The 129,301-nt window shown below is 33.0% G+C and overlaps 1 protein-coding gene across 10 annotated transcripts; it reads left to right on the forward strand.

Moving 5' to 3' along the window:
• The first annotated feature begins 218 nt into the window (after positions 1–218).
• On the forward strand, positions 219–107,821 carry USP15 (ubiquitin specific peptidase 15). 10 transcript variants are annotated; one of them, XM_010948977.3, is made up of 22 exons: positions 358–514; positions 19,922–20,049; positions 27,446–27,576; positions 38,225–38,351; positions 44,146–44,291; positions 48,320–48,381; positions 62,310–62,396; positions 68,164–68,308; positions 88,783–88,956; positions 90,390–90,548; positions 90,628–90,852; positions 95,939–96,022; positions 96,113–96,207; positions 96,300–96,491; positions 97,418–97,533; positions 97,710–97,982; positions 98,382–98,452; positions 98,802–98,917; positions 99,508–99,657; positions 101,599–101,702; positions 105,013–105,101; positions 107,372–107,821. In XM_010948977.3, exons 1-22 carry the CDS (start codon positions 426–428, stop codon positions 107,552–107,554), a joined length of 2,946 nt encoding a protein of 981 aa, XP_010947279.1. In that variant the 5' UTR covers positions 358–425; the 3' UTR covers positions 107,555–107,821. The 10 variants fall into 10 exon arrangements, 7 of the variants coding, with proteins under 7 accessions (XP_045368019.1, XP_045368012.1, XP_010947279.1 ...); XM_010948986.3 differs by lacking the exon at positions 62,310–62,396; XM_010948993.3 differs by lacking the exons at positions 358–514; positions 19,922–20,049; positions 27,446–27,576 and adding an exon at positions 31,286–31,381.
• Positions 107,822–129,301: the final 21,480 nt, after the last annotated feature.

The raw sequence follows: 129,301 nt of genomic DNA on the forward strand, positions 1-129,301 counted from the left end.
TAGCAGTCCCCACGCCCCCCGCCCCGCCTCACCCTCAAGCGTGAGTGAAAGCACAAATAAGGGTTTTCAGGCGTCTGTGGGAAAGAGGGAGGGGAAGGCAGAAGTCGAGGACCGACGGGGCGGTGGCTCCCCTCAAGCGACAGAGGACCGAGGCCCCAGAGAGGAGAATTAAAACCAGGCGGTCCCGGGCCGGTAGACGCCAAGGAAAGCCGCTGGACAGGCGGGGGCCGATGGGGGGCAGCCGACCGCGGCGGCGCACTCACTCCACCCGGGGCCAACGCTTGTCCGGAGGCGCACCCCCCCTCCCTTACGTCTCTTTTGGTTTCGACCTGCCGGCTGGGCGGGGCCGCAGGACGCCATTCCCACAATGCTCTGGGGCGTGCCGCCGCCGTCGCTGCCGCCTCCGCTACCGCTAGTGGAAGAAGATGGCGGAAGGCGGAGCGGCGGATCTGGACATCCAGCGGTCTGACATCGCGACGCTGCTCAAAACCTCGCTCCGGAAAGGGGACACCTGGTGAGGGAAAGGGGCTGAGGTGGCTGCGGTTGCCCGAGGGTGGTGGAGAACTGGGCGGGAACTGCGGGCTGATGTCTTTCGCGGGTGACAGGTGCGGGCAGGTCCGGCGGCGGCCGCCTCGGGCAGCAGGATTTTGGCCGCTCCGGAAAGGCTGGGGCAGAGATTGGACCCGAAATGAGGGCCAAGGTTCGTGGCTCGTCGGGGCACGCTGAGAGGCTTGAGGGGAGCGGCGGCGACGGCTCGTGCAGTTCTCTTCGTCCTTCTTCCTCTTACAGTGCCGCTCCCACCTCGGGCCTTCCCGAACGATAGGTTACAGTCGTTCTGTGTGAGTCTCTTAATGTTTGACAGGTCCTGGTTCCGCGGCTGCTCACGATCTCATCCACTTTACTTCTTTAGTCATTTCCTTTCCTGGCATTGTCGGCATCCAAGTTCCCTATTCTGATTCTCGTATTCTTCCGGGAGGCGGCTGCAGGATGTTTGCGGTCCGTACTACACAGGTGGCGTGTGTCAGGGCGCCACTTAAGAGAAAAGAACCTTAGTTTTTAGTTCCTTGTCAAAAGGAGGGAGAAGAGTAGGCAACCTTAGGCTTCTGAATGATACCACGTGGCCTTGCGCTTTAGTGGAGGCTTGATAGACGCCGGCAGCGTTTCGCTTAGAAGTGCAGCCCTTCCCTCCTGCTTGAAGGATAACATAGGCCTGCAAAAAGTAGATAAGTCCACTCGAGGCTTTAGCATTTGCTAACAATCAAACTTATAAATATATTTGTAAGGGTGTACTTAAAATGCTGAAGGAAATATTTAGAGATTTTAATATTTGTGGGCCAAGCCAAGTGGTATCCAGAATAACTTCAGGATGTGAATATGTAACAGAGTGTTGTGTTTTATTAGGAAGGATAAAGTTGTCCTTTATTATAATAAAGATTATTTTCTCTTCCCATCGTCACCATAACAGTGGTATATAATTCACAGAATGTTTTTTCATTTACTCAGTATGGCTTAGTGACAGCAGTGTAAAATTTAGACCTGAGTTACCTTAGCTTTCCACTACTTAATTTGCGATATGACTTTGAGGAAAGTTAATTTAAATCATTGCGCCTCACTATCTTCATCTCTGAAATGAACAAGAATAACATCATTATAGGGGATTATCCTAATTCAGTGAAATAGTCTAAAAGATTTTTTGTTTATGAGATAACATTAAGTTACAGTTACCTTCTTATCACAGCCATTTCTGATAAAATGTGGCATTAGGATCATTTTCAAGTAAGCTAGTATATGGCAGACTTGGGACTTGAATTTAAATACTTTGATCTAAGTCTTGGTACTTTTTTCTTACATTGTTAGGCTGCATACTATGTTTATATGATAAAAATCTCTGAGGGTGTAAGCATATACTTGTTGCATTACAGCAAAAAGTATGATTTAATAATTATTGTTGTTAATATTGGAGTGTCTCTAAGATGTTTATTACTGTGGGGAAGTTGGACATTTCCTAGGACATGTATGTTTTCCTTGGCCTGTGGATTGTTAAAGATGAAATCAATCCTTGCTTCTTATTGTTTGTTAAAGAACACTTTAAAATTCCTAATTCACCTTGCCTATTACCTTATAAAAAGAGTAATGTGAATTTCCACAAAATAGAAATGACAATTTAATTTTTATGGATATTCTTTCTAATTCAATTTTAATTTTGGTATGCTGAGTAATAATTGGTATTGTTGACACTACAGGATGATATAAGCAGAATGTGTATTGTGAGCATTAAACTTTAAGGTTTAGCATTTTTGTTTTTTTGACAGTTACTATAAATTATTTTAAAGATCTATTTAGAAGAGTTAATACAGGAAGTCCATAAATTTGAGTCATTTCAATGCTTTCATTTTAAAGAAAAGCAAAGAGAGGCCCAGATATTTAGGTAATAGCAGAATATGCAAATTTTTATCCTCATAGTTGATTTCCTCCATTGATTTCCCCTCTTATTTAAAGGAAAAAAGTGCAGAACAGGATGGTACTGGGATACTGCAGAAGCCGGTTTGTATGTGAGCCAGTTTACTTGCAATTAGCAGGTGAAACCTGTCAAAAAAGGAAATAATGTAGAGCAAAATTTGATTCAGAGTTTTAAGGAGAATAATTTGATAAGTACAAATTTGATAATATATTCATGAGTATGGAATTGGTAAAGGTATTTAATAATTTAGTTGTAACTTGGGCTTATGTTTTTGGAACTCATTGAAACTTGTTAAAAAGTTATTTCTCTTTTTAATGCCTTTTTAAAAAGTCTTTGGTTTAGTCATTTAGGGGTATTTGGGCAAATCCTGTTTGTTGCTTTATAGCTGACATGGGCTATATGCAGCATGAAACATTGTCTTGGTATATGTATGTAACCACCTTGGAAAGACTGGTTGGACTACTGAGAAAAAATGATAAGCTTACCACGAGTTTATTATTGAAAATTTAATACTGATGGTTGATGTTATAGTCAAATGCATTCAAATGAATACATTTCATTAATTAGATTGTAAGCATTTTGCAGCTAAGGACTGCCTCTTAGTACCCTGTTAATTAATGCTAACACCTGGGCAAGGTTAAAGATTTGATTCTATGTGAATACTAGGATTTATTTATTTGTAAGTAGTGAATGATTTTTATCTGCAAAATGACATTCTAGAGATGAAAACAAGTTACCTGTGTCTGAGATGAGGAGGAACAAACCTTATGATATGTTTGGTACTAAACTTTATAGTGACAAAAAAGTCAAAATTGATACAAGAAAGTTACACCTTTTTTAAAAAGTTGGGTTTAAAAGAAACACAAATCTGCTTTAGGAGTAAAGCAGTGGTCTTATAGTGCTGTTTCTTGATCTGTGTTTCAGCTCCGGGGAGAGATTCAGAAAACCATGAACAAGACTTAGAATTTAGGAACTATAGAAAAGGGATAAAGGAACTAGATGTTTAGCTTAGGATAAATGAAAGATAACTTAATCTTCAGATAAATGGTGGGTTCTAATGAGATAAAAGGAAAATTTGTTTAAAAGTACACTGCATGTAAGTATATTAGGGATGAAGGAACCTAATTGAAGGGGATGGATGATAGTTAAATGAATGAGTTACAAAAACAAGTTGTGGGTTATGAAGTACTGTCTTTGGTGATTTCTTAAAAATAGACTTATAAATAAACAGATGACTACAAATCACTAAAATTACTGCTTTATTTCTCCATTTTTATTAATGTTATTCATCTACCAATCATTTTCACCAAGTTTTATGTTGAAGTATATTCAGAGCTAACTTTACAAATTAAATTTTGCATATCATTTTTGTATAAATCCTAATGAGTTTAGTAGGTTTAAGGTAACTTTGGAGAGTAACTTTAATTTGTATTTGGAGTCATTCAAAATCTGTATGATATTTTATGCCAAAAAATCAGATCAGTCAGGTTTTTAGATAGGAGAAACATTGATTTCAATTTTACAGTTTTCCTTTGATTCCTATTCTTTTACTTAGAAGTCTTTTGAGGATTTTATTTTATATAGTCCCTTATGTTTGTATAACTCTGTTTTAAACTAACAGAAAATAATCTTTAAAAATCAGTTAAGAATGTAAATGGACATTATTAATCAATATGAACTCCAAATTGTTTAGTGTGTACTTGCTAAGGAAGTTTGTACATTACTGTACTGTTAAATTAACTTTAGCTGTGTCAAAGTGTTTACCACTAAAATGGAGTAGATATTACATCATTTGCAGGAAATGAAACCAGAAAGCAAAACTGATTTTTAGTGTTGGTGAAGATAAGGACAAAAATAGTGACATTAAAGCAAATTTTTCACATTTTAGTTGCTTAAAATCAAGAAAAGGAATTTTTCCTAATTTAATCCTTTTCATAAGTTTTTAAGTCATTTTAAGTTGTTAGTGAAACCAAAATTAATGTACCCTATTTGGCCAAGGAGATCCAGAACTTTAGTCAGTGATTTCATTTATCTGCTTAATGACATTCAGGCTTTATATTTTTTTTAATCATTGCCATTTTTTTCATTAGCACACAAGATATTAAATAGGTGGCCTTTTTACAGAATAGTTTTGTGACTCTTGCTTGCATATAAATGTAGTAAGAAAAAATTAGTTTGTCATTCTATGACCTATCATACTACATTTAAGAAAACTGTGTTAGGTACTATTTAAGTATTTACATGTATTAACTTATTTACTCATCACCACAGTTCTAGGGCACTAGAATGTGAATGTGCTGTAATTCACATTTGCCAGAATAGGAATTTGCCCAGATAGGCTCAAAGAGGTGTTCACACAGATATATCTGGGATTTGAACCCAGGTAATCTGGGGTTTAATTCAGACCTTAAAATTACTGTACTGCATTTCCTCTTAGTTTAAAGATACATTTTAAAATGTACTTCCATTTAAAATGTACATTCTTTTTTCTTTAAATGGAGTCTGTTTTATATTTAGCGGCAGAATTTTACCATTTTATCCCACACTTGTCTCTTCTGACTGTTCAGTTTAGCTATGATAGAATACATAGAAAATCTTAACATCTTGCTTTTGGAAATTAAAATGTATTTAAAGATTAATAGGTGATTAACTGAATATGTAGAATGAGTGTTATTTTGATCCAAAAGTACATTTAAACAAGAGAAACTAGAATCACTTATTATTTAGATTTGGGGTTTTGTTTTTCAGTAATCGTAAGCTTTTGTTAGAGGCCACATGGCCCCTTCTCATAAAGTTTTACAGAGACAAGACATCAAGCAGGTACTAAGAGCTTGTAGGATGTTTTGCTTTAGTACTTCACCCATATTTTAGAAGTGTTGGTTTACAGTGAGCAACAGATACACAAGGTTCTCTTTTTCAACTAAAAATCCGTAGGAACAGCCCAGACCAGGAAATGCGAATATGAAAGTTTGGTATTTTATGTTCCATGTTTACCAACTTCTTGTGAATTTTCAAAGTTGAAACACATTGGAATTAAGACAGTGGAAGGTACATAACCATATTGATACCTCTTTAACATCTTCCTGAAAATTGACAATCCATGTAGTATCACCGCTAATAGAACAATCAATTTTGCCATGTTAGTCGTTAGATATATTCGTTTTATTACTTGAGTTCAGATCGATTTTTAGTTTCCTCACTTTGAGAATCACTTCACTAAAAACCATGGTTATTGATGATAATGAATTGAAACTATCAGGTCTATTGGCAGGGGGAGTAGGGGAAGAGTGAGAACTAGTAGTGAAGGTGTTTACATGCATTATCTGGTTAGATTCTCAAAATAAGGATCAAAGTGTGTATTTATATTCCTTTTTTATAAATGAGAATCTGAGCTCAGAGAAATCAGTTGGTTTCCCTGTGGTTCACAGGTGATAATACCACTACGAGTGAACATTTATTGAATGCTTACTTTGTGCCAGTCAGTATTCTAAATGTTTTATACTTGTGCAGCCATTAAAGCAAGTGCTCTTATTTACCTCATATTATAGATGTTTGATGATTTCAGAGCTGGTTTTTAAATATTATTTAAATACCTGGTTTATGATGATGTAAATACTAAATATTATCAGTATCTCCTTAGTTATTAAAAATGTTTTGTGCTCAAGTGTAATTCAAACAGTATGTCATTAAATCAATAAGCCATTAAACTATTTCTTCTTAGTCCCCATATAGAATTTTTCAACAGTAGGTTTTTTTCTTCGCTGAGTAATGTCAGTTTGGTTTGTGCCTCGTATTTTCATTTCCTTAGTTACCACTGTAATTCGCGCTGTTTTATATTTATTCCTTTGAAGTCATTTCTCCAGATTCTTTCTCCAAGGGAATGTAGCTGCTTCTAACTTTATCATACGGTTTACACAGAGGTCACTAACAAAGAAAGCTAGAGTAAGTCTGGTTGGTAATAAGTGACCTCAGTTTTGGATACTGATTAAAATAATGTGTTTGAGAGAACAATCAGGAATGGCTCCTCAAAAAGAAGTAAAGAAGCTCAGATTCTAATATAAGGCAGAAAATCTCTGTAGGATTAACCTATATTCTGCATAGTTTTCTTACAGCTCTCCAAAAAGAAAAGGAGGATAATGACTATCTTTTTTTCTTCTTCATGAGAAGAAGAGCTAAGAATGCTGTCCCTCCACTCTCTTTTTAGCTTTGAGGAGACCCAGATACTTTTGTGATAATTCGTCGTTTTTCAGGAAAATCGTTTAGCAGAAGTAGCCACAGAAAGGACTTCTTGTGAAAGAAGTCAAAGGCTCTCACAAGCAAGTCCAAAGTGGCTCTGAGACCAGGCTAAGTTTTAGAGTATCAGTTAAATCAAAACCTGGAAGCATTAGAGACAAAATTAATTACTTGAGTAAAAAGAGCATCAAGTTTCTGTAGTAAAAGAATAATAAGGATGATAGTTTATCATGCTGTATATTACATCTTTAGTAATCTTACAACTGTAAAGTTTGTAGCTTTTGACAGCCTTCATCCAATTCCCCTTACCCGGACCCTTGCCTCCAGTAACCACAAATCTGATCTCTTTTTCTGAGTTTGATTTGTTGTTTTTGAAGTATAATTGACCTATAACATTATGTTACTTCCTTTTATACAACATAATGATTTGATATTTCTGTGCATTTCAAAATGATCACCACAATAAGTCTAGTTACAATCTGTCGCCATACAAAAATACTACATAATTATTGACTGTATTCCCCACACTGTACTCTTCATACCTGTGACTCATTTATTTTGCAACTAAAGTTTTTACCTCTTAATCTCCCTCACCTATTTCTCTTCTCCCTCGACCTTCCTGCTCTCTGGCAACCACCTGTTTGTTCTCTGTATCTATGACTCTGTTTTTGTTTTGTTATGTTTGTTCATTTTTTCATTCCACGTGTAAGTGAAATCATACATACTTGTCTTTTTGTTTGACTTACTTCACTTAGCGTAATACCCTCTACATCTATGTTGTAACAGATGACAAGATTTCATTCTTTTTATGGCTAAGTAATATTCCATTGTAATACCAGTAACAGTGCTGTATTTATATATGAAAGTTAAGAGTTCTCATCATAAGGAAAAAAGCTTTCTTCTATTTAATTTTGTATCTATATGAGATCATGGATGTTCACTAACCTTATTGTGGTAGTCATTTCATAATGTGTATAAGTCAGATCATCATGCTGTACTCCTTAAACTTTACAGTGCTATATGTCATTAATATCTCAAAACTAAATGGTAAGAAAAAACAAATGGTAAGGGTTAAATGATCGTGGTAAAAGAGACCTGATAATTTGGGTTGCTTTATATTATTTAGCAATATGTTGTAATAGCTTGACAGAGTTTAACAGTTTAATCAAGAGATTTATCTTTGATACAGGTGGAAAATGTATTTTCACAAATTTGAATGGATTTCAAGTTGAAGAAACTTGATTCTCAGGAGAGGTGTAGTTAAGTACTGTATAGTTGTACACAGTACTTACAGTTGTGGCTGTATAGTTAAGACTATGATTACAAAAATTACCACTCACTTACCATATTAAGAGTCTTTTGCCTGAATGAAATAAGTGATAGTGTTCTCATTTTACAGATTTAGAAACAGTTAAGTACAGAGTTAGGTGCATATGGTAATAAACCCAGTGGTAGAGCAGAGATTCTAACCTAGGCAGTCAACTCTAGCGCCTGCATTTTATACTGTACAGTCAGCCTATGAATGATAAGCTATACTCTTTTTATGAAAGTAGTTTTTTGAGGGATGAATAGCTGGAAGTATTGAAATCAAGAAGTGATAGCTTTGTCATAAACACCATGTTCATCTATTATCCATGTGAGGAACCTATAGAATTTCCTAGGTCTTCCTGGTTTAGCATTCTAGTCTTAGTCTCATTTCTAACTGAGCTCTTTGATACAGATGGTAGTTCCCATTTCTTGCAAATTATTTACTTATTTCTGTCTAATAAGACTTCATATATCATTTATATTATTCCCATACATTTTACTAAGTCCTGACTTTCACTTCAAAATCTGTCCCAAAACCAATCTCTGTAAAATCATCCCTAGTAATCCCATCCAGATCCGTGGCCCTTTCACTTAAAAAAAAAAAAAAGATAACAGTTTTATTGTGATATAATTCACATATCACACAATTCTCCCACTTGATATATACAATTCACTGGGTTTGGGTATATTCACAGAGTTGTGCAACCATCACCACAATCAATTTTGGAATGTTTTTAATCATCCCTAAAAGAAACCCCATGCCTATTAGTAGTCTCCCCCGCTCCTATTTCTCCCCAGATCTCCTGTGTTGGCAGCTACTAATGTACTTTCTTTTCTATAAATTAGCCTTCTGGATATTTCATGTAATTAGCATCATATAATATGTGTGATTTTTGTGTCTGGCTTCATGCGCTTTTTTAGGTTCATCCCTTTTGTGGTGTGTATCAGTACTTCATTTCTTTTTATTGCCAAAAATGTTCCATTGTATAGATACACCACTTTAAATGTATCACTTCATCATTGATGAACATTTGGCTGTTTATACTTTTTGGCTGTTACAAATAATCCTGCTATGAACATTTATGTGCAAGTTTTTGTCTGGATGAAAGTTTTCAATTCTCTTGGTTGTATACCTAGGAATGGAATTGTTAAGTCTCTATGTTTTTTTTTCAAAACTGGTAGACTCTTTTCCAAAGTGGCTGCACCACCTTGCATTGCCACCAGCAATGTATGAGGGTTCCAAGTTTTCCACATCTTTGCAGCACTTGTTATTGTTTGTCTTTTTGATTATAGCCATCTTGGTGGATGTGAAGTGGTATGTCATTGCGGTTTTGATTTGCATTTCCATAATGGCTAATAGTGTTGCACATCTTTTCATATATGCTTATTGGCCATTAGTATATCTCTGATAAAATGTCTAGATCCTTTGCCCATTCTTTATCTTTTTTATTATTGAGTTTTAAGAGTTCTTTATATATTCTAGATACAGATTCCTTATCAGATAGATGATTTGCAAAATTTTCTCTAATTCTGTGGTTTTGTTTTCACTTTCACAATGTTACTTGGCCTCCTTCCTGAGTTCTTTGTCTCTTAGTTTAGATGTAAAAAGAGGTCATAAAAATTGGTTCTTGCCAACTGACTGATTTAGTATGCAGAGCAGAAAATAGGTTGGAAATGCTTGAAATCTAAAGATATAAAGGGATGATTAACCAAGCTATTGGTTTATTTGAAAGAACTTAATAGCTTTCTTTGGTTAAGTTTTACTGAAACAATGAAATTCTGAGTTTTAGTTTGTGGTACTTAAAAAAATTAGTGAAATGTTTGGTTTATAATGATTTAAAATACTAGATTCTATTAATGTATCTTTTAGTATTAAAAACGGTTTTATGCTGTTGCTACTCAAATGTAATTTAAACAGTATTTTATTAAATGAGAAGATTAGTCATAGAGTGAATTAGCATCTAAAATTGTTTATGCTGTTAATCTTACACATGATAGTTATACATGTTCTCAGATTGTGTTACATTGGATTAGGCTGAAATATTTGTGTGTTTTCTTAAAATGTAAAAGAATGAGGATGTTTTTTAAAAATAAACATTATATTTATGTTAGTATTAGGCAATTGAGAAGGAACTGCTTATCTGAAAGTTCTCAGCATACATGTACTAATCAAAAAAAAAAAAAAAGAGCTGTGCATCCCCTAGCTCTGTGGTTTTCTAAATCCAGCTATTGGGATTTCCCCATTTCCCCATACTTCTAAACTTCTGTATATGTAGGACTATTTCTCAGTCATTTATTGGTCCCTTTAAATCTTCTTTAAATTTGCTTCTAGTGTGTATAAAAACACTAAACAACTTTTGAGACTCTCCTATCTTTCCTGACTACTACTCCCCCCCCCCCAAAACTACCAAACAACAACAAAAACCCCACAACCTGGCCTTTTTAGTTCTTAAGAGTGGCTTTTCTGCATTTGAAGACTGACTTAAAATTGTCTCAGATTTATTTTGGGTCCTGAAATTGATCCTGCTTCTCTGGAGCCATTGAAAATTATTCTGCCCAGACCACTATACAAATTTCCTTTCTTGATGCCTTTAGAACATTAAGCATCATACAATATAGACCTTTTTGAAATACTCATAAATTTAAGTTTTTGATTTATTAAACATCTCACTCATATTTGAACCTCCCAACAATCCTGTGAGATATCCTAGGGGTCTTCATGAAATATAAGTCAACCTTATCATCTTATCTCCCTTCTCAAAAATCTTTCAATGGCTTTCCTTTGCATTCTGGATAAAATCCTTATCATGACCTTAAAGGCATTATATAGTCTGGCCCCAGCCTACCTTATCTAGCATTTCTCCTCCCCTAGTCATAAACTCCAACCTCATTCAGTCAGTTCCTCCAACATACTGAACTCCCAAAATTGTTCTGGCCCTGGCACATCCTTCAGTCTGGATAGCTTTTTTATCTTGCTCTTCCTGAAATAACTCCTGTTCATATGCTAAAATACTACTTTTTCAGAAAGGCTTTTCTGTATTCTAAGTAGCGACCTTATGCTTTCATAACTCCCTATCCTTCATAACACTTACCACAACATTTTACTATATGTCTTAATTACTTACTGTCTCTTTTCTCCACTAGACTCTGAATTCTGTAAACATAGGGACCTTGGTTATTTTGCTAGTACCTATTCGTATGGAATACCATATACATTGTAGACCTTCAGTAAATATTTTTTGAATGAATGAATTTCCATTTCTAAAATGAACAATCTAAAGGCTTATAGCATTGAGTAAATTCTAGACCTCACAGCAAGTAATGTCAGAAAGAGAACTTTGGTCTTGTACTTCTACAATAAATTTAGAATTCATATCTCCTCAAGTTTGATTTCAGTAGATGAGAAAATTTTTAAGCAAAAGTAATTATGGAAACAAATTGCTATTGGATGTGGAGAAAAATTCACCCACAATTTAGTACTTACCACAACTCTAGAATACCTCTTAAAAGAAAGACAGTGCTTATTTTTTCCTGTAGTCTTAATTGATGTGAAAAAAAGGACTCTTACATAGGTAGAGGGCAAACACTCAGGCTTTTTCCACTAAGTTCTTAATAGGCAAAGATCAAACATTTACCAAAAGATACCTGCACTTTGGAAATACTTATTTTCTTCATGAGTGAAATAGATAAAAATTGCTAGGACAGGTCTTTAAAATAAATAAATTTCACTTCTTCCTTCTGCTTCTTTTAATAAAGAAAATCCTTACTATTTCATAGAAAGGGGAATATGATGTATGATTTTACTAAGTCTCTGTTACATCTTTAGATTTTTGTTAAATGAGATTTAAAGTAAAGTTTAATATAATAGAAGGAGCACTGAACTTTAGTCTGAAAACTAGAGTGCACACTGAAAACAGGTCCTGCATACTCACTTATTGTTATGTGACCTTGATAAGTCACATAACTTCTCTGAGTTTTGACTTCCACAGCAGCTAAGTAAAAAAAAAAGGAGAAAAAGTTACTTTAATGATTAATTAATGTGAAAACACTTTATACAAAAATTACTTAAATATAAAGCATTTCTATTCTGTTATGTGATAACAAAATTTTAATTTTAACAGAAGAGTGACATGGTCTTATTTGTGTTTTTAAAATGTCTGGCAGCAGAATGGAGGATGGATTGGAAGCCAGCAAATTTAAAACAGAGATAAAAGTTGGGCACCTTTTATAGTACTCTATGCCACTTAAAAATGATGGAGAAGAGGAGGTACAGAACTAACGTACTCTTCTGAGAATGGAGAGGAGAGGGACAGACTTGATTATTCAATGTTAAGGAGTGAAGGAGGAGTATAAAATAATCTGATTTCTAGCTCGGGAAATTAAATTATGAACCTCCCAACAATTTTTTTTTGTATATATATATGTATATATATACACACACATATATATAGAAGTAGAGTCCATTTACAATGTTATATCAATTTCTGGTGTACAGCACAGTGCTTCAGTCATACACGAACATACATACATTTGTTTTCATGTTCTTTTTCACCGTAAGTTACTACAAGATATCAAATACAGTTCCCTGCTCTATACAGCATGAACTTGTTCATCTATTCTACATATATCAGTTAGTATCTGCAAATCTCTAACTCCCAATATATCCCCACCCACCCCCCTCCCCACTGGTAACCAACCACAAGTTTGTTCTCTATGTCTGAGAGTGTTTCTGTTCTGCAAATAAGTTCATTTGTATTTTTTTTTAGATTCCACATATAAGTGATATCGTATGGTATTTTTCTCTTTCTGGCTTATTTCACTTAGAATGACATTTATTAAAGGGGTATTAGAGAAGGAGTACATAGGTGTGTAGATGATTGATGAGTCAAGGTTGAAATGTCTGAAAAATCCAAGATGACATGGATGAGTAGCAATTGGAAGTGCAATTCAGGAACTTGATATCTGGCCTTGGGATGCAGATTTTGGAATCATTGGTATGAGTTACAATATTACTGAGAGTATTAATAGTGAGAAAAGAAGAAATTAGAGAGCAGCTCTAGAATACTAAGATTTAAGCAGAGAAAGAGAGTGTTGTTAAATGAATGAATGAATGAATGAACAGCTGAGCATTCCTCCCCAGATAAAGTAGACTCCCAGAGGTTAATTTTAAAAAGCACTGGTAAGGTACATAAAATTATGGATCCTTTGGATTTGTTAGGGTGACTGTTGGTGACTTTGTGAGAACCTTTCTGAGTGCGCATTTAGGTAGGAATATCTGTTGTGCTAGACTGTAAGTGCTAGGTTATTGTGCTGGGTTTTAAGTGTAGATTGAGGAAGGAGAAGCTTGGCTGCAAGGACAAGTCAAAAAAAATGGAAGTAGATAAAAGGGAAAATGAATATGTGAATTGGGAAATAGTGTTGGGGGTGGGAAGGAGAAAGAATTGGTCCTTCTTCTGTGATGAGTGAAAAAAAGAGAGAAAAGACACAGAGAGAAACAAGGAGGTAGGAGCTGTTAATGAGGTAAGTCTCCAGGGAGCAGAAAGAAATTAGATCCAAAGAATAGGAGCAAAAATTATTAGCCTTGGATTTAAGAAAGATTCTGTCCTCCACCAATACATAAGGTAATCTTTATGGTAAAGGTTTGGAGCAAGAGAGTTAGAAAGTTGGGGCTTCTAACTTCCTTGAAATGTAAGCAGGAAGGCTGTCTATTCAACCTAATAGATTAGAGACTGAATGAGACTGGCAAAGATTCGAAATAGAAGCCTCAACTGGAGACATACTGGAGGATTGTGGGTCAACTTTGAAGGACTTGAGAGATTGAAGACCATAAATTTTTAATCTCCATGGGATTTTTCTCTAGTAATTTCTGAACCCAGATAATACGATAAAAATATTTTCAGATTGATGTACTTAGTATTTGAGAATCACAGGTAGTGACTGTGAGGCATTGTCATAAAATTCCTTGTAATCCACTGAAACAGGAGAAGGATTAAGCCACAGCCAGAAGCCTCAGTCAAAAGTAAAATGATCTTGAGCATATTTTGGTGCATTTACTTCATAGCTTTTTATATGAGAAAACAGTCAATTGGCTCAATATTATTCAGAAATATTTCACCTTTAGTTTCATCTGTAAGATATAGACTGCTTTGCATAAGAAAGTTAAATTAGTCTGTTCATCACAAAGCAGTTAATTACTACTCTGTACTTTGGGCTGTTTAGATGATTGCACATGGGCTATCTAGATATTTGCACAGTAACATTTATTTGAATTTTAGATGGTTGCAAGTCTATAATGTAATATTTGGTACTAAAGCTTGATCAGCTTAAAATCAGTATATATGTCTGTTTTAGGATTTTTTTTGATTGATTGTTATGCTTATATTATTTTCCCATATATCAAGGGTAGTAATCTGTACTTTTTGTACTTTGTACTTTGCTTATGAGATGTCAACCAATCATTTTTACTTTCCTGGCTTACTGGTTGCTCTAGTTACCAAAGGGAAATAATTTCCTGAAAATGAATACATGTATCAGAATCATATTTGATAAATTTGGAAACAAATAAATCAAATTTTTCTAAAGAAAATTCTTCAAAGCTGTTATAAATTTTTTGTTAAAATTTAATGCAAGTTCATCTGTTGGATTTGGAAGCGATAATATAAAATATAAAAGATAAATATAAGAGATAAAAGGAAATTATGAATTTCTTTAAAAATATATAGTAATAAAACTAAAACTGTGCATTTTACACATTTCACTGTACATATTTTTTAACCTGTTTTGATGCTTGAAGTTTCATTTGCTGACTGTAACTGTCAGCTTTATTGGCTGCAGCATTACTCATAATCTAAACATTTGACTATTTCATTTCGTACATGTATGTGAAGATGTATAAATGTAGGTAAACTATTCTATATTAAATAAAAAATATTAGTCATATAAGTAATATTTCAGGAAGCAGAAGAATACAAAGAAAAATAGAACAAAACACCTGTGTACACCTCTCAGCTTTAAAAAAATAAAACATTACAGATCTAGTTGAATCTCCCTGTATATGTTTTCCTAATCCCAACTCCTTCCCTGCCTCTTGAAATTGATTTTTTATTCTCTTCCCTTACACATTTAATATGTATGCATGGATCTATAAATATTAATATTTGTGGCATGTTTAAATTTTTTTCTTTAGTTGCAGTGTGTGTGCATATCTATGCTATCTTAATACATTTATGTTATGTTAACATGTATCCTTTTGCAGCTGGTATTTTTTTGTTCAACATTGTAATTTTGAGATTTATCCATGTTAAAACATGTAGCTGTATTTTTCATTTCAATTTTTGTGTAATATTTCTTGGTAGGGATAATGGATATTAGGTCTTCCCCCCAATTTTCCATTTATAAGTTTATGCTGCAGTATATATTCTTAAGTTGTATTCTTGTAAATATGTGTAAGAGTTTCTGTAGAGTAAAACTTAGAAAGGGCAATACATGATTCTGTGATATGCACATCTTCATCTTTAATAGATACTGCCAAATTATTCTCCATAATGAGGATCCTAGCTTACACCCCAATTGGCAGTTTATGAGTTCAGTTACTACACATCTTCTCCACACTTTGTATTATTGACACATGTACATGTGTGTGTGTTCATCAATTTCATGAGAATAATGTGGTATGGGGCTAATTTGTATTTTTCTCATTGCTAATGAGATTAAGCATCTTCTCATATATATAGAGGTCATTCTGATGTTCCATTCTGTGACTCGCCCTTTTTTTTCTTTTTTTAAAAAATTAATTTAAAAGAATTTTTCATGTATTCTAATCCTTTGTTGATTATAGGTAGTATAAATATCTTCCCCATTTTTTTTACTTGGTGCCTTTGTTGAATAGCTTTTCATTTTAACCTCACAATTTCATCAACCTTTACGTTTAAGATTTTGTGCTTTTTGTCTTAATTCTTCCTGTATTCTAAGGTAACAAGGATTTTCTCCTATATGTTTTTTGAAAATTATACTTTTGCATTCACATTTGTGTTTTTCATCCAACTACAATTTATTTTTGTACAGTTTCTGCTGTAACACAGCATGTGTTCCTAAAAATCACTGTGCTATATGCAAAATCATGCAATAAAAACCACAGGGCATATGGGAAAGATAGGATTGGGGCACAGCACTTTGAAAAATTTTTGTCAGTGACACTTTTTTTAAAAAAGATGCTCAATAAAAATGGTGGCACAGTTTTACACATGTTAAATGTTTAAGAAATACATAAATACTCCAATAAATATCATATTTCCATTTTGAAAAAGACGAAGTTTGCTTGTGGAAGTGGGGATCAAAAGGGTTGCAGCTTGTGAATCTATTTTGAAGTGGTGGGAAGAAAGGTTATGTGAAATCTGCCAAGAAGTTTTTAACAGCAGATATGGAGAATGTGGCTCATAACACACGTGGTAAATGTAGGTAAACGTTTGAAATGCATGTTTTGTGTATGCCTCTGCTGCTCAGCATAGCTGGGTAGTTTCCCACATTTACCTAGTGTTCGTTTCAGAGTTAGGACTAGGGTTAGGCAAGCAAGGGACCTAGGGTGTTAAAATTTAAGGACGCACACTCCCTGTTAGGGTCCCTTGGCATCTCATTTGCCTCACCCTAGTCCTTGCCCTGCTTGTGGATGAATTAGTGCTTAAGCATACACTGTATTTGCATTATTGTTCCCTTATATATCAGTCATGTTTAACACATTCAGGTTTTTAAAAAGCTCTAAGTTAGAACTGACTGCCCATGAGAGGTAGAGCTCTAATTTTTTTCTGTGTGCATAGCCAGATCTTTCTCCACTGGTTTGTAATGATGCTTTTAGCATATAAGGTAGTTCCACATATACTTAAGCCTGGTTCTTACTTCTTTATGCTATTTTCATTGGTCCTTTTGCTTCTCCCTATGCTAATATCACATTTTCTTAAGCACACGTCTGGCACTAACTTTGTAACCATGGGAAGTGAATTTCTGTGTGCCTATGAAATTATAATAGTGCCTGCCTCATTGAGTAGTTAAAGAAGTAAATGAGCCAATATATTAAAGTGCTTAGAAGTATGTGCCTGGCCCAAGAGTAAAGCCCAAGTGCTATTTTGTTATTAAAAGTAATTCATGTAACAACTTAATAAAGAGTCTTGATATGTAGTAGACTGAGATTGCCATTTTATTTTTCCTTTTCCAAACTGAGAGTAAATGGGGAAAAGCTTATGAAAGGATTCCCTGAGAAAGTGACATTTAGACTATCTGAAAGATGATAGGAGTTAACTAGGTGTTGAGAGCATAGCAGAATATTTGAGGCAGAAGGAACTATAAGGCAGAAAATAGTGTATCCAAGAACTAGATCTCAGCATAAAGAAAAATGGTACTGGAGACTAGAGAGGTAGGTAGGAGCAGATCATATCATGCAGGACCTATTAGGCAATGTTAAAGATTTTACACTTCGTCTTAAAGTCAGTTACAACCATTTGGTATTGGTACAGGTATAGGTGTAACTACTCAAAAAAGAAACTCAGGAGCTAAAGTTGGGCCCATCTGAACCCTAATAGATAACAAAGATTGAGAGTGCAGTTGAGACTGTGTCATGAATTCAGGTACTTGTTCACTTATTTGTAATCTTGGTGAGCTATTGATTTTGTTCTAGGCTTTTATCAATTCAAATTGTGGAATCTTATGTTTTGGGCAGATTCATAGATTGAGAGTTTTACAGCACTACAAATTTATGTAAATGTCTTGAAATAAAATTTTTTCATTTATTTGTCCACTTCTAATTTCATGGGTGTACCTAAGAAGACTGCACATTATTTTGGTAATAGGTGCTCCCATTTTTTCTACTTCCCTCATGTTTCATTACCACAGAATTCTTTAAGTAAGATATAGGTACCTGTAATAGAAATATGATGCCCTTTTTCAGTTGAAGGTAGTGTTGAAAATTAAATGGGAGAGTTTCCTCTCATGATAGTTTCATACAGAAAGCAGTCACTTCAAGATAGAGGAAAAGGAGTTGAACTAGAAAGGTTATGGCAGCAGGTAAATACTGCCCAGGGCAACCCTGCACTGAAACTAAAGAATTTATTAAATACTTTGGAAGCTGAAACCCCAACTTTTAGAAATATCTTTTAAGTAAATGTGAATAGAATTTTGATAGTATTCCACAGATAGTTTTTAATGTTAGTTGTATTTGTGACTTTTTAAAGTATAGTATTATTGTTAATCTATAAATTCAGTGCAATTCCAATCAAAATCTTATTTGGGTTTTTTTGTGGAACTTGATAAACTGATTCTGAAATTCATACGGAAAAGCAAAAAGTCAAATATAGTTAAGACAGTTTGCAACAAGAAGCAGCTGGGGAAGTGTGCCCAAATAGTAACATTATTAAAGTAATTAAGATAATGAAACTGACACAGTGATAGAACAATAGATGAATGGAATAGGGGAAAGGCCACTTAGTATGACATTTATTTGCAAAGAAAGCAAATAGAACGTCTGATTATCCTATTTAGATTGCAAGAGAGAAAGGGACTAAAAATTTTTTAGTGGGTGATGTACAATTAAGTATAATTTTCCTTTTTATCAGTTTAACATATAAGGTCATTGATAGTCTGTTCTATTTACTTTAGAAACAAGGTTTTCTTAAAACTTAGTTTTTCAACTTTTTTTCCTTCTCTCATAAAGTCTCAAAATCTACTATATGGGGGCTCAGTTGCATAACCCTGACAGTGGGTTTGGAATATTCATGTATAGATAATTCTGCCTTACCAACTTTAAGGGAATTTAACTGCTGATGAATGTTCTTTAAGAATTGTTGGGTTTTGTTAGGTTGGTGCCTTTGCTTCAGGTATTTTCAGATATAACTATAGCATTTCATTCCTGTGGTGCTACATGTATAGTGCTGCAAGCAAAGAAACATTAAGAGTGGTGTTCTTCTAAAAAACTTGGTTGCACGTGAGGGCTTTAAACACCTTGTTAACCTTTATTTTTTATTTTGTTTGTGATTTAACCTGGTTAAGTGTGGGGGAAATGTTTCTGGAAAAGAATTTAAAATAATTATGAACTAGTAACAAATCATGGTAGGTATAATACAAATACATTTGTAAAGTTTTTAAGGTCTATAATTTTTTTATGCTTTCTTTGCTAGAGAACCATTATTTTACTTTTTCTGTCACTGGTCATCTGATAAACTAATCTAGGTATTTGAAATAAGATGAATATAGTTTCAGTAATGCTTACAGTGCTTGGTGTATTACACTTTTGAAATCAATCGAAAACCAACCCTGCTTGCCCCAGCAGATTTTATTTATGTATGAGAAACAGTTGGAGACAGTATTGTTGTTATTAACTTTTGTTAGTAAGGCAGCTAATTATTGTTAGTTTCTTTTAAACTTGGATTATAATTACTATAATCAATCTTACAAACTTCTAATAATTGCTTTCCTTACCCCCAAAAGAATAGAGTAAAATGTATAAAATTAACCTACTATATATTAGTAAGTTTTTTTGTAAAAGAACCATTTTTCATATTTGTATTTTACCATGTTGCATTTTAAATTTTGTTTTGATTGATTCTTACAATTACCATTTGAATCTTCAGTTGGCAAATATTTTATTGAATATCTATTGCATTTTTTTAAGTGCTGTTAAGGATTTTTTTAACGTGTATATTAATAGTTGTCTTTAGTAGATATTTTGTAGAACAACAGAAAATACTTTACACAAGTAACACTTACACAAGAAGTGTTTTTCTTCTAATACTGTGCCATTACAGTTATACTCAGTAATCCTTTGAAGGAGGCATGTGCTTTGAAACAAAATGAAATATAAAAATTAGGTAACATTTCTACTACTGTTCGTATAGTTTCAGGTATTTTCCTTTACTGATTTCTTTTCTTTTTTAGGTACCTAGTTGATAGTCGCTGGTTCAAACAGTGGAAAAAATATGTTGGCTTTGACAGTTGGGACAAATACCAGATGGGAGATCAAAATGTATATCCTGGACCTATTGATAACTCTGGACTTCTTAAAGGTATTATTTCCTTCTTTCAGTCAGGTTGTAAATGTGTTCATTGCAATATGTTATGATCAATATATGGAATATGAAAAATGTTAATGTAAATAAATTGATAAATGAGAAATTTCTTTGTACAGTCATCCCTTGGTGTCCATGGGGGATTGGTTCCAGGACCCCCCTCCTCAGATACTAGAACTACTGATGCTCAAGTCCCTTATATAAAATGGCATAATATTTGCATATAATCTGTGTGCATCCTCCTGTATACTTTAAATCATCTCTAGATTATTTATAATACTTAATACAGTGTAAAAGCTATGTAGATATTTGCTAGTGCACAGTAAATTGCAGTTTTGCTTTTTGGAACCTTATGAGATTTTTTTCCCCAAAATATTTTCTCTCTGGAGTTGGGTTAAATCCACAAATGTGGGACCCATGGTTACAGAGGGCCCACTATTATAGATCTGATCTAATGAACTCAGATTATTCTGTCATAATTAGTTTTTCTTCTGTATCATGACCAATCTGGTTTTTTTTTTAAATTAATTATGTAATAAGGGCTTATTACTATTTAAACCTAGAATGTCAATTAAAAAGCACTATCTTACTTATTTGGGGGAATGCTATCTTGTGTATTATTTTCCTAATGGACCCATGACTTTTTTTAAGTTGGAACCATTGGTATATGTTTACATACTTTGATTTTTGCATTAATCTTCTATAACCGTTACTACTTGCCAGTTCTTCTAAACCTCTTATTACATTTAAAGAGAATAAAACATAAGTATGAGAACTTCCATTTTTGACCAAGATGGAGTAACAGGAATTAGATTTATCCTTCCACTTGAACGAACTAAAACCCTGACAAAATATATGAAACAGTGGTTCTCAAAACATTGGACATCAGGCAGCAAAGAATAGTGATCCCTGAGAGATAGGAAACAAATGAGGTGATCCCTACGGTTTCCTCAGCTTACTGCACTGAGAGAGTTTCCACGACATGGCACAGAAGGGGAAACCCATGCAGAGCCTGGCATTCTTTCTTACTTGAGGAAAGAGTTTGGAGTCCAGGGAAACCAAGGCTGACAGAGTTTTCAGGACAGAGTACCAGAAGAATGAGCAGCACAGAACGGAGAAAGAGCAACCTAGAGATTTATAGGAGCTCTCTTGCGAGCCTTCAGCTGACTGTTGACCAGTGCATGTATGTGAAGAAGCTACCTAAGGCCAGGGAAAGAACCACCCAAAGAATTAGAAGGGACAGCAATTGAGGCTCATGTTACCAAATCAGATTTGTTTCCCAAATGTGCAGCAAACCAAACCCTGAGATGCCAAGGTTTGCAGCAGAGAAAAGGTTTATTCAGGGAGGAGTCAGGAAAACAAATCTCAGATCCACCTCCCTGATGGTGAGGGGCTCCAGGTATTTGTGGGATAAAGAAGCAGGTAGTCTGAGGCATGAGCTTGAGGAAAGGAAGTTGTAGATAAGAAAAAGGTGAGGTAATCGTCATACTGTGCAGGTGCGACTAAGCTCCTTGCTTCTCTGTGGGATACATGTTCAGAAAATGGCAGCATTAGCATGTTCTGGAGTAGTTTTGGGCCCTCTGACGTTAGTAGGTCACTGAGCAGTAATTCACACAAACCCAATTAGGAAGTCGGTGGTCTTAGTCTTAGCCAGCTCTGCCTAAAACTGGACACAGCTTATTCCAAGTTTCTGAAAAATAACTCATGCAAACATCTTATTGTTTAGGCTGTGTGAGGCTTGGAGGACATAACAAGTTTTTGTAAAAACAATTAAAGTGAACTTCATCAATGAAGGCAGGTTACAGTTCATTATTTGTTAAGCAAGTTGTAGTTTAGTGGATCTAACTGATGGGTATCCTCGGTTTCACTCATATAGGACCATGAATAATGTGTTCACAGTAGCCAGAGTGGAAAACCTTATAAATCACAGGGTAGACTGCAAAGGACAGGTTTACCTCTATAGAAGGTCAAAATTAACTCTTTTTTCCTTCTAAATTGAAAGCATCAAACTATTTCCAAGTAACTTAACTGTGTCTCAGAACAAAACACAGTAGTATTTACAGGAATACAAAGATACCCAGCATCCAGCAAGGTAAAAGTTAGAATGCCTTGGATTCAACCAAGTCTTACCTGAATGCAAAGAAACCGAAAAATATGATACATAATGAGGAGAAATAGCAATGTTTTAAAAAAATTTTTAAGTGGAAAAAAGGAACAAAGAACAAATGAAACAAACATAAAGTGGATAGCAAGATGGTAGATTTAAACTCAGTTCTATGAATAATCATATTTAATGTAAATGTCCCAATTTAAGGTAGAGACTGAGATTGGATTTAAAAAAAAAAAGACCCAAGTGTATACTGTCCACTGGAAACCCATCTTAAATATAAAGATACAAATAAATTAAGAGATTGGAAAAGAAATGCCATGTTGTGATAAGCAAAATTCTAAGACTGACATCCAATGACCCTCCCTCTTATATAATCATGTCCCCCTTGAGTGTGGGTGAAACCTGTGAATAGGGTAAAATACCATTTCCGTGACTATGTATGACAAAAGGGAGCTTAATTTAATCACACATGCCCTTTAAAAGCTGAGATTTCTCTGACTGGTAGCTGAAGAAGTCAGAATCCAAAGCATGAGAAGGACTCACTGCTGGTTTGAATATGTAGAGGAGCACATGAGAAGGAAGACAGGCATCCTCTAGGAACAGAGAGAGGCGTTGGGCCCAAGGCCAGCACGGAAACAAGGACCTCATACCTGTAGCCATGAGAAACTGAATTCTGGCAACAACCTGAATGGGCTTGGAAGTAGATTCTTCCCCAGAGCCTTCAGATAGGAGACCAGCCTATCTGACATCTTGATTTCTTCCTTGTAGGACCCTAAGCAGAAAACCCAGTTGAGCTCACCTGAACTTCTGACCCACAGAACTTTGAGATATAAGTGGGTGTTATTTTAAGCCACTATAATTATTTGTTATGTAGCAATAGAAAACAAATACACATACTAACACTAATCAAAAGAAAGCTGGAGTGGCTATATTAATATCAGACATTAAGTTTTAGAACAGATAACATTACCAGGGATAAAAGTTCAGCTCATAATCGTAAATGGGCCAGGACAATTTGTTAAGAGAACATAGTAATCCTAAATATATACCCACCTAATGGCATAACTTGAAAATACATGAAGCAAAAACTGATAGAACTGCAAAGCAAAATAGAAATATATCCATATGATGAATATTTCAATACTTGTCTCTCTATAAATGGTAGAAAATGTGTAGACAGAACAGTAGTAATGAAATAAACCAACCAACCTGACTTAATTATTTATAGAATACTCCACTGAACAACATAATGAAAATTCTTTTCAAGTGTGCTCATGAAGCATTTAGACCATATTCTGCACCATAAAACCTGTCTCAAAAAAGTTAGAAGGATTTAAATCATACAAAATTTCTCTTACTTCAGTGGAATAAATTAGAAGTTTGTAACAAAGATGGGTGGAGCATCTTCAAATATTTGGAAATTAACACACATCTATGTAACCCAGGGTCAAAAAGAATGCAAAGGGGAAATTAGCAAATATTTTTAACTAAATGAAAGTGAAAATAAAACATACCACAATTTGTGGAAGGCAGCTAAAAACGTACGTGGAGGGTAGTTTATAATCCTTAATACTTACAAAGAAAAGAAAGTTCTCAAATCAGTGACCTTGGTTTCTGACTTAAGAAATTAAAAATAAGAACAAATTAAACCTAAATTAAACAGTAGAATGAAAATGCTAGTAAGTTGAGAACAGAAATTAAATATAAAGAGAAAACAGAAAAATAGAGAAACCAAAAATTGGTTCTTTGTAAAGATAATAAAATTTATAGAATCTAGTTTGATCAGAAGAAAAAGGGAAAAGACAGAATTACCAATATTAGGAACAAGAGAGGTAACATCAGTACAGAATTTACAAATAATAAAAGGGCAATAAAGGAATATTACGAACTTTATGCCATTAAATTCAGCAAATTAGATAAAAAAGACAGATTCGTTGAAAGATGAAAACTACCAAAGCTCATTCCAAATGAATAGTGAACTAACACAAATTGAAATGTTAAAAATACATTTTATGATGGCATCAAAAATATAAAATACAGGTAAATCTGACAAAGTATATGCAAGACACGTACACTGAAAAATATAAGACATTGATGAGATAAATTTAAACCTAAATAAAGAGAGAAATTATGTTAGTCAATCAGAAAACTCAATATTGTTAAGTTCTCCCACTCAGTCTACAGATTCAACATAATTCCCAATCACGTGCCTAGTAAGCTTTTGAAAAAATGCGATAGAATTTACATACCATAAAATTCATCCTTTTACATTATACAATTCTCTGTTTTGTGGCATATTCACAAATTGTGTGGAGATACACATTTAATTTACCTCACCATCAGTTAATAGACATTTGGGTTGTTTTAACTTTCTGGCTTTTGTAAAAAACACTGCTCTGAACATCCACGTACAAATCAAAGTTCAGGTGTTTTTGGCAAATAGATACTTAATGCTCAAGCAGCATTTGTTTAAAAGACTGTCCTCTCTCCAGTGAATTCCTCTCACATCTTTGTGTAAAATCAATAGACCGTATACTTGTGGATCTACTTCGGATTCTCTAATCTGTTTGATTCTTACCTCACACTATGTACAAATATTAACTAAAAACTGACCAAAGACATAAATCTAACAGCCAGAACTATAAAACTCTTAGAGAAAATATGTGTAAATCTTTTCCAATCTTGGATTAGGTGACGCTTTCTGACACCAAAACCACAAGGAACCAAAGGAAAATAATAGATAAATTGGACTTCATCAAAATTAATTTGTGTTTTAAAGGCACCATCAAGACAGGAAAGGGCAATCCACAGGATGGGAGACAATTTTTGAAAATCATGTCTGATAAGGGGCTAGAATCCAAAATATATAAATAACTCTTAAAACATAACATTAATTAGACAAATAACCCAACTAAAAATGGGCACAGGATCTGAACAGACATTTCTCCAAATATAAGCAGCACAGGTGAGATACTTAACATCATTAATCACTAGGAAAAGACAAATCAAAATCACAAGAGATACCACTTAACACCCATTAGGACGGACCAGTCATTCATTCCTAGGTATTTACACAAGAGAAATGAAAGCATCCAAATGAAAACTTGTACACAGGTATTCATAGCAGTGTTATGTGTAATAGAGAAAATTGGAAACAACACAAAATGCCCATCAACAGCTGAATGGATAAACAAATTTAATATAATATCCGTATAATGAAATCCTACTCAGCAATTTACAAGAATGAAATATTGTTACTTAAAAACATGAATAGATTTCAAGATAATCATGTGGCACAAATGAAGCCAAACAAAGCATTACGTACTAATTTTATATGAGATTCTAAAAAATGCAGATTAGGCTATATTTGCAAAATACAGATAAATAGTTTTCAGCGAATAGGACAGTGGACCTGGATGGACAGGACAGAAAAAAAGCTCCAAAGAAACCTTTGAGACTGACGGAAATGTTCGATATGTTCATCATTTTGGTGGTGATGATGGCTTCACAGTTGTTTTGATATGTCAAAATTATCAGATTTTACACTTTAGATCTATTGTAGTAGTTTACTATCTATCACTTTTATATCAACAAACACAGACGTAACAAAAATCAGCTGTTCTATGCTTAATTTAGGGTTGTTCTTCCCTTAAAAATGCGTTGATCATTTTATTTCGTCCACTAGATATATATAACTGTCTGGATTCTGGTACATAATAAAATCATTTACCCAAACTCTTAAATTATTGTGGAGAACAGAATAGAAGTCTTAATTTTTTTAACTTTTTTTTCCTCTTCTTAAATTTTCTTCGAGGTAGTCTGTTATAGTGGAGAGAAAATGAATGTTAGAGTAAACAGATACATGCTTGAATCCAGTCTCTACAGTTTTCTGTATGTGACCTTGGGCAAGTTAATACCTGAATCTGTTTACTAAGCGAAATGGAGATATCTACTTCATAATATTGTTTGGAAAATTAAGAGATAAAATGGTTTTCCCTAATAACACCTTTCATAGTACCTGCAGTTTTCCTTATGAATGATCTTGGGCAAGTTACTCAATTTCCTTCAACATAGTTTCTAATCTAAAACAGAGAGCTACCTATCTTACAGGATTGTTTTGAAAATTGACTGCTATAACATGGTTATCGCCCATATGTGATAGTACATGATACATATGGGGGTTTAAGAGTTTCTTTCACTTTCAGAGGGTTCTGAAAATCTGTTCCAAATTGTCAGTTTTGATCATGAATTTAAAAGTTACAGCTAAAAGTTTTAAAAAAAACTGAGTCTAAAAATTCTGTTTTCCCATTTCTGTTCTTCATGAAACATAGTTTTCTCAAAGTTTAGTATGATTATTTGAGCATAGATTGATCCTCCAGTAAATAACTTTCTTTTAACTCCTTCAGCATTTTTCTTCCTTCTTGTTTTATACTTATTTCTAATTAATAATAGTACATTCTCATTACTGAAGTAGTACCAAGAGCAGTTTTGCTTCCCATGTTTGTTACTTCAAGGCTGGCTCAGAATGAGAGAATCTTCTTATGTTGTAAGTAACTCAGTAAACTGTTTTCATTTCTGCACTTTGGAAATCAAGTAAAGGACCAGATAATAAATGAGTCTCAGATTAGGACTGTGATATAGGTGTAATTCAAGGTATTGCTTCCAGATCTCTGGCCTGCCCTGTACTACATTTTAGTTTAACTGGAATTTTGAAAATGGATTATAGAATTAGAACCGCATCTGAACAACTACTTCTGCTTTAGATCTTAGGAGGAATCTAGATCAGGGGCTCTGTGGAGTAATGAATTGGTTCATAAGATGCCCTTTTATGATTTCCATCTTGGTTCCCAGCCCAGGTGCTTTGGCATCATTGTAAAAGGTTATTGATTTGCTTCAGAATTTTCTTCATCAGCTAATGCTAGAGTGACCACTATTACCATGGGATCTCTGGTACTTAAAATATTTGGGAAACAATCTTTATTCAGATCCAGACTTCCTTGGTTAACAATTACATTGTAGTATTTTTTAAGAGCCCAGTAAAAGAAAAATTATGTTTTAAATATTGTTGGTTGACTTATGGTACACACTGAAACTTTGTACAGCAGCAGTTGGAATATGTAGACTTAAATGTGAACCTCTTCAGAACTTTGTTCAAAACTCATTATTTAACTGCCTAAAATAGTCTTCATGAGTTTAAAAAATTTGTAATGTTTGCAACCGAAGTATTTAGAGATATGTAGTATTGTTTCTTTTTATGTATTGAGTTTATTTTTCCTTTTGCAGATGGTGATGCCCAGTCACTTAAGGAGCATCTTATTGATGAATTGGATTACATACTATTGCCAACTGAAGGCTGGAATAAACTTGTCAGCTGGTACACATTGATGGAAGGTCAGGAACCAATAGCACGAAAGGTACGTATTAAGAATAACTGAATACAAACGTTTTTCTTAACAGTTTACATTTTGTTGTTAATTCAGTGACTTAAGAAGCCTCATCAGTTTATCTTGGAGAAAAAGACCATCAAAATGTTACTGTACACTGTATAATAATGCCTGACACATAGAGAAGGTTTATTATATACTATCCACTGTTACAAGCATATCATACATTATTAACTAATTTAATCCTCATAAAAAAACTCTCTAAGCTAAGTATTACCCCCATTTTATAGATAAGGAAATGAGGACAGAGGCAGAGAGGTTCAGGGTCTTTAAGAAAGTCACATCATTTTACAACTTACATAGCCTGACTCTGTTTTGTTACCCACTGTGCTGCACTGCTTTTTTGACTTAAAAAAAAAAAAAAAGTTAAAAATAATGAAATGATGAGTAGAAGAAATATTTTACAACATAAAATTTTTTTCAAAGTTGAAAAAAATGCAGGTATTTTATCCCCATTTTAAAGTGCCATACAGTCTTGAAACATTAACAGTGACCCACTTTCTTTACTTTTTGGAATTAAGTCATTTATGAAAGTGTCAGTGTTTGCATAGTAGAATAATACCAAATGCTTAAAGTAGGTGTGCCAGCCTTATACAAGTATTTGATAGTGTATTTGAGTAGAGCATAATTATTTATCTGATTTTATTTCCACATAAAAATGATTAAAAAGTCAAATTATATAACAGAATGGTATAAACCTCTAGTAGACCAAACATATTTGGAATTATCTGGAACTGATGCTACAAAGTTGCTGTATTAACAATTCGTATTTGTATATCTATAGTTTAGGTATAGAATTGAATCTTGTTCTCTAAATAGAATGTGAATGTGCCTTTGATTTAGTTTAGTATAGTTCCATTTTATTCCTTAATTTCACCCAGCCTTTTTTTGTAGCCATTTCAAAATTATCTCTCCTCTCTTCTAAGAATATATATATAAAATGGCCTATCATTTTATCTGTAGTTACTGGAGAATTAAGTGTTTTAACCATTTGAAGGATAAACTATTTAGCTGTAAAACTGTCTAGAAGAAGTTCATTCCTGGGATAAAAGAAAATCTATATGTGAAATATCTTCAAATGTGTTAAACTGTATTACTTCAGCCTTAATGACACACTTTTTTTTCCTTAATAAGTGTAGCATACATATAGTATAGTAAACAAATCAATCAACAACTCCATTAGCATTTCTTTTTTGAAAGAGGCCATAAGTGGCATTTCTTGAAATCTGTGATAAGCAAATTAAATTAAAGAAGAAAAAGAATCATGAAAACTTTACACAGGAAGAAAGGAAAAAAGTCTGTTAGGAGGCTATATATTTGTTTTTAATAAGGTAGTTGTAATTTACTCAACTTATAACTCAAATTTTGTGTGTAAAAATTACATGGAATGTTTACTAAAATGTATCTTCCTCCAAGATTAAATCAGTAAGTCTGGGAATTTCCAGTTTTACTATGTTTCTGATGCCATTGAACTCAAAAAGCAGACTCTGATGCTGTTGGAACTTAAAAAATAGACTAGTCTTTCAGAGTCTGAAACCCAGCTTTGAATTTCACTAATCTGATTGTATTGTATTAAGGAATCTGGAATTGGTAGCTGTGATGAGAAGCAAAGTTAACCATCTTCCTGGGCCTCAAATCATCTTTAAAATGTCTCAGTTAATAATGTCAGGCATTTAATTTAAAACAAAAACAAAACAGGCAAATGAAAAGAAAATATAATGGAACCAAAGTCCAAGATAAACAACAGATAATAGAAACAGACCCGTGAGGAATCCAAATAATGGAATTATCAGACAGAAACTTTAAAACACTGTGCTTGTTATGTTGAAAAAATTAAAGAGTTTTTAAAGAAGTACAAAACTACTAAGAACCAAATATAATTCTAAAACTGAACAATAACATGAAAAAATTAAGAATTAAGGACTTAATGTTTGGGTGAAATACTAAGCAGAAACAGAGAGAATTGTAAACTAAATGACAACATCAGTAGAAAATCTATAGACTTAAGTTTAAAGAGACAAAAGAATGGAAAATAGAGAAAAAAACAGGGATATATGAAATACACTGAATAAATTTAACAAAATACATATAAGTGGACTCCTTAAAGGAAAGGAAAGACAGAATGGGGTACAAGTAATGCTGGAAGTAATAGCTGAGAATTTTCCACAAGCAATGAAAGATATCATACTACAGAGTCAAGAAATGCTATGAATTCCAAGCTAGAAAAATACAAACAAAACCATACTGAACAAAACTTTTTTGGGGAAAAAAAAAAAAAAGATTCTTGATAGTAGCCAGAAAAAAGATATATAAACTTTCAAAGTAAGGGTAAGACAAATAAATGATTTCTCAAGAGAAATGAAAGCCAAAAATTAATGGAATATCTTCAGTGTGCTGAAAGAAAATAACTGCTAACCTAGAATTCTATGACCAAGGAAAGACTCCTTCAGAATAATGATGGAAAAAAGCCATTTTCATATAAACAAATTGATAGACATGCAGTAAAAAAAAAAAAAATACAAAACAATCTTCAGAATAGAAGAAAAACTACTCCAAAATGAAGCTTGGAGACATAGGAAAAAATGTTGACTGGCAAGAGTAAATACTGTGAATAAATGTTTAGGTAGATTGTTTAAAATAGCAATAATTTCTTATGAGGGTGAAAATATGTATAAAATTTAAGTATGTAACAACATTAGCATATAAGTTAAGGTTGTTGCCCCCAAGACAACCCCTGTTATCTCCGACTTCTCATATCTACATCGTTGGGTAGTCCCCATCCACACTGTATCAGGATCTTAGTATTGTATTGGTCTTTGTGGCCAGTGACATACAGCAAAAGCCATGGTACAGTATATCACTTTCAAGATTAGATTTTAGGTCAAAAAGTATAAACTTACAGTTATAAACTAAGTAAGTCGTGATGATGTGTTATACAGTATGGTGACTATAGTTAAAAATATTATATTGCATATTTGAAAGTTGTTAAGAGTTCTAGAAGATCTTAAAATTTCATATCACAGAGACAGATGGACCTGGAGATTAATACTAAGTGAAGTAAGTCAGACAAAGACAAATATCGTATGATATACCTTATATGTGGAATCTAAAAAAATGATACCAATGAACTTACTTACAAAACATACAGACTCAGACATAGAAAACAAACTTATGGTTAACAAAGGGGGAGGGGAAATGAGGGCTAAATTAGGAGTTTGGGATTAACAGCTGCAGACTACTATACACTGAATAGATAAACAGGGTCCTACAGTATAGCACTGGGAACTGTATTCAATAGCTTGTAATAGCCTATAAGGAAAAGAATATGAAAAAGAATATATATAAATGAATCACCGTGCTATATACCAGAAACTAACATAGCACTGTAAATCAACTATACTTCAATTAAAAGCAAAATTAAATTAAAAAATAAAAATTCTCATCACAAGAAAAAAAGTGTAACTATGTAAGGTGACAGATGTTAACTAGATTGACTGTGGTGATCATTTCACTATGTATACAATATCAAATCATTATATTGTACACCTGAAACCAATATAATGTTGTGTGTCAGTTGTATCTCATTTAAAAATAAAAGATTATATTATAAAAGACACTTTGGCTAACATCTTGGGTGTGCACACCCTCTTGCTCTCTCTCATTTCTCAGTCTGGGAAATTCAACTGCACACTCAGGCAGCCTGTGGAGGGGCTCACATGTTAAGGAACTGAGATCTCTGGCCAATAGAGAGAAATGGAGGCCTGCTAACAACAATGTAAGTGAGCTTGGAAGTGAATCCTCCAGTCTCATGAAAGCTTCCAGATAATTGAAGTCCCAGTCCACAGCTTGACAACAGTCTCATGACAGATCACAAGCCAGAACAACCCAGCTAAGCAGCCCCAGATTCTTGACCCTCAGAAAGTATGTGAGATAATGTCTGCTTTGTTAAGCTGATAAACTTGAGGTAATTTTTTATGCAGTAACAGATAGCTAGTACTAACTTTGTTACCTGAAAGTTGTGTACTACCATAGCAAAAACTTGAAATGTGGTGGTTTTGGAACTGGGCATTGCGTAGAAGCTGTAAGAATTTTAAGAGTATTAATGAAAGCCTAAAGTGCCTTGAATAAATTGGTAGTAGAATTTTAGACTCTGAGGAGGCTGCCAGTGAGATCGTAAAGGAAAGTGAGGAAAATCTTATTGGAACTCAGAATAAAGTGATCTTTGTTACAAGGTGGCAGAAACATTTAACAACATGTCAACTGCAGTAAACAAAAGGTAAAAAAATATATTTAATGAACTGAACAGTCTGCCAAAATGTATGACTGGGTTTCTTTCTGTGCTGTTTATAGTCAGATGTGAGAAAAGAGAGAGAAGCTAAATAAAGGACTGTTAAATAAAAAGGAACCAAGACTTTCTAGTTTTGAAGATTAGTCTCTGCATATGACAAACAATGCTAAAACAAAGAAATACTTCCAAGCAAAGGTCAAACTCAAGACACTCTTAGGAAAGCATGGTCTAAAGTTGAAGCCAGGGCTGTGACTGGAAAATTTCTTTGTTAAGACCTCAGAAAAGTCAAAGGTGGTGCCTCACAATACTGTTCAGACAAAAGGCCCTTTAAAGAATTTCAAGGTGTACTTCATACTTCCTTTCAATATATGGCTTTTAGGAACAGCAGAGCTTCTAAGAAGCTTGAGGGTGATGTCCCTCAGACTTCTCAGTATAAACCCAAGGTAGAAAGTACTTAACTAGAGGACATTTGTGGGTGTGACTTTTGTCTGCTGGGATGAACTTCAGTGAGATCCACTGGAGACCCACTGTGTTTTCAAGAACCACTGCCATTTTGAACTGCAGAGACAGTATAAAATTACCTTTGACCTCCCACACTTCAACAAGCAAGAAATCAGACTAAGAATTTACTCAGCTATAAACAGATGCTAACTTTCATGAAAAAAGGATTACTCAGAAGGCAGAACCAGGTCTGCTCATGAAGAGTCATTTTCACGTAAGGGTAAAGTGAGCCCTTTTATCAAGGAGCTTCCAGTATTTGCCCGGGTGGATTTCAGTATTTCTGTGGACTATTGACTTCTTTGTATCCCCTGCTTTCCCTGCTTTTAACAGGAATATCTAAAAGATTATCTTCTGCATGCCCCACCATTTTATTTTGGGTTTGTGTGGCACAGAGAACTTATGTTTTAGTTTACAAGCCTGTAGAGCAAAAGGAACTGTATTCGAGATGCTTAAAGAATGATACCCAAGAATCTGCACCTTGATCAGATATAGATGACAAGTTTCTGAACTTTGAGTTGATTTTACAATGAGAAGACTAGTGAGGGCCTTTGCAGGGGGAGGGTGTATTTTGCATGTTGTGAGGTGGGACTGTGACTGAGTGCCAGAGGGTGAACTGTAGTAGACAGCCTCAAAGATGCTCCTGAGTTTTTGCCCCTTCTTGGTATTCACACTCTTGTGTAATCTTCTATGTCATATTAGAGTTGGCCTGTGTGATCAGTAAAATAGGACACAAGTGATGGTATGTCATTTCTGAGATTAGTTTATGAAAGATACTGGTACTTCTAACTTGGGAGTGCTTTCTTGCTCTCTCTTGGATCTATCACTCTGAGTGAAGTCATTTGCCACACAGGCAGCCTATGGAAAGACTCACATAATGAGTAACTGAGGTTTCTGCTAACAGCTGGAGATGAGCTGAGGCCTGCCAACAACACATGAGTGAGCTTGGAAGCAGATTTGAACAACAGGATTAACCACCATGACCTAATTGACATGCATTGCACTTAGTCAGTGCAGAACACAAAAAAATTTTAAGTGGAATTTTTATCAAAATTAACCATATTCTGGGCCATCAAACAAATTTCAGTATATTTCTAATGATAGAAAAATTTCAGTGTATTTTCTTTCCCCTAGGGGAATTTAGAAGTCAGTAACAAAAAGATAATTGGATGATCTCTCATCTACCTAGAAATGGAACAATATACTTTTAAGTAATCCTTGGATCAAAGAAGATAGAAGAAGTAAAGTTAGGCATATTTTAAACTGAATGATAATAACAATACGGCATAAAAGAATGGCTAAAGCCATTCTTAGAAGGAACTTTATAGCTTAAATGCAAATACTAGAAAAGAAGAAAGACTGTTGTCATGAGAAGAAAAGAAAATTAAGCCTAATTAAGAAAGAGTAATATAAAGTAGACAGTAATAAAATAGAAAAATTGCACTGAATGAACAAAGTTGACTTGTTGTAAAGAACACTGAAATAAGACCAGTAAACTAAAGATGAGTCCTGACAAGACTGATCAAGAATAAAAGGAAAATAGGTACAGATCCACCTATACTGGGAAAAGGGGTACATTATAGCAGAGTCTAAAGAGTTTTTAAAAGATTAATTTTGAACAATTTTATGTAATAATTTGAAAATTAGATGAAATGAACAAATTTTCAGAAAAATATAGCAATGTTGAAACAGTAAGAAATAGATAATCTGAATTGCCCTGATTAAAGAAATTAAATCATTAAATGGAAACCTTCCCACAAAGAAAACTGTAGCTCCAGAAGGCATTACCAATAAATATTTTACCAATATTAACAACATAATACCAAATTTTAATAATACAATACTAGTTGGTCCAATCCAGCAATATGCTAAAAGGGAATTAAAGGCCAGGCTGGAGTTTTCTTTCAAATGCAATTTCAATTTTACTTTGAAAATCACTTACTAATAATTTTGGTATTAGCTGAATAAAATAGAAAAATAATAGCAATATGCAAAAAAAAAGATGTTTGATAAAACTCAGTATCTATGTATGATTTTAAAAAAACTCCTAGAATACTAGCAATAGAAACCTGCTATAAATATACTTACTGGTAAAATACTCAAAGTTCTCTCTCTTTCAGATCAGGGACAAGACAAGGATATCTATGTTAGAGGTCTTACTAGTGTGGTACTGCAAGGAAAAGAACTGAAAGAATAAGAGTTGAAAAAAAAAAGAGAAATAAAGTTGTAATGGTCTAGAAGACATGATTAAATATGTAGAAAATTCCAAAAATTTTACTGATAAACCATTAAAATTAAGTTTCACAAGGTGGCGGGATATAAGGTAAATATAGAAAAACCAATTACTTATCAGCAACAAATAAAGTTAAATTTTAAAATAGTGTTTACAACAGATCAAAGTACTTAGGAATAAACCTAACAAAAACTACTTTACTGCAATGAAAATTACAAAATATTACTGAGCAAAATTAAAGAAGACCTAATGAAGACCTGGGAAGTCACCAGACTCTCCTGTAGAAGGGCAGACAGTAAATATTTTCAGCTTTGTGGACCGAATTGGCCTCTGTAGAGACTATTCATCTCTGCTGTTTTGGGTGCAAAAACAGCCATAGGTGACACCTAAATGAACAACGATAACTGTGTTCCAGTAAAATGTTATTTACGAAAATAGATGATGAGTCATGTTTAGCCTGTGGATCTCAGTTAGCCCACCCCTGATCTATTCATGAATTAATGCCTACCAACATCATAAAAAGAGTGGCAACTAGAAATTAATTGTATCTTGTTTAGAATATATTTCACTATGAGATAGTCTTACTAAAAATTGCAAGAATAAAAAGATGGATATTGAACTTTTCTGTTAAAAGACACTTCAGAGACTTATCAGTCAATTGCAGCATATGGGCTTTATTTGGATCCCGATTCAAACAATATATTAAAAATGAGATAGCAGGGACAATTTGAATATTGACTGGATATTTGATACTGAGGGATTAGTTTTAATTTTTTAGGTGTGATAATGATGTTATGGTTATGTTTGAGTCCTTGATTTTGAAGAAATGTATCTCAAAATATTTGTATGGTGTTTCACAAGTAAAATTTGTTTGTTATGTGTGAACACCTGTGACTTTATAGTTAGTCATACTTCTCTACTAGTCTGTCTTTATTTACCACTAGGTGTTCTCATCCTGATTCCCAGGACTAGGTCTAATTCACCTGAGTCTACCTAGCACTGAGCATAGGTGCTCATAAGTGCTGCAGAAATGAATGTAGCTAACCCAAAATTAGTAAATGTGTTCATTACGTCCAGTGACCAAATTGTTTTAAAATTCCAGATTTCTTTAGAAATTACTTTGTTTCCAAAGGTGGAGAAGTAGTCATTTGGAATGAAGTAAAGTTTCAGTGAAACTTTTATATGCCAATATAAAGAGTGGACTATATTAGGTTTATCAAGTATATTTCATCGCTTAAGTCAAAAATGCTGTCTAGTATTCACAGCAAAATGAACAAACAGAAATTATATTTATTTTAATTCATCACGAACTTGTATTTCCCTCACTAACTTAGTAAATAATCTTGACCTTCGTTGTGGCCAGGAATTAATGGAATTCACAGATTTCATTTTATGCTTGCCCCTTATTTCCAATATAAGACAATATTATAATTCACTTAGAAAAAAAAATTTAGCTGTCACCTTTAATTCTGAAATGTAACTATTATTTCTGAATATTCGATCTCCAATCTTATTTCAAATGTATATTTTAATGGTTATAGTAGTTAGGTAAATATAACTTTGTACCCTGTTTCTCATAAGCCTGTTTCTTCTTGTTACAGTCTTCATAGCCATCTATTTTAAATGATTATTTTCAGCACAGATATTTTTAATGAAGGCAGGATATTTTATATAAACAAATATAAAGGAGATGTTATATGAACAAACAGTCTGCATATGAGTATAATGATACTAACACAGAAATGTGCTAATTATTTTTCTATGCTATGATGCTGTTGTGTTCAAGCTTTAATCATTCATATAGAATGGTTCTTTCAAATAAAAATAATTGGAGAACAAACTCGTGTCTTCTTTAAAAGAACTGCTTATTAATACACTTCTTTTGGAAATAGTAAAATACCTTATAAATATAGTAGTATTCTGAGTAGTGATAATGAGGGTTTTAGCAATGTAAAGTATTGTTGGAGAAAAGAAAAAGTAAGAAAAATTCTGAGTCCCAATAAAGTGTGGTTTTTTAAATAATCTTGATGTTTTGTTTTCATTGTTGATAGTGACTTCTGACAGTTAAATTGCCAAGTTCTTTCCAGGATACTATCTATTAGTATTATGAAAATTAATTCTCAGTTTAAGGAAAAACTATGTTTGCTTAGAAAATACATACCTCAATATAAATCATTATGAGGGATTTTCTTATTTTTTATTATTTTATCCTGTTTATTTATCCCATTACCTGCTTTATTGTTAGTCACTCCATTTTTTTCCATAAAAATGAAGTCTTTAGGTACCTCAGTTTCAACAACCTAACAGTGATTAGTAACTAACTTAATATAATGTTATTTTAGGATTCTTATTCAGATACTGAGTCCCCAAAATTTCTGATAGAAATATTTTACTCCTAGCTTTCCTACTTAACTATAACTCCAAGTGATCTTATAAAATTAAATGATATTATATCCTTTGCTACATTCTTGACTTCAAATAAGCATAAAACAAAATCCTTCAAATAAGATATAAAACAAATTAGTTAACTAAGTTAGACAGTTCATATATTAGTTTATAATATGGGTTTAAGTTAATTAACGGAAGTGCAGGTTGTTGCCTATTTAGAAATGTGAATGTAACAAGTATAATTAGAATATATCTAATTAGTAGAGTATCATAAAAATTCACATTGGATTTGACATTAAATACTAGATAAACTATATTTGAACTATTTGAGCTAAAATAAGTTTCCTGTGAGTGAAAGATAAATTTATAAGTCCCTTGCTGAATGGATGCTAAGCTTGAGTACAGCAGTTATTTGGAGCCTCCCTTTTGCCATATTTGTCTAATGTATCACGTATCAGGCTGATTACTATTTTCAGAAACAGTATTCATGACTGAAATCCTACAGTTAACCTTTAGAAGATCAAAAGGAAATATACTTATCAAAAAGGTGACCCTAATGTATATACTTTTTCTCTTTTTTTGCTTTATTGCTTGCATGTTTAGCAGCTTTTTGTTTTCATTTGTTGCATAGAATTACTGAGTGAGCATTTAAAGGTCATACAAAGTCATCCTGGTATGGAAAATTAACATATCAGTTACAGGGCATAGCTGAATATTTTGGCAGCAGTAATTTGGAATTATCATTTTAAAAGATTTATTTTAACATACAGAATCATTATAGCTGTTGCTAACTGAAATTTTGTAAAACTTACCATTTTTAAAGGTTTTCTGCTTGAAATCAAGTACTGAAAGCTAGAAGTATGTCTGTATCTTTAATCAGAGCTGTATTTACATTTTGGATGCAGTTTCTCGTCATAAATACTACATGTCTTCATTATAATATACGAAGTGTCTTCATGGAGCCTTTCTAAACTATTAATATTTGTATCATGATTGTTCATATTCTGTTAAATATCAAAATTTCCAGAAATGTTCCTTGCTTTTTCAGTTATCCAGTATCTTTTATTTTATGTTGATATGTTTTAGTAATTACTATTTTTTCATTGGAGATCTATAATTTTTTTCTAAAGCCTCTTTAGAGAAATGTATTGTTATTCCAAGCAGTGAAATATATCAAGCTATAGCTGACACTGATTTGTTTTGTTTTTTAGGTGGTTGAACAGGGTATGTTTGTAAAGCACTGCAAAGTAGAAGTATATCTAACAGAATTGAAGCTCTGTGAAAATGGAAATATGAACAATGTTGTAACTCGAAGATTTAGCAAAGCTGACACAATAGGTAATGCAAGATCCTGTCTCTGTTAAACCATTGCTATTAGAAATTTAGTTACAATTCTATTTGTTATATGCTGCTAGGATGATAACCATTTTAAGACTTTATCCTTAAACATTACTGATTTCCAAGTTTGATACAATGTATCTTAGCTTAGAGTTGAGTTATTTATCCTTTCTAGATCTTCTTGTCATTATTAGGTGAGTTTAATATTTGTGCCATTTTACTTATTTTAAAAAATCAAATAATTATTGTTTTAATTTAGCACTTGAAAATGTGTATCATGTTTGTAACATGAATATAAATTAAAGTAAAATAAATAAAAACCTGTGTAGATAAAACTTTGTCAGGTAATGTAATATATAATAATAATAATAATAATAATAATAATAATAATAATAATAATAATAATAATAATAATAATAATAATAATATGTACCCTTAGCATGGAAAATGACAATTGTTTATTTTTTTTCTCTCAGTTTATTCTTTGGACTCTAAATATAATTAAGTAGATACTTAAGGTAGCAGGCTTAGCATTGTTGTGACTCATTGATTTTTTTTTTTAATGAGTAGGTTACAGAATTATAGTATCAAATATAAGTGTGCCTAACTCCTTCTATATATTTATATATTTACATATCTTTATGTATTTACCTATCTGCACATATATATTAAAATATATGTAACTTTTAAAAATTCTGTTTAAAAGCCACATCTTAAAAATCAAGAATGTACTGAATAAACAAAACAAAACTCATAGGTAACAGAGAACAGATTAATGGTTGCCAAATGGGAGGGACTTGAGATGTGGGTGAAATGGGTGAAGGGTATTAAGAGGTATAAACTTCCAGTTATAAAATAAGTCATAAGGATGTGATGTACAGTATGGTGACTATAGTCAATAATATTGTATTGTAAATTTGAAAGTTGCTAAGAAAATAAATCTTAAGCTCTTAAATACACTTTATTAAAAGTAAATAAAAGTACTTCTGAATTGCATGAATACCTTTGACTTTCACCACTTAGTCATTTCACTGTAGGAAAATAATTTTAACCCATAATTTTCATGAAATAATACCATTTTCAGTTCCAAATGCTTAGTTAATCCTAATGTTTTTGCCAAATATTATGTATGAATTTTTTATTTTCCCTCTATTTATTTAGCTAGAACATTTGTAATTTGAGGAATAATTTCATATAAACTCATACAGTCATCTTTCTAAAATGAATGCTTAAAATATTAGAAACTTCATATATAAATGTCATTTTATTATATTGTTGTGGATAAAGTAACTTAACTTGCATTTCTAGATTTTTGGACCATACTCAGGAAAGTAAAACATTCCTACATCCTAAAAATGAAAAGTTTTTTTTAATATATATAAAATTACATTAATCATAATAGTAAAATGTGCACAATAGGAATCTATAAGTCTATCAAACAAAGGTGATCTTTTAAAGTTAATTCAGAGATGAATTTTTGAAATGCTCAGCCAATTGGGATATAAGTAAGAAGCTACCTCTTAAATGTTTGATGTAGTTTTCTAGTAATTTTAAAGAAAAAAGAAAAACAAATTTTATCTTTCATTATTGGAACATGTTCAATTTTGGTATTTTCTTTGTTCCTCATCTACAGGAAAATATAAATTTTTGAGACAATAAGATCTTATTTTAGAACAGTAGTTCACTGAATAATATTTTTAAACTTGTTATATGAAGATTTGAGGTTTAATTTCTGAACTCAAAACAAGCATTTTGGAGTTTTCACATTAGGTACTAAGTAAGAATTTATCAAGGAGATAATTTATAAAGAATCTTTGATTTGGAAAGTTAATGATTTGCATAGATTTTAATCAGCATAGTTTAAATTTACTAATACTTTAAATGCTACATGTAACATTGGTTATATGCCTTAAAATTTTGTATGAATAAATTTTTATATAGCTAACATTTCTTATTGTATTAAAATAATTTTTTCAAATTTTGTTATCAGTACTTTTGTGGTCATTAAACAGTTTTAAAGAGAATGAAAAGGAAAATATCAGAAAGAAAATATCAATGTATACGTGTATACTGGTCACATTTCCTTATAGTAGGCCCAATTTTGAAAATCTATATTAGAGCTAAGTTAAGTGAAAAATGTTTTACAACACTTAAAAATAGTCTAGTCAGGAATTTTAGAGACTTCATGGTTATAGCTGTCATAGTGGTTAGCAGTTATTGAATGGTTACTATGTTTTAGGCACTTTACAGGAAATTTCTTATTTAAACCTCAGCAATACTATACTCTTATCTTAAAAGGTGTTGGAGCCTAGGCTTAGGCTAAGTTAGCTACCTCAGTTTACCCTGGTACCAAGTGATAGGCCCAATATTGTAACTCCTTAACCAGGGCTCTTATACCAGTCTCATCTTTTAATTGATGCCTTGCACAATCGATGCAAGTGTTACTCAGGCTTATTTTGTTTTTCTATAGGAAGTGAGTTTTGAAAAAATAATGATTTTGATAAGAAAGGAAATACGGGATGTATATTTTTCCATATGGTTTTTTTAAAAATCTTGATTAAAAATGATCAAAATAGCTGTATACATGAAATATAGCTATATAAATTATATGAATAGAATTCAGAAATAAAAAGTACCCGTTTTCTGTTTTTACCAAATTAATAAAATGTTCCATTTTCAGCTAGTACTGCCTACATTGATTTATAATAAAAATGGTAGTAGCCATAGGCAGGATCTAAATAACTTACCATGTTCAAAGCAGAATATTTTGCTGTTTAATACTTTTCTCCCTAAATTGATATGTTTGGATATTGAACATGTTCCAATAAGATAGATAAAATTTGTTTAATTTTTTCTTTAAGGATACCACTGAAAAAATAATTTGTATTATAAAATTTGAAAAATGCTTTGTTTATAAAATTTATTAATATAATTGCTTAACTTTCTTATTAAATGTTCCACTAGAATTGTTTCTCAGAATAATTTTATTTCTGTTATCTGTGTTGTTTTTTTACATCTGTATACTTTTCATTAGCTGTCTAATATAATGTAAAAAAATATACACACGTTCTCAATACCTTGACATTCTCAGCTCCAGTGATCTTGATCTGCACCCAGCCTCAACCTCCAGTTCCCATAGATACACCCTCGGCCGTCATTGTCTATAACTGCACTTACCAAACCTCAGTATAAGCAAACTTCTCTCTGGCTGCTCCCATTTTCTCATGAGCCTACTATATCAGACCTACTACTCCCTTGGCTCTGCTTCTGTGGTGGTCTCTAAGTACTTTTACATTGATAAATTCAATGTTCAAAGTCTTCCATTTCTTAAATCTGCCAACAAAAATTACCATACTTACTCGCTTTTCTGTCTAGAAATATTTTCTCTTAATATGGCTGCTGGGGTACAAATTCTCACTGGCCACATCTTCCCAGAATCCTTTGTAAAATCTTCATATTTCTGGTCTTAAAACATCAGTGTTGCATGCTTAGTCCTTGGATCTCCTTTCTTTTCCTTGATGAATTCCTCTAGTCCACTGGCTTTAAATTCTTCCTATATTTTGATATCTTATAACTCCTACCCAAACTCTTCCTTAATTCCAGTCTTAACCTTTCCACATCTTCACATGTGTCTAATAAGAATCTAAAGATATAACATATCTGAAACTAAATTCTCCCCCTTCATCCTAAAACCTACTATCCTGTCATTTTTCCCCCATCTAAGTAATCATCACTTGCCTTCCAATTGCTCAGGCCAAAACCCTTGATATTCTGATTCACCTGTATTTCTCACCCTGCACGTATACTCTAGCAACATGTCTTCTAAGCAGTTCCTTCAGAATCTGTTCTTAGTCTGACCATGTAACACTGCTTCTGCTGCTTCCACCTTGGTTTACAGTGCTGCAGTAGCCTAGTCTCCCATACTTGACATCCTGTAGTTTGTTCTTCACTAACAGCAAAGTGAACATTTAAAATGTCATTTAGATCATGCGACTTCTCTGCTTAAAACTCCTCAATGCCTTCTCTTCTTGCTCAGATAAAACAGAATACTTTCATACCTCACTGAATTCTACATGATCCTACCTAAGTACCTTTATGGTCTTATTTCCACCTTGCTTATTCCATTTCAGCTGCATTGGGCACCATGCTGTTGTAAAACATACCAGATATATTCCAACCTCAGGGCCTTTGCATTACCCTTTTCAAAACTCAACAAATGAGATATTCCCATATGTGTTCATATCTATTATATAATGTATATAAATATGTATGTCTTAATAGAAAAAATGCCTGGAAGAAGAAATACGAAAATGTTAACAGTGGTTATCTCTAAGTAGACATTTTATTTGTATTTTATTTTCTTATTGCAAAAAATTGCTTTCTGCAATCAGGAAAGAAGTACTCATTTTTATAGAAAGATTAAAATGATCTCCCTTCTTTGGCTTCTTCATCTATCCTAGATAATTTTCTGTTTCTTGATCTGAATATTGCTTCCACAGGTGATTCCGCCTTGGAAAATTATCATTGTATACTGATGCATTTTTCTGTATACATTTACACTTCAATAAAAAGAAAAAAAAACCCTGCCAAAATAGAGAACAGTACTGTCAGTATATGTATATTTATTCAATGTAATTATTTAAATAGTCTGTCTAATTTGCTTTAAGTTTTGAAATACATCATAATATTTATCACTTATTTAATGCCTTAATCAAACTCTGACAGACTACAAGACTATTAAACAATGTTAGCTGTTAAAAAAAAAAAAAGAATGTTAGCTGTTAAGTAGAACATAAACAATGTTATTGGACTAAATTTATATACGTAGGATAACTATGGATTTTTATATTTTTTAAGAGAACATATATTATTAGGTTTATGATTCTATAAATAATGTTTTATTCAAAACTAACCAAGTATTCTAAAATTTAGGAGTATTTTATATTTCTTTGTATTTCATAAAATATTTTAATTACAGTTTTCTCAAGTTGAAGTTAGGTAAGTTATTGACCATAATTTGATAGATACAGTATTATTTTCTAATATCTCTTTCTAATGTTTAACTATTTAAAGATTCATCTAAATATGGTACTGAAACTTAATTACATCTGTACTCTCAAATACGTAGATACTCCTATGTCTTATTTTACAACAGGTTAAGGTGCTACAGTTTAAAAAAAAGACTTCTGCTCAGATAATTGGTTTAGAAATAAGGAAAATATATGGTTTTACTTTGGAAACAAGAAATTTTGACCAACACAGACATCTGTGTCTTCAAGGAAGGCACTTTTCTTTGTGTCCCTATATTCTATTTTATTTTAGTTAGCTATTAAAATTGTAAATTGTATTCAGTGTAATATAAATTAATCTTAAATTGATTGTGCTGTAACTTAAAATATTTTTCATCTGTGCCATCTCTGACTCATACTTTAATTTCTAACTCCAACATATTATCAGAAGATATATTGCTTTTATAACGTGTAAAAAGTTTAAGCTCATCCTATGTAACATAAATTATATTTTAGTGTTATATGATTGATTTTTACCTTTTGAGATCTTAATTTCCTAAAGTAATCATCTCTCAGAGTTATAATTACAGTTTTGTTCTTAAAAAGTACACCTGGTCTTAAAAACTTTCTTTATTGTTTATATACTTCCTACGTATTTGTTCATCTATTCTTGCTATTTTATCAGTATTTTGAATTTAGGACTTTTATGCTAGTGAGCTCTTAGCTCTATGTAGTATATTTTAAAATATTTATTATATTTATGTATCTTTCCTCCTTAAATCCAGATACAATTGAAAAGGAAATAAGAAAAATCTTCAATATTCCAGATGAAAAGGAGACCAGATTGTGGAACAAATACATGAGTAATACATTTGAACCACTGAATAAACCAGACAGCACCATTCAGGATGCTGGTTTATACCAAGGACAGGTATTTTTTAGCAATACTGTTTATTTTAAGCATACCATACATGAAGCTATTTTGAGTCACAAACTTTATGGCTATCCTGATAATCTATAATGGGTTCTACTGTCTCTGGTTTCCCCTTTCTAATTCATCTCTTCTCTATCCTGACTGGTCACTAATTATAACTTCTGCTTCTCTTTTTGAGCTTAAGAATAACCTACTTTTTAAAAAGAAATTATTTTCCACCTAAAACTAGCTAATGTAATAAGGGGTCAGCCAACTTTTTGTAAAGGATCAAATAGTAAATACTTTTGGCTCAGTGATCTGTATGGTCTCTGTCACGACTACAATTTTGCCATTGTAGACAAAAGTAGTCATACATGGTATGTGAACAAACGGATATAGTTATGTTCCTACAAACTTTATTTACAAAAGCAATCAGTGAGCTAAGTGAACTGTAGTTTGCCAACCTCTGCTGGAAGGTATCAACGCTCAATTTGGTCTTTCTTTATAATATAATCCAAAGAAATAAATGTGTTGAGAAATGGAAATATTTGGACACAATCAGCAAGTCCTACTGACTTCTACCTTCTAAATATCTCTATTCCATTACCAGCCCTTATCTTTCAGTAATCTCTTAACAGATCCCTCTGCCTCCAGTCTTTTGCATGTCCACTCCTAGTCTTCCATATTTCTGTCAGAGTACTCTTTCTAAAATGTAAACCTTATTATTTCCTTTCCATAAACCTTTCCTGGATCCTTAACAATTGTGGAATAAAATCCAGGCACCTTAACACAGCATGCAAATCATGTTTTATGCTTTTGCCTAGTCCTCTAGCATCTTTAGATCATCCTTGCCTTGTGATTTGCACTGACAATACCACACTGAACTGCTTATAGTTCCCTGAGCCTACTATGCTGTACCATACTTCTGCACTTTTGTGTATGTTGTTCCATCTGCCTGTTGTACCCTTCTTCCCATCCCTGCATTCATCCAGAAAAAAAGTCCTTTTAAAGATCCAAATATTTAAAGTAAGCATCCCATCCTATCATGTAATCTGACCGGATCAGATTATTTATCCTTTACATTCCAACTCAAATGTCACATCATTTCTTCAGCCTTTCCTGTTCTGTTTATCTCAATATTTAGTTGAGGTATAGGATTTTTTCTTTTTTTCTTTTTTTTACTTTGGAGAGAAAAATTGCTCTCTGAACTTCCATAATGATTTACATACATATCTTTGTATCATTTATTATATGCTTTAGTTACTTACATATTAAGCTCCCCAACTAGAGTATGAGGTCCTTGTTTCAGTTGGACTTTGTGTCCTATTTATTTTTATTTTGGTATCTAACACAGAGCCTGGTGTTTCAGTATATGCAAATTTTTGGGTTTTTTCTTCTGTTTTACTTAAATTACTATTGATATGTGATATATGTTATTAAAAATTTCAGAGGGACAGAGGGAAATTAATTTTTAGCAAATGCCTAGTCAGATATTGTACTAGGCTATAAAACAGTGATTTTCAGACTTATTTTAGCCATTATATTCTTAAGTGAAATCTTACAAAGTCTAATATGTATTACAATTAAAATGAGTTACCCAATTGAAGCTGAGGAGACATTTGGAACTCTACTGGTTAGTCAGCATTACTCTCCCTAGTCAACCAACTTTCTCTCTCTGCCTTCCAGTAGACATACAGTTCTCTCCCTGGTTACCATCCATCAGGCTTTGAGGTAGCTCCAGGAGTACAATTTAAAATACATAGAATTACTTCTTTAAATCTTTTCGTTAATTGACTCTATATAATGGCTATTATTCTACCTGTTGTATACTTTAGAAAGCGAAAGCTTAGAGAACTTAAATAATTTGATATTCTTGATAGGAATCCATTTATCAGAATGAAGAGGACAGAATAAATTATTTTAATAAGATTATTAAGTATCTTTAAGGACGTTTGATCTTTTGCAATAGGAATGGTTCAAAGAATATGCATTAAAATTTCCAGATTTTGTGCTAGTTATTTTCTGACTGATGATAAATGAACTAAACAGTTCCCTGGACTAAATTCTTTTTTTTTTTTTTTTTTTTTTGAAGTTGAAAGCATCCTCTGTAAAAACTGAAACAACGCTATGTTATTGAAAAGTTTGCCTCCGAAAATGTGTTGTCTTTATTTCTGTCCCTTCTATGCATGTGTTCAATTTAATTAAATTTTGAAATCTTTCTAAAAGTATTTTTATTTTTAGTTAGTTTTACCCATGAGCAAAATTTTATTCAGAAAGTGATATATTTGAATAAAGGAGTGAATTTTCACATTTCTGGCACCATTCAGCATTAATATCTATGACTGTAGAAACATAAGGAATTTTACATGCCGGTACTGCTAGAAACATATTACGGTTAAACTTTAAATAATTTGTTTGAATCTTACTTCAGCTTTAGGACCTTCCTTTACAAAGCAGACCATAAACAGTGATATTAAGTGCATAACTTTGAAACTTTCTGTGGCTGAAATCTTTTGTTTTATAGCTGATTTAACTCCTATGAGAGACGAAGTTTAAATATGTATGTATATATGTGTATTTATATATTATAATATCTGTGTAGATGCCTATATAGTTAAAAGTTATAGTGAAGGAAAACCTTTCTTCAGGTGTTAAAAATTACTCACTGAATTAAATTTTATAAATCTATAAAAATATATAAATATATAACTATATCAGAATGATATCAGGAAAACTGAGCATCATGGATAATTGCCTATGGTAGGTAGGACAGGAATATGGTCAGAGAGGGATCAGGATGGTGGGTATGTAGTGCACTTATTCTTTATATGCTACATATATGCTTCATGTATGTTTTTTGAAAGTAGGAGATACAGATTTTTTTAAAAGATCACTTTAAGTATTTTAATTAGCATACTCTTTCAACAGTGTGGTTCCATGAGTTTTTTAAATCAGTGTTTTATTATTTGTTATGTGTTATATTTGTTATATGTGTTTTGAAACAAGCTTACATTTTACATGGTTAAGACCCAAATGCCAGCTTACAGATTGCCTGAAACAGCCCATAAAAGTATATTACTAAGAGTATGTAGAGCAGGTTGCGGAATTACAACTTGAAGAAAAAAGAGTTAATAAAACTGAATATGTAGAATATATTCAACTTTGTAATGCCTTGAAATTCAGGGTATGTTTTCCATATTATAGTTCTCTATAGAAATTTAGATATTAACTTCTTGTTGAGATTATCACATATTTCTTTTAATTATGTTGCTTAGTTTTTCTTCTTTGCACAGATTCAGGCCCTAGAAAAACTAGAAGAAAGCCTTCTTTTTTAGACTGAAAGATAAGAGAAAAGATTCTGAGCTGTTTTAAAATAAAGTGTAGCTCACCTTGACCTATACTTTTCATTTATCAGAGGTGATTTTTATCTATCTTAACCATGCTGCCGTAGGGAACTTCAGTCTGATTCTCACAAATGTGGCTCTATCACTTATATATTAAAAGAGTCTATAATTTACTCAGTGATAGTGTGACAAATTTCAAAGCCACAAATAATGTATAATCTGTAATTTGGAATTGTCTTTGTCTCTGTTCCTCAGTGTTTGCATAATAATAGTTAGCTCAGATCATACATCAGTGTTTCACAACGACTCTAACCATTTATTGAGCGTCTGTTTTTTGTGAGGTACTTTTACAGGCTACAAATAGAAAAGAAATAGAAAACGTACTTCCTAAATTCAAGGAACTTATATTCTATGTACTTGGTTTAAACTTTTTTATACTTAAAGCCATGGAACCAGTAATTTTCCTCAAGTGTATTAATTTCTTTCCTCCTGACTGTCGTTGCCGACTTATTACAAATAAGGTCTTTTTGTCTCCCTTGCCCTGCTTTAGAGTCAGAATGGAAATACCTCTTCACTTTGTCTACTGTGTCCTTTAAGTAACTGCAGATTTGCTTAGTTTCTTAGCACATACAGCTAATCTTCTAAAGCTACTTTAACTTCAGGGTTAAGGAAAAACAGTCTTTTATTGTGTCATATTTGCAGGTATTAGTGATAGAACAGAAAAATGAAGATGGAACATGGCCAAGGGGTCCTTCTACTCCTAAGTAAGTGCTCCCACTTTTTATAGCATAATGCATGACTTTGAAGCTTTGATTTCAGATAATAAAATCCAGAATGATAGAAGAACCTAATTGTATGTTGCAAATATATATATACCTTTTTTCTACTTGAATATATTTTTCTCAGTATAGAAGTTACCTAAATTTGCACTTAAATTAATATGCTGTATTTAAAAAGCCCTCCAATTCAAATCTCTTTTAGAATAAGGTACAGTATAAATATGTTATAAATGTTATGGTACATTGTCTCAATAGAATCAAATCACTATTAAACATTTTGTTTAATATTTTTCAAGCTTTTTTGTGATTTTTTAAGTGTCTATTTAAAGGATACTGTCAAAATGAACCTGATGTGAAAGCAACATTTTTTTTATTTAAATATGTTTTAGAATCTAAAGCACAGGTAGAGACAGAGGAGTAAAAGATTAACTTTTTTTAAATTTGGTAAGAACACTTACCTTGATATCTACTCTCTTAACAAAGTTTTAAATGTGTGTGCTTACAGTATTAACTGTAGGCACATTGTTGTACAGCAAATTTCTAGAATTTATTCATCTTATAAAACTGAAACTTTGTTCCAGTTGAATGGCAACTTCTCATTTCTCCCTTTCCCTGGCTCCTGAAGACCACCATTCTGCTCTGTTTCTATGAATTTGACTAGTTTACATAACTTCATATAAGTGAATCGTGCACTATTTGTCCTTACTTTACCAAGCATAATATCCCTCAGATTCATCTACATCATCACATATAATAGGATTTCCTTCCTTTTTAAGGCTGAATAATACTCCATCATATGTATATACCATATTTTCTTTATACTTTTATCTATCAGCAGACATTTAGGCTGTTTCCATTATCTTGACTATTGTAAATTTACTGCCAAGAACTTGGAAGGGCAGATGTCTCTTCAAGATACTGGTATCATTTCCTTTGGATATATACCAAGAAATGAGGTATCTGGATCATGTAGTTCTGTTTTTAATTTTTTAAGGAACCTTCATACTGGTTTTCAGAGTGGCTGCACCATTTTACATTTTCACCAACAGTGTATAAGGGTTACTATTTCCACATATCCTTGCTAGTATTTATCTTTTGTTCTTTTGATAACCTAAAAGATGTGAATTGGTATCTCTCTCATTGTGGTTTGATTTGAATTTCCCCAGCGATTACTGATGTTGATAATCTTTTTCATATACCTTTTGCCATTTGTATTCCTTCTTTAGAGGAATGTCTATTCAAACAAATCCTAGGCCCATTTTTTAATCTGGTTATGTGGGGGGTTTGCTATTGAATTGTAGGAGTTTCTTGTATATTTCAGATATTACTCCCTTATCAGAAATGTGGTTTAAAGATTTAAAAATAAGACCTGAATCTATAAATCTAGAAGAAATCTTAGGGGAAAAGCTTCATGACATTGGTCTAGGCAGTGATTTCTTGAATATGACACCAAAAGCGCAAGTACCAAAAGCAGTAATAGACAAAAGGGACTACATCAAACTAAAAAGTTTCTACACAGTAAAGAAAACAAGCAACAGAGTGAAAACGCGACATACCAAATGGGAGGGGATATTTTTTAATGGTTTTAGGATTTTCAGATCCACACTCCATTATCAGAGACCAAGGGCTCATTGAATTTCAATAATTGGACTTTTAAACCTTTGAGAAGTAATACGGTACATGTGTCACCTGTTATTTTACTATTTCTGTAGAGTCCAGGGGACTCTCCTAATTAAGCACATTAATATTCAGCAGGTATTCACACTAAAGAGAATAAGTAAGGACTATAAATAGCTCATATCAGTTCAAGATAGATTGCTCTCAAGTGAACTGTGAAAAAATTTTTAAGTTTTTAGAGCTTTTGGAATTTCAGATTTTATGATAAGGGGTTGTGAATTGTATTTTGAAATCCTTAAAATAATGATTCTCAAATTAATTATTAATAATTTAGTAATTGCTAACCTAGCCAATGAAAGAGAAGAATGACCTGCCACTTAATTTTTTTCAAAACTAAAATGCACCTTTAGTGAGTAATTCTCTTTCTTTTTTATCTTCTGTGAAGTGTTTTACTTAAAATTTTTCATGGGCATATGCCTAAGTATATTAGTTATATTTTACTTTTACTCCTTTTAGTTGGATATAAGGGTAGAACTTAGTATAAGAAGATACTAAAAGTACATGGTAGTATCATGTAGATTTCTTGATTGATGAAGTTTTAGAAGTTAAGAATATTTTCTTTGTGAATATTCACATTTAGTCTTTAGATCAGAACTACTGTTTTTTTCTAGCTTATCTTTAGATTGTTATATACTTGTTGTAGCTTTAAATAATTTCTGAAATTACTGAATTGCTTGTGGGTTAATATAAAAATACCATGAGTTCCAAAGATTGATAGATCTTTTCTACTTAAAATTATTGATATTCATCTGAGAGATAAAACTGTGTATTTTCTTTTATTATCTTTGTTCCTGTCTAGCTCAGGACCATTTTTATTTAAACAGCTATAGTTACTTGCTTGGTCAGAGAATACAATTTCTTATATAATACCTTACATATTATATACATGCAATAAAATATTGGTAAATGAAGGTGTATAGTGGAGATACACAGAAGTACAGTTGAGCCCCATTCTTCACTAAATCAACCAGTTTATTAGGGAACCCAAATATTAAAACATGAAAAGTTAAGTATCCATTCACTGTAAAGTGTGAGAAATACCATATAACAGTATGTCATAAATTGCTAAATGATAGTTATTAGAATACCCAAAAGAAGTTTTTAATTAGCTTCTAGTATATGAAAAGACTATCAGAAAACTGAGAATAAAAGGCAGTTCTCCTAACTCAATAAAGCCTATAAATCCAAAGTCTGTAGCAAACATTATATTTGAGAAATTTTGAACATAAACCAAATAAGAATCGAAATTTTAAAAATAATAAAATTCACTGTTTGCATGATACAGTCATCTACATAAAATCCGAAAACAATCAGCAGACTACTAAACCTAAGAGAATTCAGTAACATTAATAAAAGATTATTTATAAAAATTAATAGGTGTTTTCCACACCCATAGGTCAGCGGTTTTTTTTTTTTTTTTAACAAAGAACCAGATAATATTTTTAGCTTTATGGACCATAGGGTCTCTGACTCAACTATAACTGCTGATAGAACTCGAAAGCAGCAGTGGACATTGAACAAATGGACATGGCTGTGTTCCTGTAAAACTTTACTTTAAAAAGCATGTGCATTTGGCTTGTGAGCCGTACATTCCTGACCCTGCTATATAATACTAGAAGATAGCATAACAAAAATTAACCTAATTAGGAATGCATAAAACTTTCATGGAAAAAAATTCTAACTTCATTAAAGATGAAAGATTACATGATAATCTTAACCTAGTCTGCTTCTGTAAATCTGTCATGTCAGTGCCTCATATTCAAAATTCTGTCCTGAGCTTTTTTTTCTTTAGGGTGTTTTAGGGTGTGTTTGTGTGTGTGTGTGTGTGTGTGAGAGAGAGAGAGAGAGAGAAATTTGACAAATTCATTCCAAAATTAGCATATACCAATCAAGGTCCAGGCCTTAGAAGGAAGTGCTGAACTACTAGATAGTGAGAACTACTACAAAGCTATAGTAATAAAAACAGTATGGTCCTAGCAAAAGAGAGGCAAATAGACTGGAATAAGCTAGTGAGCTTAGAAAAATTCATGTATGTATGAGAACTTGATAAGTGGCACTGCTAGACAATAAGAAGCAGATTGCTTAAAGCAGATAGGTGCTTAGCTTTTATTAGAACTATTTGGAGCTCACACATTATATACAAAGACAGACTTCAGGAGAAATGAAGACCCAAATAAGAAATAAAAAGCTTTAACATTAATAAGATATTTTGTAGCATATCTATGACTTAGGGCTCCCAGAACATAACATGAAAAATCAGTGGATTTGATTACATCAAAATTAAGTATTTTTGTTAAAAGAACCATATACAAAGTTAAAAGTCAGGTGTCAGTTTTAGAAAATCTTAAACCTACAAGGAAATGATACCTACAGTGTGTAAAGAACTGGTATGAATTAACAGAAACAAAGCAAACAAACTTTAAAAAAAAATAAAAAATATAGTTTAAAAAAGGGGAAGCCCAAATGCTGACAGGTAGCTGAGAGGATACACAAACTACTAATCAGAAAAATTAAAGTGTGAGCTGCAACCTAATAGCCATCAGAAATGACAAAAAGTTAAAAGGGTGCTAGTATAAAGTGTTCAGAGGATTGTGGGAGAAATCTTATGTACTTATGACGGGAATACAGACTAGTGCCACCAATCAGGAATGTTTAATCCCTCTGACCCAGCGCTCAGTGGAATTTTTACGCAGGTCGCTGAATATACAGTCTTTGTAGCTGCGTTGTTTGTGGTAGTGGGGATGTGAAGGCAACCTAACTAAATGTCTATCCCTGGTGGAATGAATGAGAAAAATGATGGTGATATACTGTGGAATACCAGTACAGCAGGTAGAAGTAACAGTGGTGAGATCTTTAAAACTGGATAAATTTTTTTTTTTTTTTTTTTTTTTTTAGTTTTTTTTGAGGGGAGAGTAGGTGGAGGGAGGCAATTAGGTTTAGTTACTTCTTTTTAGAGGAGGTACTGGGGATTGAACGCAGGACTTTATACATACTAAGCACACACTCTACCGCTTGAGCTATACCCTCCCCCCAAAACTGGATAAACTTTAAAACATACAGTTGAGAGAAAAAGTAAAAAAAAAAAAAAAAAATGAGATTTAACTCAGAACCGTTTAGGTGAACTGAGAACAGAACATACTACATAAAAACATAATACCTAAGATCACTGAGAAAGCACCTGTAGTGGAGGAAAATAGAAGTACAGCCAAAAAAACGTTTGAGGAATTACCATTTGCTTTTATTTATATGTATATAATTGAAGTAAGAATGTAGATTCTTTTTTCTGGATGAATGCAGCTTTTTTAAAAAGCAAAATTCTGTATATTCATTGAAATCACATTATAAGCACATGTAGACTAGATAAATTCGACTCCAGCAGAGGGCATGCAATTTAAAGTTCCTCAAGAAAGAAATTTCAAGATATTAAGATACAGAATAGCCTGTTTTATGTGCTTACAATTGTCATATCTGTCAGGAAACAACCCCTGGTCCTCAACATAGAATGAAGATGCTGGTTCTAATGAACATCTCTGACCTGGGATCTGTCCAGTGCTCATACTGCTTAGCACGTAATCAGTTCCTACCTAGAGCATTAAAAGCTAAGAAAAAATCATTAAAAGCTATAATAGGTGATAGAAGGAAGAATCACGTGAGTTTGTTAATAGCGTTGTTTTCTAGAGCTCATCCCCAGAATTTCTGATGTGGTAGGTCTGGGTAGGGCTTATGAGTTTGCACTTCTGATAAGCTTACAACACTATGGTAAGATTCTAATGCTGTTGGTCTAGGTATCACACTTGAGAAATTCTATAGGTAATGTTTCTTAATATGTATTGTGTGAACCACCATAGGCGGTAGCTTCCAGAGTCCTCCCCCAAGACCAGCAGAATATAAATCTTTATGAGGGGGGCTGCTTATGAGCAAGAAAATTTAAGAGCACCACTACAGTGGGCGTATGTTCACTAAGAGAAAGCATGTTAGTATCTGTGTGACTTTTCCATACCACTGAAAACAAAGAATTTAATTGTTCTAAAGGTTTTAGAATCATAGTAGGCCCATTTTTATCAGAATGGAGACCATATATCTCATCTGAAAAAATGTCAAATATTAAAAAAAGTTAACGGTAAAATACAATTTTGTTTAAAACATGTAGTCCTATAGTTATAAAAATGTATACACTCTAAGACAACACAAAATCTATATTAGAAATCTAAAAACCTGGCAGGGGAGGGTTTAGTTCAGAGGTAGAGTGCATGCCTGGATTCAGTCCCTAAGTACCTCTATTAAAAAAAAAAGTAATTACCCTCTACCCCTCAACAAATTTACAGTATATGTCAGTTATGCCTCATAAAACTGGAAGGGAGTAAAACAGAATTGTTTTTTAAAAAATTAAGAACCTACCTAAAAAATATTCAAAAGTTTTCTATCTGTATTTTTCTGCTGAATATCAATATATAATTTGAATTTTTCATCTTTATATTCATACTATAGTTTTAAATACTCAGGTGCTTAATTTTTTCAGAACTTGCATTTGTAATCTAGTTTTTAAGTATCTAATTTCTTAAAATCTCTCAAAAACACGATATTTTCTAATGATACCTTAGGAAAGCTTAAACAACTTTTTTTCTATTTTGTTAAATTGACTATTTTTTTTCCAAAAGTGTTGGCATCAGATGGATAGTCTAATTATTCAATTGGGTATAGGTGGCTGCTTACATCTTATATTTCCAAAGGTTATTTTAAAGTAGAATAGTTTTAGAAGCCTGGAGGTTCCTAAGGAGAAACCGATAGATTATCCCTTTCTTCAGAAAATGTGTTTAACGTTAACACCTTATTCCTCAGTTAGAAGCAGTGCAACTTTATTTATTTATATTAATTGACTAAGTTGTACTATTAATTTTTTTCTGTGTGGTTTCATTTAGGTATAATTATTTCAAAAGATGCCTTTGAGATTACTAACATTATAGAAATAAAAAGATCCAAATTTTGCTATTTTCCTGAAGTAAGCAAAAATTCTTGTGAGGGTAGCATGAGAAGTTGATTGAATTCAGACATTTTTATTAATTACTCAAAAATATGGATATGTTACACAAGATTAAGAATCTGGTGAAAAAAATTAAGGGTCATTGATGACTGTGAAGCAGCAGTTTTTGTAGGCTAGAAATCATTCAGCAAAGAATCCAGAATCAACCAGATAAGGCACGAGAGTTTAAAAAAATCAAATGGAAAACCAAGCTAGTCGTTCTTAACTCACACATCCCTCTGCCATCTGTGTTGTTCTGATTAATGGAATTCGAAATTGGTAACTGAAACACTAAGTATAAACTTAATCTAGTGCAGTATTATTATTTTTACAACACTCTGTCCCTGAGTGCTCTGCTTAGAGAGACGATACACTTTATAAATAAAACCATGGCATACTACTCTTTTAGTTAGGATAAATAATAAACATCTAGATGACTCTGCAATATTCTGGGTTTTTTGGGTTTTTTTACACCATCCATTTTGATATTGTACCTGTTTAAATACAGGTAGAAAAAATTAGCATATACTTCTTTAGAATTTTTTAAAGTTACTAAACCCAATTTGCATATATAGTAATTACAAGGTTAACTATATAAATTGATTCAGAAAGAGTGGATAGACCTATTAGATTGAAAATTATTAAAATGCTAAAATGTATATATATATAAAATAATAAAATTATTAAAATGAAATTAATAAAGTACTGTCAGAAAAAGTATTGTTCTCATTTTAACAATAAACTGTACAGAGACCTTTTAAGTATTTATAAGCATGATAGTCTCTGCTCATTTGAAACATTAGTAAATTTGGTTGTGACAGTTTTATTTTGGTACCAGAGAGCTATGGTTATTATAGCCAACAGAAAGTGCATTCTTTTTTTTTTTTTAATATGTTGTACTTTATTTTTTAGGGGTGAGGTAATTAGGTTTACTTATTTATTAATTTTTTTAAGGAGGTACTGGGGACTGAACCCAGGACCTTGTGTGTGCTAAGCATGTGCTCTACCATTTGAGCTATACCCTGTCCCCAGAAAGTGCATTCTTGAAGTTTTTGTGAAAGTATACAGATTTGTTACCAATTTTAACCTTGTTCAGATACTAGAAGTGGGTGATTGAGTGACTTTGATTTGTAGGAGTTGAGAGGATGGCTCAAGAGCCAGCTTTTCATTCCTTGTCATTCATTCATTCATAGTCATATATTTTTAATTAATAACATGTCTTCAATTTGAAATGCAACCTGTGAGCCATAAATCTAGGATAATATTCCAAAATCTGCAGTTTGCTTTCATTTTTAAAGACATTTTGAATCTATAAATTTTCTTTCATACATTATCTCATTTTATCTTCTTACTATTGTTCTCATTGAGAAAAAGACATAAAATGACTTTTTCTGAGACTGTGAAGTTTGGGGTAAGAACTATATACTAAACTTTAAAGGGTGTCTCTAAGTAATGATATAAAACAAAGATCAAATAGAGGGGATAATCCTCAAGGTTCAGGAAACTTGGATCCTATTTTGTCAGAGAGGCCAAGGGAAAGAAGAGCTTCTAGAAGAAAGGGAATGGTAAGCAGTGCTAAATGATGCAGAGATTAGGGGGAGAACAGAAGAGATTCAGTGTATTTGACAAATGGAGACAGCGTGAATGAGAAGTAGATTATAGGAAAAGAGGAGACGAATACCTAGTCAGGAAATGGAACAAGTGATATAGATCACTCATGAAATGTACTAAAAGAAGAAAGATAACTAAGGTACTTGGTTGGAAAGGCAGGATTCCTGGAGAGAAAAAGAAACTACATATAAATCTGTTTGTTATTTAAGTATACACATCCTTTCCTGGGTATTTGCCACTTAATGATAAAGATGGCATAATGGTAGAATGAATGTTCTGTGTACTGCTGTCTACCGATAAACTGTTTTTTCCTGGTTATTTTATTTTAGTGGTCCAAACTCCAAATCTTTTTTGGAAATGCTTGTGTACATAAATAAACACTCCCCATAATTCTGTACTTTGAGGTTCCTCAATTTAATAGTCATTAAGATCTTGAGTGTGTATGCAGATTTTACTTTGAAATGCTGAAAATGCACATTGATTAAATATTGCCTTCATGTAGACAATGTGTCTACTTTCTGTTGTGATAAGATAATGTATAATCTAGTACTATGTCTCCAAGTTTTACCAAAGAGAGCATGGTCACAGTCAAGCTTATTATAAGCCAGTGTTAGATTCAGTATTTAAAAGTCGTATCCAAATCTAATTGCTGTTAGGACATTTTGATAGTACATTTTATGCATAAATGAATGTAACTTAAGTATAGAGTTCTCATATAGATACATGATATTCACAGGTACTAAAAAAAATTACTGGATATTTTATTTCTTCCTTTCTCTCCTGGTTTGTTCCAAAAAGGATTTGAGCAATTTACAGCAAAACATACAAGTCAAGGTTAACTGTATGAATAGATACAGAAGTCAGGACAAATGGAAAATAAATACAGTAAGATGAAACCAGAGAAGTTAGTTGGTAGGAGCTGTAAGAGCTTTTGAAGTTACTAAAATTGATCTGCAAATGTTACGGACTTACTTTGGATCCCGATTCAAACTAACCAACTTCTGAGACATTTGGGGGGTAAAAAATGTAAACATGAACTGAGTATTAGATTGGGACAGAGAGTAGTATCAAAAAAGATCTCTTGCCTGCTAGGGATGTATATGTGGTGTTTACAGGTGAAATCATAAATGTCTGAGATTTACTTTAAAATAGTCCAGCAAAAACATGAAGGAACAGAGGCTGAAAGGATTATAGATAAAACAGGAGTGATAGAATGTTAACAATTTTTGAAGCTGAATGACTGATACTGGGTACTTGAGAACTTGTGTATATTTGGAAATTTCTATTAGACATCAAAAATAAAAGTTGCAGTTTTGGTGCTGAGATTCATAATGGCTGAAGAAAGTAACTGTAATTTTATTTTTTTTAAATGAAATGTTTTGTCAAATCCCATATATATCACTCAAAATAAGGAACAAAAATTAAGTTGTGAGAAACAATTTATATATAAATTTCCTTAAACTCTCTCTTTCTATTTTTTAAGTATTTAACACCTGGCCTGACATAAAGGAGACACACAGCAAGTGCTTGTTGAACTGAACTAATTTTGTATCTCACAGCAGTGACAGTGTTTAACTTTCAAGAGATTTAAGTTTCTCTTTTTCTCTACGAACTTACCTTAAGATGGTTGTTAGAAATGGGGAGAGTTTAAGGTCAGTTTTGTTTTTCTTAATAAGATAATTTTTGTTTTATAGTATTTTACAAATTTCGGTTGTTTTACGTCAGGTTTGAAATTAACTAAAAATTTTTAAAATAATTGTTTTGCTGTGTCTGCATTCAGACTCAATTTCTCTATATTTTGATTGCTCAATATGGTATTAGATTTTCATGTATGTTAAATATTTAGGTAACTTAACCAAGAATAAGCCTTGTTTTTCTGTTGAGGTAAGAATTTCAACTTAGCCTCGAATTGCAGGCTTTTAGTTAAAACATTGGGAATACAGGCATTAAAATACTGCATTCAGTTGTCAGGGATGAAGTTTAATTTTCTGTCTTCATGAAATCATTTCAGGTAAATTGATGTTGTACCTTTTTCTGTCTTGTTAAGAGATGAATTGCTGTCTTACGGTACACCTAGCCCAAACAAGCCAAAATTAGTTTTAACACTAGATAACTGGCTTAGCGTCTACACTGTGTATATTCTAAGCATTTTTTTCTCTTGTCTCTTCAGAAGGCTATTAGTGCAGAGTTGCTAATGAACAGTGTAATTTCCATATTATATCAAAGAAAGAGAGCTGAAGAGCTCAGGTTATACTCCACAGATTGACTAATTAACCCCTAAATTAACTCCACAAATGTTAGCTGGGTTGGGCTATGTGTAAACTAGGTCAGAAGTTGGAATCAGAATAGATAAGTGATCTAATTTAACAATAATGCCTGTAGCAGCATTGGGAAAAAGTGTTATCATACTTCATATTTACCTGTGGACCACATCCATCCTTCTCTCTGATCTCCATGCTATTTAAGGACACTCTCTCTACCAATGGTTTTTATCCCAATACTTCCTAGACCTTGCTTTTTTCCTTCATTATCTCCTCTCTCCTGCATATATAAATGCCATATCTATGGAGGACACTCAGTTAACCCTAGTTTATGCTTTTGTTTCTTTTCCAGTGTCATCTTCCCTGCTAGGCTGTAAATATAAACAAATCTCTCTTATCTTTAAAAATAAAAACAAAAATCCCATAAACTTCCTCTGAATACCATTTAGTTTAACTTTTATTTTTAAATTCAGGGCTGTGTGTGATTGGGTTTGTTTATTTATTTATTTATTTTATTTATTAATGGCAGTATTGGGGATTGAACCCAGGACCTCATGCATGCTAGGCATGCACGTCTACCACTGAGCTATACCCTACCCCACCCAGCTTTGTTTGAAACCTAGTTTATTTGACCTCTCTTTAATACTTCGTTTTGATAACTATCTCCTGTAGAATTTCTCTTATTTTTAATCTGTGGACTGTTTTCACCTCCCTGACAAATCCCCTGGCTGGCTGGCTCTTCCTGTCCAGGGCTGCCTGTTTGATTGAGTGGGTTGTGTATGCACAATTCTTGGAGGCATTATTCACACTGTACTCCATGTAAAAGGCCATCCTTCGCATTGTGCAGTTTTACCAATCATTGTTTTTGTGCTGTTAATGCAAGTATTCACCCAGTGAAGGAGGTTAAGTAACATTTAAAAAGCATGTTGGTGTTTTTATTAAACTAGTTTTGACTTCATGGACAGATGCCCTGAAAGGATCTTGTAGCCCCCTCAGTGTGCATGGATTGTACTTTGAGAACTGCTTCCTGAACTTCCAAGACATGTTGCTCTTGCCCACTCCACTGCCTTAGTCCCAGTCTTTATTGTTTCTCACCTTTGTTTTTATAGTCTCCTAAATGACTTTCCAATCTTCAGTCTCTTTCTTTCTCCAGAGTTACCTTTCTAAAATACAAATCTCATTATGTTGATATTCTTAAAATCTTTCAACATGCCACAGTGCAATTGGATAAAATCCAAATTCCTTCAGAGAACATAAAAGGTTATTTATTATCATAACTATCTTACTAACCTCTGTCCCTATCACTACATACTTCCTACACTTTCAGCCAATAAATTGATAATTCCCTTAAACACTTCATGGTTTTTATAGTCCCACACATTTTCACATGCTATTCTCTCCACCTGGAATACTTTCACTTTCCAGTTCCCACCTACCTCTCCAACTATACACATCAGTTTACAATCACCTCATGTTACTACCCACAAAATTTTATATTTTGTTATAATTTTAAAATTTTTTTAAAACATATACTGTTTTATAGTTATTTTGCTTATGTGTCATTTTCCCCTGTTAGATTATGAGCTATTTGAGGTCAGGAACTATGTCTGTCTTTGTATTCCTAGTACTTAACAGGGACAAAGCATAATGTAATCATTTAATAAATGAGTATTTTAATGAATATCATAGAAACTTCTATTACTGTCCTGGGGTAGAGTTGCTAATGAATAGTAAAAAGGCCATAGACAGGCAGGAAAAGGGGAAAAAAATATATATATACGTATGTATGTATATGTATATATGCCTTAGCCACTTTGTTGGATGAAGTAATAAATCTTTATTTTCGTAATTTTACTCTTAAGTACAAAGTAATATTTCATTTTATATCTGTGTCCCTGAAAAGCTATGATGATTTGAATTAAATTGTAGTCAAATGGATCACATTTTGAAAAATTAACCTCCTTAATTCAGTATAACTCAAACTCAGTGTTTTTGAAATGTTTTTGTAATTTAGCATTCTTAACATGAAGGCAAAAAAATGCCAGAATACTTCTGTATTTCGATTAATATTTTTAAATTAGTACCTTAAAATATTAGGATATTAAAATTGCCTTTAAGTGTGTTTTCTACATTGTTTTATATTAAAACTTGTTTGATTTTTGTTTTGAGCTTAGTACAGTTAAAATCTTGTAAAGGTCTTCTGTCAGAAGGGCACCTAAATAGATATCCCTGTATGCAACCTGAATCAACAACAACAAAAACCTCCTTTAAAATGAAGAAAAAAATTTACCAAGATTTCATAATGTATAAAACTTCAGAAGTTAAATAAAATTTTTATATGTAAGAAATTTTATTACCCACCATTTAATTTAGCGAAATCCAAATTACCTTAAAGCTAACTTTGTAGATTATACTTCCCTGCCCATGGACCGTTTCACTGTTCATTAGTACCTGAATAGAGGAAATAAAATAATTTTCTAAAACTAATCACTTTGGGTTCGCTGATTTAGAATTTACGATGACTGAGATACTGAACTGAAAGTTAGCTATGGCCCATGGGCTAGATGTTGCCTACTAAATTAAAATTGTACACAAAATTATAAGAGAAATTAAATCTTTCAGAGAATTTTAGGTACTTTAAAATCATTCTTATGCAGTAGCCTTGTTTATTATAAATCATACCTTTAAAGCATATTATTTGATTAAAAACCATTAGTAACTGAGAGTCTCCAAAAAGATTCTGAATTAGTGAGGTGTGTAATATATAGTCAGGTTTATATCTGTTCAGTTTTTGCAGGGATAACTTTGGCCAGAAATTACTTCTTGGGATTATGTTTGGAATTCTCTTGCTGTTTCATCTCTCTTGCCTTATACTTTTAAAAATTGGTAAATCCTCTGATGTCTGTGTCAGTGTTGTACATAATTAGAATGCCATGGTACCTACTGAGACACAAAGTGGATTTCTTTTACATGCTCCCTTAAAAAAATTAATATTTTATTTCCATTGATTTAAGGAAATTATTGATTGTAAAATATTAGTAATGGTTACCTGAACTCAAAAATCGGTGTATTGCTTTAGTAGAATTGTAAGAATAATATCAGGTTTTATATTTAATTTGATAAATTCCTTTTGGAAACAATTCCCTTGTATAGCATTATTTTTTATATGAATGAATACATCAAAAATCAAAAACCAAAGGATATATGGTGATTTTGCTCATAAATCTGTTTTCTAGCATTCATTTACTACATACATTGTCATCTGTTAGTTCTTTTCTTTATTTCATAATTAATTTCAAAATTCAGCATTTTTTATCTAATTTAACATTTTCATATCTTTAAAGGTCCCCAGGTGCATCCAATTTTTCAACTTTACCAAAGATCTCTCCTTCATCTCTATCAAATAATTATAACAACATCAACAACAGAAAGTAAGCACTGAATCTTAAAAACTCTTTGTTTAATTGATCGCCCTATTGTGGTTGCAAAAATTCTCTTGTATCTAAAATTTAGGATAAAGTTTTAATGCATTAAAATTGATTTTTTCTTAAATCATTGGTCAGTTCTTCTAGGAGTAATTTCACAAGAAAGAAAACAGGTATAAACTTCTTGATTTAATATATATACTATAATAATTTACTAAAGAAAGCGCTTTCAGAATTTCACATTCTAAACATTAATTATTGAAATATATATAGAAATCTTTTAGAATTCAGATTCTTAGAAAGAATATAAATTTCAGATGTCATTTTAGAACTAAACATGTGATCCCAGACAACATATAGTATTTTTTGAAAGTATGTATCAGTGATTTTCAACAGGAAAGCATACACAAATTTTTATTTATCAAAGGCAGTTTTTTTTTAAGTTTGGAGAAACAATTCGTTTGCTCCATCATGAATGACATTCAGAATCTTTAGATTTATAAAAATTATGTGAAAGTGTGTGCTATATTGCTTTAAGAAAAAAGTTGAAGTCACTTAAGATTCAGGATAACATCTGACAATGATGTATTACCTTGAAAATTGGCATGGTTCTCTAAAAAACATAAAAAGAAAACTTTATTTGTAAGGAGTCCAGTCAGTTATTGGAAGAACTTTAATCCAGAGATGATTATTGTCTTTTTACTTCTTAGATATGTGCATTGTGGTTTACATAGTTAAATATTTACACTACTTGTCCAGTTCATAAATGGCATCTGATTGTTTCAAAGAGAAAATTCAAAAAGACTGTAATTGTTTGTGAAATAATCTTTTAAAAAAAAACCATTAATTGAATTTATAAAGAATTAATTGATTTTCCCTTAAAATTCATGTGGGAGGGCATGATAAAATGATTCTAATTTTAACATATATCTGGATTATAAATATGTAAGAATAGCCAAAATAACTTCAGAAAGGAAAAAAAAAGTATTAATTCTACAAATATCACAACCTGTTATAAAGATATAAGAATTCAAAACAGTATGCATGGTACTGACCTAAGAATATATCTACAAATCAGTGGAATAGAAAAGAAATAGATCTTTATATGTAAAAGAATTTAATGTGATCAGAAAGCGTTCTACACTAATGGAGAATGGGCAGGTTGTCCAGGAAATGTTGTTGGAAAAATTGGTGGTATTAAAAACTTCTCTTTAAAACTTCAAATTAAATTCTTCATTGTCAGGCATATAAAAATTAAAAGGCAAATAAACAAGGAAAATTGACAAATGTAGAGCAAATACTCTTAATATATCAAGTTCATTGAAATTTCTCATTTCAGTGAGAAATTTTTTTAAGACAGAAAAGTGGGTAAATGATGCAGCTAGGCAAGAAAAATAAAAGAAACATTTTAAATGTTCAAATTCACTACTAACTAGAAACATGTAAATTAAAACTTTAAAAAACTCCATCCACTACCCCCCACTTCAGTCTTCCTGGGAAAAATTAAGTGATGATATCTATTCTTGTAAGAATTCTGTTTGCGTGGTTGGAGTATTAGTCCAACTTTACTCAAAAAGAGTTTGCCATATTTATCAATAAGATTTAAAACATTTATTTCAGTAATCACAAGAAATGTACACTGTAGGGTAATTGTGAAATATTGAAGACACTGAATATCCAAAATTGCAGTGTAGTATGTTCTCTTCTATACAAAAATGTATGTCCACAGGCAAAGGAGGGAAATGAAATATCCTTCTATAATCCGGTTTGTATTTTACATGGTATCTCTTAATTTAATTCATCAAAAGTAATTTTTTCATAGGTGATAAAATATTACTTGTGTTTCTACCAGTTGCAGGTGGCTCCCACATTTATTGTAAGAGAATTTAGTTCTAAGTATAACAGGTGTTTATAGTTAGTGGTAGGTCCTGAGAGAGATTTTGAACGTTGATATAGACTGTATTGAACATAGACTGTATTTTGACCAGAGTCACCATATTAGTATATGTGGTGTGGTGCTTCTATTTTTGTCTTATTTCCTTCCCCCTCATAGTAAAAATATGACAGTACAGTCTGATCTCAAAATCCCTGACTGCAGAAAATATTGAGAGAAATTGGACTTTTTTCAAGTTTAGAACATGATAAACTAACGATTCCTCTCCTGTGACTACATTATATTTTTACCTATGTATATTTGTCTGTTTTAGACACTGAAATAGTCCTTTCATTATTAGGAAATTTTAATAGCAAATAGCTACTGATACCACCTTACTTGAAAGTAGAACTTACCTTTCTTAGCAAGGAACAAAATGTAAACATTTATAAAATGAAGAGTTTTATTTTTAAACTTTGAAAGACTTGAATTAATATTATCATATTTACCTAAATAATTATTTCACATAAAATTTATTTCTTGACTTTCTATTCACCTTATGGAAATAAGTAGCTACTTAAGACTTCAGATGGAAATAGCATAGTGTCTTAATTAAAAGTATGTAAAATAGGAAATGACCTTTTTAGATTAAGTACATTTTTGAAACTTCATATATGTGGAGATATACTCCAAGTATAAAGTATATATTAAAATCAGTTTAGATTTTACATAAAATTACAAGTTTAGATGGCATTTATTTACCAATTCAAGACTTAAACTGATACATTATTAAGATATATAATTTTCATTTCCAGAAATAAGACTATTAGTCATAAAAATAATAAAGTATACTTGCAAGTATTTTAAATTCAATAAAGTTTTTATTAAAGCTAATATTATGAAGAATCAGATGTCAGAGTATTGTTTGTTTATCCTGTGTAGTAATTTTACCTGTTAATCCATACAGTATTTGTTTTGGCCTCAGTTATAATTTAAGTGTATTTTTAATATGTGTCAAAATTTTTCTTTCTGCCCCCTGCATTCTTCTTCTGTCTTGCTACATTTGCTTTGATATAATACTGCTTTTTAAAAATCTTCTTAATATATTTATTTTCTCAACTCTTGGCATTCCACATCAGAGCACATTCTATTTTTCTGTTAATACATTTAAAGCTCTTTTATTTAAAATGGAGATGACTCCCTGTAAGAGATTAAGTGGTGAAAAGGAACTGGATGTTGGAGACTGCCAGAGCTAGCTAGCCATCTGGCTTTTGACAAGTTACTTGCCGAAAGCTTCATTTCATTAACTGTAAAGTGAGCATAATTATAGTTTGAGGATTAAATTATATATTTATAATGTTTATAATGTCAAATGTAAGTGCCAATTGAAAAGTCAATTTTAAATTTTTATAGAAAGACAAGTCAATTTGACTAAAGGAATGTTATATTTTTAATGCATACTCATTTAAGATGATAGAATTAATCTAATATAGCATTAACATTCCCATTAAGATTACTGGCAAATTTATTTTTTCAAAGTAGCATAACCTCATAGGATGAGGGCTAGCTTACAGTCTTTAGGGGAAAAAAAATAGCAGAAATAGTCATGAACGATAGAATAGAGGCTTTCTTTAGGGGCTAGGTTTCCATGTACTTTGTCAAAATGTTTGAAGAGCAGCTGGTTTTGGTATTTTCCATGACAAACTTTATTTGATTGAAAGATCACATAAGATGTGGATTGTAAGTGACCAATCAAGATGATTAAAACATTTGCATTATTATCATTGAGCATCTAGACTATATCAGTCTTTGTGCAAGATTTATACTTATCTTGTCACTTAAAATGTAGATATCCTTTAAGGATTCAGATCTTAAAAGACAAAACCAAATGCTGCTTTTGCAAATAAGACTTTTGTTCATTCTCTCAGTAAATAGGAATCCATATCCCAGCAAACTCCATCCTGTTGCCATAAAGAAGAGTAGCGCTTCCAACTTTCATTTGTGTTATGTGTGGGGTATAGAGATATCTGAATATAAACTTAAGGAATAAGCGTGTAAATGTGCTTTCAGTCCTTTCACTTGGGTGAATGTCGGTGTGGATGTGGAGGTGTATGTATACACAAGCATGCATTTGGGTATATTTCCCTCTGTATTCTGACTTCATGTTTTATTATAATTTTATACCCAATACATATGGGTTTTTTTTTAATGTATAGAAAATGTAGGCCTTGTATTTTTGTAATACAGAGTAGACCTTGATTTTTAAGCAGTTCTTAAAGGGGGGAAAATTTTTCAGGGGAGAAAAATAAGATTCAGCTTTTTGTTACATGTCCTCGAAGTTAGAATCCAATCACTGAGTGAATATATATTGAATTGCTGTTAGACGCTTTGCACACTTTATTAGTTCTGGTAATATAGAGTAAAATATGAACTATAAGCCTAGTGATCTACAAAATCCAAAATATGCTTGAGCTCTTTTTTAAAGTTTAAAACAAGCAAACAGCTACAATTCTATGAATTGATCAAGGTTACACTTATTTGGGCTTTGTTATTTTTGCTTAATTTGGGATGGATTGTTTTTTGAGTCTGGGAGCTGGTCTTTTATTTGTGATGGAGGGGGTGTATTCTTAAAAATGGAAAAATATTGATGAGATAGAATTGTGTGTGTAATATTTGATTGATAACGGTTTTGTGTTTTACCTGTTTGGTTTGCTGGTGGGGGTGGATGTTACTAAACGCTTTGTTAGAACAGGTGTTAGTATAGTTCACTTAAATTGTTGTAATAATAAAGTGAGAGTGTAGAAGCTACAATAGAAAGTATTTGAAATTATAAGTAAAAAGTATTTTTGAAAAATAATACCAGGTATAAATTGTAGCCAGTTGAGGTTTTTGTAAGAGTTACTGATTTATCATGTTTACTTGTAAAGCATATTCTTTTATTTACATCATTATTTGCTTTTAGCAAATGACCTTGACTCTTGCTCAGGTTTGTTCTAAGGAGTAAAAAAATAGTGATCGAAAGTATGCTTTTGAATTATATCCAAAGTATCCATCCTAAATATCTTGTAAGATAACCTGTTAAAAATTGGGGAAGAATCCATCCTTTTCCACAAAATCAAGAGGGATCTAACTTACTGACTTCTCTTACTTCTTTCTGAATTTATCCTGATTCTCTGAGGTTGAATATTTTGTAGTTTTTTTAAGATTAATATTTATTATACTCATAGTATAAACTATCCTGAAGTTATATTTATCTAGTGAAATAAACTACATTAATCTAACAAACTAGAAGAAAGAAAAGCCAAATAATACTGGAATGTACTTGCTTAGAATCACTTCATTTTTGCATCCCATCCACCAAAGCTGTTTTCTGCATTTGAATATTAGATTTTGCTGGTCTAGAATACAACAAATAGAATCTTCAGTGCATCAGAAAAGTGATGTCACAGAAGCCTTGGAAATCTATGCTCTCACCTGTAAAGCACAGCTCTCGCTGTTTCTACTGTTCTCATTCTTATTACAGTAGCAGGATGTAAAAGGGACATGAATGAGATGACTTATTGCTGCGGGTGGTGTTTAAAATCTGAATGTTTTAAATTTGATGGAGCAATGAAGAATGGAGCAAGCTGTGAAGCAGCTCCAGTTAATCAAGGGCAGAAAGACGTACTGTGGTTTGTATTGGTTAGTGTAGTATATGATGCAGTGATTTTGTTGACTGAATGAGAAGTACTTTAATTAAGGGGATTAATTTCATTTAGGTTCCTGTTAAAAGTACCTGAGTTAGGTAGTTAGTCATTTTTTTTATAAAGCCCTTATCTCAAATAGGTTTAAAGTGCTCTGTTCATTTTAACTATATGATAATTGGCTGCACTATAAAAAATATTTTTTGTTTTCTTCCAGTGTGAAAAACTCAAATTATTGTCTCCCATCATATACTGCTTATAAGAACTATGATTATTCAGAACCTGGAAGAAACAATGAACAGCCAGGCCTTTGTGGTCTAAGTAACTTGGGAAATACGTGTTTCATGAACTCAGCTATTCAGGTAGGTGTTTCCAGACAAAGTGAAACTCATGTGTTTTATGGAAATCAGTAATTCAAGAGGAGTAGAGTTGAGTTTTACATGTCAAAACATGAGTATCATGTGTGTTTTGAGAGTTTCTGTTTTCATGGAAGATTTAAGCAAACACATTTGACTCATGCATTCTAGTACTGGTGGAAGAATATCTTATCATGATCCTCTATTAGGTGACATGTGACTGATTACTGCACAGTAGAAGGCTAAATATAAGTTCATGCAAAAATATAATTCCAAGCAAAACCTAGGCTCTCTGAGAAGAAGAAAAACCTAGTGAGATTTCTCGTTTATATGAAGTCTCTTGCTTTCTTTGGACATTGATGGAAACGGTAGAGACTCATATTTTATGGTCACCAGTGTTCTAACTCTAAATAAAATTGTTTTTACCTTAATATGAAATTAAGATTTAAAAAATAAGACAATTTTATGAACCTTTTGTATACATATTTTAACAAGCACTTTCGCTTAATGTCTTTTCAATTTCAGGATGTAAGAGATCACTGCCCTTTTTTCCCTTTGTTTCTCCATGGAGCTTCCCTTTTCTTCCTGCTCTGTTTGTACCCTCTTCCAGCCTAACTTGTGAAATATTTATGTCTTTGATTGATTTTGAAGTATATATATATATATGTGTGTATGTGTGTGTGTGTATATGTGTATACATATATATATGTATATATATGTATACATATATTTGATTGATTTTGAGATCTGTATATACTTTAATATCACTGTCATTGTGTGTAATATTAGAGCTGGTTATTTCATTTCCCTTTTACAAATAAAATTCTGTATTTCAGAAAGCCCAAGTCATATACTCTTTTGATAATTTGAATTTTAAGCATCTTTTGTTAAGTCTTTTTTTTTTTTGTATTTCTGAATTTTTATTTTTAAATCTGCAATATCCTGTTCTCCATTCATATTTTAATACCGAATCTCCTGTGCCCAGGAGGCACCCTCCAAAGGTATAGATTAAATAACAGAGTATGAATTGAAAAGGACATTATTGTGAATCTTTTTGACCATCTGAGAAAAGTATAGGTCTCTTTACCATTCCAGAGTTCTAAATAAATCCTTTTTACATTGTCACTAATCCAGTTATTTCCCAAATTAACCATTGTTTTATAGCATTCTTGAAAAATTAGAATTTAACTGTTTTAACTCTCTAAACCAGTTTTGTTTTTTTTTTTTTTAGAAAAATACAAGAGTGCATAATTGATTGATTCCTGATGTCTTGGTTTAGAGTTGAGCCAGTCAAGGAAATAGCCTGTCTGCTCAAGCAGATACTGTGTAGGTTAATAAACTATTCCTTTAAACCTTCTCTGACAATTAATATTGTTTATACTTGAATGTGAATTACTTTTTTCAGGAATTTTTTTTTCTAGGATCTTAGCACTAGTCAAATAAAGAATTTTTAAGATAATTTATCTTTATTTTTCTGAAAGAGGAGAAAGGGATCTCATCTGAGAAGAGCAATCCAAAGCATGTTTTTATCCTGATAGTTATTTAGATAACAGAGTTAACTGCATGGTTACTGAGCTTTCAGAGTTAGGGACAGGGCAGACAAATTGTAATTTTGTTTGGATATCTGTTGGACTACCCTACCTAAGCACTGAAAAATCATCTTTAGCACCATCTCTGGAAAATGGTTTATGTAGCTGATGGTTACATCAGTATCAGGAAACTCTTTCTCACATCATCAACTCATATTAATTGTTACATAACTGCTTATCCTTTCACTACCAAAATCACTCTCATCTGGAGTCTTGATATAGCTTGAGGGCTTTTGAGTTTTGTTTTTGTTTTGTTTTTAATATTCTAGTATGGAAAACCAATCTTGGTGTTTTTTCACAAGGATTAAGAATAGGATTTTCATAAGAATTTTAATAGCATAAGCATAAAAAATTTGAGTCTGTTAGAAGAGAACAGGGTTAGTGTTCATGCAAGGCTCTGGCTTACATTCAGACTACATTCCATCTAAGGCAATATTACATTCTAGTTTCCTGTGCCTTTGTTATACTCTGTTTCGTATTTTGTCTCCATATGGTTAACTCAGTTTCTGGAAAATGAGTATTAAAATGAAATCTTCTAGTCAGCTATGTTGAGCTAGCTTTGGCATTTGTTGAACTTTCTTGTGTATGTTTAAGGTATCAGAAATTTCATTTTATTAGTTTTTGCTTCTTTTCAAAGCAATTTTATTACGATAAATTGGTAGATCTAATGCTGACCTTCTCTTTTAATATATTTCACTTTTTTACATGTTTCATTTCAACTGAGAAATAGCCACGAGGGTGAAGTTTGTTAGAGTGATAGTTTGTAATTTTCTGATAATATTTTATGAAGTATTATCAGCAACAGATACTATTTTACATCTGTAACTTGGTTGGGAATTGTTACTTCTCTAAAATAAAGCTCCAGTCAGGTTGGGGAAGAGAAAAAATGAGTTTTAATTTTTGCTGCTTTTGACTTTAAATCCAAATTCAGAATTTAAAAAGCTAGTGTAGCTTCAGTTTTATTTTTCTTAAAGCTTCTATAATGTTTAATTGCTTTAGATGTCAGCTCTCAAGCTGAAAATTCACCATAAGAAGGAATACAGTGGTGGCAGTAGCCAAAATTATTCTGTCTCATGAACACCAAGTTCTTGGGTCCACAGATGAAGAGAGTAAGAAAATACCTAATAGAGTAGATTTTTTAAATAATTTTTAAATATTTCCTTAATTATATGCTTTTTTAAAGTTCCCTTGTAACTTCTGTGAAACTGAAGACAATTCATGAGCTTCAGAAAATATTATAAAATAACATTTCTACTGATAATTTGAATTGTAATATATGTTATTAATTCAATAATCCTAAAAAATATGAATGGGCATTAATACATCAGGCAGTATAATTGTTAACATAGTGTTAAAAAATATGGGTGTGAAAAGCATATCTGTTTTTTTCTGTGTGAGAATGGATTATGCTTAACCCATCAGTAGCCTTGAAATAGTGAAATCTTTTCTGATCACTTGTAGTTAAAAACTAAGCAGCACCAATCTGAGTGTGATTTAATAATATTATTGTTATTACTCAGTTTCATTATATTGGTATTCAAGATTTTCTCTGATTTAATGGTATGAATGAGTATTAAATTTTTCTGATAAGTATAGTGCTGCCATATAGTTTCAATTTATCAAGTTAATGTTTATTGAATGTCAAACATGTGAGATATTTTAAGACAGAGATCCTGACTTAATGAAAATTACAGTCTTGATATTGTGATTTTCAAACTTTTTGCTTTTTAGCATGAAAGTCTTTTTTTAATTATTACTATGATAAGTTTAATTGTATGTTCAATATTTAAACAGATGTAGTGAAGTTTCTTTGGTTGGGTGAAGTGCCCAGAGTCCCATCTGCTTTCTTCTACTTTCTTAAATGGTCCCAGAAGCATTCTCATGGACTCCCAGGACTCTGAGGAACAGTTTAAAAACTGTGTTCTGGCTAGAAAAAAGAAAAGAACACATCAAAAATTGACAATTTAAGTTAGGAGCACAGACTATGGAGTTACAGTACCTGGATTGAAAACATGTCTCTCCTAATTAACTTGCTACCCAGTATAGGTTATTTCTACAACTCATTTTTCTCCTCAGATGAGGAAAATAATAGTACCCATCTCTTAAGAGTTTTGTGGGGATTAAGTGAGTTGATGGATATAAAGCTGTTAGGATAGTGACTGGCACATCATAAATGAATAGGTATTGGGTTGATACTAGTTTGTCTTTTTTTTAATTGAAGGAATTAAAAAGAGTGACTCTGGGAAAATTGTACCATCTATATCCCCTGGATTTGTTCTCCTTCCTACAAGTCTTACTCCACTTTGGCTACACCTAGTGAATGAAGAAAGAATTGGATGTACTTTTTTTAAAATTTACTTTTAATGCTTTTTAACTTAGTATCATTGCAATAATAGTGTTTATCATCGACTCCATTTCTGAACTACATTAGTTTAGCTCTCCTGGGCAAACTGATAGGCAAGGGATTTAACAACATAGAACTGTTCATGAATAATCAACCTGCAGGTAATTTAAATTCTTGAGTTCAGGTTATCCCTGATCTCAGCCTCCTGAGTAGTTATGATTACAAGCTTGCACCACTGTGTCCCAGTGGTACAAACAAGTTACACAATAGCTTTCTAGTGTATTAGACCATTGAGAGAATGTCTGGTTTTTTAAATTTGCATTAGTGGAGGTAATTTTAATTAGCATTAGTTGAGTAGATTTCAGGAGCACTCCAACCCTTGTCTTTTACATTGTCAAGGCCTAGGAGGCTCATGATTGGCTTCCTGGAAGAAGCAACTCTTCAGATAAGATTTGAAGCAGGGAAGTGATACGGTCTTTTCCACTGGAAAGCAGCATGGTGTAAGATGGTTGTTTTCAAACTCTTTACTTGGAAGTAATAGGGCTCCTTAAACAGACTCTAGGAAGTCATTGAAAAAGATCATTGTAATCAAGAACCTGTTATCCCTGTTATACAATGTAAAATCAATTGCAATTCCAAGCATTCTTGAAGTCAACTTTTTCCTATGATCTGTTGGGTTAGGGGAAAAAAATATTCAGTAAATTGAGAGGAATATTATATAGAAAGTTGAAAGGGTTTTTTTTTTTAAGACTTAAAAATAATGAGTAATACTACACAGAAATAACACTATTTTAAGAAACTAGATTCTCATTATAATGTAAAGCAGTGAAAAAGTCATTACTAAAGCTATTATTTCTATGTTCTAGTACTTCATAGCTTTGACTATGACTATAATGCTTTTCCCCTCTCACCGTGAGACTTTTTTTTTTTTTTTTTTGCATTTATTGGAACAAATTTTTGGAAACCCAGTTTAACACGAAGCTTTCTAATTTTATTCAAACTAACCAGACTTACAGTTGAATAAATGAACATAGCTAAAAAGAAACATCTAACCCCTGAGACAAGAATTTTTTTTAAATAGTTTAGGATTTTGAAGAAAATGACGACTTCGGATAAACTGAGAATGTGGCTGATTAAAAATTCCAGTACTAGCTCACACAGGCACCTCTTCTCTGTGTGGCCGCTGTTGTCTGTAACAGCGTAACTATTAAATGTTTCCTTGTTCTTTAAAAAAAAAAAAAAAAAAGAATTTCAGTACTATTCCTAGGGCAGATTTTTATCTACCCAGGCAGTTAAACTCAGTTATTTGAGTTCCCTTCGTACTATGTGCCAAAAATTACATGGCAGACTAACATCAGAAGTATGTTTAATTGTCTATCAAATGACAACTCAATCAGGTCTTTCCATTTTGATATAGATAAAGAAATGGAAACTACCTAACGTGTATTAGAACCATTCACTTTCTCAACACAGGCACCAATGTTTTTATTTCTCACTTGTTTGAACTGGGGGAAGGGAGAAGAATTTCTTTAGAAAGGGGGCTGGGAAAAGAGAATCTGAATTCTCAGGCAGATTATTTTGGGAAAAGAGTATATAAAGTGTAGCTCTGTATTTAGTTTTTGTAACTGGAACAGAAATGGTATCTCTGCAAGAATACCTTATACCTGTGTAACTTGGCTAGTAGTGATTTCTTGTCATGAAAATATGCCTTTCTTAACCAAAAATCATACTTGTCTGCTCTTCACATTCTTTCAAAGTAATATACAAATTTCTCTAGGATTAATGTTTCTATTTCTGAATTAATATAAACTTTCTAATGTTTTGTGTGTCCCTAAGTCTATAATAAGAATGACATGAGTACAGTTACAGGTAAAAAGAAGGGTATTTCTAGGAGCTGTAAATAGTTACATCTGATTTTAATACAGAATTATTTTACATTATACTCACTAGGTAGAATTCTTGAAGTGCTCACATATATAGCAGCAGTTACTAACATAATCAGACTGAAGTATCTTATACTGACTTTAATAATTCAAAGGATTTTTATTTGTAATTGAAAGAAAAACCTAAGAAATTTTCATTTTTGATTTATAATGGTAACTACAAATTTGCCCCCTCTAAAAAGACAAAAAAAAAAAAAAAGAAAGGAAATGTGGTTTCAGACTTACTTCTGTTATCTAAAAATCAAAAACAGTTCATCTTTTTGGTGTCAAAATCTTTTCTAAGATACATTTTCCTCCTTTGTTAAAGGTATACATGTCATTCAACACATGATTAGGGTATTCTGAAGTATGTCAGGCTTATATTCTAAATTTTATAAATTGGTATTATTGAGTAGTGTTGCTGGAAAATATAAGATATTGGACTGATAGAGCTTTAAAATGGGGAAAGCCATGCTATATTCCTTCTAAAGGCTTGTTTGTTGTCTTTTGCCTATTTGTTCTTATGTACACATTTAAATTCTGGTCATTTGAGGCTATGCTTTATTTTCTACTAAATGGCCCTCATCTATTGGATTTTTTTCTTTTAATGTCACAAAGATCATCTTTCTATTTTAGTTGGTGAGTAGGATTAGTTTGCGATGTTGTATGTTATCAATGATCAACTTCATTAGTGTTGTCACTTTGCCAATAATGGATGCTTGGTTTAATATTTTTTAATATTATATATATTGAAACCAATAGCTAAGTGTTATCAATCACTTCTTTACCATGATTTGTAAACTGTACTATACTGGGAGAGGGTCAGAGTTGGTTGCTGAAAACCATTGCTTAATTAATAAGATTTAAAGTAAATTACTAATTCTCATAAACTCATATTAAAATATTAACAGCCCAGTAGTGAACCTTCAGCCTCTGATAGTAACAGTACCCTTTTCTGCATAGTAAAGGTGGTTTTTCATATCACTATCACTTTCTTAATTTTCTCTTCACTGAGATATTTGAGTTAGGGCATCGAGTATCCTTATTTCACTGATGAAGAAATTGAGGCAAGGAAAGTTTAAGTAACTTGTCCTTCACTATAACAAATTAATAAATCAGTTAAAACTGGGCTATTATTCAAATACTCTGAGATAATGTATCTTTCAAAGTTATACTAATCAACTTGTAAAAAGTGCTTTTAAATGTTTTATTGTGGTCGAATATACATAACATATACCATTTTAACTATTTTTAAATTTACAGTTCAGTGGTATTAAGTATACTCACATTGTTGTGCAACCATTAAAAATATTTTTGTGTTTATGCCAAATACTTGGCCCCAATAATGCAAGCTGTAAAGTAGTATTACTGTTGTACAATCCAGTTTCCCTGGGAGATTATTTACACAATTAACCAATTTGATGGTAAGTGTGTTCAAAATAGCTCAAGAACTCCTTTTGGAATTACTTTCATTCTTCTGAATGTCACTGATAGTTCTCTTCCTTTGACGATGAAGTGTTATTAGAGCATTAACTACAAAATATTGTAGGTGCTCAGACTGGGTGATTTTTTTTCAGATAATAAATATACTTATGAAGTCATCCATTCATTTACTCAAAAAAATTATTGAGGGCTATTAAGTGCCTTCAGTCTGATAAGCAGTAACTATACCATGGTGAACAAAACAGTTTCTATTTCCGTGGGTCATAGTCTAGTCGGGGAGACAGACATTAAGTAAATTGTGAATATAATAAGCATTATGAAGAGAAAAAATCATGGAGAGTGCTATGAGTATAACAAGAGCTGGGAGAGCACCTCATTTATACTGGATGTCATACTCCCCAGAAGTAACGTTTGAGCTGTAACCAAAGAGTAGGTGTTAGTTAGGCAGGTTGAAGTCAAATGGGGCAACAACATGTGCAAACCCCCTAAGACAGGCATGTTTAAGGGACCAAAGCTGAGTAACCTGTGGCATAATGTTTGAAGAGGAGTGGGATAAAATAAGTTTGAAGTAGGCAAAAGCGAGATCATGTAGGAGGAATTTGGATTTTAATATATTACAAAGGCATTGAAGGTTTTAGGCTGCCATCATCTCATATGGCTTATTACAGTTACCTTCTAGCCAGTTTGTTACTCATGCCCTTAACTCCTGTGGTAATCCTCAAAAGAACAGTCAGAGCGGTATTTTTATACTTAAGGCTTTTTCCTGTTGCTCCTTGTCCATGTCACTAAATACCTTCTCTTTTCACTCAATGAAAGCTAGAGTCCTTAAAAGAGAATATAAGGACCTGCATGATCTGGCCCATGCTCTCTTATTTCCTACCACTTTCCTTCATGCTCACTTTGCTCTGTCTTCACTAGGCCCCTCACATAGGCCATGAATGTTCCTGCCTCAGGGTCTCTGAACTTATAATTTCTTATGCCTGGAATGTTCTTTCTCCAAATATTTATATCCTTGCTTTCTCATTTCCTTTAGATCTGTGTTATCAGTCAGATCCTTCCCTATCCACTCCATATACAATGGTAACCACCTTCCCACATTCCATGACCACTTGGCATTCTCTCTCTACATTTTTTTTTTTAATTTTTTGTCTATCTGTTTGCCTCCCCCTATTCCCAACTCATGCTCCATGAGCACAGGGGCTTTGTTTTAATCACTGCTATAGCCCATTTACTAGAACAGCATCTGGCAAGTAAGAAGGCATTCAAATTAATGAAAAGTGAAGAAAATCACAAATGTGTGTCTAGTTTCCAGCTTGTATATCATAATGTTAACATAATGATAACAGTGGGAGGAGAGAGACAAGAAAAGTAGATTTGGGGCAGGGATAAGATTGAGTTAATTTTAGGCGTATGAAACATTGAAGTGGCTATGTCGTAGGCAGATGGATATGCTAGCATGGAATATAGACCAGAGACTTAGGCTGGAAATAAAAATAAGACTGTTTGTAGATGGTACTTAAAATCAGGTAAATGATAGTATCTGTGAAGTGAGGGCATCTGTGAAAAAGAGATCCCAGGACTAAGCCTTATAACATTTAAATGGAAGACAGACACTACTGTTGCAGCAGGAAAAAAGGAAGATATTATAGTTGCAAGTAGTTTTAGATTTTGTGATGACTTGGTTATCCTAAAAGTATGAGACCAGATCATTAGCTAAGAATGAAAGAATAAGACTGCTTGGCAGTATTGAGATCTCATTTGAGGTTCTAGATCATCATTTTAGAGTGGTATAAATTTATTCACTTGAGATTTTCTTGAGCAGTGTTTAGCTACACGGTGCATAAAATAGATGACTGGGTTCATACAGTGAAATAATTGGGTTCATCTACAGTTGTAGAGAGAAAAGGACAAAGAAATTAAGAGCAGCTAGACTGTTGGGAGGGGTGTTTTTTAATTTATTTATTTTTTTAACGGAGATACTGGGAATTGAACCCAGGACCTCATGTACGCTAAGTACATGCTCTACCACTCAGCTATTCACCTCCACCCCATTTTTTATTATTGTGCTAATTTATTTAGCTAATCCAGGAAACATCCATTGAATCTCTACTCTTTGCCTAGCATACAGAGTCGTAAAAGACAGTGCGTATCTTCTAGAATTTCGTGTTGTAGTGAATGAGATAGACATAAATACAGTATAATCTGTGATATGTTAGAAAGCATGATCAGCCAAATGTTTTGGAAGCAAAGAGAAGAAAGCCATTGAGAAATAAGTGAGGCTTCACCAAGAAGATGACATTTGAGTTGGATCTTGATTTCATTTGATAGAGTACATTATTCATTATGACGTATATTTGGTTCATCTGATCATAAAAATAGCAGTGAGTTATCAGAGGTACAGCTATTACATTATAGCTTGTTCACACATTTTTCCACCACAAAAATCCTACATCAGAAATTTTATTTTACCATAGCAAAACACATTGTTCATACACTCAATAAATACATATTGGTACCTCCTGTATGTTAGATAGCAGTGCTTTTTCGTATGTCTGCCAGCTCTAAAAAGAGAAGTACCTAAAATATTTTGAGCTATGACCGTATCAATGGGACAAATCTAAAAATATATCCTCCTAAATAAGTTACATCAAAGATGATGTTCACTTGAATTTGACGAGTTTACTGGAAAATCACTCTGCTTTATAATCAAGTTTTGTGTATAATTAAAAATGTGTCTCTGGCTTTCATTTAGAGAGGTTTTGCTTTGAATATAAACTGAATCATTGACACACACTAACATACATACACACATATGTATTTATTATGCATATGTTAATGAATACATATATTTTTAATATATTGGGTATATAATTGAGGTATTTTGTATAATTCTTCAGTAATTGTCCAGGGCTTTTCTAAGTATTACATACTTTGCCCAAGAGAAAACTTTCAGCAACTGTTTTTAAAAGAAATCAAAAACAAATTTTTGACCAGAATGTTACTAATTATTTATAAGGAAATTCTTAGTAGTAAGATATAACATTTTATGATTCCTCTTATATTCATTGGATACCATACAAAAGTATCTTTATCATCCCAATTATATCACCATCTTCCTGAGACCTCAGTTACCTTCTCTGAGACTTGTTCTATTAATCATCTCTTCTTTGTTCTATGCCTTTAACCTCACCTCTTTACTGTCTTCCTTTCAGCATGTATACATGGTCAAGTCTTTTTTTTTTTTAATGGGGTGGGAGGGATATGGAGTAAGGAGAACCCTTGACCTTGAAAAGGATGGTCTCTGCTTTCTCCCTGCTTTCTCATGTCCCATTCAGTAGTCCTCATGTCTACACATAGCATAGTAGTTATGAACTTGGATTTTGCAACATGACTGCTTGGATTCAAATCGTAGTTCTGTTACTATAAGCTGTGTAACCTTGGATGAGAAACTTCGTAATTTCTTCATCTGCTTAAGTAATTTCTTCATCTGCTTAATGAAGATAGAGTACCTAAGAAGTGTTTGGCACATAACAAATAGTGTGTAAGTATCAGTTGCTGTTATATCATCACTGTGACCATCATACCACTTATAGAAATTGTTTTGGGGAAGGTCATTCTTGACCCTGAGTTTGTTAGGCTCTTTGTAGCCCCTTTACCTTTGAGAAGTTGACATCCACTTATAACTGACAAATCCCAATCTGTCGCCACCCTAATTCTCCCTCCTGAGTTTCCCTCCAATATGTAACTATTAGATGGACATTCCAACCTAAATAATATTACAGATAACTCAAACTCAGCATGCCTGTGACTAAACATATTTCCCAGAAGCCTGATGCTTTTATTTCTTACACTCCCTATTGGTACAACCATTGACCCAAGCCAAAATCTGAGCCTTACTCCAGGTCCTATTCATTCCACCACCTCTTAAATATCACTTATCTCTGTCTTCTCCTCTCCTGTCAGTACACTATTTTAGCACTTGAGCATCTTTTATGTGAACTTTTGAAATAGGTATCTAACTCATCTCTCTGTTCCCTCATTTATCCTCTTTCAATCTGTTTAGTGTACTGCTTCCACATCACTGTTTTTAAATGGAAATACGATGGTTACCTCCTTGCTTGAAAGTCGTTTCCTATCACCTGGAGGATGAAATCCAAACTGGACCCTACCTCTTTAATGAAAACAAAAGGTTGCTAGAATTCATTAAGTTTCAAATCTCTTTATATATAATGTTACCTCTTCCCTGGTTGCCTTTCAGACACACACATACACACACCACTTTTCCTCCATCTCTTCTGGGCAAATACCTATTACACAGTGAGAATCATGAAAGTAGAGACTGTCTTTGGTTTTCTTTTATATCCCCAATGTTTGGTATAATGCCAGATAATAGTAAGTACGTTAGAATAGTGTTTCTCAAAGTGTGTCTATGGATGAGACAGTGCTGATCAGTAATAAAATAAGTATTGAAATTAAGTATAAATGATCCAAAATGTTTATAGCAGTTTGACAGGGTAACTTCATATCTATTAAACCTAATAATTAAAAAATGGGAGTTTGTTTTTGTTTTTTATATCATTTTTTTAGTGGTTCATTTTTATTTTATAAAAAAAACTTTATAGAAGTATCAATCTGTGACAATTTGGAAATTTTCTGAAAAAAAAATTAGTCCTTCCATACAGATTTGAGAAATACTGCATTAGGAAAATTTTTCTGAAATATTTAGTATTTGACCTGTACCAGATTAATATTTCTGAAGCTGCCTAAACAATAAAGAGCACAATAATGTTAAAAGAATTATAGCACATAATATATATATTTACTTCTTGCAAAGACCTCCCAATTTATATAAAGTCCAGTAAATACTACAGCTTATGTTCTGCCAATGTAGCCAATCTGATAGCACTTGAATTGGGCGCCGTGTTAATTACAGCTTGGCAGAGCATACCCCTACTGCAATGCAAATAGTTTCTTGAATGATTTTACAGTGAGTGATATAAAGAAATCATCTTAGAACATTGTTTCTATACTTCTAGAGACTTGCAATAATGATCTTCTGTTATTAATATTTGTTGAGTGATTAATCAAATAAATTTAAAGTTCTTTTTTATTATGAAAATAATCAGAAACCTTAATAGTTCGTGCTATCACACAGTCAAACTTATGTTTCACTTTGCGTAAATATTTATTGTTAATTGTGGGTCTAGTGTAATGAAGTGATACAGAGAAGGGTATGACTTGTTGATTACCATAAAGAGTATAGTAAGTCAGTTAAACTTTTTTTTAAAAAATTATGCTGTCCCTTTCTGTGTGCCTTAGCAGGAGGGCTAAAAGATGAACAGATCACACAATTCTTCATACTCATTTATTCAAAAATGTTTCTTTACTGAATATTATATGCAAGGGACAGAGCACACACAAAATTATAAAGAACCATTGTTTTTTTCTTAAAACGTTTGACCATCTTGTTTGCTTAAAATTTTGGCATTCATTTCATTGTGAGCTAGTTTTGAATTATTAATAGGGTAGGAGTTAAGATACTAAACATTAAAATTGAATACTTAAGCTTTAGTTCTTTAAAATAAATATAACTTACACTAATGTTTGTCAATGCTAGTAAGAACCATTTGGCTTTAGCTTGTTTCCCATAAACTGAATATCTGAACATAAAATCACTCAGTAACTTGTTACTAAAAAAAAAACATAGACAATTGCTATTACTGTCTGGTAGTTTTAAAACATCATTTAACTACAACTACCTTATAGCCTCGTTGTTGGTGTAATCATTCTCCCAGAAGCTTTCAAATTTCTCTCTGTTGCAAGTGGATATTCTATCCAGGTTCTACTTTTGCTTTTAATATGAAAATCTGTGGTCTTTATATCATCATGCTTTTTTAACATTGACATGTCTAGTTACAGGACTTACTGCAAGTAACAGGGTAGTCTTTTTAACAAACTTAGAATTCTCCTTCCTCAGTCTTATGGATGAAGGGGGAAAAGGCATTGAAATTTCTTATCTAGCCAACAAAATGTTTCCAGTTAGTTCTCATACTTCCCAGAGTTTTCATAATTCTTAAATTCAAGTAGTGTGTGAAGAAGAGATTCCATAGAATTTGAAGGAAAGGAAGTTTCGTTTTATTCGTGTCTTAGGCATAACCAGGTTAATGATGTTAAAATATTAGAACATCCTTGTCCAATTCAAAAACCCTTCCTTTAGAACTACTTTATGTAAAATTCCAATATTTTAAGAAGAGTATATGCCAGTTCTCTCTTCACTGACAAGTAGAGAGGGAAAAAACATCAAAATAAACTTTTTTTAACTAAATAAATTTTAAAGGGTTATATCCACTTATATTTTACTTACATAAACTTGTTCTTTGAAGAAGGCCTGAAGAGGAAATGGAAATGTAAAGCAAAATAGAGCTATACTTGTATTTGTTTTCCCGGAATATGCGGAGAAGCTTCAGAATTAATCTCTCAAATATAATGAGATTTGCCTTTCCTAAGGAAAAAAATAACAAAAAATAAAACATGAAGAATCTTTAAAAATCTTATTTTTCAAATGAACTTGGTGAAGGGGCAGGCCTGAATATATTTGTAGTTCTTAATTGTAAAAGTCTACATCATAGTTTTCTGTCTTACCCACTATTTCATTACAAAACTAGAGCTAGTATCCCAGTTTTAATAGGATGCTTCAGAATTATACAGTACCTTTTAAGAATATTTATTCTGTCATCATGACAAATTGAAAAATAATAACATGACAAATCTGAAAATTCTTTATCCATCTAATCTTAAAATCCAGAAAAAGATATTTGGGGTATTTTGAGATTACTTTAGCCATGGATTACTTCAGGTTTTATTTTTTTAATCATAAGAAAATAAAATCGTTTCCTCATTTTAGATTGGGTTTCTGTTTTTAGTATTGGTCAGTTCAAAAGTGTAGCTACTTTAAGAGTTGTGAGTGGCATTACATTTTGATCAGTTACAGAATGAGTTACGCAACTCAAAGGCTTTAGGTAATCAAAAATTAAGTTTGTTTTCTTTCCTGTTCTAGTTACCGGTTTACTAAAATAGTGAGCATACATGATCACTTGAAAATTGGGCTTCTGGAGCACCTGAACAGAAAGGGAGTGGTTCATATTCAGCATTACAAAAGACAACTTTCTCTTTTTGAAGGGGATTACTTTGCTATTTTCCAGGTACTGGGGAAATTCCAGATTCATTACAAGTTATTGGGATGGCTATTAATTATTCATTTCCTAAAGTATGTTGATTACAGACTTGAGATTTGGTTATATAGTAGAACTTTATTTCACTTCATCAATGTAAAAAAAAACTATGTAGAAGTTTATAGTAAAATACAAAATTGAGACTCATTTACATGAGTCAGTTACTTTTTCAGAGACCTGTAGAAACATCAGTCTTACTGATCAGAACACATTTAATGGAAGAACTTTTTGAAAGTAATGAGCAGTAAGATTTTTGCATGTGTATAGGAAAAGTTATGTACAAAGCATTGTAGTCTTTCTAAGAAATTTAAATAATGAGAGAAAATCATACTTCACATAATACTCCAATTTTAGGATGTTGGTTTAAGGGTGGGAATTCATAACCAGAGAGTTTTTCATAGATAATTAATACTTTATAAAATAGTTGAATGGTATGTGCATTCTTTTTAAAAATAGTTCTTCATGGTGGCAGTGGTTAAAGGTCTGTATACGTTGAACCACATAGCAAAATGTCCACTGGATGAGATACATGGTTATTTAGAATTCTCTTAGGAATTGTTGTGTCTAGTTCCAGGTTTATTTGGGGAAAAGAGTCTTTATAAAAATATGATACCAAACATTTTTCTTTCATACATCTTTTACTTACATGGATTTATCTTGAGAGTTATTTTTTGAAGTATTCACAGTAGTTAATTTCCTTCATTAGGAAAGCCTCTTTAGGCATTATTTGGACTTTTGTTTTTGAACTTGTAGAACTTTTAGGTATGTACTTATATAACAGGGTGCAATTCAGATCTTGGTCAAGTGTTTTCCCACTGTTCTCAGTCTAAGGACTGCTTCCAATCTTTCTACCGTATATGTTTTTATTTATTCATCATACCTTTGTTGAGGTATGTGCCAGGCATTGTGCTAGACGCTGAGTTACAAAGATAAATAAAACATGGACTCTGCTTTCAGGATAACTACAGTATAAGTCAGTTCAAGCAATCGAGTTAGCCCAGAGGAAGGAATATTAGTTCCTCTTTGAGGTGCTGAGATGTTGAGATGAGTGTTAAAGAATAAGTAGGAATTTCTTACAGGGAAGAACAGTCTATGAAGGGGAGGAGTACATGTTAAGGTTCAATCTTAATACATGAAGGAATATGGCTTAAGACTCTTAATTCAAATTCACATTCAGGAATACTCTCATTTTTTGCAGTTTCCATTTTAAATGCTTATGTAAGCACAAGTAGAGAACTATAAAGCCTCTTTGAGGAACAGATACTTTTGCTCATAAAATGATTGGCTTGCACATATACCATTTTGTCATTTCCTGTGGATTAACACCTTTTCATACTAGCTTACATCCTGAACCTTCCAGTTGGCCAACTAGATGCTGTATCACAATGCTAAATTAATGAATGCCAAAAGTCTACCGTATATTAAACATGAAAGTTAGTTTTTAATCCCTAGGTCTTCAAATGCTCTTGTCAGTTTTGCACACTATTATCTTGCCTAGGAATCTTAAAAAATATTTAAATAAATATTTAACCTATGTGACAAGTGCATTTGCCTGTTAGTTAATGTAGCTTATTAACTTTTTCTCTTTTTCATTAAATTGAAACTACTGGTACAGAATCTCTTTTTTTTTTTTTTCAGTCTCATTATTGCTTTATTTTTAACATGGTATTTGATAAAATTCTACCCAATATTAAGACCGACTCTAAACACAATTATGATACAAACAAAATGTGGCTTAAGAGATATGTTTTATGATCAGTCACATTACTTCATATTTGGACCTCATTTCTTTGGTGATGAGTTGTAAGAGCTGGTATTTTCTTAAAATGTGGAAGTGTTGGCATTTGTCAGTGTTAGGCAGTTGAAATCAAATGAATTAACAGGTGAAGCTCAAAATGACATGTGACTGAGAATGTCAAAAACTCAGTAGCCACAAAAATAATATACTTATGTTGTTTATATAATCCTTTTTATTTTTATGACACATTCATATGTATTCTCAGGTTTTTTTTTTCTTTTCATTCTCAGTTTTTGTTAAGAAAAACCATATGTATTAAAGGATGAGGTTTTCTTCTTATCCAGTAAAGGAAGCATTGAGAGTAAGAGATATATTCACATAGGCGCAGGACATGCTGAATGATTTCTAATCCATAGTTTGTCGCTGAGTAAGGTATCTTACAAATTAAAAAAGGATATTCCTTATGTCTACATATGTAGGACTTTCAATACATATACGCCTTAAAAAGGAATTGTTTTGGGACAGTCTCAATGAGATAGGAAAATTTTTTTGTATTTTGTTTTTTGTTTTTTTACTAGTAAAAGGATCTTTGAGAGAGATGGTTCACAACTCCAGTTATGGTTTTTCTTATTGACCTAATGAAAATTATCTTAATTTTTTAAAACATCGTATTTAATGGCAGCCAGTCCAAGTATGCAGTTTTCTTATAATTGTCAAAGATGTTCATGTTTAAAGATTGAATAATGAGTTGCATAAATTACAAATCAAAGTGCATTATGACCAACTTTAAGAAATGGGCTTCTTCTGCCAGAATGATGGCATTGAATACTGGTATCACCTGGGACATAGAAATATTTTAGTTGTTTGACCTCTTTTCAATTGTGCCTTGAAATTTATACCAAAAGAGAACTTGTAATATTTAAATAGTCTTTATATTATTTCAAAACTGTTATAACTCCTATAATAACATTATTTTCAACATGAGGGAGAAAGTATGGTATTTTCAAGCTGAGGAAGAAAAGTCTGACAGTTTAGTTTTTAAACTATTACAAACTGTGCATTAGAACAATTAAACTGGCTATTGAATTTCAGTATTTATATGTTTGTACAAATTTTTAGAAAAATGAAGGTTTTGAGTTCCTTAAAACATGTTCAACAAATAGGATGCCTTGGGGGGTACCATTTAGGACTTAATGGTTTACATTTAGATAGGTATATCTCAAAATATATTGGTTATGATACCTTGATACGTAGGTAATACAGACAGTTACTTATTAAAACTATTTATATTTTGTTGTTTAGTTTCTTATCAGTGAATTATGATCAGTTTCAAATTGGCATAAGTCACTATGAAAATAAGCGCTGGTTTCTCTGTCAGTGACTTTTTAAAAATCCAAGTGGAGACCCACTACAGAGCAGATGATAGACTGAATAAGTCCAACAAGAGGGGACCCGGGAAATTTTGATAGGTGCTGTTCTAATGAATTAGTATTCAAGTAGAAGTGCTTGAAGAAGCTTTTGGAAATCATTTATTGCAAGCAAGTGTATTTTTGCCTTACTTTGTGATATTTCATCTAACAAAATTTGAGTACTTTGTGCCAAACACTGAAAGAAAAAAGTGGGAAAAAAAGAGGATAAATACATTAATACACATAGGCAAAAACCTAAGTGCTCAGTGCTGGAGATATAAATGTAAAGAATATCATAATTCCTGCTCTCATGAAGTCTGAGCCCATTTGGCAAGATGGACAACCTAAAAATTAAAGTTACAGTATATTATAAAATAAACACAGTAATAAAAGTAAGCACTGAGTGATATTGGAACATGCAGGAGGAAACACTTCTTAAGGGAATCTGGGAAGACTTCTCAGACAGGATACCTGAATGGTTTAGTAGAAGTTAATAAGGCAAAGAAGGTACATGTCAAACAGTAGAGGAAAATGAACTTACAGAGTGAGAGAATCATGAAAGTCAAGGAACCACAAGTAATCAAATAAGGCTGGGATGGAGTTTTTGGGGAAAAAAAAGTATTGACAAGGGATGAGATTACATAGGTGGGCAAAAAACAGACCCTTCTAAGAATTTGATATTTTAATCTGAAATTACTATTAAAGGATTGATAGCAAGGAATAGACATAATTAAGTCACAAATTCTAGTGACATTTTAAAAAGATCACTCTGAATGCTATGGAAAGCTAAAAAATTTTTAATTATATTTGGAAGCTCTTTGCAAAATAGAGATGAAGATGAATAAGTAAAAACAAAGTTCAAGAAGTATTCATGTTTGCACAACTTGATTCTTTGACGTGTTTAGTAAAGCATTAGTTTATATAATTGTGTTACACACAGTGTTAGAATTTTATATTCTTAATATAACCCTGAGCTGATCAAATATAAGGATTTGAAAACTAGTTGATAATTGTTGTAAATTCTATTTAACCTCCACTTTGTCTCATTGGCTATTTAGTGTTGATCCTGTTTCTACTAAATGAGATGCTGCTGCTAAGTGATGGTGTTTGTGCCCTGTGTAGCCATGGTGTATTCTAGCTGCTTGGCCCTACCTCCAGTGCTGGGATTGTAATTAAAGGGGCATGTATTATAAAAATAAAAGAGAAAATGAAACTCAAAAGGCCTATAAAATTACGAAAAATTGAGATATAAAAGGAATTAAGAGGAAAGGTAGAAAAATACCCCTTCCCTGATGGCTTCCTATGCTGCAGCCTGCCGGGACCTCCCTCTTGTTCACATAGAACTTTCTGCCACTGAAAGTGACATGGAAATAGCTATGCAGCCGGTACAGCCCACCTCAGACGCACTTTAACTCTTGATATTATTTTCATCGCCTGAAAATAATACAAGTTCCATGATACTATAAAGAGCTCTCTCTTGTACCTTGAGGTAGGGGCCAGACTACCAATTTGGGCAATATTACTTTTATTAGACAGAAAATTCCAAAATAGATATCATGGTTACATGAGTATATGTACATTGATTGAATTGAAACCATAAAATAGAATGCTGTGATTTTTTTTTAAAAAATTGAATATGCTTAATTTTGGAGTTTTAGCCAAACAGTATATGGCATATAGTCATAGTTTATAGCATCCAAGTTATCAACATGAACCCAGCAGACTGAACCTTTCATAGTTACCAGAACTATTTAACTTAATCCATATGTGTGGTAAGCAAGCTTTGAAAAACTTTTATTTCCATTAATATAAATCCAAACTCTGATAAGAATGGGTTTCTACTACTTTATATGTAAGCAGCTAGCTTCACTTAAAGCACTTTGCCACTTACTCCAAGACAGATAACTTCCTGCAGCCAAAAAAAGTTACTTATATGACCATATATATCTTTCAGTCATTATCTATTCTACTTAATGGTTCTAGACATATAATTGATAAAGTAATGGGTTCAAAATGAAGACACATTATATGGTGTTATCAACTTAACATTATTCCATCTTGAGGTAAAATATTATGAAAAAACTGTTCTTCTGCCACCATCTGTTCTATTTTAAATCCTAAACTATTTAATTCAAAGTAGAACAGAGTTGGAGAATGAACTTATTCATAGTATTAATCTTGCCCTGAAGGAAAATTGGATTGTTGTGATGTTAAAGAAGAGCTGGAAGAAATAAGAACACAGTTAGCCAGAGTTCACATAACAAAAGTTTGTTTTCTTAGGCTCATCTAATCTGTACTGTCCTTTCTAAAAATGGTTGACCCAAAAGGAAAGTTTACAAGGCTGATCTTTCATAATAAGAAATTGACAGTGGAAGCAGTAAATAGCCTTTAAAGTTCATTTCTTGCCTACACTCTATCTCAGTTTTTACCTACTCAGGCCAATTTGCAAATGCCTAGGGTGATTAGACAATCCATAATTTCTACCAGTCATGTAAAAGAAGGAAGGAAAACTCTGAGCTTCTCTCCCATTGACAGGTAGTTTGCTGTGGTTAAAATTAATGCAGATTTTGTAGCAACAAATACTAACATTTTCATTTACTATAAGTAATTGACTTGAATTTGGGAAATGAATAGTTGAGTACATCATTTGAGTATTTATTTGATCAGTTACTTATTAGTGCAAGAGGCCATCGTGTAAATTTTTCTCTGTATATAATGGCAGATCACTTTGTTTCTCTCTTCATTTTGACATTTTTAACATGTGTGGTTTCTTTTACTTGAAAATATATTTTATTCTTTGCAGTGTTTGAGCAATACACCTCCACTTACTGAGTATTTCCTGAATGACAAGTATCAAGAAGAACTGAATTTTGACAATCCCTTAGGAATGAGAGGTGAAATAGCTAAATCTTATGCTGAATTGATCAAGCAAATGTGGTCTGGAAAATTTAGCTATGTCACACCAAGAGCCTTTAAGGTTAGTATGGTAAATACATTTTCAACAAAGCCTATATCACCCCCAAGAGGACAGAATCTTTGGGAAAGGGGCAAAAAAATCATAGCTACTACAATGGTTTGTGGCCCTGCAAAGGGACACAGCACATTCATAGATACAGAGCATATTGATACTAATTTTCGGGATGGGGCACAAATAGATGATTACTCTAAAATGTGTAAAAAGGGTCCTTGGGGTTGGTGAAGGAAATAATGAAATAAAGGTTGAGAAGCACTGGTATGGTTCAAAATGACTATGGAGAAGCAACGGTGAGCATTTGCACATTGTTTTAGAACACAGCACATCTCTAAGAAACCTACCTAAATATTTTATACATGTGTGAAGACTAGATTTGGGCACGTCATTAAACTCTAAGACCTCAATTTATTTTGAGAGTCATTGTAAGTTTGAAAAATTATTAAAATGAAACTAGTCGGCAAAGCAAGCACTAATATTAACTTTTCGATATAATTCTTAAACTTTTATTTTAAGTTTATTCTTATTTGTGAAGTGGTTACTTATAAAATCTCAATTAATTTAGTTTGTCATTCAAATAAGAATTAAACTAAAATTTAGTTTTATATTGTTAAAAAAAGGTTTCCTAATTAATTATATAGATCAGATTTATGAGAAATTTTGAACTTTTGAAGAGAATAAGTGGTTTTAGCCATTTGTTATACAACTTAAATGATCACATAAGTCATCTACTAGGCAAAATTTTATTAATATGTACTAGTTCTTAAAAAAATGAAACCACCAATTAAAAACAAACTCTCCTTTCTAAACTTTGAAAAAAGTAGTTCAGACAAATCATTTATTGGCCCTTACCCATGATTCCAGTTGGTTTCATTTTATGAGATGTTGTTTTAAAATTACATGTAAATAGGTTCTTGATTATCTGACTTTTTTCTTTCACAATTCTTTTTAGTCTCATCAGAAAATATTTAGTATTGCAAAGACTAGGAAAATTATATATGAGCATGAATATTCCTGTTATCTCTACAAGATTTATCCTCTCTTTACACACAGAAACTAAGAACGTTGTAATATTTTTCAAGTGACCCAAAAATGTTGCTGAATTTTAAAAGTCTTTGGTGTTTTGTAATCCTTTGTACAAAACTATACCATATTTTCTCCTTGTTCTCTCCTCAGATCAGCATTTCTTTTCTATTTTACTAATTATCATTTTAAAAATATTTTTAGATATATAATTATTTATATATATTTATCATATGTAATTATCATATCTGCAAAGGACTGCAAAAGTGCCACAAGTTCACTTGAGAGTTACAAATAAATTTTAGCAAGTAGGTGAATCTGCAAATAGGAATCTGTGAATAATGGAAATCGACTATATATTTTTTAAATCAGTCTTGTCCCTAGAACTGACTTTATAATTTTGTTTTTCCTTACAGACACAGGTAGGACGTTTTGCACCTCAGTTCTCTGGATACCAGCAGCAGGACTGTCAAGAACTATTAGCTTTCCTGTTAGATGGACTACATGAGGATTTGAATAGAATTAGGAAAAAACCGTACATACAATTAAAAGATGCTGATGGAAGGCCAGATAAGGTAAATTTAACCACATTATTATCACCATTGTTACAGTAATGTGGTATCATTGGGTAATGTGTGTCTGTTTTCCTTATAGGTAGTTGCTGAAGAAGCCTGGGAAAACCATTTAAAGAGAAATGATTCTATCATAGTAGATATATTTCACGGCCTTTTTAAATCAACTTTAGTTTGTCCTGAATGTGCTAAGATTTCAGTAACATTTGATCCTTTTTGTTACTTGACACTTCCATTGCCCATGAAAAAAGAACGTACCTTGGAAGTTTATTTGGTTAGAATGGATCCACTTACCAAACCTATGCAGGTAAGAAATAATTATTTTCTTTGCATTTGTTATTTTTATGAAAAATCTGTGTTGAGTCCTTAGGCCTCAAGCACAATTTGGTAATAATAAGCTTATTTGCATAGGAGATTTTATAAGCTCAATACCCTGGGGATTAGTACAACTTTTTAGAATCTTAAAAGGGTAAGGGATATGCAAAGTATCATTATTTGTCATGGAAAAACAAGATTCTCAAAGGCTGTTTCTTATCAAAGAAAAATGAGAAGTGGTTTGATTTTACAATGTTGGGATGAATATTAGCTTACAAAGGTTAATAAAGTATTATTTTCCCTATTTTCCAACTTGGACTTTCTTTAATGTTCATTGTAATTTTTTTCCTAGTGACTGTTGGAAGTGAAACTAATAGTCACTATACATTTTGATTCATGATATGCTAAGATCATGGTATATTTAAATATCTAATTTTTAGGCATCTTAACAGCTTGGAAGAGAAATGGAAATTTAGTTAGGCTAAAAATACTTGCTTCAGTAATGTTCTAATCTTTTAGCAGTTTGGAGTATCAAGTATTGCTTATTCTGTTCAAGAGCCCTGTGCTAGTCTTTAATGTAAATTGTCTGCCTGATTCTGTTGCCTAGTGTTACAACTGGATTATTTTACATTTTATGGAGCAAAGCACTGTATTTTCTCCCTTTATTAATCAATTAATCTTCTTCTCACACTTGACTCACCTTAAAGTATTTCCTTCCTTTTTCTACCTTCTGTTCCCTTAAGTTCTATTCCAAGTACTTAACAAATTTTATTACGATCTTTAGTTTACTTTACCTTTTCTTCCTTGGCCCATGCAGTCTCTGAAGAAAGGGACTTTGTAAATCTTTATATTCCTAACCCTCACGACTTAGAGCACTAATGCAGAAGAAAAGAAGTGTTCAAAAATTTTATTCATTCAAATATGTATTAAACACCTACTGAGTGTAAAGCTCTTGTAAGCAGGGTAAACGTGGTTCATGCTTTAGAAGATTGTTTACCAAAGATCCTAGTTTCGGGGTCCAGCCAGAAGCTCAGTTTGTTAGAGCATATTAGTTGTATTAGGCTGCCATTACAAAATACTGTCAACTGAGTGACTTAAACAACAGAAATTAATTTTCCCACAGTTCTGGAGCCTAGAAGTCTAAGATCAGAGTGCCAGCATGGAGGTCTAGTGCAGACTTTTCCTGACTTACAGATGGCCTCCTCCTGTGTCCTCTCATGGAAGGGAGAGAGAGAATACAAACGCACACTCTCTGGTGTCTCTCCCTATAAGGGTGCTAATCCCACCATGGGGGCCCTACCTTCAGGATCTCATCTAAATCTCTCAAAGGCCCCATCTCCAAATAACATCACATGGGTGATTAGGGCTTCACATGTGAATTTTGAGAAGACATTCAGTCCATAGCAATGTTCTGAAATCTATATGAAAGGTATGCTTTGAACAAAATTATGATCTTAACCATAAATTTGGTGGAAGTGTTTGGGTTTCCTTTCACCAAGGGCACAGAATATGAAGTATTCATAAAAATACAGTTCTTTCATTCAAAGTAATTAAAGTCTAATAGAGACTAGTCATGTACTCAGTTATGCAAATTTCACCCATTTCTTTTGCCGTCTCTTTATATGTTTCCTTCATGAACTTATTCAACCTGGTGCCCTCATGTCAGTGTTTTATCCAGTAGTGCTGAGAATATTACAGAGAGCAAGAGAACTGTGGCACTTGCCCTTATCTGTGAGCAGTCAATAAATGCTTGGTTTTATTTTTGGCCAGGGGAATATAGGTTCACATTTCTAAAACCACATGCTAACTCACTTACTCACTTATTTGTAAATATAGGATTGTTAACATTCTTTTCAATGGAGAGAAAGTATATCAGTGCTAAACTACACCCTTACCTCTCTAGTTTGTAGCTTTACAAATATATGCCAGTGAGTGTGATAGAATAAGAGAAGAGTATAAAACAATGAGTACAATTTTATTGCAGCATACCAATAAATGTACTTTATTTCTCTATACACATTTGTTAAAGACAGTAGTTTCCCATTCCAGTGATCTGTATTATATAAAGGTAGATTGAATTCAAGTTATGCATTAGCCTGTAAGGTATGTGTTGAATGTTCTCCCATAATTTGGGTTTTAAATTATTTTTCCAGAAATACGAATTTTATTAGTTTACCTCTTTTCTCACGTGGTGATCGAAAATATCAATTTGTACAAGTTAGAGCCATAGTCATCAGAGAGGGATTGGAATTTTTTTTTTCCACTTGGAGGCAGTAACAAGTCAAATCCAAAACAATTGCCTCATTAATGCTATGAGGAAACTATAGCTCGAGAGAAAAAGGGAGTTAGCTAAGTTAGCCTACTTGATGAATTTTCCATTCACTGAAGTTGATTTGTCATAGAAATTTATTAGTAATTGTATTGAACATGTATTATATATTGGATTCACATAGTATGCAAGGTGCTGGAAGAACAAAGGTGTTCCTATTCCTTGTTCTCAAGAATCTCGTCATACATTGTGGAAAGTACTCTGACAAGGTGCTGTAGGAGTACACAGAAGGAATAACCTACCCAAACTGTCCATGGCACCTGTGTGGAATCCTGAAGGACCGTTAAGTTTTAAGCACATGAAAGTTGGGAATAAAGCATTATAGACTAAGGGAGTGGCACATATAAAGGGCTGAAGGAAAAACAGAACATGGCCCATGTCTGGAAACTACAGTAGTTAATTTGGTAAGGAGAAGCTAGATCACAAAGAACCTTCATGCTGTAATAGGAAGTTTGGACTTCATCCAAAAGACTAAGGGAGCTGTTAAAGGTTATTAAGTAAACAGATTATGTAGTCAGATTTGTATTTTAGAAAGAACACTCCAGCTAAGGCAAAGATTGGATTCGACAGGCTTAAATCAGATGTACTAGGACCAGGTAAGAGGTTTGTGCAGTAATCAGATTACAGATGACAAGGGCTTGAACTCTAAGTGTCAGGATGGCAGTTAGATAGAAAAACAAGTAGAATGTAGGAGGAGTTGAAAGCGTTTAAGAGTATTCAACGATAGTGTCAGGTTTATTGGATTGGAAAACTGAGGAGAGAGTTGTACTATTAGTTTTAATGGAATATACAGGGAAAAGGTTTAAGAAGAAACCTGTTTTAGTATTTGGACATGTTGACCTAACATGACCTAAATCTGTGTTCACTATTGGACTTGTTGCGATTCATGAGGGAAATTTAGAAGAGATATCAATAGGCACTGAGTTTATATATGTAGACAGAGAAGAGAAGACTGTGCTTGAGGGGCAAATTGGGCGGTGAACACTGTGAAGATGGTAGTGAATATCTTACAAGGATGAGATCACCTAAGGCTAGGGTGATCTTGGGTTTTTTGGGGGGGTTTTTTTGTTTGTTTTAGTTTTTTTTGGGGGGGGGGTAATTAGTTTTATTTACTTTATTTATTTTTAGAGGAGGTACTAGGGATTGAACCCAGTACCTCCTGCATGGTAAGCATGAGCTTTACCACTTGAGCTATACCCTCCCCCTGGTGATCCTGTAATTTATCACCTTAACCAGAACTTTTTTAAAAAGAAAAAGGGCCATTATTACCATATCAGGACATTACCATTACCATACCATTATTACTATACTAGGACGGCAGGCTAATCCAGGACTGGCCAAAGCAAACTAGGCTATATTGTCAACCTAGTCTAAGGAGAGCATACAGAATCAAGAAAGCTAAGGAAAACTCTGAAGGATAACATTATAGGATCAGTTATTTCCTCAAAAGGTGTGACCAGGGCATTAGAAAATAAAATGAAGTAGTAGTGTTGTAGGGAAGGGAAAATTTTAAAGGAAGACGTGGTCAGCAGTCATGCTACAGAGAGGTCAGTAAAATAAGGACTGATAAAGATTTGATCAAATGATGGTTTTGACAGCCTTGGTAACAGGTTAAATAAAGACAGCAAAAACCAGGAGTGGATTAATAAGTGAATGGGAGGTGAGGAAGTTATGATAGCACAGACATTACTTTTAACAAGGTTATTTATAAAGCAGAGGAGAAAGGGAGATAATTTGATGAGAATTATTGGAAAACAATGAGAGACTTTTTTTTTTTGAAAGACTTCTATACATTTCATTGCTTATGTAAGAATCAAGATAAAATGAAATAAAGGATAATTGCTGGATTTATGTTCTAGAGGAAGCAGAAAAGAATAGGATTCAGAGTATAGATACCAGGGTTAGCCTTGAATGGGAAGAAGCATAACACCTGATTCTCTTTCAGTGTATCAGAAGACAAAAACCCCTTTCAGATGCAAATTTGTAGGGGGGGACATGAATTTGGAGTTTTCCTATCCGGTAACCTTTATTTCTCAGTGAAATAGGTATTCTGTTGATACTGAGGGGAGAAGTAGTGAAATAGGAAGCCGAAGGAGTGTTGAAGATTTTAATAATTATTGAGAGGAATGAGAGAAAAAGCAAATAAAGGGTACACAGAAGAATTTCTGGCTAGTGTTGAAGGGTCAGTTGAGCTTGGACACTGTGAATTTATAGCATACCAGTCTCTACAGTTGTGCAATTTACTCCAGCATATCTAAACAACTCCAACAAAGTATAGCAAGAATAAAAATTAATAACAAAGTAGTTAAAGGTTTTGCAATGAAATAATTGAAGTGATGAATTATGTGGAGTCTGGGTGGAAGGACATGGAGACAGCATGGAACTGGTAAACTGGGAGAAAACAGAGTTAAAAGGACTAGATATCTCAATGCAAGCCAAGAATAGGAAAGAATGAGTTTTCAGGAAAAGCATGTAGCAGCAGAGAGGTGGAGCAGGTGATGGCAAGCAAGGTCCAAGAAGTGAAATACAGTGGAATGCAAGTGTAGGTCTTTGAACTGAGGAGTTAAGGAACAGTAAAGCTAAGATAAATCAGCCACGTGGACTTTTTCACCCAGGGCAATGGCAAGATTGGAGACAGACACTGTAAGCCAAACGCCAGGTGAATGTGAGGAAGCAACCAGGAGGTCAATCTCATCTAGTGAATACTTTTTCCAAAGTAGTAAATTGATTACAATTTTTTGTTTTTTAGTACAAAGTGGTTGTCCCCAAAATTGGAAACATACTTGATCTTTGTACAGCGTTGTCTGCTTTGTCAGGAGTACCTGCAGATAAGGTAGGATGTTTCTGGATTTAAAGTATGTAATTTGGAGATTAGTTTTTCAGTGTTGTAAAACCAGTTTAATAGAAATTTATTTCTTTTTAGATGATAGTTACTGATATATACAATCATAGATTTCACAGAATATTCGCTATGGATGAAAACCTTAGTAGTATTATGGAACGGGATGATATTTATGTGTAAGTATGAAATTAATTGTGCAAAATATTGAGAAAAAATTAAAAAGAAATAACAAAATTTTTAGAATTTATACTCAGTTTTATCCTTGTAGGTTTGAAATTAACATCAATAGGACAGAAGATACAGAGCATGTGATTATTCCTGTTTGCCTGAGAGAAAAATTTAGGCACTCAAGTTACACCCACCATACTGGTTCTTCACTTTTTGGTCAGCCTTTTCTTATGGCTGTACCACGAAACAATACTGAAGATAAACTCTATAATCTTCTGCTTTTGCGAATGTGGTAAGTGCCAGAGAATTCTGCATTAACAAAATAAAGTATTAAATTGTTAATAATAAAGTAAACATGCAAGGTACTATCAGAATGTAGTATAGAATATAATTAAATGTCTGTATTATCTCAGCTTTGTTTAGATAGGTAGCAATGTAACAAATCAAATTATAGTTTTACCCAGTTTCTTGATCATGTAAAACATATTACTGAGGTAATTTCAAACCCAAGAAGCATTCTTTTAGCTGTTTTACATCAAGTTTATAGTTGGAAGAAAATAGGAATTTATCATGTATGCACTCTGAAATCATAACAAATATTAGATGTTTCATTCCTTTATACACATTGCTTATACCAGTAACAAGAACTCATGCTAATAGTTTTATTTAAAAGGATAAACTTTCATCATTGATCTTTTTGTAAGGCAACCTCTTTTTTGTCTCCTAAAGCCCTAATTTGAATTATAACATAATGAAGAATGCCATTTGCTCCCTTTCTTTTATCCTTTATAGCTTGACATATTTAGTATTCTTTCTTGCATCCCTATTTCAATCATTATAAGTCCCGTAACCCATACAAAAAGATCACATTATAAACTATAAGTGATCTTAGCAGTAATATATGTATCATCTAAATTAGGATCTTTATATAATAATTTTATGTCAAGAAATTATTTGCCAAAAACTTAACATATAAAAGAAAGATGTTAAAACCCTAGAAGTAACGTATTAACTTATTTTTATAAAGAAAATCAAACACAAATTGTTGATCAGTTGCATTTATGGTACTGCATCTTGAGTTTGAATTTATCCTTGAATCCACCAAGTGACCACTGTTAATTGCATTAAAAAGTTTTATTTTAGTGAAAGAATACAAAACTTTTTTTAAGTTTTTACCTTTGTAAAACTGAGCTTGTTTGATTTCTGATTTTATTTAAGCCGGTATGTCAAAATATCTACTGAAACCGAAGAAACTGAAGGATCCCTACACTGCTGTAAGGACCAAAATATTAATGGGAATGGCCCAAATGGCGTACATGAAGAAGGCTCACCAAGTAAGGTTTCCCTGTTAAATTGTAAAAACTTTTCATTTGGGTTATTGCTGCAGAAAAAAATTAAGAAGACGAGGATTAAGGAACTAAAAAATATCTGCAAACTTGTGAAAAATAATGTTAATAAGTTTTAAATGTAGCGCTGAGTTTATTTAAAGACTTCTACTATTTAATACTAGGTGAAATGGAAACAGATGAGCCAGACGATGAATCCAGCCAGGATCAAGAACTTCCCTCTGAGAATGAAAATAGTCAATCTGAAGATTCAGTTGGAGGAGATAATGATTCTGAAAATGGATTATGTACCGAGGAAACTTGCAAAGGTCAACTCACGGGACACAAAAAACGATTGTTTACATTCCAGTTCAACAACTTAGGCAATACTGATGTCAACTACATCAAAGATGATACCAGGCATATAAGATTTGATGACAGGCAGCTTAGGCTAGATGGTGAGTATTTGTGGAAAATGGTTTAAACATGAAGCTTGAGCAAAGTGTGTGTTTTTTTGTTTTTTTGTTTTTTTTTAGGTAATAACCATGGAATTCAACACTGTCATGAAAAATAACATTTACTTATCTATCTAAATTTTTTAATGAAAAGCCTTCCTTTCTAAGTATACTAAAGCACATGTCAGTGTTTATCAAATCAAGGTTGGACTTATGCTTAAGTTTTGTATCTTTTTTTAAACTCTAAAGTATTTTAATGGCTTGGAAACAGCAGTTTACCCTGATTACCTAGTGCAAGAAGAGATTCTTCTAATATTCCAGTATATACCTTAACATTAAAATATTCATTTTTGACATTAAGGCATATTAAATTTTAAAGAAAAAATATGTTTTCCACCTTAGAAAGATCTTTTCTCGCTTTGGATTGGGATCCTGATTTGAAAAAAAGATACTTTGATGAAAATGCTGCTGAGGTAAGTCATCACTCATTCCTTCTTTATTTTTCCCATGTTGATCACAATGTTCTGTTACACTCTTTTGCTTTGCCAAATATGTTTATTTTGCCAGTAACAAATTGATTATGTGCTAGAAGAGACAAGGGTTGTTGGTTTTGAAACGACTTTCTGTTTAAATTCGCTAGTTGTCCGTATAAGTGTGTATACAGGAATTATTAGAAGCATGGTGTAAGTCTCAGCTGAGATAAGCTTTATGATTTTTTTGAGAACATTTAGGAGTTTTTCATTACTATTCATAGTAATATGGTATCACTAAAATGAGTTTTGTTTCATTTGTTTTCTTAACTCAAGAAATACTTCTCTTTAGGATTTTGAAAAACATGAAAGTGTGGAATACAAACCTCCTAAAAAACCGTTCGTGAAATTAAAAGATTGCATTGAGCTTTTTACAACAAAAGAAAAGCTAGGTGCTGAAGATCCCTGGTAAGAGACAAAATTAAATAATTGTTTCTAATTACTTTTTAAGGATTTATACTGAGGTATGTGCTACATCAAATTGAAAAAGTGATGTTTTAAACAATAAGCATTTCTTTTTATGAAAATAATCCACTAAGAGGGATGAAAATGTCTTTAACAGAGTTACGATAATGTTAAGCTTTAATCTTATTACTATATTTTCCATAATAGCCATTTTACTATGAATAATTAATTTTAGTTCCTTTTTCCCAAGAATTTTTAGCTGTGCAGCGATTTCAAGAGGAGCTTTTTTAGGAAACTCACAATGTTTTGTGTTGTTACTAATTCCATTAGAGTCCAGAAGTATTGAGATTTCTCTAGTACCTATGTCTCAGCAGTTTTATGATACAAACATGTCTTTTTAGCATACTAAAATGTAAATTATCTAGGCCTCCTTATTTCTTTGAATACCTATTTACCTATTTATAATAGTTAAATCTATTTTGAAAATGTATTGATGATAAAAATAACATTAGAAGTTCCTGTTGATCTGGTATATATTATTCATTACCTAATATTACCTCTAACAAGCTTTATATATTTCTCTTTATTTTTAGGTATTGTCCAAATTGTAAAGAACATCAGCAAGCCACAAAGAAATTGGATTTATGGTCCCTGCCTCCAGTACTTGTGGTACATCTAAAGCGATTTTCTTACAGTCGATACATGAGAGACAAGTTGGACACTTTAGTTGACTTTCCTATCAAGTAAGTTTTGATTGTGCTTCATAAACACTGAGCACTTCTAGCTTTTTTTAAACATTAGGTATCATTGGGCCCAAACTTCAGGGGGGGGGTTTGTTTTATATATAGTTGACTTAAAATATATTAGTTTCAGGTATACAAAATAGTGATTTGATGTTTTTATACATTGCACACCATACAGAGTTTTTACACTATTACTGACTATATCTCCTGTGCTGTACATTAAATCCCTGTGACTTATTTCATAATGGTAATTTGTACCTCTTAGTCTCCACCTATTTCGCCTATCCCCTACCTTCTTCCCCTCTGGCAACCAACAGTTTGTTCTCTATATCTGTGAGTCTCTTTCTGTTTTGTTTTTATGTGTTCATTTGTTTTGTGTTTTACATTCCAGTTTTAGTCTTTGAATGTAGTTTTGGGTGGTTCTAACAATTTGTATTGATCAGTAATAATTTTTATTCCTTCTTAGAGATTTTTCAAAGAACAAAGAGAAAAAAAATATATAGAGTAAAACTCATTCTAAGTTACATTATCTTGGTTTCCTGGCCCTGTTTATAAATCTAAGATGCTTCATGGGATCATAGTGATTTTGTTTTTCCTAGGAATTACTTTGTCATTAATCATCAAATATTATTCCTAAATGCTTTTTTAAAAAGACTAAAGTAATATGAAAACAGAATAATGGAATTGCTTGGAAGATGATACAGTAGTGAAATAAGTCATCCCTGTTGTGTCATCCTTCAGTTTTCTTACTGCAGTGTCCAGAGCATGACATCATATTTGTAAAAATGTAAAAGAAGTCTGGAGATAGCATCTTTGTAGCCTTTTTTTTGCTTTAAGCTTTCACTAAATAGAGAATTCAGAAGGACAAAAAAGGAATATTGTATCCTGATTCATGTAGTCCAGGAAGGACCTCATCAAACGATACTCTGTGACAAGAACATGCTATTCCCATTTTGCTAAAGGAACATTGATAGTATTCTTTCATATTTCATGATATTTGTGCACCAAAGTTACTTAATATTGTTAGTAAGTAGACAAATACTGAAGGCAGGTGTCTATGCATGCAAAGGTGATTAGAAGGAAATAGATGATGCAATAATGAAAACATTCTTTGGATTGCATATTCTAGTTGGTGTTTGTAAATTTAAGATTGAAAGTGTTTTGCAATTATAGAACAAAAAATGGTTGTTTTCTCTTTAACAAAAGAAAATTATAAGCCATCAAAGTTTTCAAGAATATAGCATTTTGACAGTGTGAGTATAAGAAGAAACAAAAATAATGATAAGCTAGAACCTATTAGAGATGTATTGGAAATTTAAAATCAGTATTGCTTTTTAATGATGCAGATACAAGAAGAAAAACCAGAAATAATGAGAAGTTATAAAATGGTCATGTTCCAGTTTTAATGCATGATAAATTATTAACAGTTGTATTTCAGAGAATGTTGCCCATCAAAACCCAGAAAACAGAATAAATATTGGGTCATATTTAAATATATGCTTATTTTTAAATTATTATAAAATTGGCTAAGAAAGTTGTTTTTCACTGTCCCTTTCTTCTTTCTTAAATAAATCATTTCTGAAAATGACTTTAAAAAAATAAAAGGACCCAGATGATAAACAGTGATGTCTGTTTTTCCTCATATACTAAGAGAAAAATATTTTAGCATGAAAATGTTAATGTGAAAAACAGCAATCAGTGGAAAATTTTAAAATTCTTAACCCCTAAGAAAATTTTGCCAAAACATGAAAATTGCAAAGATAGTTCTATAATTTGTTTTATAAAGTTATTTTGCTCTCAGTAATTTCTTTAGTGAGATATGTGTGTGTGTGTGTGTATACGAGGAGTATATATAAATGAGAGTCAAACAACAATAACAGCAATAGAATTCATTACATTTAGAGAAAACATAAAACCAACTTAATCTCTTTTTTCAAACAGTGATTTGGATATGTCGGAATTCCTAATTAATCCAAATGCAGGTCCTTGCCGCTATAATTTGATTGCTGTTTCCAACCACTATGGAGGGATGGGAGGAGGACACTGTAAGTTGACCGTTTACTTTTTTTACTAAAATCATGGTGTTTGATAACTCCAGACTTTTCCCCTTTAGATATTTATTACTTCTTAAAGGGAAAATGTGAGATGTGTCTTACATATAGTAGTTCAATAAATATTGATTAATGAATGAATCAGCTTTTGAACTTTTTTTTTTTAACTTTAGGAGTAGAGGATTGAGTTAATCATACTCCTCATTTCAAAGCACAGGAAATCACTAGTCCATTCAGGGCTCCTGTCCTTCCCCATTCTCCTTCCCCTTCCCTTTCGAACATGTTGGACATATGTGCTCTCATAAATTGTGCATCATTGTTAATTTACATGCTTGGTACTCTGCTGTAGTTATTTATTTTCTCTCTTGACATTTAAGGTTTCTCCCTATTACTTTGTGTCAATTTAATTCATTGCTTCTAACCACTCATGATTTGTATCTACCATGTTTTGTTTCTCTACTCACTTCATGGTGGACATGCAAATTGCATTTAACTTTCTATCACCATGAGATCAGTAAACATCATTGTTTATGGTCCCCTTTGTGAGAATTTCTTTGAACTGCATACTCAGATGTAAGATTGCTGGGTTACAGAGTATTTATTTAAGTACTGTGCGATGGCGCTCCAGGGTGGTTATACCAATCTGTGCTGTCCAACTGACAGATTTTTCTGTTGAACGAGTTGCATTCTGGAATAAACCCTACTCTTTAAGTATTTTTTTTATATACCAAATTTGATTTAGTTAGCTGATTTTATTTAGGATTGTTGAAATTTAATTTATAAATTGAGAGGAGGGTATATATAGCCCAGTGGTAGAGTGCATGCTTAGTATGCATATGAGGTCCTGGGTTCAGTTCCCAGTACCTCCATTAAATAAATAAATAAGTAAATAAACCTAATTAACTCCCCCCATTAAAAAAACTAAAAAAATTAGAAAATAAAAAGCTTTTTAAAAAATTAATTCATAAGTGAAATGGTCTTACAATTTTTTGTATTATTCTTACTTTGGAATCAAGATTACAATCTAGCCTAATGATACAGGCTGGTATACTTTATTCTTTCTGTTTCCTGAAGCAGCTACTATAATACAAGAATTAACTATTCATGAAAGTCTAGTAGAATTCACCTGTAAAATTATTTGGGCTTTATAGCCATAAGTTTTTCTATTCATGTTATGCTTACTGAAGTATATTCAGTTTTCTTTTTCCAAAATGTGTACATTTTAGCATTCTCCTTTTTTCTAAACTTGTGTATGTATATATTTTCCAATTTATTAGAGAATAGTTGTTTATAATACTTTTGTGCTGTACTTTTGTCCCTTTTTTATTCTCTTCTCTCTTTTCTTTTTAATTAGTCTTCTCAGGGGTCTATCTTACCAGTCTTTTCAAAGAAGTAGCTTTCTATTTTATTAAATTTTTTTTTGTTATACATGTATGTGTTCTGTCACATTGATTTCTTCTCTTCCCTTTGGTATATTTTTCTTCTTGTTACTTTGAGTTTCCTCTTTGCTCTTTTCCTGACTTCTTGGATTGAATGCTTATTAGCTTTTTGTTTTCCTTTTTTTCCCCGCTATTGAAAGCTATAATTAAAGCTATAGGTTTCCCTTCAAATACTCCTTTATCAGTGTTCCATAAATTTTTGAAATGTGATATTCATTGTCTTTCAATTCTATGTATGTTTTTAGTTTCCTTTATGATTTTCTAATTATCCCAAGGTTATTTCATCATATGCCTTTCAAATACATGGTTTATCTTAATTTTATTACAGTTGGAGGCGCTATCTGTATTAATCCTAGGAGTTTATTAAGGCTTTCATATGGCTTAATGCATAGTCTGTTTCTTAAATGTTTGTGTGCTTGAAAAACATACATTATTCCCCATTCAAACTGAGTTCTTATATTTCTACAAGTCCATATTATCAATTATATTTGAATCATTGCTCTCTCTCTGGTTATTTTTGATATTCATTCTTTTTCTGAGAGGAATTTGTCAAAACTTTTAGCAAAGTGTTGATTTATCTGTTTTTCCTAACAGTTTTATTAGTTATTTTATTAGCTTCATTTATGTTTAAAGTGGGTAGCTCTTCTTTCTCTGTTGTTCCTTTTACCAGAATTTGACGTTCATTTTTCATTTTGTCTTTTTCTGAGAATTAAAAATATTAGTTTAGCTTTTTTTTTTAAAGCTTTCTTTTGATACCATCATTTAGTCTGCAAATTCTGTGTGCCTTTTTGTTAGATTTGTCTACTATAAAACTATATTATTGTTAGATCTTGCCTTTTTATTGTCAGACTTACACTGAAATCTGTACTGAAAATACATTTATTAAATTTGTGAGTGCCGTGGTTTTGAGTTCAGATTGACAAATTTACAACCCGCCCAGGAAAGGAATAATCTTGACAAATTTATAACCCACCCAGGCTCCACCCAGGAGAACAATAATCTTGTTTAAGAAGGGTAGAACTATTTAGGAGACGTAGCCTATGAAGTGTCACTTTTTAAAAGATATGACAGCAAATAGTTGTTTTGAGGACGTTTTGCAACTTTGTTTCCTAAGTTAATGGATAGTTTATACAAATCATGGGATAGGAAAGGGGGAGCTTTTTTTTTTTTTAACTTAAGCAAATCTTTAAAATTCATGCAGATTAATCAATCACTTTTTACCTTTCTCTTGCTCTGTACTTTTGTTAAACACTGAAAAAGATTCTGGTGTTAAAACCACTACAAATCAATGATATAGTATTGTTGGAAAAATATTTGTCATAGAAAATTTAAATTATGGTTGGAAATTCAAACTTTGGAATCAGAGATTAAATCCTAACTGCTACCTAACAGCTGTGCTTTTGGACAGATTAAATGTCTCCTGATGCCTCACTTTCCCCATCTTTAAAATCAGAAGAATAGTAGTGATAATACATTCTTTATGAGATAATATATGTAAACTGCATAGCACAGTGCCTGGTACACAAGAAGCACTACATAAATGTTAATAACCATTTTTTATCATTAGTCTTTGTTATTCTGTGAATTAAAAAATAATAAATCTGTTCTGTTTGTCCCTAAGATGAAAAAGGTCACATATTTCAACCTATACGAACGTATTACAGGCATCTAGATTGTAGGAAATTATTCTAAATACCTTTCATCAGTGGAATCAGTTGAATATATGATAGATACGCCTTATATAGATGATAATCATATGATTTTAATAGGTATTACTTATATAGATGATTTTAAAGTTTTCAAGGTTCCCTCCCAGGAAACCACAGATCATTTAACTCACAGAAGTGGTTATATTTTTTCATTAGATACTGCTTTCGCAAAAAATAAAGATGATGGAAAATGGTACTACTTTGATGACAGTAGTGTCTCAACTGCATCCGAAGACCAGATTGTGGTAAGTATCTCTTTATTCCTGAAAATCAAGGGATCCATTGTTTCACAAGGGGCCTATGGAATACTGTATTCTAGCAATTCTAACAGTTGAGAGACTTGCTCTAATTTAAAGAAATGTAAAATTGTCCTCTAAGTGGCAATTTGTCTTTTAAATTTACCCAGTAGTAGGAGCATAAATTGCAACATAAAAATTTTTCTGGTAGGTTTCAACATGAAAACTGGAGTTTTCTAATGAAAATATTTAATTTTCCCCTGAAAAAATAGGCTCAGACATTCTAGATATTGACTAAAGTCAGAAAGCTAAAATAGAAAAAATAATCCTTTAAAGACTTTACCATACCCTATGACTTTTAAGGTAAAGACTTTATGACAATTATACATTTAAACGTAAAATGATATACTTAGATAAAACAAATTACAGATTTTTTAAAATTAACCCTTGTGTATTTGTTACTTTGGTATTTTCTGAATAGTAGAAAAATTAGCCAGTTACATCTGCTCACGCTTGCATCAGTTTATCAGCCACAGCTGGAGCCAAAATATTGGCAGTTTTATTATCAAATATTGAGTGATGAACAGATGACTAATATGTTCTAAGAAGAAAGCTAAGGCTTTCTTGATAAGAATTTATTTTTCTGTAAATTTTGCCTTTCTATAAATTGTATTTATAAATCACAATATTACAAAGAATGAGAAATGTAATATTTACTCATGTGGTGATATTTCCTATTCAGAGGTTTTCTGCTGATGTTGGGAGCACTGACTGCCTGACTGTTTTACTTTATTTCCCAGTTTAAATTATATATTCCTTGAGGGCAAAAACTAGCTTTTTATTTTTTTAGTTCATAATGCTTCAAAAGCCTTCAACTTAAATATTTCAACCTAATAAATTAATAAACTTCTAAGCCCAATTATTGGCATAGTTTTAATCAGTCATTGGATGAACAAATATAAAATAATTTTGAATTATTTCTCTAGATGTTTTATATTTTTATCTATGTATGTATATATATATTTATATATATAATGTACCCTTGCTTATCTCCCTATAACTATAACAAAGAACAAAAAGAGACTTGAACTTTTAATATTTTTTTAAAATGTGTATATGCCTAAGTTAAGTACATTTTCAGTTTATATTTAGTCTTCTAATTTCACATCATATCCCTCACTTTTCACTTCTATTCTCCTCTTTAATCTCCCAACCAAAACATCCTGAAGTTTCCTGCATCCTCCTCAAAGTCTGTTTGACAATACTACCCTCATCTTGCTTTCAAATAAATAATAATTCTCGTTTATATACAATATATGAATTTGATGTTACCTTACATTTTAACAATGATGATTCTTCATTTAGTCAGTAAGTATTTGAGTAGCTTCTATATATAGGACTCTGTTCTAAGCAAGGTTAAAAGACAGCTGTCTCTGATTTCAAAAGGCTTATAATCTAAAGATGACAGAGAAATGAATCAACAGTTATATATGATAAGTACTATTAAATATCTTAGCTGTATAGAATGGAGACAGCTGTCTCAACTGATTTGGGGTTTAAGGAGACAGGACCAGTGCAGGGAAGTTTGCACAGAGAAAGTGGTGTTTGACCTGAGTGTGCAAATACAAATAGTAGTAAACTAGACAAAAGAAGCAAAGATAGTCTAAGCAAAGAGAAGAGTACCTACAAAAGCGGGGAGGCATAACAGTACAGCATTTAGGGGAACAGCCTGACTGAGGAAGAGGAGGAGATATATGGCAACTGGAAGAAGAGATAGAATGCAATGGGGTATGATGGGAAAAGACTTAAATATTTTTTATGCCAAAAAGTCCAGTAGATAAGGACTCATTAAAAATACAGTGATGATTGATGGAGCAGTATCCCTAAGATGGTAAGAAAAATTAGAATCTAGAGCAAATTTGGAATGGAGCTATTGGTATTAAAAAGAAGCTTACCTTTTCTTAGAGACAGGAATGAAGGAGGCATAGAATTCTATTTCATGTTAGACTTACTAGGTTAATCTGCGAATAGTTGCATTTATTTATTTGTCCAGCTAACTTGGAAGAGAATTGAAATGTTAAATCCAGTGACCATTAATCCTTTATTTATAGAAATCATATTTAATCAATTTTAGTAACTTCCATTAGACCATGTGCATTTTTTTTAAATTTGATTTATGCCCTGTCACCACAATTGGTTAGCGGCTAAAAGTTCATATGATATTTAATGTGATCTTTGAGAGTCATAAGCATTTTAACATTCTTTGTTTGTTTTAACAGTCCAAAGCAGCATATGTACTCTTCTACCAGAGACAAGACACTTTCAGTGGAACTGGCTTTTTCCCTCTTGACCGAGAAACTAAAGGTGCTTCAGCTGCCACAGGCATCCCATTAGAAAGTGATGAAGATAGCAATGATAATGACAATGATATAGAAAACGAAAACTGTATGCACACTAACTAATGAAAGTCCTAGAAGCCATAAAAGAGAGACTTTCCTGCTGGTGGTATCTATTGAAATGATCAAGTTACCCACCACATTAAACAAAAGTCTGAGATGGGGAGTTTCAGATAACCGAATGTAAATCCTTTATCAGATTTTAACTTGTGCAGTACTTGAAGTGAAACACAATGAAAACTTTAACAGAAATTGTCTCTTAATACATTTACAGTCTTGTATTTACAAGCTAAATATATATAGGAAATCACAAATAAATCCCTTTTAAGTTTGCTGCTGTTTTGATGAATTATGTTTTCTTTAATTTTTTGGATGTGAGTTAATTGATGACAGATGTTAAATTTGTGGATATTGGTCATTTATTTTGCTCTGATAATACTGCAAGAAAACTATGGCTGGATTTAGTTTTGGATGATCTAGTTCATGTGCATTAGGCTGCCACATATCCTACTGTGATGTTTAGCTGCGGTATCAGTGTGGCATAAATACTGCAGAAATATTCTTGGAAAACCAGATTTTCAAATCTTTTCCTAGTGATCAATGTGGGCCTGTTAAAAAACCAAATCATGATATAAGAAACAACCTTGAAAACGTTACTTCCTTTTGTAGTATCATAAAAATTCCAGAATATTATCTTCATCTTACTGCTACTGTGGAAACAGGTTCTAGATTTCACACTTCATCTAAAGTCACTTTTCAGTTAAATGTAAGTATTTTTTACTGCTATTGGGATCTATTCCTTAGACTTTCAAGTTCTTTTTGACTTGCTTTTTAAAATGCATATCTTTTAATCTGGTGTTGGTCCAAAATTAAAATTTTTGCTGTCTGTTTTTCTCTACCCCATTTTTGGTAACTTGGCAACTTTTAGCTCTCCCAGATATTGTAATGTAAGGACAAACTTAATAATATTCTGTATCCATAGTAATAATTACATTGAGCTTAGATGAGAAATTTTTTTCATATACTGGCCTTTAAATCATTAATGGACAATTGGCTTTAAAGGTAGGTCTGTTAACTTTCTTTGTGTGTTCCTGATGGAATTCACCATAGCCTTACAGCTTTTCTCAGAAGGTAACTTGTTAGAAGAGAATTGGCATTTGCATGTTGCAGAGTCAGAACCTGTACAGTATATAAAGCATACAAACCTTGAATTTTATTTTAGTTCACCACATTCAAGGATCCAGGATGCCAAAAATATGTGTGAACATTTGAAACATTTTTCATTTGCTGCTTTTTCCCTCTGATCTAGTTGAAAGAATGTATTGTTAATTGGCATACAATACTGCCTTTAATAGAAAATCTAAATGCTGGGGCACATTTCACATATCGACTACCTGAGAAATTGCTTTGTGTCCCACTGTTATTAAAGCAAAAAGTATAATGTTCTTCACTTGAACTAATCAAATACAATAGATTATAAATTGTGTATTGTAAATAAAAGTTCACTCTGTGAGTGCACATTTTGGTAAATTATTTATTTATGTTAGCATTTAAAAGTAAAAAAAAAAAAAAATGCATTTGACCAGGATAAATGAGGTATGTTGATCATGGCTTTGCTTTATACCTTGATATTAAAACTGGTTTTTCATCCTGGTATTTTAAAAGCTGCTTTGGGTTTTTCCTTTTTTTCTTTTCTTTTCTTTTCTTTTTTTTTTTTTTTTCTTTTTTTCTTTTTTTTTTTTTTTTTAATGTAAACTAACCTCCTGCATGACAGAGGTTAAAATTTCGTCTGCACTTGAGTTCACTTGAGTTTACATTTGAAATGTGCATGTTTATTTATACAGATTTCAATAAAGCTATTCAAGGCCTTATTTAGTCTTTTATTTCTTACTCTGAATCTTCTAATAAAAGTCCTGTTTTGTGATAGGTGACTATATGCTAGACTTTATTATCATTTAGTTACAAAGGAAAGCATGTCCAAAGCAAAACGAATCCTATTCTTAAGGACATGTTTTAAAGCTGACTTTTTAAATTTAAATATTTAGTCATTAAACAAATATTTGTGCACCTACTAATCACTGTTCTAGAGTCTTGAGATAAAGCAGTAAACAAATATACCTATACTCACAGAGCTTGCAGTCTTTCTGCTGTCTACCAACTAATAGACTTTTTTTTGAGATTTACAGAAAAAACAAAATTAACTTTTTCTAGCTCTGGATTGTAGTGTCTACCCTAGTTGCCCATTGAGACCATTCCTTTTTAACACCTTTGATTAACTTCTATTCCCACTAAAAGAAGTGTGTTTTTTAAGTAGATAATGATGTTAATGATACCACTGAATTTGTCAAACTCAAATGGCATTTTCAGCTGCAAAAAAGTAAACTATAAAAATACTGCAAAGACTAATCCATATTCTATTTAAAAGTAGATACTCATAGGTAATTCAGGGTGGTGGGAATATATCCAGTCTAGAATTCTAGTCTTGCTATTTAGTAATCATATGACTTTAAACTTGCTCTCTCCTAGGCTGTTTCTTTGCCTGTAAAATAATGATTGCAACATTTATTGAGCACTTATCTTCCACCAGGTACTGTATTAAAGTGTTGTCTGTATTGTCTCATAATCCACAATAGCTATGAGATAGGGACAGTCATCATCCTCATTTCTCAAAAGGAGAAACCAAGGTACACAGCAGTTAAAAAGTATTTCCACATTCACACAATTGCTGTGTGGTGGCCAATATTCTATCCTCAGATATATCTTCTACCTCCCACTAGTTTTAGTGTCTGCCTCACAGGATTGTTTAGAGCTCAAATGAGATCATGTATTTTATGGGAAGGTGCTTTGTAAACTATGTGGCATACTCATTACTGACTTGTTCAGAGTAAATAGAGAGTCGTCTTGAAGTCTAATAACTTTGCTTCCAAAAGTATCTTCAGGTTTTGTTTGAGTACTGAATAAGAAAAATACCAGCTGGAATATCGACTAACCATTCCTTTTTAAAATTAACTTTATTCAACTTATATACGTTTATTACAATTTTAGTTAAATTTTAAATATTATATACATTTTTTCCTTATCTTGTTTGTCTAACTCAGGTGTGCGCTTTTTTACATTTCCCCAAATTCAACCTTGATTTTCAGGACTCTTTTTCTTCACCTATAATTTAATATATATTTATATATTATAATATAATAATTAATCTCTGTGAGAAAGCTGCAGCCTGATGCTTTATTTAAATATCTTGCTTTCTCTTATAATCTGTGTTCTTTTAGTAGTCCTGTATTTGTCCTTGCTTTTCTGATAACTAGATATAAAACCACATAAAACATTGATTTGGGCATGAAGAAAGTTAGGAAGTACCAAAGCCATTGATTCAATATAAGGACAGTGCTTTTTCATCAGTAAATTTCATTGAGGTGAGGACATCTTAGGAGAAATAAGCCAGGAGACCGTCAAAGTAAGTGGAGTCTCCTTCAGAAGGAATGTGCCAGGGTGCCAGGGGAGGGTGGGAGAGGCATGCCAGTAGGAACCTTTTACCCCAGAGAAGAACGTACCATCTCTGGCACTCTCTGGTGCATGGTGATAATAAAAAGCATGCCAACTTTTAGTCTGTTTTATTATCTAAGTTCTTTACAGACAATACATTTCATTACGGCCTGCTTCCCACCCTGCCACGTTGGTATGCTTCTGATCTTTGCTTGTGCAGTGTAGATGAGCGCGTTCTCTCCAGCTTAGTTTTAGGTAGAAAGGTGGAGAATTCTTGAATACTAGGGAGAGGAACCAGAAGTCTTCTAAAATCTCAGAAGAGTAAGAAGGAAAGGAAAATTTTATTTCTAGAGTGAAAGAAGGATAGTGGAGATAGTTGTTCATTTTATTTACTCTACAATAAAATTTTTATTTTTATTTGAAACAATTTCACTTGAAAAGATAATTATGTTGATAACGTGCAGCTGCTTGAAGGGCCAGAGGGCAGAGAAAGGGGGAGAATGTGTTTATTTTCTTGCTGACTTACATATCAAGTTGCAGAGCTATATACCGTGTTGTTTCATTATGAGATTTATTAAATGAGGTATATAATTTCTATTATGAGCATTTAGGTTGGGAGCATTTAAATTCAGTATGTATATTTTTCATGTGTTTAATTCCTATTTACTATATATTAAAGCAAAAGAATTTCCAAATAGCTCAGATGACACTTTCATTTAAAACTGGATTAAGTATTTTCAAGTTTTTATCAGCTATGTAAAATAGGTTTTTAAATATCAGAATTGGAAATATAAAATGTACATAGTGAAAAATTCAAATTCTGATCCATCCTTATTTGCACTAATGATGGGGTAAAGAATTTTTAAATGGATAACATAAAACAGACAGTACAAAAATTATTTTTGGCAAATATATGCTTTGGGAAACATACTCTATATCGTACCATGGTCTAACTGTAACCCAGCTCTATCTTTGGGAGCCTGGAAATTGCCAGGATAGTGAAAGGAAAAGACTAGTTTGTTAAGGGAATCCAGAAAGTGGATAAACTTTTCAAGGAAAATCAAGAGTTTGCATAATATTGTGGACTAGAGTCTCAAAGGAGGACAGTCAGTCAAATGGATTTTGATGTCATTTTTTTTCCTAGAAATGTCTATTAAGTATAATTATATAAAGCAGCTATAAAAATACAGCTATCTTCAGAAATTGTTCTTTTAAATGGAAATGCTGTAAAAATAAGACTGCACAGTCTCAACATGCACAAAGTCAAAATTTTAAATGTTTAAATTGTTTGGGTAATTAACTACGTTCTACTGTAGAAGATCATGGTTGAAGTTGGTGCTCATTTTGCTCAAAGGTTTCCCTCGTACCAGAAACTTGTAGCTTGTTCTATATAGTTTGATGAAACAAAAACTAGTTTCATTTTCTGTGACCTTCAAGTTCATTGCTAGCTGGAGTTAAATCTACATACATAAAAGTAGACAATAAATATGGAAACATCTCAACAGTCTTTTCCTATACTGTGTATTTTTACAGTTTTCTCGGTAATAACAAATTCATAACATTTCCCAAACTGTTGTTTTAAACTTTAAATATCACCTTGCTTTTTAATTCTTAGTTAAAACTTTTCAGGACTCTTAAACTCTGTAACAAACAGAAGTCTCTCTTTAAAGCTTACTTTGCTTTTCTTTTAAGCATTATAAAGGAACATTGCAGGTTAACAGGCACTGTGACTCATTTTTCCTCTGCTCATTGATTCTGAGATATGCTAGGTCTCAAATACTTTAGACTCATGTGTTCTGCTTAGTCTGGCCTTGACATGTGTGCCTTCACTCTTTCAGCTGGCTTGCTTTCTTCTGGCCTTGCATTGTCCCTATAAGTAGTGAAAGTATTTCATTTTCTCTGTAATGAGAACTATCTATTCATTGTATGAAGTAGGCAGTTTTTAAATTCTCTAGATTTATCAGAATTAATTCCATCATGACCTTTTAACTCATTTCCCAAAGAAACTCAAGATGTCCAGGTTCATCTCCCAAACTTCCTAATTTCTGTAGTGAATTTTCAGTTTCCTGAAAACTACATAAGACAAAGCAACCTACACACAAATACGAATTATTTTAGAATTGTCCTCATTTAAGAAAACCAAAAAATAAATGGTAAATATGGAGAAATTATAGTACAGTTTTTTTTTTAATATGAAAAGGAATCCTGTGGAACTCTTAAATATTGCGTACCTTTAGTAAGGTAAAACTCCTTGATTTATAAAACAGAATTACACTCAATTTTGAACCGTGTTATCTATTGTATGAAGTGAAGTAATATTGCAGATTCAAATAGTAAACATTGATAATCTTAGATGCTTGCGTAGGATGTTTGTTGAGAGACAGGGTTGGAAACAGTCTATATTTAGAACCATTTCACCACCGCTAGCTCTTAGACAATTTATTAGCTTCTGAATTTTCATTTTCTCAACCATAACATGATACCAGTTTCTTGTGAGGCTTACGTGAGTCAATGAGTATGGAGGTGTAAATTTTGAGGTTTAGCAAGATAAGGCAATATTTCTTATGGAAATCTAAGGAGTGTTTTATCATTACTCATGAAAGACTTCTTCAATGGAAAGCCCAAATTCAGCTTTTGGAGTTATTGTTAAAGTATGTATCTATGTGTGTATATATATATACACAAACACACATTTTTTTTTTGCCAAAGAATAACCAGTTATGGGTCAAATTAATATTTGTTTCTTCATGTTCTGAGTTTTTCTCTTAGCTCCTATTAAAGACTTGAAGCAGAAGCCTTAGTGTAGTGGCAGGTTTGAAAATTAAAATTTCATCATGGGTATTAAAATCCAGTTAGTTATATAATACCTAACAAATATGATTTTTAAAGGTAATTTTGAGCATAACTAAACATCTTTACATTTAGAACGTTTTCCTCTGCCTTCAGCAGATACGAACTATCTTGTCTTTTTTCCCCCAATTTTGTTAATCAGTATCAAATAATTTGAGTAAAGATAGTCAAACTCTAGAGGTTATGGCTTTTACTGTGTTTGGATATATTAAGTAACAATTACAGGTATGTTAATTTAACCACTGTTAAATAAGTCCGCATGTTATGGCAGACTAAGATATCCCATCTCCTTTTTTAAAAATATAAATGTACAATCAGATCTGCTCACCAGGATTATGTCTCTTGGCCACCAGTCCCTTCCCATTCCCTATTCTGTTGCCAGAGTGATTCCATTAAAAGAAAAAAAATTTTTTTTTCCTCTCTTTAGCTTAAAGTTCTCCTCTAAAACCCTCCATGAATAAGAGAGTGGTTCGGAGCGTAGGCTCAGGAGTAAAAGCACCTGGGTTCTGAGTTACCTACCACTTTTCTGCAAGTCATATCACCTCTCTGATTCTCACTTAATTTACAAACCTGAGCAGCTCCAGAATTTCCATCTAGGAGGGCTTGGGGTGAACAGTCTGATTAGAAGAAAATGTGAGACACTGTTAAAACAGCGTATTCGCTTAGTAAGCACATGGTTTTCCTCAGAACAGTCAGTTTACATGTGTTGGAAGGCTATTAATAGTTATTTGTGAGGAAACCAAACCCCCCATCTATCTGAACCATCCACTCCTGGCACTGAGGATTACCTTACATTTTAGACGACTGTTAAGTAAAAATTGTGTCCTGATCATTATGAAGACTGCAACCAGCTATATTACTACTAACAAAGAAGTACGTAAGTGTGGGAATGATTGTTCTCTCTGTCCAAATGAAAGTAATTATCACTATTCAATACCATTCATACTCAAGTTCCAATAAACTATCAGCAAGAGAACAAAGAGTAGGGTAACAATTAGTTCACCCAGACTGCCTGTTTAACTGGTGATCGAGAGAAAAGTCTGAGAACTAGCCCTTAGCCAACTCGTCACCTTCCCTCAGACACATCATACAATTTGACAACTCTGGGCTTTCCCACATACTGTTGTGTTTAATGGCCTGCCTTATCTCCTACCTGGCAAACTCCTACACACATTCTTCAAGACCAGTCCCAGCATACACTTGCCTGCTCTTCCAGACACATCAGTTGTCACATTGGGCTACAATTTACATCTCTCTTTCCCCATTAGACTGAACTAGTCTGATGGAAGGGTCTTGTTCATAGATGTTAAGGTGGTGTCGGGGATAGTATGTGTTCCTAGATGTGACAATTATTAAATGAGGAAATTTGCTCAATATCTAAAGCACCATTGTATTGTGATTTTGTTTTGTCCCTGATGTATTACTGAGTGTGTATTTTAAGCTTTCCAAGTAAGTTTACCTTATGAATGTGCATTAAAAATAGATATGTTTAACATACAGTAACATTCAAAATTCAGTATCATTTACGAAATTTGGAATATTCAAAATTAAGTGTAAAGAATAGTAACATTTCTTTTATATTTTCTAAAGACATTTTTATTGTAAAGAAATCTGTCTCCAACCCAGATTCTATCTGGTTTCCATGGCAAAGTAACCATTCTGTGACTAGGCTAATAGCCTTCTTATCTAATATCACAGATACAGCATCCTGAAGTCGTTTCCCTTAAGATTGTCCATTTTACTTGAGTCCAAGGTTTTCTGGGAGCATTAACAGCTACGAAAAGTAAGATCTAGATCCTTTTTGCCTCTGCATTGATCGACAATGTAGTCACCAAGTTTGTCTTCCTGTGTCCTCAGAGAAGGTAGAGTTATTAAATGCTAATGAGAGCTTACCTACTAATTGCTTCCAAACAACCTGTAAAATGATACTATGTTTAAACAAGCACTGCCTTGAGACTCCATTCCCATGAGAGCCCACAATTTGTATAGTATGCATAAGCCTGGATGAGTTGTTACTGCTGTCCTGAAATAGAAGTCCCCAAATCACCCCCAAGCACACTGAAATAGTGAAAATACTATTCAGTTAGAATATACAAAGATAGGTGTGCAAATTACTAATTTGGGAAGTGAAACAGTCCAGTTTTCAGAGTTGAATTCCCATTTTTAAAAAGACCTCACTTTTGAGACAAAAAAAAAAAATCTTGTTGATATCCAGGGGCAAGACTCAGTTTCCTAACAGGATAAGTTAACTTTGAAAGCAAAAGGAGCCAAATGTTAAGCAAGGAGAAGATAGTCAAATTTGATTGGGAAAGGAAGATTTTCTGTGTTTTTTTTTTTTCTTGTGAGGGTGGTGTAAGCTATAAAAATATTTTCATGGACAGATTTTCCTCAAAGTCCCTTTAAACAACTAGGTAGACTTGGAGCATCTGGATCTTCCTACTTCTACTTTAAAAAAAAAAAGGAGGGTGGGCACATGAAAGATGAAGTATTTAATGATACCAATTGTAGTTGTCTAAAGATAAAAGAGCCCAAGCAGAATTACTTATACACATAAACCACTAACAAGATTTTTAAACCCTCAATGACTAGACCCAGAAGGAAAATTAAATTGCTTAACTTGCTCAAAATCTGCTTTTCAAAGCACATGCAAATCATCTAATTGATAGATATTCTAGAAATAAGTAATACAGAAGTATGTAATTTTAATATGTGTGCAGCTCACAATGAGATGAAAGGTGCTAAGAGCAGGTGTTTTCTTTGGCACTAGTGCAGTTGTTGGAACTCTGAAAACGCTTTCATGCTAAAATTATTAGCAAATACAGAATTTAGCTTCAGAGTTTAGTCCTACAAGCCCTTTTTGATATAGAACTACGTACACACATCATACCGATGTCATTTCCTGATTTTGATATTGTACTATAATTGTATAAGATGTAACCATTGAGATACACAGCATGAAAGATACATAATGCCTCTCTGCATTATCTTTGCAGCTTTCTAAGCTTCTATAGTTATTCCAAAATAAAACATTCTTAAAAATTAAAGATTTAATCATAGGATGGGCTCAGTGAATCTCGAGTGATAAATTATACAATCTAAAGAACAGAGGGGGAAAATGATTCTAAAAAGAAAGAAACAAGAAAAAGCAGAACAAGTGCATCAAGGACCTATAGAACAGTATATTAAAAATCTAACATACTTGCCAGTGGGTTCTCAGAGAAGATAAAGAGATTGGAACCAAAAAAAGTTACTTGAAGAAACAATTCCCCAAACATCCTAAATCTAGTGAGACATAAATTTACAGATACAAGAAGCTTGATGAACACCAAATAAGATGATATTTAGACACATTATAGTGAAACTACTGAAGACTATTTTTTAAGAGATTTTAAAAATTTTTAATAGAACTATAGAAAAATGAAACATTACATATGAGGGAACAATGACTGGGATTCTCTGAGATTTATTTTCAGAAGCCATGATACCCAAGGACAATGGAAGAATAGCTTTAAGGTGCTAAAAGAATAGGACAATCGACACAGGATTCTATTTCCAGCAAAAATATCCATCAGAATAAAGGTGAAAGAAAGACATTCTGAATTGAAAGAAAATTATGAGAATTCAGCAGCAGCAGATTGGTTTGAGAAGAATACTTAAAGGAAATGATTCAGGATAAAGAGAAACACCAGAGAGAAACTTAGAAGTTGATAAATGAAGGAAAAGCAACAGAAATGGTAATGATCTAGGTAAATATACCAGTCTGTTTTTCTCCTATTAAGTTCTTTAAAATATGCATGACTGATGAGAGCAAAAATGATAGAGGAAGTCTACTATGGGTCTCTTTATCTCCTACACATCTTGCTGAGTGTGTAAAGACTGCAAATGCCAATCAAAAGAAAACTGGAGTAACTATATTAATTTCAAAGTGGACAAATCTACAGTTATAACTGAAAACGTCATCACGTCTATCTCAGTAACTGATAGAACAAGTAGACAGAAAATCAATAAAGGTATAGACGATGGGAATAGTGCTACCAACCAACTTGACCTGACTGATATTTATGGAACACTCTACTTAACAACACCCAAATACACATTCTTTGCACGTATACCTGGAACATTCGCCAACATAGACCACATTCTGGACCATAAAACGACCTCAAGGGACTTTTTAAAATTTAACTCATACCAAGTGTGTTTTCTAAACATAATAGAATTAAACTAGAAATCAATAACGAAATCTGGAAAAATGCCTAAATATTTAGACACTTTATAACATGCTTCTAAATCACTTAAGGGTCCAAGAGGCAGTCACAGAGGGAATCAGAAAATATTCTGAATTGAGTAGAATTTAAAAAACATGCCAGAATGTGTATGATGCAGCTTAAGTGCTTCAGGGAAATTTAGAACATTAAATGTTTATGAAAGAAGAGTAGTGTCAAATCACCTAAGCTTCTGCCTTGAAATTGTAAAAAAGAGCAAATTAAACCCAAAGCAAGCAGAATAAAAGAATGGTAAGAGCAGATATCAGTAAAATGAATAACAGAAAAACAACTGAGAAAATAAAATCATAGGGCTAATTCATTAGAAAGCAATAAAAGTGATAAACCTGTAACCATAATGATGTAGAAAAATAGACCAAAACGACCAGCATGAAGAGTGAGAAGGGGCATCACCATAGAACACAGGAACATTGCATATTACATAGAACACAGACAGCTTTATACCCATAAATGTGACCTTAGATGAAAAGAACAAATACCTTGTATGGGAAAAACTGAAAGAATTCACTCAACAAAATGGTTAACCTAAACAGTCCTGTAGCTACTAGAACAAGTGAATTTGTAGATTAAAGTTTTCCAACAAAGGAAACCTCAGGTCCAAATGACTCCACTGGTGAGTTCTACCAAACACTTAAGGAAGGAGTAATACTAATTATGCACAAACTTTTCCAGAAAATAAAAGAGAAAAGATCCTAAACTACAAAGAAGCATTACTGAAACAAAAATAGAAAAATGTGTAAGAATACAAGAAAACCACAAATATCTTTTATGAACATAGACATACATATCCTCAACAAAATGTTGGCAAATTGAATCTAATAGATAAAGATGCATTGTCATACATCATAACCAAGTGGTACTTGTTCTGGGAATGCAAGGCTAGTCCAACATTTGAAAACCAACCGATGTGGTTGACCATTTTAATCACCTTGAAAAGAAAAATTACACAGCCATCTCAGTAAATGTGGAAAAGACATTTGATAAAATTGAGCACACATTCGTGAGTTTAAAACCCTCAACACTGATAGTAGAAGGGAATCTACTCACTTTTGCAAAAGTCATCTACAAAAAATCTATAATCATTATCATGCTTTCCCCCTAGGATCAGCAAGGCAAATGTTGGTAAAGACAGTCAAATGTGCGCCATCTGTTGGCCCCTATCTAGTTACAGAAGAACGGGCCTTGGGATCCAAGCGGCAAGGAGCCCACGTAGTCAGTGCCAGACTTGTCACTTTGTATGGGAATATCTTCTTTTTCAGACTCAATATGTACTCCTTTGTTCTGCTTAAGCACGTGTGCCGGTGGCCCTCAAGCATGCCCCAGCCTTCATTATTTCAGACTCCGTGGTGGAGGAAGAATGGTCCTGCTGCTGCAGCACGAAAGGGGTGCATGTAGGCTAACTGCCCTGCGTCGGTTGCCTGGTGGGACACTGGCCATGGGGGACTGAAGCACGCTATTGGAGTTGATCTTTCTCTGTCTCTTCTCTATGTAAATAAAATTATTGTTCCATCTAGTGCTTGACTGTGTTGTATTTTCCTTGGCAACTCCATTACCAAGTAGTGGAATGGAAGTGAGTGAAAGTATTTGGGCTTCTATTCCTGTTATTGTAATGGTCTTGGCTATCCTCCATGTTGTTGGAGTCCTCTCCTGGCATTGGTAATCAGTGCCCAAGATTCTGCTTGACAGCAAGGATGTCTCCTCTCAATGTGCCTGCATGTTGGAGGTCTAGCCCATATAATAAATCATGAAAGTAAATAAAAGGCACATAGATTGGAAAAGAAGAAATAAAACTGTCTATATTCATAGAGAGCATAATTGTCTACATATAACATCCCAAAGAATATGAAAAATAGTACTAGAAATAATTTAGCAAGACTGCAAGATTTGAGTTCAGTATAAAACATCAGCTGTATATCTCTATATCAGCAATAAAAATTGGAAGTCATTTTTTAAAGCACCATTTGTGAAAGTACCCAAAAAATGAAGTATTCAAGTGTAAATCTCACAGGAAAATGTGCCAAATCTATATGGTGAAACTAAAACACTGGTGATCTGTGACCCAATTAAATGAAAGAGTGTGTCATATTTATGGACTGAAAGACTCAATATTGTTAAGCTATCAGTTTTATCCAAAGAGATCTATAGAATTTACACAATCTCAATCAAATTCCCAGCAAAAATTTTTATAGAAATTCTTAAGATCATTATAAAATTTTTATAGAAAATCAAAAGAAATATTCTAAGAAATCTTGAAAAAGAAGAAAGTTGAAGGACTCACACAACCTGATTGTAAAACTTACTATAAAACTACAGTTATCAGGCAGTGCAGTATTGTTGAAAGGTGGACACACAGATCATTGGAAAAGAATAGAGTCCAGAAATAGACCCCCATGTATACGACCAATTCATAAGTTTAGTAGCAATTCAATGGAGAACAGATAGTCATTTAAACAAACAGTGCTGGAACAAGGGGACATTCCTGTGCAAAATATTGAACCCCGTATAGTTGTTCATACTGGTTTCTTACAATCTTTAGTATTTCTGTGGTATCAGTTGTAATATCTGTTTCATTTCTGATTTAATTTGAGTAGTTTTTTTCGTGGTGAATCTAGGTAAAGTTTGTCAATTTTGTTCATCGTTTTGAAGGACCAGTTCTCAGTTTCACTGATTTTTTCCGTTGTCATTTTAGTTTCTATTTCATTTATTTCCACTCTGATCCTTATTTCCTTCCTTCTAACTTTGGGATTAGTTTGTTCTTTCTTTTCTTTTTTTTTTTTTTTTTTTGATTCCTTGAGGTAGAAAGTTAGGCTGTTATTTCAGATCTTTCACTTTTCTTAGTAAAGGTATTTATTGCTATAAACTTCCCTCTTAGAACTGCTTTTGCTTTATTCCATAAGTTTTAGTACGGTGTGTTTCCATTTTTGTTCGTCTTTAGCTATTTTTTTGATTTCCCCTTTGATTTCTTCTTTGACTCCTTGGTTGTCCAGGAGCATGTTGCTTAATCTCTATGTATTTATGAATTGTCTAATTTTCCACTTAAAATTAACTTCTAGTTTCATACCATTGTTGTCAGAAAACATACGTGATTATTTCAGTCTTCTTAAACTGATTAAGAGTTGATTTTTTGTGGCCTAAAATATGATCTATCTTAAAGAATGTTCCACTTGGACTTGAGAAGAATATTCTGCTGCTGTTGGATGGAATGTTCTATAAATATTTAGACCATCTGATCTAAAGCAGAGTTTAAGTCTGTTTCCTTACTGATTTTCTGTCTGGATAATCTATTCATTGTTGAAAGTGGAAAGATTTAATGAATTTTTAGGCTATAATAGAAAACCATTAAGAAATTTCTTCCCTGAGACTGTTTGGGGTCCTCTAAACCACTCTTACCCACCTTTCCTATTAGTTCCCCTTTAGTGATGAAGTGTGAGAAGCACTGGGTTGATGAAGCTTGTTCTCTGCTATAGATACGTCATCTCTGATAAAACTATATGCCAGCAGGCAGGTGACTTACATGGAAAGACTCGTACAATATACCCAAAGGTATGTTTACTCTTCCTCTATCTCTGTTCTCCCCACTTCTTCACATCCTTCAGAGAGGCACCATGCTGCTGGTTATACGTGTTAACTGTGGAGCCAAAGTTCCTGGGTACAAATCTCAGCCCCGCCACTTAGGAGCTATTTAGCTTTAGGAAATTTAGCTTACCCTCTTCCTGCCTGAGTCTTCACATCTCTAAAATGGATATATAGTGTTTATTTTATAGGATGATTATAAGGGACTATATAAGGATAAACATAGAAAGCTTAGGTCAATGCCTATGTGTGCTAGCTTAATTGGCTTCCTAGTTCCTATGCCTGCAATGTACTAAGTGTGATATTCCTGATATAAATCCATCTCTCAAATAGAGGTGGGAGGAGTCCTTGCAGGAATATGTCTTGTCTCTCCTCCTCTCAGTCTCTCCCCAACTTTCTCTCTGACTTCTCATTCTCTCAGCAAATATTTGTATGTACCAGGCACTATTTTAGACTGGTGATTATATTTTGAATCAGAAAAGCACTTCCCACAAATATATGTTTTATATTTATATGTATATGCATGACTGGGACAATGTGCTGTACAACAGAAATTGACACATTGTAACTGACTACTTCAGTTTGAAAAAAAAAAAGCACTTTCCCTGTCTTCTTACAATGCAGTGAAACAAAACAGTACTTGAGCAATAAGGTGGAGAGGGGGAGAGGAAGGCAGAAACACAAGGTATTCTGTATCTATTCTGTCTCTGGGTTTCTGTTTCTGTCTGTTTCTGGAGGACTCTGTTTCTCTCTTCCTCACGTTCTCTCTCTGTCTCTGTCTCTGTGTGTACGTCTCTGAAAGGAATTAAACCAAGAACTCTCTGGATCAAAGTACAGGAAGAACGTATTTACTCTGTTGGTACAGTTAACCTGAGATAGTCTGGTTGTTGTCAGTTCCAGCCAGCAGGGGGCAGGAGTGTCCAGCTGTATAAATCAGCACAGTTAGCTCTTTCTAGGACCTACATTAAAATGCTTTTAATTTGTCATGTGGAGTCCTTTCGGTTTTTAAGCTGTATAATTGGTGCATAGCAAAAAGAGCTATTGGTATTGTCATGTTAAAACAATACCAATATGGCAAATTGGAATGAATTACTACTGATATGCCCGTTGTTTTTGTTTTCCCACAAGGATTTAGCCTCTCATTAGATTTCCAAATAACAAAAAATATTCTACCTTTTTACATTCAGCAGATAATCTCAACTGGGAACAGGGATGAATGGAAAAATTTATACTCTCAAGACATCAGGCCTCACCAGCAATCTTGAGCTCCTTATTTAAGTTCCCTGAGTTTTTGCTTAAGAAGTTTGCAAAGACCAAGGTAAGGGCTCTACTGAACTGCCCTGGGAACCACACCCTTCAGGGACTGTGGACATTTTGAAGATACGTCCAGTTGACGTTAAAGGGCTAAGCCAAGGTTATGACTGACCGTCCTCTGATCTCTTGGCTTTCTGCACTCAGAGCTGTCACACAAAGTTGACTCATTTCAACTGTTTTAAAAAGTTGGGTTTCATGAATGTTTCCACGGAGCTTACCTTTTATCCCTTTGTTTGATATTTGTTTTGCAAAAGATACCTTCTGAGTTTCTACGGAACATAAAAAGTATCCTCTAGCACGCACGATGCTTTCTATAGCCTTTATTGATGCTTTCAAAACATCCCTTACAAAAAACAGATCTGGTACAGAGAAGAATACTCTTCCATTTCCTTGTTTTTATTGTTTAGTTTATTCTTAATTCTGAGTAGGTTTTTCATATTTAACAATAATATATATCTGATATAAAAATTTTTGAAAAAATACGAGGTTGAAAGCAAAAATTGTCCAGTGGTCCACCAACCAGTGATAGCCAGCACTAATATTTTGCTATACAGCTCTCTGGTCCGGCTGTGTCTCTTTTTAAGAAAAATGGAATCACACCGGATGTGACAGAGACTAAGAGTTGTCTCCCAGGATTTGTTCTCCTTTTCTTCTGAAGTCATAAGATCCCAAGCTTTTAGCTCAGTACATCACCTCAACTTGCAACCTGGTGTGGCCATACGAATTAAGTTCTGGCCAACAGGCTATATGTACAAATGCAATTGTAGAAAGATCTAGCAGATTTCCCTGAAGTGGGGGCATACCCTTCCATCTCCTTCTCTTCCCCCCTCCCCTAGTTAGAATGCAAACATAGTGCTTAGAGCTGGAGTAGCCAATTTAGACTACAAGAAGCCCATGCTGAAGGTGGCAGAGCAGTAACATGGAAGGAGCCTGTGTCTCTGATTACCTGGAATGACCATCCCAGCCTGGAATTCTATGTTTACATGATGGGAAAATAAACCTCAATCTGTTAAGATCACTTTATTTTGTATTTTTTGTAACTCACAGCCACACGTCATTCAAACTAATATACTGGATCTGTATCTAGTTCTAAATTACATTCAGATATCCAGTCTCTTTTTTTCATGTATCACCCTACCACATAGTTTTATCTATTAACATTACAAGCGGAGCAGTGCCCAGGTAAACAGCTTTGAACATTTGGTTTTTAATGGCTGCATAATATTCTACTGTGTCATAGTTTAACCATTCCTCTACTTCCCACAACGTGTTACTGTTATTTCTTATGAGAAAGAGGGAATCTCCTTGTATATAAACCTTTATGCACATTGCTAAGTATTTTAAGGAAAAGTCCTACGATTAGTTTTTATATTTTCACTGTTATCTACTGTTGGGATGGTCTTGTTCTCTTTAGGGGAAAAAAGCATGTAATGTTTCATACTTATAAAAGAATATTTATGCAATGACTATGTAAGTTTGAAGAAGAGGAAGAAAATAAACCCTTCACCCCATCTCAGAACTCAAACACCATCAATATTTGAAGCCAGCTGTGGGCTCCTCCTTGAGCTCAACCCCTACAAACTTCCAAAGAAAAATACTGTGAAGTTTGTGGTTGTCACCCCTCCCTTTTTGTTGTTGTCATTTGTCATATATTACCATATATATATCACTTGGTTTCTGAAGCCAAAAGTCTTGGAATCATCTTCGATTTCTTATTACTCTTACCCCTTACATCCAATCTGTCAGCAAACCCTGTTGGCTCTGCCTTTAAAAACATACCCACAATTCACCACCACAGCAACGTTCTACTCCAAGCCACCACCTCTCACCTGGATTACCGATGTAGCCCCCAACTTGTTTCCCTGTTTCCATCCATGCCCCACTTCAGTCCATTTTCAATACAGCAGCCAGAGTAATTCGGTTTAATCCTAAGTCAGGTGGGAAACCTCTGCACAACAGCTCTCTGTCTCAGAGGAAAACCCTGCAGCATCCTACGTGGTTGCCCCCACCCTGTCCCTCCACCTTGCTTCTCTGAACCCCCATCCCACTGCTTTTTTTTCACAGTACTCCAGTCAGATAGGTCCACTCGCTATTCCTTGAACCCACCCAGAACACTCAGAGTTTGGGGGGTTTGTGCATCCTGTTTCTCCTGTCTGGAGTGTTCTCTCCCCACATCTCTGCATGGCTAACTGTCTCACTTTGAGTCTTCCCTCAAATATCTCTTCTCAGAGAGGCCTTCCCTGGCCACCCTACCTAAGTTATCTCCCTTACCACTTCCTGGCCCCATCTCTTAATATTTCTCTGTAACATTTTCCACTGTGTAACATAGTATATATTTAATTTACTAAGCTTGTTTGTTCTTTGTTCCACTACTAGAAGGTAAGCAACATGAGGGCAGGCATTTTTGTCTTTTGTGTCTACTACTGCCCTGTCTTTGGTGACTAGAACACTGCCTGGAGTAGAGTAGGTACTCAAAAATTATTTGTTAAATAATTGAGTATGTATTAAAATTAAATTGAGTATGTATATATTCTCATACCACATATTGTTTAGCTTTGTGGTTTCTGAGTTTTATGCAGATAGTATCCTCTTCTATGTCCACATCTATGATTTGCTTTATTTATTAAATATTATATGTCTGATTAACCTGTGTTAGTCTGTATGACTGTAACTAATTCATTTTCATATGAGTGTGGTATTTCACAGATAAAACAGATAAAGTTTATTATCAAAAGTACACAAAAGATTCTGTGAATAAGAATAAGGATCCACAATTATTAACTGAAACAGAAAAGTTAAGAAGAGATGCTAATTTTGAAAAAAAAAAAAGATGCCTTGAGTTTGTTTTGGTGGGTTTTTTTTTTTTCTTAAAGATAAAGAGCCAATGGCATATCCAAGTGGAAATGTTCAGCAGGTGGTTGAAAGTGTTCTTGAATCTTATCCTCAAAAAGAAGTCAGAAACCAGAGAGTTAAGGGTCATCAGCACAACGGAACCCTGCAGCTGATGAAATTTCTTAAGGGAAGAGTGGGAAATGAGAAGAGAAGCTTGAGGATGAGTATCTATTCTGTTGCAGGAAGAAGAGCAACAGAGAAAGGATAGTCAGAAAATAGGAGAAAATCCAAAGAATTAGGCAAGAGTTTCAAAAAGGAGGCAAAGAGTTTCACAAAAGGAGGGAGTCATGAATATTATGTAATGCCAGTTCTGCAGAACTAACAGAATATCCAAGGGGGAAGAGTCACCAGAGTGATCAGACCGTCAGAAGGTCATCATCCATTATGAAGGGGGCAGACCCAGTAGGATAGTGAGTACTGATGACACGTCCCAAGGCATCGGGTGAGGTAGTGGTGAGCGGGTGGTTGGTAAAGTAGAAGGAGGGACATCATAGCTGGAAGTCTGGAAGAACCAAACCACATTGGTAATGGTGCTGAGGTAGCATGGTGTGTCAAAAACACTCACGTGGCACACTGTAAGTGACTCTACTTCAAAAAAAAAAAAGGACTCACATGGATGCTAATATGTAAAAATTAGGCATGCATGTAGACAGGAACTATGAAGAAACAAGAAATATGAAGATCAAAAATTTCATAAGATGGTGGGAATATGAATGTATTGGTTTGTTTTGTTATTCCTGCTACTGGTGTAATTTTTATCCTTGTAACACTAATTTTACAAATGTAAAGTCATTAATCTTATAACACAATAATCTATAAAAGAAAAGATTCCTCAAATGTCAGGGATATCACCACAGTCAAGAAAGTCATCTCTGATTGCATCCAGAGTAACCAAATCTTGGTCAAGAATCTACACTGTTCTCACTGATCTCAAGAAGAATTCTTGGTTGTTACTCAAGTTTTATTTCAAAGATTTGAGACATTTACGTCTGGCACACACTGTATGCCATATACAGTTGTTTCCACAGTGGCCAGGTGTTTTTGCAGTTGAGGTCTTGAAAATCTGAAGAAAGAAATCTCATTCTAGTAGCAGCATTCATCAACTCAGTCACTCCTTCGCTCACTCACTTACCAATTATTTCTTGAGGGAAGGAAGCAGCTACTTGGGAAAAGACATATGGTGGCAGGTAGTTAGCGGCCCTCACTTCTACAAGATTTATCCCAGTTCTCTCTGTGGGAGCACGTTACCTGGTGTGCCCAGTGCCTTATTTTGTTTTCCTTTGCTTGAATTCTTCTCTTGATAACTTTCTCAGTACCTTTGTTCCTCTATAAAGGACAAGAATCCATATAACTAAAAATGAATGTTTATTGAAGCCTAGTATATATGTGCCAGTTGCCAGGAGCGTAGCTATGAATAATATGAGGGCCTGGGCAGGGGGGAGGGTGTAGCTCAGTGGTAAAGTGTGTGCTTAGCATGCACAAGGCCTGGGTTCAATTCCCAGTGCCTCTATTAAAATACATACATATGTACATAAATAACCCGAATCACTTCCACCTGTTAAAATTTTTTTTTTAATTTAAAAGTAATGTAAGGGCCTTTCCACTGAAGAACTTGTAGTATAGCAGTGAGACAGAAAAATAACCTTATAATTAAATGGGATATATGTTATTCCCCACAGGGAAATGTGTTGAGTGTTATGACAGCCTAAACAAATGATCAATCTGAAAGGAATCAGCAGTAAGGTGTCTAGGAAATAGATGAAGGGAGGATACAGGCCTCAAGTTTTAGCAGATTTTCATGGGACAACATGTCGTTTCTGAAATACACATGAAGTAGGAGCACAAGTTTTACAGTTGAAAAACCTGAGCTAGAATCCTGACTCACTGCTCGACTTTAGTCAGTGAATTAATCTCTCTGAGTCTGTTTCCTCATGTGTAAAATACAAATAGTAATTTTTTTTTTTCATGAATAGTGTACTTTATTTATTTGAATCTTTTTTCTTTATTGAAGCACAGTCAGTTACAATGTGTCAATTTCTGGTGTGCAGCACAATGTCACAGTCATGCATATACATACATATATTCATTTTCATATTTTTTTCTATTAAAGGTTATTACAAGATATTATACATAGTTCCCTATGCTGTACAGAAGAAACTTTTTTAAAAATCTGTTTTTATATATATAATGGCTAATATTTGTAAATCTCAAACTCCCCAGTTTATCCCCTCCCACCCCCTTTCCCTAGTAACCGTAGGATTGTTTACTAAGTCTGTGAGTCCGTTTCTGTTTTGTAGATGAGTTCATAGTGCCCTCTTTTTTTTTTAATTGAGATTCCACGTTTGAGTGATATCATATGGTATTCTTCTTTCTCTTTCTGGCTTACTTCACTTAGAATGATGGTCTCTAGGTCCTGTGAGTAATTCTTAATTCACAGGATTCTTTTCCAAAAGTTCCGTTAGATGAGGTAGTAAACGCATTTAGTATAGAGCTTCCCACACAGTGGATCTAGAAGTGGGAACTGTTCTCCCTGCAGACTTAGAGGAGGGCTTACAAGACAAACCTGGTCCGGATGCTGCTTTGCATGGACCACCTCTTTCCTGATTTTTCCAGTTAGGAAATACTGAACTAAACCAACATGATTTCCTCCTTCTCTGTGGGACATGTCCTTGAATTCTGAAACACACTCTGAGGTGTCTAGTCAAGCAGCTGGACGTCGTCGACGTGTTAACTGCAATGAGGTAGGGCTGACCAGGGAAGGTGAGAATGTGAAACCACATATGTCCCGCTGATGAGAGAGCAGTAGGTTGAGAAGTAGGCAGAATCAGCCAGAGGAGAACAGACTAAACTGAGGTCACACGAAGAAGTCTAGACCAGGAGGCGGTGCCTGATATCCAAGAACAGATTAATGAACAACAGATGACATTAATATTCAGGGTGAGTACCTGACTTCAACAAGTTCCAGTCCCAGGTTTTTCTTCCATGTGGGCAGACAAAGCTGCTAGATTCAGGGACCTAGAAGCAGGCAATATTCTGAGATGCAGGTAGCGGGGCATGACATGAGGCCAGGACTCAGGGATTACATCTCAGTCTGAGAAGGGGTCTGGGGATTCATAAGCATAGTCCTAGAGAATTATCTAGTTGTGATCTAACTACTGAGACTGATGCTGGATGCAGAGTTTCTCAACCTCGGCGCTGTTGACATTTTGGAGTGAGTAACTCTTTGTTAGGGGGGTTGCCCTGTGCGCTAAAAATGTTTCGTTTAGCATCAGCCCTGGCCTCTATCCACTAGACACCACTAATAGTCCCTCCTCAAGCTGTGAGCATGTGAAACGGCTCCAGACATTGTCAAATGTCCCAGGGCAGGGTGCGTGGGGAGATGAGACGATGGCAAATCGCCCCTAATTGGGAA

The sequence above is a fragment of the Camelus bactrianus genome, chromosome 12 (genome assembly GCF_048773025.1).
Source record: "Camelus bactrianus isolate YW-2024 breed Bactrian camel chromosome 12, ASM4877302v1, whole genome shotgun sequence".
In the NCBI taxonomy this organism is placed as follows: domain Eukaryota; kingdom Metazoa; phylum Chordata; class Mammalia; order Artiodactyla; family Camelidae; genus Camelus; species Camelus bactrianus.

Coding starts and splice junctions, on each gene's coding strand:
- USP15 (XM_010948977.3), top strand. CDS start 426: ATGGCGGAAGGCGGAGCGGCGGATCTGGACATCCAGCGGTCTGACATC. Junction 97,983..98,381: donor CAGGCAGCTTAGGCTAGATG/GTGAGTATTTGT, acceptor TTTCCACCTTAG/AAAGATCTTTTCTCGCTTTG. Junction 105,102..107,371: donor CATCCGAAGACCAGATTGTG/GTAAGTATCTCT, acceptor TTGTTTTAACAG/TCCAAAGCAGCATATGTACT.